The sequence below is a fragment of the Helicoverpa zea genome, chromosome 8 (genome assembly GCF_022581195.2).
Source record: "Helicoverpa zea isolate HzStark_Cry1AcR chromosome 8, ilHelZeax1.1, whole genome shotgun sequence".
NCBI lineage: Eukaryota > Metazoa > Arthropoda > Insecta > Lepidoptera > Noctuidae > Helicoverpa > Helicoverpa zea.
The window spans coordinates 7,952,593-8,069,684 of record NC_061459.1 but is presented as its reverse complement, the minus strand read 5'-3'; the positions used below and the strand labels follow the sequence as shown (position 1 = coordinate 8,069,684).

General features: G+C 37.1%; 5 protein-coding genes and 2 long non-coding RNA genes across 11 annotated transcripts in view; 2 read left to right on the top strand and 5 right to left on the bottom strand.

Annotated features, from left to right (window-relative positions):
- Positions 1–6,916: 6,916 nt before the first annotated feature.
- LOC124632370 (eye-specific diacylglycerol kinase) lies at positions 6,917–106,489 on the top strand. Of its 5 annotated transcripts, XM_047167188.1 has the most exons (20): positions 6,917–7,021; positions 7,452–7,595; positions 9,025–9,746; positions 66,601–66,739; positions 70,473–70,676; positions 77,689–77,778; positions 78,086–78,215; positions 78,306–78,612; positions 80,929–81,097; positions 85,156–85,372; positions 86,671–86,863; positions 87,222–87,324; positions 88,247–88,437; positions 89,222–89,319; positions 95,257–95,382; positions 97,922–98,207; positions 98,698–98,961; positions 100,026–100,089; positions 100,452–100,773; positions 101,102–106,489. In XM_047167188.1, exons 1-20 carry the CDS (start codon positions 6,932–6,934, stop codon positions 101,149–101,151), a joined length of 3,909 nt encoding a protein of 1,302 aa, XP_047023144.1. In that variant the 5' UTR covers positions 6,917–6,931; the 3' UTR covers positions 101,152–106,489. The 5 variants fall into 5 exon arrangements, with proteins under 5 accessions (XP_047023144.1, XP_047023145.1, XP_047023146.1 ...); XM_047167189.1 differs by lacking the exon at positions 77,689–77,778; XM_047167190.1 differs by lacking the exons at positions 100,452–100,773; positions 101,102–106,489 and having other exon boundaries at positions 98,698–98,965; positions 100,026–100,079.
- LOC124632375 lies at positions 9,248–42,528 on the bottom strand. Its single transcript, XR_006984617.1, has 3 exons — positions 42,290–42,528; positions 24,676–24,732; positions 9,248–9,330 (listed from the first exon to the last, which is right to left on the bottom strand). It is a non-coding gene; the product is annotated as an uncharacterized LOC124632375 (long non-coding RNA).
- On the top strand, positions 25,031–27,626 carry LOC124632372 (putative nuclease HARBI1). Its single transcript, XM_047167194.1, has 2 exons — positions 25,031–25,639; positions 26,495–27,626. Exons 1-2 carry the CDS (start codon positions 25,184–25,186, stop codon positions 27,269–27,271), a joined length of 1,233 nt encoding a protein of 410 aa, XP_047023150.1. The 5' UTR covers positions 25,031–25,183; the 3' UTR covers positions 27,272–27,626.
- LOC124632373 lies at positions 25,664–28,070 on the bottom strand. Its single transcript, XM_047167195.1, has 3 exons — positions 27,628–28,070; positions 27,340–27,496; positions 25,664–26,371 (listed from the first exon to the last, which is right to left on the bottom strand). The coding sequence occupies exons 1-3, from the start codon at positions 27,822–27,824 to the stop codon at positions 25,748–25,750; spliced, it is 978 nt and encodes a 325-aa protein (XP_047023151.1). The 5' UTR covers positions 27,825–28,070; the 3' UTR covers positions 25,664–25,747.
- Positions 61,156–61,881, bottom strand: LOC124632374. Its single transcript, XR_006984616.1, has 2 exons — positions 61,696–61,881; positions 61,156–61,447 (listed from the first exon to the last, which is right to left on the bottom strand). It is a non-coding gene; the product is annotated as an uncharacterized LOC124632374 (long non-coding RNA).
- A 3,128-nt stretch (positions 106,490–109,617) lies between the features above and the next one.
- LOC124632359 lies at positions 109,618–112,527 on the bottom strand. Its single transcript, XM_047167174.1, has 7 exons — positions 112,281–112,527; positions 111,899–112,089; positions 111,503–111,651; positions 110,766–110,911; positions 110,297–110,550; positions 110,065–110,220; positions 109,618–109,972 (listed from the first exon to the last, which is right to left on the bottom strand). Exons 1-7 carry the CDS (start codon positions 112,510–112,512, stop codon positions 109,724–109,726), a joined length of 1,377 nt encoding a protein of 458 aa, XP_047023130.1. The 5' UTR covers positions 112,513–112,527; the 3' UTR covers positions 109,618–109,723.
- A 2,511-nt stretch (positions 112,528–115,038) lies between these two features.
- Positions 115,039–117,092, bottom strand: part of LOC124632360 — a 2,266-nt gene continuing 212 nt past the window's right edge. The window contains exons 1-7 of the mRNA XM_047167175.1: positions 117,069–117,092; positions 116,795–116,985; positions 116,410–116,558; positions 116,158–116,303; positions 115,682–115,935; positions 115,449–115,604; positions 115,039–115,366 (exon numbers count right to left, since the gene is read on the bottom strand). The exon at positions 117,069–117,092 is cut by the window's right edge and continues 212 nt beyond it. Coding sequence (XP_047023131.1) covers positions 115,118–115,366; positions 115,449–115,604; positions 115,682–115,935; positions 116,158–116,303; positions 116,410–116,558; positions 116,795–116,985; positions 117,069–117,092 — 1,169 coding nt within the window. The 3' untranslated portion in view covers positions 115,039–115,117. The remainder of the gene's footprint in view (positions 115,367–115,448; positions 115,605–115,681; positions 115,936–116,157; positions 116,304–116,409; positions 116,559–116,794; positions 116,986–117,068) is intronic.

Sequence of the window (117,092 nt, the reverse complement as noted above, 5' to 3'; positions counted from 1 at the left end):
AGGAAATAAGAATCATTCGCCCATTAAAATTCTCGAATTTTATGTCGCATGTCGCTCACTTAGGAAAAGACTCGGTAGGTTGTTACATTAATGTTCTTTTTATTATAAGCCTAATTTGTCCTTAAAGATGCTGTTTAACCAAATGCCAAAAATAAGTTTTTATTTTGTATGTATATTTTTTTTCTTCAAACGATTTATTCGAAATATTTAATTCAATTTTCTGGCAATGTTTATCTGTGAGGTAAACATTATCTATTATGTTTGTATCTAGAATTGCTTATAAGCCCGAGGTTATTGTTGCCTTTTTTCTTGTCTTCTAGCTCAAATATGAATAACAAATTGTCTGTTATCGATTACTATATTTTTATCAAAAGGTGTATTGCTAACAACTTACAACTAGGAATACTTACTTACAATATGATTATTTTGTAGTTTGATTTGAACTACCAATGTTAACACACTAACGGGCCACTAGGTACTTCATCATCTTGCTGGCTATCTACAACGCCACACAATGAGCTATTCTTACTCTTGTAAAGTTCTTCTTCGTTTCTAGCCATCCTGAATACCTATGTTGGAGTACTTCATAATAATACATACACAGGTATATAAGCAGGTATCCAAAATGTAATAAAGTACCGCCATGTACAATGTGGTAAGGACTTCACCGTACTTAATTATTACGTGTCATGCATAAAAAAGTAGGTGTTGAATTAATTGTATGATAGCACGCGAATAACCAACTTGTTTGCTTTATAAAACTGTTAATTATTCTCTATGATTATAATTATTTGAAAAACACGCCACGAAAATATTTTACGGTTTTCAGCGACGATACACTGTGTTTAATATTAAAGTTTGAAAAAAAAGCTAGCTTGATCGGACGGTGACGATAAATTTATTAGCAAAACAATTAGTTATAAAAACTTTACGTATAAAAAATATAGTTTACTTAGATGTTATTTTTTTATTTATTATCAAAAAAATACTAAGGCACTCAAAAATATTTGTTGGACAACGAAGTTGATATACAACACATTATTGCTCGCTCAATTGGAAAGTTAGAAGGGTGGACAGGACACGTTTTTTTAACGAGTTTCAGAGCTCACCCAACTCATCAAAATTCTCCTGTATCAAACAACACATGAGTATAAATTATCGTTGGCAAACCAAATACCTACTATCAACACAGTCACTGAAAATTAACATCAGACCATAAAGTTACCACACACTCTTAATGATGACGTATAGAAGACAGATCCTGTAAACACCCTGCATCATCAATTTTGGGAAGAGGCTGACAGTATTAAGAGGGTCCTACTTACGAACTAACTACAGAGTGAAGGGAATCATGAAATTAAAAGGGATTCATTGTCCATCCTTTTGTACCCTAAAAATTGAAGCTTTTTATGAAATTGCTTTCAGTGGTGATCGGTGACAGCATGCATTACTTCAGCGTGTCTATTATGTTCGAAAAATATAAGTAACTCAGACAAATTGCACTCTATTGCAGTCCGTACTTTCGATTTATCGATTTCTTTAAGTTATTGGAATCATATCATAATATTAGTTCTCCATACTGCAGTAGATATGAAACCACAAAATATCTACACAATACTTAGTAGAGTTTCGAATATTTAGTACACATTAAACCACGTCGTCGTTATACCGCTGTAGAGCCCAGCATTTCTTCGAAAACTATATCATTACAGTAGATCAAATATAACTTCACAATTTCTAATGTCTAATTTTCTGTGAAATACAACTCTTGGTATTAGATTTCTCTATAATTTTGTAGCTAATTCTAAGTACCTGTCCTATTAAATTTACGGTAGGCATGCTATAAAAATAATACCTGTGAAAATAGGGATCCTAATTGTTATTAGAAATAAGTGTAATTTTCCCATCATAAAGAAAACTGTTAGTAATTTCTAAAACGAATGCGAGATAATCGTAAGCAATTTTTAACTTTTTATGCTTGCTCTAACCTAAGCCATCAGTATGTCACTTGGGATTTACTCCGACCCTATCAGAATTATCCCCCGCGGTCGTATATTACTCTCATTATTTACGCACAACGTAAAAAAAGGATAATACGTAAGCATGCGTAATATTTGCTACTTTTCGTAAGAAGTCGGTAATAAAACTTGCAACATCGGTAACTTTCTTCTTAACTTGGAAGAATACATTATCTCGCGGTATTCATCATCAGTCATTAACGGAATACGCTTATTCTCAAAACTTTGTCCCACATTTGCATTTAAGTCAATAATGAGGGTAAATGCAGTTATATCGTGTATCGTATTTTATATTTTTTTGGGAATCTTCAAGAAGGTTAAAGGTTATGGCACATTATAGCGGCACCGCAACAGCACGGCTCCACACCAGCATTTAAGTTGTCATTCAATTTAGAGCATTAAATCGTGTATATTATAATATATTTCGTAATGTCAATATGAAAAAGCCAACGGCGAGCAGTCAGCGTGCTTGCCGCTTCCACACAAGTCGACTCGCCGCCCGCGAGCGGTCCTCATGGGTACAGCGCGCCGACGGCGTGCTAATTGCGCGCTGACTCCGAGCCGGCAGCGAAACAACGTCAATCGTCAATCAACGTCGTGTTCGATCATAACATCAATCACAATCATAATCGTCTTAAAATAATATTGAGTTTGCGGTGACAGCAAGCTTACACCTCGCGGCCGGCGTGCGGCCGGCGCGCCGACGGCGAGCGGACAGCGCGTGGTTGGCGCGCTGGCAGCTAGCCGTAGTCTTAATTCGAGGCGACGCCGTGCTGCAGCCGTGCTGTTGCGGTGCTGCTATAATGTGCCACAAGCTTTAGTTTATTCCTTAGGTTTTGGAATCTAGGTTCTCCTAAATCTTTGAAGGCGATCTGTCGTGTTACATAGTACAATAATATTCTTGTCATCTGGATAAAGAAAACGAAAGAAAAACCCCGAAATGTGTGCGAAAGTACAATAAAAATTAGCATAATAAAAACCTAAGCGTATTAGGTAGGTACTGGCTGTGAACGTAGTAATCAAATATTATTTCATAATACGCTATTATTCATTCATAATTTAAAAATGTATTAGTCGAATTTAATATTGGAAACAGTTATTCTATAATGAGACTGTGAGCCTGTTTTAAAATGCTATTCAGCTTGGAATTATTAGAAAAAAACATTTTACATTTTAACAATAAATAAAAGATATCGTGTAATGGATTTGATGATTTACATAAATAGGTACCTACCCGTGTAAAAAGGCATAGCAGTAAGATGAAGTTGTAATTTCCTGTAGGTAAATAAGGTTCATGTAATAGCCACAACATAAATAATAGTGGTGCCGAGAGGTATTTCGGAGCTCGTGAGGCATTAAGTTACCGACACGGTTACGTATGCACACCCATGCATAATTACACACATAAATAACATCACAGTGTGATCCCTGAGGAGGTAAGCTAAGTAGTTTCCAACCTCCTCGGGGATCCTTGCGCTAGCAACTATACTTAGTACCTACATGGTAACATGGCTCAGGCAGGAAATACTCACCCTTAACAATTAAAATATGCTTGGTATAGGTTCTGTTAAACAGTTGTCAGCAATGATAAAACGACAAGGTAAAATGAAAAGAAAGATCTAAGATTAAAGAAAAAACAACGATAAAAAAAAATTGGCTCCTTGAAAATGGTTTGGAAGTTTTTGCTGCCCAATTACTTATTGTAAGTTTCTCTGTCGTCTCAAAACCAAGCCGGCTCTGTTTTACAGCTATCTTGATCGAAAATAAACAACAGGTGGTGTAGTGAAACAAGAGGTCGAGGGTTCGGTAAGTGGAAACCTTTTGAAGGATCAATAAATTTACCGATTTACTGGCTCAAACTGGTGATCCTCTTTCCGCTGAGGGAACACAAACTAGGGGTTTGACTAAAAGTCACGTGGGTTAAAACATAAATATATCTTTGTTATATTATAAAGGTAGCTATATACCTCATATTGTAAAGTAAGAGTAGGGACGTAAGAACGTTTGACCTAAACTACTCAACGGACTAATGTCGTTTAAATGCAATGGTTATTACTAGACGTGACTGGAATCGAACAGTTTAACGAGAGATTTTTCCACACCATAGACGACTAATTATAGAATTGAAATCACACAAATAACTGTTCCGCCTGTTACTCGAAGCTGAGGTTTCATGAATTCGGTAGATATCGGTATTAGTGCGGCTTTGTGATAAAAGGCCCCTCGGCTACAAGTATCGCCGGGAGAGGATATCCTTTGGATAATAAATATAGATTCGTAACAGTTGTTTGTAGTACAGATCTTTGTGAATGAGCTCTGGTTTACAACATTTGCCTCTTATAACGTAAACGTTCATAGGCGGTGACCAGATTTTTGTTTCTGCTTCAGGACTCAAAAGCTCAAAAATGTGGCCACCATAAAGATCCATTCATTTTCTTCTGTGGCTTTAGGTAGGTACATTGGTTACCCGGGGACACTGAGATGTAGATACAATCGCTTTCAAAAGCGATTGGTTCGTGTTCCTTTTGTATTGTTATTTCCTTGTATAAAATGTAGATGTTTCTTCAGATGCAAATAACGAAATGGGCAAAAAGGAATGTAAGGCAGAATAAAGGGATAGCGACGAATTTTAACAACATTTCACCAGAACCGCGGACGGTACCTACGTTTAATATATTTTTCTGTGACGCCCCCGGCTACTATTATCACAAGGGATAAGCACGTAAGTCCTCCATATTTCAACTTGACTAACACATATATCTTAGCGCCTGCAATAAAGTTCGTGGCAATATGCGCGCTCTACGTAACGATGTATGCAGTGCGTGTTAGGCGTAATGCCATCAACTCAAGATGATGTCATGACATTTCACTACATGGTGAAATAAAATAAACAATTATTAGGTTTGTTAAAAATATTGCAGGAAAAAGGCTAAAAACAAGTTAAGCAACACGTAATATATTAGGAAGTGCAAATAAGCCTCTACCTTAAGCATTTGCAGACTTTAGAAGCTTGTATCTTACTGTCGCGGTGTTCGCCAGTGGTGCAATACAGTTAAGCCTTGCTTTTACCGTAATCCCATCAAAGCTATGCATGTACCGAGTTAACGCGTTTAACAAAGTTCCTGATTTAATCATTATTAATCCAACTAGTAAGTACATTATGATTGGTTATTTCGAATTCTAATCTTAATGGAGTTGTGATGAACTCAAATGCTATTAGGAGCTTTTAGGTCACCATTTTCATTATTGTATGAGAGTTTTCATTCAAAGAGGTTTTTGATGAGCGAAAAAATAAATAATAAATTGAAACATACATAGATACGCATACTACAGACATAAATACTCGATAATGATACTTAATGATATCGCACCACGCAATTAGTCGTGTTAAATGAACAGACGGGAACACTCCTTTGTGGTTTAATCCATTAACATTCTGTTTTATTTAATGGGAGATAATTTATTTAATATATCTACTTAGATGTATAGATGATATCTTTGCTTTAAACTTGCCTCTACGGTGTTATATTTCCAATCTAAATTAATTTTCGTATATAAACAGGGGCGTGTATAATTATTTACAGATTAATGAAGACGTTCAATGTTTTGCTTGAAACCAATTCGACGTAGTCACGAGAAATAGTAGAGAAATGAAAGAGCATCGATATTTACCCGCAATGAGAATATTATAGAATATATTGGATAAGTTCGCCGCCTCGTTTGTGGTTTACATTTCCTTTGTTCCATTGCAAATTTTACGCAAAATATTTCACGTTTTAATTTAATCCCGTCAATGCGAGATTAATTTTGGATTTAAAATCATTCGATTCAAATCCGTATTCAATTTAGACAGTACACGTGACGACGAGTTTCCAATGCGATTCAAATTGAAAGACGTGGCGCACTCCCTATTGAGAACAATTCAGATTGAATGCCATTCGATAGGCATCACTCTGGCTACTGAATTGATCCGCTGCGAAAATTGATATAGACGTATATATGTAGTAAGTACGTACAACGAAGATTCTAGAACCCTTTTTTTTTCATTTGTCTAAGCCTGTACGTGTGCAAAACAAACAAGTTTCTTGGAATCGAGACGAGGTTCTGGTGGAATCTTCGGGAAAAACAGAAAAACACTTCGCTTCATAATCCTGTCTATTATTACTATGGAGAATTATGTTCTCGTAATTAAATTCTCTTCACAATTAAGAGGATGCTTGGTATTTGTTTACTTTACACTGATGAATTAGTTCGGATATGAAATGTTTTTTTTCTAAAATGACATCTAGTTTATAAAAGTGCTACACGTTTTGAAAAAAACACGGGGTTATTTCAGTTTGTAAGCTTTCGCTTCGCCCTGTCCTATTGAAGGTAATCCTACTTACGTAGGAAATCCGATTCTTTTGACTCTCTCTACGGTGTCATCTGATATACGTTACCTACGAGTACTGTATTGATTTTGCTGGATGTTGTGATGTAGGTACTTACAATAGGTTTTCCCTCACTTAATAAAAGCAAGAAAGTAAGGAACATTATCGCGTGAATGGCATAGTGATTAGAAAGGTCTGCAGCAGTCTTATGATTACCTTTTTTTGATGGGAAATCATCAAATGACTCCTCCCGCTGTGGTTTAGCAGCGTCGGGGAGTGTCAGACTCTTACTGAGTAAAGCCCATCATGTTCGTTCGTAGGCCCTTTATGTACCAGGGCCGCGATAACATCTTATGTCTACCTTTGTTTACTTTTAACAGTCACAGTGGCAGCATTGTCTACATATTCATTTGTTTTGTAAGCATTTTGTCTAACAAGTTTGACGTACAGAGGTGGTGAGAGCGCGTTGCGGCGGGGTGCGGGCGAGGGCGGCGGGGCGGGCCCGCGACATGAGGAGCGCGCGCGCAGCCCGCCCCGGCCGCCATGCAGCGCCTGCGCACCACCTTCAAACGATCTCGTACGCCCACGCCCGCCGACATGAAGACGCAAAGTAGCCTCGAAGTGCCCAAGCAGGTAACACACTCAATACTTATTTCAGTTTTTAATACTGTTAAGTATATCTTTTCTCTCCTTCTTTGTGTGAGTGGAGGCCTGTGCCCAGTAGTGGGACGATAAAAAGGCTGTAACGAAGTATATCTTTAGTTACCAGTTTAATTTGGATGATTCTACAAGTTTAAGATAGCACTATGGAAAATTTCACAGCCATAAATTATTAAAAAAAAAAACATAATGTATATCTAATATCATTTAAGCGGAGACAGACAGTGTGTTAGAAGATACTCTCGATATCCAGAATATAAAGTCGTCCAAACGCTGCTCCAGAGGAGACCACTATGTCGTTACGATGTTATTTATTTTCTGATATAAAGGGATACTTCTTTTTAAATATTTTAAACCTATTTCTAAAATAACTCATATTGCTAAATTAGCTATGTATTGGCAGGTCCGGTCCGCGTCATTTGATGAGATCCAATTGGAAGCAGTAAGAGGCTCGGGCGCGAGTGTTTTGCTGTCAGTACCTCAGCCTGGCGCCCGCAGCCGATCCTTCGACTCGGCCGGATCTGATGACTCGGGCACTTATCTTGAGGTAAGGTCACCATGTATTATTTAGATATTAAGTACTGCGGTATAATAACTGAAGGTTATATAGGCAGAGAACAGGGAATTTCAAAACGTAAGAATCTTCTTCTCGTTCTCGTTGGCAAATCTTCATCGATGGCAGTTTAATTCAAGATATATTCTATAGTTTCTTTAAAAAATCACAAATTACCCCAAAAAGATTATTTTGTGTATAGCCGAAACGATCAGAATTTTCTCTAATTTAATCGCGTTTTGCTTAATATTTTTTAGGACATTCCCTTTTCATTGCCTGTATTCTTCAACTTAAAAATACATGATGCTCAGATGCATAGTGAAGACAGGAAAGCCAATCTTTTTTTGTGGAACTCTCCTGCTTTATAAAGAACCCTTAACCAAGCAATCTTTTGAGTTAAATAGGAATAAACAAGGTTTCTCTCCTCCGTAATTGTCAAGGCAAAGGCTAGGACTTAATTTAGTTTACGGTACGTTATCTTGCTAATTTACTTGTCGCAGTTTATGCCTTCAGCAAAAGTTACGGGTTCACTGAATGAATTTGGTGCAAGATTTTGTTTAAGGATGAAAAGGTTTAATTAAAAAACTTTATTTAGGTACTCATTTACTGAGTGAATGCCACTTGGTGTACAGTTATAATTGCATTTTTTTCTCTCCAACGTTCCGTACTTGTTGTGATGATATAGGCTTTAGAGATGGTGTAAAGAATGAAACTGTTAATTGGCGACCTCATTGCGGTACTGCTACAAACCTTTTTTTTGAAAAGGTTGAAAAGCAGGTACTTTAGTAAAAATAATGCTGTGGGAACAAAGAAATAATCTAGTTCTGTAAAAGACAGCACGTCCAGTTTTTAATGAACCCTTAGTTGTTGGGGTTGGCAGAAAGAACGTGTCTTATTAATGGTGTTAATTATTCAAAGAAATAAATTAGTTCGCTTAAAAAAATAAAAACCGTGAGATGATTCTCTAGCTCTAGTTACCTCAGACCTTTTATATTTTTGAAGAAAGAAGGAAAATAAAAAATATTTTACAACATAATTTATTACATGTTGTTGTATTACATCCTACGTTATTTAATGTCACCAAGTGAAACTTACAGCATTGGTACTGATTGTAAACTTTTTTGAGGGTTGGGTCCGTCCCTGAACGGACCTATATATACTAATTGAAAAGCATTCAAGCTACAAATTAAACTTTTCTCTGTGGTAGGTAAACCATTTATCTGCTTTGTAATTGAAAGTGTGTATATTCACGTTTGCAGTAAATAAATTAAATTGTTTAATTTACAAATAAAACGAACGTTTACCAACTACAGAGGGAATATTAAATCAGTGGAGCAGATAAAATCAAACACAATAATGGTTGAAGCATTGTTTTCTTTGTGTTAATAAAATAGTATGTAATGTGTTGAATGTTTTGCGGCAGGTACCGCGTCTATGGTCTCGCCGTCGGTCCGGGAAGGGCACGCCGCCACCATGCGTGCATTGCCGACACATGGAGACGTGGCTCGCGCGCCGCAGCGAGGAGCGCGTCACGCCCGAGCGCGCTCTCGCTTCTTCCTCTGCAGAGGACGACGACGAAGAAGACGAGAGCGAAGTGGACGTGCCCCAAGTGCTGCTCGCTCCGCCGCCGCCACCACGAACATTCCCGCCGCCACCGGTGCACTCGCCGCCGCCGACCCCGGGGGCGCCGTCCTTCGAGCTACAGCCGCCTGTAGACGAACCGCCCATACTACCACAACGAAGGCGTTCCATATCAAGACAAGAAGCGTTTTTTGTTGAACCTACGGGCAGTTCGCTTGAAAATGTTCGTGCTTCTGAAGAAGAAGCAGCTTTCGCTGCGAAAGACTCGCTCGTGCACGACATTTATCTGGCAGTTCCTGAACTAAAACGTGACCGCGCCGCATCGGTTGATTCGTGTTTTTCAAAAGTTTCTGGTGGTCGAGCTGAGGAGTTAAATGGTACCGGGAACTCTCTTACGGTTCCCGGCAGTGGACTCAGATCGAGATCGGTTGATATAGTGTTGCCTACGGCCGAGCAATCGCGGTATAAAGCTTTGGCCTTAACTTCGGCTCAAGTGACGACGACTTCGAATCAGCAGAAGCAAGAAGAACCTGTGCCTCAATCAGTGCCTCAAGCAGAGTGCAGGTAAGTTATTTTAGTAAATTACCTACTGACGAATTTTCGATAACTACATATATTAAAATAAAACACTTTTTCTGTTATTTTTATTTTCGTTTTGTCAATACCTACCTTCTACAGGTACAAGCTACGTAAACAAACAAAAATATTCAATCAGCGAAAAACTTTTAAAACATGAATGGCCTTACTACAAAAACTTTAAACCCTGTTTTACACTTGTCTAATAAAAAGGACAATGCCAGGGTCTGGGCTCAAAGTTTGCCCAGCAGTGGGAGTAGTTCCAGCTGGTTCCATAGTGCACTCTGAACACGAAATCCAAATATTTTTGAAATCGGTCCCAGAGGTCCCGAGAAAAACCGGTTCTAATGTTAAACTTGAACAGTCACTTTATAAAGCCCAAGCCATTTGCCCAGTAGTGGGAATGGTTAGAATAGGTTCCTTACTTCACTCTTCACGCGGAATCCAAATGTTTTTGAAATCGGTCCCAGAGGTCCCGAGAAAAACCGGTTCAAATGTTCTCCATAGATAGTCTCTTAACAAAGCCTAAGCCTTTTGCCCAGTAGTGAAAGTGGTCGAAATAGGTTCTTTACTGCACTGTTAACACGAAATCCAAATATTTTGGAAATCGGTCCCAGAGGTCCCGAGAAAAACCGGTTCTAATGTTAAACTTGATCAGTCAATTTATAAAGCCCAAGCCGTTTGCCCAGTAGTGGGAATGGTTAGAATAGGTTCTTTACTTCACTCTTCACGCGGAATCCAAATGTTTTTGAAATCGGTCCCAGAGGTCCCGAGAAAAACCGGTTCAAATGTTCTCCATAGATAGTCTCTTAACAAAGCCTAAGCCTTTTGCCCAGTAGTGAAAGTGGTCGAAATAGGTTCTTTACTGCACTGTTAACACGAAATCCAAATATTTTGGAAATCGGTCCCAGAGGTCCCGAGAAAAACCGGTTCTAATGTTAAACTTGATCAGTCAATTTATAAAGCCCAAGCCGTTTGCCCAGTAGTGGGAATGGTTAGAATAGGTTCTTTACTTCACTGTTAATACGAAATCAAAATATTTTAGAAATCGGTCCCAGAGGTCCCGAGAAAAACCGGTTCTAATGTTAAACTTGAACAGTCACTTTATAAAGCCCAAGCCATTTGCCCAGTAGTGGGAATGGTTAGAATAGGTTCTTTACTTCACTGTTAATACGAAATCCAAATATTTTAGAAATCGATCCCAGAGGTCCCGAGAAAAAACCGGTTCTAATGTTAGCCAGCCATTGTTAGCAAGCCGTTTTAAGCAGCAACAAACCTAACAACCTCTTTTCTTGAAATAACATTCAGGTAGTTAGTGGTTTCACTGTTAACAGGATAAAAAAACAGAAATAGACGTTTAAAGGTAATTGTTGTTTCTCTTGCTTTTCATTCTCTATCTACCACAATCAGTCCTAAATTCGTGTAGCGTCATGCAATTAATATTCGTAATGGCAATGGAAAAATCTTATCAAGACGAATAAAATAAGCTCGAACACGAGGTAGTAAATAGATACCGTTGAGGAGTTCCCTCGTCTCACTGTCGTCTCCATCGTCAGGTCCTCCACAGTTTTGTGGTGTTGGAAATATATACCCGAATGACAAGTTTTTATTCAATGTGTGCTTACAATTTCCGACAGTTCCCTATTGTTTTAAGGTTTCTATCACCAGACCCCGGACCCAATAACAAAGGAACCATTTGGAAAGGAAATCCTTTCAAACAATAAAATGATTGTTTAAATCGGTTGGTAAACGACGGAGTTATGCACGTACAAACGTAAAAAGAATACAAACGAGATGAAAAACTCCTCCATTTTTTGAAGTCGGTAAAAAAAAAAAATCTCGTTCAACACCTCGTATTTGTCGATTAATATTATAATGCATTTCAATTAAGGTAATAAAAGTGGAATAGTTAAGAGTTTGTAAGCATATTTTTCGTAATATTGAATAAGAGTCAAACCAGTTTTTCTCAGGACTCCTGGGATAGATTTCGAAATATTTCGGTCTGGGACCTATTATAAGCCTATGGAACATAATACACTATGCAGCTGCTGTGGGCAACTCTTGAGCCCAACTTCCATACAAAGAATAGCATTGTCCTTTGGCTGCAAAATGAACCATATGTCAACGTCATAATTTGACATTTTTTTAGACAAGGCATAAACTGACGTTTAAAAGTTTTTGTGGTAAGGCGGTAAGTATCTGCTTTCATCAAAATGTTTTGGCAACTTAATTGAGCTATAAATTGTTATACTTAATCTCGTAAAAAAGATGTAAAAGGGTGTTGATATAAAGGTTGGTTCGACTATAGATTACGCGGACGTTACGGTCAATTTATGGCTGTGCTTTAACTTCAGCGTATTGGTGGGAGCTTCTTCCCACCTCAGAGAGTAACACACAATAGAATCCACAATAATATTTATTTAGGAGAAAATTATAAATACATTTTCATGAAAGCACAATGACATGACACATCACAGACAACCACTTTTATATATGCTTCTTTTTAAGTACTCCAAATTCAAATTGGTTAATAGGCCAGTAGGCCGACAAGTAGTAATAATTGAAACTTTAACACGCCCCCTCAATTTTACTATACTAGCCCCAAGCCTGAAGTACACTTATAGTGTTTAATCGCGGGTAAAGCTTTAGTTAATACATCGGCTAACATCAAATCTGTCGGCAGATGCTTCAACTCTACAACATCACCCTTCAATACATCCCTAATAAAATGATACCTTATATCTATATGTTTGCTACGGGCATGGTAGCCGGTATCGTTTGCAATATATATCGCCCCCTGGTTGTCAGCATACATCGTAGTTTTTGATAAGTTTAACAGACCTATTTCTTTCAACAAACTACTGAGGTAAAGAGCCTCTTTCATAGCTTCACTAAGACTTATATACTCAGCCTCGGTTGAGGATGTAGCCACTGATCTTTGCTTTTGCGATCGCCATGAAATTGTAGCTCCTCCTAATATAAAAGCGTAACCAGAGTATGATTTCCGATCAATTAATGAGTTACCCCAATCAGCGTCTGAGTAACCCGTTAACGACTTTCCTGTTTTTCTAAATGTTAATCGGTAGTCAATAGTCTTCTTTAGATATCGAAGAACTCGTTTAGCGGAAATCCAATGAGTATGATTTGGACAAGTTGCAAATTGAGCTAACTTTGAAACTGTATTCGCAATGTCAGGCCTTGTGGCAACACTCAAATACATCAATGTTCCTAAAAGTTCGCGATATGGCCACGGTTCCTTTTCCTTGTATTCTTCGTGACGCTTTGGAGCTGCAAAATTTAGTCCCACCTCAAAAGGTGTCGATACGGTTTTGCAGTCCGTCATTCCAAACTTCTTTAATGTGTCTTGGATATATTTACGCTGTGATAGACTTATTACACCGTCTTCCTTCACTATCTCTATACCCAAACAATATTTGGCTGGTCCAAAATCCTTTAACTCAAAATCATCAGCTAATTTCTTCTTAAATTCTTGTATCAAAGTAAGATCATCACAAGCAACTAAAATGTCATCAACATATATAACAACTATCAAAACTGTTCCATCCTTCCTCCGCTGATAATATAGACACGGTTCATTTTTGCTTGGTTTCAGATTCATTCGACGAAGTGTTTCATCTAATCTAATATACCACTGTCGTCCCGCTTGCTTTAAACCATACAATGAACGCTTTAAGAGACAGGCATCTCCTCCAGTTTGAAGATCCACTAATATCTTATTAGCACGCTTTCCAATTTCTGAGCCCTCTCCCTCTCTCTGAATCAGCGTATGAAGGTTTTCTTCTAACATCTTCGGTATCTGCATATATACCTTTTCGTCGATTTTGCCGTTTAAATAAGCAGTATTGATATCTAGTTGATGGACTTCTAAATTCAATTCTACCGCTAATGCCATTAAAAGTCTGATAGTTTCAAGTCTCGCTACTGGGGCATAAGTTTGGTGATAATCTACACCATAACGTTGACTATAACCCCTTGCTACTAGACGAGCTTTCTTCTTTGTTGTCATATCGACATTCAGTTTAGTTGTCAAGATATAGCGACAGCCCACAATCTCTCGATCTTTTGGTTTCTTAACAATATCCCAGGTTTCGTTCTTCACTAAACTTTTGATCTCAGATAAAATTGCTTCTTGCCATTTTTCACTCTCATTGCTTGATAAAGCCTTGTTGCGACGGCGTTATGACTTGAACTTTTTTGGAAATCACTGCGATATTAAGCGTACTTACACATTTATAATATTTTAATTGAGACGTGCCGAGGAGAGAGCAAATTGGCCGCGGCCATCTTGACATTTCTGCCGAAAGTTTTTCTTGTCCAATCGAATCACGGCGTGTGCGTTGTCTATGCATAACTTCTGGTCTCACCATTGGCTCGCCCGACGGCGGCGTTCCGTCGCACGAACAATGATAATGAAGTTGACGACTGTCAGTGTGGTAACATACTCCCGGCCTTGAAAGCGTCAGGTTTCAAAGTTGAATGACGCCTCTCTCCTTGGCTTGATTTGTAGTATTAATTGTCGGTTAGAGGAAGCGGGCAGATCTTGGAAAATGCCCGCCTTACTACGCCGTCTTGTTTGCGTATATCGGCAACACGAGATATACCGTCCTTCCCAGGGTAGGTTTTCAGTATTCTTCCTAAGCTCCACTTCAACGGTGGCAGATTATCATCCTTAAGAAGGACAAGCGTGTTCTCTTTTAGGTCATTTTTATGTTCCTGCCACTTGCTCCTGGTCTGCAGCTCTGACACATATTCTTTGGACCAACGCCTCCAAAAGTGCTGCCGTATTTGCTCAACCCTCTGATATCGGGTGAGTCGGTGTTCAGGAACATCGTGGACGTCGGCAGGCACAGGCGCAGTCAGTGGACGGCCAACCAAAAAATGAGCAGGAGTAAGGGGGAAAAGGTCAAGAGGATCGGTGGACATGGGAGTTAAAGGACGTGAGTTTAAAATAGCTTCAATTTGCGTTAAAACCGTAGTGTACTCTTCAAACGTGAGATGTGCATTGCCAACTACACGACGGAGGTGATGCTTACAACTCTTAACGCCAGCTTCCCATAAGCCTCCAAAGTGGCTAGCATAAAATGGAATCATTTTAAATTTAATAGTCTGCGAAGTTGCGTATTCTTTAATATCATCAGAACAATCATTTAAGAATTTTGAAAATTCGTTCATTAAACCTACAAAGTTCTTGCCATTGTCAGAAAAGATCTCAATCGGTTTACCACGCCGCGAGATAAACCGCTTGAGAGCCAACATGTAAGCATCGGATGAGAGATCGCTTACAAGTTCCAGATGGACAGCACGCGTAACGAAGCATATAAATAAACAAATGTAGGATTTTTGAACCCTTGCTCCTCTACCCTTACGGTTCAACGTGAACACCGGTCCCGCATAATCCACGCCGCACCGTATAAATGGATAACCAGGGTCGAGACGTTCTTGAGGCAAATTACCCATGATCGGAGTAACCGTGGTCGCGCGTAAACGAGCACACTTCACGCATTTGTGCACTACACATTTTGCGAGATTGCGACCGGCGACCGGCCACCAAGATTCCCTTATTGTAAATAACAATAGCTGAGGCGCAGCATGCATGGTACGGAGATGTTCATGCCGAAAGAGGAGCACGGTAAACCAATGTTTCGCAGATAATAAAATTGGATGTTTTTTGTTAAAATTAAAATTTTCGGAATTTTGTATTCGTCCACCTACTCTTATCAAATTGTTTTTGTCAAGAAATAAATTTAACTTAAGCAATTGCGCATTTTTCTTTATAACCCTTTTGTTACTAAGCGACTCGCAAACATCGGGAAAAGATTCTTGTTGACTCAATTTAGCCAAAGCAAGTTCCGCATATTCGAGCTCCGTGACGGTTAATAAGCCCGTTCGCCTATTATTTCTATTGCGCGTATTATAAATAAATCGAAATAAATAAGCAGCAGAACGCTTCAATCTTGAATATTGAGAAAACTTGGAAAATGGAAATAAACTGTCATCAATTGACTGATTAACTATGTGACAAAGAACATTAGACTTTAACTCGGGCAACTCTGAGTTGCAATTTACGTTATTATTACTTGATATATTTTTTATTTCAAAGTCTATATTGTGTAAAAATTGTGGGCCATCCCACCATAATGATGAAGAACTAAGTGTATCTAAGTATACTCCTCGCGACACTAAGTCCGCAGGATTATCTTTGCCAGAGACATGTCTCCATGGGTGCTCCTTGGTTAGGTCATGGATCTCTGCCGTTCTATTCTGGACGTATGTTTTTAGTAAATTAGGAGGCATACCTAACCATCCTAGAACAACGGTGGAATCAGTCCAGAAAACGACATTATTGACTGTAGAACGTAGAGAGCCAATGACTTTGGAATATAATCGCGCTCCTAATAAAGCGCCACACAACTCCAACCTAGGTATAGTTGTGGGTTTTGTAGGTGCGACCTTACCCTTAGCGCATAACAAGCGCACCGTAACGACAGATTCACTATTAATAGTGCGGACGTAAACACAGGCACCATACGCTACCTGCGAGGCGTCAGTAAATATATGTAGTTCAGTATGTATTGGGTCACAACACATAACATATCGCGGTATACGTAGATTGCCAAGCGAAGATAAGTTGCTAGTAAACCGGTTCCAGATATAAGCTACGTCACTAGGAACAGGTTCGTCCCAATCTAGTTTTAATAACCAACATTTTTGTAACAATGTCTTGGCTATTGTTATAAACGGGCTTATTAACCCTAACGGATCAAAAATCTGGGCTGCGTGCGATAAAATAATGCGTTTACTAATAATAATTGAGTCTGATTTTATTTGCGAATAGTAGTTCAATTCGTCCGACGCATTATTCCAACCAATACCTAAAGTTTTGTTCTGAGTGTTATCGCCAGTTGCGAGTCGCTTAGTAACATTCTGCACATCATTAGGGTTCGCGCGGTCAAAGTTAAAAACCCATTTACGTAAAATAAAACATGCAGACTGTAACACGTGACTAGTGCCCTCGCAAATTGCGTTTAAATCATGGATATTGTTCGATCCGCAAATTAAGTCATCTACGTAAAAGTTATTTTTAATCGTCTCTGCAACATACGGAAGCTCGCAGTCTTCGGCTAATTGTTTTAAACATCGACAACTAAGAAATGGTGCCGACGCGGTACCATAAGTTACGGTATTTAATTTATATATTTTCAACGGTTCTGACGGATCGTCGCGCCACACGATAAGCTGCAAATCACGTTGATTATTGTCTATTAAGACCTGGCGGTACATTTTTTCGACGTCCGCACAGGCCACGTATTTATTTTCGCGAAATTTAAGTAAAATTGAAATTAAATCACCTTGAATGGCGGAACCAACCATCTGTATTTGATTTAAAGAAATACCTGAACTCGACACCATTCCGGCATCAAAAACGACACGCAATTTAGTAGTAGTAGCGTTTTCACGAAACACTCCGTGGTGAGGTAAAAAATAATGCGGTGTACTATACGTTTGAACAAGACTCATGTGACCTAAGTCAATGTATTCGTGTATGAAATCACTATACATTTGTTTATACTTGGCATTACGTAGTAATTTCTTTTCTAACGAATAAAACCGGTTTTCGGCCTGAGTACGAGTGTCGCCCAAGCAATCAGGCGAACGCTTGAACGGCACTCGCACACAGAAGCGCCCGTCAGTAAGTCGCTTTGTTGTTTTGGTAAAATGCTCTTCGCATGCGAGTTCCTCGTCGGTGCCGATATTATTATTATTCACGGTCACCTCCTCTATTTCCCAAAATTTGCGTAAAGATTGATCTAATGAACAATCATCATCAGATATTGATGACTGTGTAAAATTACATGAAACATTTTTAACAGGTGGATTATTTAAACATTGAATTGAACCAGACACGACCCAACCTAACTTTGTATTCTGAAGGTAAGGACCGTTTATAAGTCGCATTTTACCTTCACAAATAACCTCCCAAAACAAATCCGCACCTATCAACATATCTATCTGTTGACTATCGTAAAACTTTGGATCAGCTAAAGTGATATTGTCCGGTATACTGAAATGATTTATATTCAAAGTTGTTGTAGGTAACTTTGATGATATTTGCGGGAGAATTAAACACTGAACACGCGAAGTGAAACTTCCATTTCGTGACCGAAACTCAATAGTACAGGATTGCGAACACTGTGTTATTAAGTTTCCGACACCATGTATATTTTGAGTGGACTGTATAATTTTAGGTTTTAATTTCTTTATGAAAAATTGCGAAACAAATGAACGTTCACTTCCGCTATCCAGTATAACGCGCGCTTTATGGTATTCACCCGATTGGCCACGTACATCGACAATGGCAGTTGATAGTAAGACAACTTTAGTCACATTGTTACAGCCCGCCTGAATATTGTGTACTTGTAAGGAGTTACTATGTGTTATATTACTAGTGTCAAGCTCTGAATTGCTAACAGCTGATTGCTCACTAGATGTCATTGACCTTTTATCCTTACAGTTAGCAACCTCACAAATTAATGAATTGTGTTTTTTGTCGCACTTTCTACATGGACCAAAGACACAAGTACCTACAGAATGGCCAGAACGCATACAGTTTATACACAAATTCTTGTCTTTAATTATTTTTAATCTATCTTCCGCACTTAAATCAAGAAAACTTTGACAAGAATACAAAGGGTGTTTTTCATTACACATTAAACAATTTTTATAGAACTTTGTAGACTTAGATTGTGATTTATTGTTAGATTTATTAGTAACTACATTACAATGAACTTTAGATGTGGAAATATTATTTGTTTGTTTTTTATTTTCAAATCCACTGGTTGCATTTATTTTGCTATGTGATACTATGAGAGTCTCTAATATTTCAGCTTTATTCCTAAGAAACTGTAATAAATCTTCCAATTTAATTATTGACTTTGAATTATTACCAGTGTTTAAATTAATTCTATGTTCCTCCCAGTCACGCTCCGTGATGGGGTCTAATTTGGAAACTACAATATATATAATTAATGTATCCCAGTGCTCAGTTGGTTCACCTAATAGTTTTAATGCACGGAGATTTTTCAAAATATTGTCAATTAGTTTTCTTAATAACACCGGAGATTCTTTTGTTAATGCTTGAATTGTGAACATGGACTTTACATGATTGTGAACCAATTGCCTAGTATTATCAAACCTATTGATTAACAATTCCCATGCAATGTTATAATTGTCAGCGGAGAACTCCAATGATTCTATTACAGCTTTAGCGCTTCCTTTAAGTGCGGATTTCAGGTAGTGAAACTTTTGAATTTGTGTTATACTGCGACAGTTGTGAACTAGTGACAAAAATGTGTCCCTGAACTCTAGCCACTGCTCATAAGCTCCATCAAAGTTAGGAATTGTGATGGTTGGTAACTTTATTTTAGCAGTACTGTTACTCGGCAAATCTTGCAGAGATCCCTCATCAGAGCCTGCCATGCTTCTGACAAGGGCAAGAACCCTGTAGTATTCTTGCTCAAACTCTTCGCGCGATTCGAGCTGCATGTCAATTTCTGACTCAGAACAGATATCTTCTATCTTACCTTGAACTTCATTAAAATCTAACAAGATATTTTGAGCACCTGTGACGCGTAATTTTAGCTCTTCTTGCTGTTGAAATGACAAGTTCACGTTTTGAAACGAAGATACATATTTTTTGAAATTAGTAAGCCGACATCTTGTAGATGCACGCTTCTTTTTTAAATCTTTTAGCATTTTATCCATTTTATCTGATGATTCCATTTTAGCTTGATAAATAAATGTATTCGGTACTCACGGTTTCCAGCGGTTACTTAGCTAACAGGCGTTCCAGCGGGCGAGCTGAAGCGTATGCACATCACCCCACACCGTGCAAGCTTGACATGCGAAAATTTTATAAACACAATGGAAGAAGAACCGAAAATCAGATTGGAAAAGGGATAGGAATTAAATGCAAAAGGAATAGGATAAGTTGGCACGTCTCACTTCGCAGCACAAGTTACGCCAAGCCACCACACCACGTGCGTCCATACAACACTTCGTAATTATTGTTCTTTCGCGTACGATCCGACGAAGAAGGTCCACTTTTTATGTTGCGACGGCGTTATGACTTGAACTTTTTTGGAAATCACTGCGATATTAAGCGTACTTACACATTTATAATATTTTAATTGAGACGTGCCGAGGAGAGAGCAAATTGGGCGCGGCCATTTTGACATTTCTGCCGAAAGTTTTTCTTGTCCAATCGAATCACGGCGTGTGCGTTGTCTATGCATAACTTCTGGTCTCACCATTGGCTCGCCCGACGGCGGCGTTCCGTCGCACGAACAATGATAATGAAGTTGACGACTGTCAGTGTGGTAACAAGCCTGTTCAAGTGATATTTCAGCCATCGCTGAGAAAAACTCTTCATCATCTACATTTTGATTAATATCACCCTGTATACCTTCTACAGGTTCCATTGAGTCTGGGTGCATTTCTTCATGCTGTTCAGTTACTTGTTCTTGAACTTCTACCATATTATATACTTTTCTTGGGCGACCACGTTCTCCCTTTACAAGTTTCGGTCTTCCAGCGGCTCTTTTCAGGATAACTTGTTGTGTATTATTTCCCTCATTAGCTGGCTCGACCTCTGAATGTACATCACCAGGACAACCATCTCCATTGCCGTGACAATCAATCTCAGGGGCACAACGTACAACATCCGTATGAATTCTTTCATTGGATTGATCACCAGCGCCTGTCAATGTCTCATGCGTGGCAGGTAAATAAGTATAGAATTCAGTAGTAACTGGACTTTTCGCATTTGAATGTGTATCTTCAACTTCCAGTTCAACCTTCTGATGAAACTGTTTTGGTTCCTCTTTGGGAACAAATTTAACATCACGAGCTTCAACGACTTTATGTTCACCTGGTATCCAAATTCGGTATCCTTTCGTACATCTCGGATACCCGACAAAAACTCCCTCCTTAGCACGAGCATCGAATTTGTCTTTCGTTAGTGTCTTGTTTAAAATATAGGCTTTTGCTCCAAAACTTCTTATGTTGGATAAGTCGACTTTAGTTCCAGTCCATTTTTCAAATGGAATACCACCATTTAGACTACTCATTGGACAACGATTGCGTATGTAGCACGCAGTCAAAACAGCATCCGCCCAAAATCCTACGGACAAACCAGAAGATAATAACATGCATCTAGCCATTTCAAGTAAAGTTCTGTTCATTCGTTCACTGACTCCGTTCATTTGAGGTGATCGCGAAATACTCAGCCTTCTTTGAATGCCTTCTTGATTTAAAAATTCATCAAATTCACGACTGCAGTATTCACCGCCGTTGTCAGATTGAAGGAATTTAATTTTCTTTCCTGTGAGTCTTTCAGCATGACTTTTGTATAGCTTAAATGCGCTAAACACTGCACTTTTCTTTCCAAGTAAATATACTTCACACCAACGGGTACTGTCGTCAATAAAAGTTACAAAATATTTCGCTCCGCCAATTGACTGTGTTTTTAAAGGACCTACTATATCGGAATGAACAATACGTAATAATTCATTACATGGACCACTCGATCTCGAAAAAGGTAACGAACTCATTTTTCCCTTAGCACAAACATCACAATTCGATATTTTACGTAAATCTGCCTCCTTAGTATTATATCCGCAATGGTTCAACAACTTTAAGAGATCTTTACCATTTAAGTGACCTATGCGACTATGCCACTCTACTATGTCGATTGGATCAGCAATAAAATGTGCTTGTTCATCCAATCTCTTAAAAACGTAAAGATTTCCTACACGTTCGGCTGTCATTACAGTATTTCCGTTTGACGAATTAATACAGGCCCTATCTTTATGAAATTGAACTTCATACCCATTGTCTGCAATCCTCGCTACAGATAATAAATTACTACGAAGATCTGGTACATACAGGGTATTCTTCAAAGTAAGCCTCCTGCCTGATGCTGACAACCTTACGTCACCTTTGCCCTTTACATCCGTCGACAGATTTGATGCTAAGTTCAGCTTATCCTGTAAAATACAAAAATTATCTGTAAATTTATATAAATCGTTACATAAATGCGATGTACAGCCACTATCAAGGATCCAGTCATTCTTTTTAATTTGTAAATTATTAGAAAAGTTCGTACAATTAAAAAGAATATCAAAAATACTGTCCTCCTTGTTGTATTCTGTTGCACATCTCGCGTTATCATTCTTTTGATTCATTTTACATTCTGAATATTTATGTCCAACTTCATGACACTTATAACATTTATATATAAATTTACTCTTTGTATTTTGTTCTTTACAGTTCGAGTTCTTTTTAAATCCTTTATTCTTCGCATACATTGCTCCTTCAATACTTTTCATTTCAGTACAAGTCGAGGTATTGGTGGGAGCTTCTTCCCACCTCAGAGAGTAACACACAATAGAATCCACAATAATATTTATTTAGGAGAAAATTATAAATACATTTTCATGAAAGCACAATGACATGACACATCACAGACAACCACTTTTATATATGCTTCTTTTTAAGTACTCCAAATTCAAATTGGTTAATAGGCCAGTAGGCCGACAAGTAGTAATAATTGAAACTTTAACACAGCGTACACACGACGAGTTGTATTTTGTGTGAGTCTCAAAAGCCTGTAATGGAAGAAAATAACGTGGGAACGTAAACTGTTGATAAAAGGCGAACAATAATTTAATAGATATCTTTAGCAAAAGTTGTTTATATTTCCATAATAAAACGATAATAAACGATCACATAAAACTAAATCTGTCCGAGGAAACAATTTAATAAAATTATAAATAAACATTGTATAGTGGGGCATTCGGCGGCTGTTCAGATAATCTGGCTGGCGATTTTGTTTATCTGCCGACAAATTGATTATACACGATCCACTGAACTGAGAGTTCTAATAAGTTATTGGCGATTCTGTTTTTATATCGCTACATTTATTTTTGGTCCATTTTTATTATTTATGGCGGCCTAAAAGTGTTTTCTTTACAAATTAAAGAGAAATGAGTATTCTTAGAAATACCGGTATTCAGGAGGTGTTGATAACAATTATATTTTCTATCTCAATTGCAACTGATCTCAAACTAGGCTTTATTGAGTCAGTGTCATATTTTATTTTATTTATTGTGATATCTGTTTCAAAACCACCTTACCATAAAATAAAAGCAAAATAATTTCCTATCCTGTTTTAATAACCAAAAATGATCCCCTCTTTAAAGTTTTGGCCAAGAAATTATAAATGTCAAACGCAGGTCCACTTATTTTCCTCGTTTTTTAAACCTACCTTATTTTTCCTCCTGTGGTTTATATTATATTATCATTTATTCTAAATATAAAACATTTTGATTGATTTCTCATGGTTATACACCCTGCCTCAGCGGACGATCATTGACATGTTTTTCACAAGTTTTATTACATTTCATGTAATTTTTTTTTGGCTACTTAATAATCCAGAGTAACAATCTTACAATACGTTAAATGTAGATAATCAGATCATCTGTGGTGCTATAAGCTAACGTATTACGTACTCCGCCAACCGCAGCGCAAATAGTTCACAACATAGCCCAAATTCCACGGTTGAATAATGCGGGGCCGTAAACCTCTACTTATGATTATTGTATGTACCGCATATCTACACAGCAGGGGGATACCCGGGCGCCTATGCGAACAATATTTCTTCAAGTCGTTCTCACATTTATTTTTCCAGGTAGGCGGATTTTAGTACTTGACAGCGCCCTGAGGCAACGGTACAAGGATAGTAGATTATATACATTTCCAACAATAACTTACTACTTAATAGTTACATGTAAACATGAATTTGTTTATCATCGGGAAAACTTGTTTGAATATTTCCGTTAGTGGCAATGGGCCAATCGAAAATAGTTGATAGAACCAAATGTGATAATTGAATTCGAAGCGCTTTTGTTTGCCGTTCAATTAATATGTTATTATCATTTTAAAATATTATGACGATAGGCATGTTGATGTTATTGTCAGTGTTCTATTACACACAAAGTTTTCGTTTGTAAACCCCAGACCGAATTTTATGTTAATCATAAGGTAAAATTTTGGGTCAACGGGAGAACGAGCGACTCCTCTTTGCATATGTGAGATTTTATTTCCATATTAATCTCATTAAGTTAACACATTTTCAGATTCAAACAATGCGCTGTATGCTTTTTAACAAGCATTTTATTATGTTAAAACGTTTAATACCATTCCGTTTTCAAGAGGCAGGAAGGTAAATTGAAATATTAAAAATTCATTTGGTATATTTTTTGCTTGTAAAAAAAAACATGGCTAGCTAAAATTTCCTTGCTGCCGTACAGTTCGCGTCAGAGTAAATTAATATTAAAAGGATTTCTGGCATGACATGCCGGTAGCCGGGGCCTGACTTGAGTAGTGTAGCTGCTGCCCAGAGTAATGAAAGGTCAGCAAAAACGTTACTCAGTAGCGCAAGCTACGTGGCAAGCCTTTGTGAATTTTAAAGATATGTTTTGGAAGTTGTTTTGACAGCTCTCGTATTTGATAATTTCATAAAGAAATGATTAAGACGAAAGAATAGCACAATACCTGTAAGTCAAAGAAAACTTCGCTAAGAAAATTATTAGAGTTCCATGCCTTTGTATTTATGGTTGTAACACAAAGATCAGTACATTGTAAAACGTAAAACAATAACCTTATAATTCCGTTTTATAGTTATTTGAAGGCAAAATTTACACGCCTACAGCACGTGAGCAAACGAGCGGCCAGTGAAAATAAACCTCGTCGCAGAAATAATATACTGTTTGACTATCAGCGAACCCTTTCACAATATTTGATCATATTTTGTTCCACTATTATTCTCATCACTTACCTTTATTTTCAGTCTCGTTTTATGTCACTGTTTGAATTCGGTAACATCAGCCCAATCCTGTAAGTAATATTTTAAATGTGAGTTTTAGTATTCATTTGTTTTTGATGAAAAATAAGTATAGTATCGGATTTGAAACGGCTAAGTTGATAAGTTGTGGTTCGGAGTCAGGACTCAATATGCAAATAAACATAATTATGGTGAACTAAGTACCTATATGACTGCTGCTATTTCCATTACTGCGCGATGCTTGTAATTAATCTAGTTGTTTAGTTACTTGTTACGTATGTAATGTCTAGATGAGGTCCATCTGTAGACATTGACTGACGGCAATAGATGCATTAGCATGCGCGCCATTAATAGATTAGTTACTAGTCATTAAGGCTAGTTCGCATTAGGCTAGTAGTTTAGTCGAGTGCCGAGTAATTTAGTAGCTAAACTACTCGCTACTGCACAGAAATCGTTCGCATTATGGTCCAGTACAGTACACAAGTGTGTGGTGTTTTGCAAGATGAACGCGCTGCAACGTAATGAAGTTAATAAAGTAATTAAGCTAATCGCAATGGCTATTGTAGAAGAGGTGGAAGAGGAAATTTTAGAGACAAAGAAAAAAAAAATATGGGTGCGAAAATGGATTGATAGAAGAGACAAACTAGGTGCTACTAATTGTCTTCTGAAGGAATTAGCATTGGAAGATCCCAAAGAATACTTCAATACTTTGAGAATGTCCGAAAGTTGTGTAAATTTTCTGTTAACGAAAATACACTCTCAAATTCAGCGTAAAGATACTCTTTTGAGGAGTGCAATTCCTGCAATTACAAAATTACAAGCAGTTCTTTACTTTCTTGCTACTGGATGTAGTCTAAGGACACTCACACATATATTCAGACTCGGAAAATCAACTATTTCTGAATTCATTATCGAAGTTTGTGAAGCAATCTATGAATCATTAAAGGAATTTATCAAGGTAAGACTAAATAACCGTAACAGATTTATTATGAAACATTTATTTATTAGAGAATAATTTTTAACATCTTAAGTATAACTTTTAATGAAACTATTTTGTTTGCTCCCATCACTCTTCATTATCAACATTTGCGTTCCGAATTGCTGTGAAAACTAAGTCATTTGATACAATTGTAACATCACTCTGCGTTTCATTGTTGTTTAAATGGTTAGATGGAAGCATATTTGAGGAAAGCTGATAATCGGCAACGTGTCCAGTATGATTAAGTAAAATAGACGAAGAATTATTTTGAGTTGCTTGCTCCCCCAGATTATAGTTACTGATGTCACTATAATATATCGAAGAATCGCTATTACCTCTATATTGTGATCCAGTAGCATACGAAGATTGTGGCGTTTGAGGGATTCTGTTTTGATCAGACGCGTTTAAAATATGCCGACGTCGAATTCTATTTAAGTGAAGTTGAATGTGCTCCTGTGCTTCTAATGCCGATAGTAAGGGCAAAGATTTCAGTTGAAGGCCTACGTGTTTACCGAAGACCTCAAACTCATTTTCTTCGACTGTAGAATTAGTAGTATCAGCTATTTCTTTTAATTGGCCGACCATGCTCGAGAGCTGGGCAATTCTTCTCTTTTTTGTCGGAGGTGGAGGAGGTGTAGGTAAACGAAAAGTATCCACTAAAGTACTATTTTGCTCAGAATCTGTATCATCAGTGTGTGAACTATTGGAAGTCTGAAACAACCAAAATTTTATTAGTATCAAAGAGCATTATTTATTCATTTATTTATAATTCATTGTACACAAAAAATACATAAAAATTAAAATATATTTATGACCATTAATTTTTCTTTTTAGATTCCTACTACAACAGAATGGAAAATAATTGAAAATGGTTTTCGAGAACAGTGGAATTTTCCAGGGTGCTGTGGAGCTATCGACGGCAAACATTTCGTCATTAAGGCACCCCCTGAATCAGGAAGTTTATATTATAATTACAAAGAGACAAACAGCATTGTCTTAATGGCTGTTGTAGATCATAAATATTGCTTTTCTTATATAGATGTTGGGTGTAATGGAAGGGTTTCTGATGGAGGCGTATTTCGTAACTGTAGTTTGTACCAAGAATTAGAAAACGGTGGTCTACCAGAGGGTCATGTCCTAGTCGGTGACAACGCATTTCCCTTGAAAGAATATTTATTAAAACCTTTTCCAGGAAATCGATTAACGCTACAGCAAAAAATTTTTAATTATCGTTTATCTCGGGCTAGAAGAATAGTAGAAAATGCCTTCGGTATATTAGCTGCCAGATTCAGAGTGTTTGAAAAACCGATGCCCTATAGTCCTGAGAAAGTTGTTAAGATAGTAAAGACTTGTTGCGCTCTACACAATTGGCTTCGACAAACAAAATTACAGAACAAACAGTATGAATACACAGTAGACTCAGAACACTTTGAAACAGGAACTATCGTTCCTGGTAATTGGAGAAGTGAGCCACAATCTCAGGGAATTCAACCGCTACCTATTTCTTTAAGTAACCGGTCATCCCAAAGATCTACAGATGTTCGGGAGAGATATGCAAATTATTTTGTCGGAAGTGGATCTGTCCCTTGGCAGACAAGAATGATACATTAAATAGCAACACTACAGTATAATCACATAATTATTGTATTGTAATAATGTGTAGATAGGTAGGTACTTACCAAATTACTTTCACTTTCTGTGAGTATTGAGGTTATGTTTCTTAGATATGAATCTAATAAATTGAACCATTTCACTGAAGGGATATAAATCGTGTCGGTCCCAGAGCCTGAACTTTTGGAGTCCTTTATTTTTTTTAATTCCTGCGAGTAGGTAGATCTAAAAAGAAATGGATGTCATTAGGTTAGATGACTTCTAAAAACATAGGTATTAATAACAATAAGAGCTTATTGTATATAGTAATAAATATGCTTCTGAAATACTTAAAATAAACAAAAAAAAGCACTAACCTGATGTTTTTAATTTTCAACTTAATTTCCTTCTCACCGAATCCGGGTATGTTCATTGTTTTTTCTAAATCTAAGTATGCAGATTGTTTCATTTGTTTGTTTTTATAATTCGGGGATTTGATATTCCACAAACATTCGTGTTCAACATATTCGGAAACAAATTTAAAAGTGGTTTCTTCGCTCCAGCGAAATGTCATTTTCGCGCCCACTCACTAATGAACTCGACTAAACCAACAGGTTCAGATTTGTTTAGCCGATAAGCCAGTGAGCACGGAGGAGTAGTGGGGGACGCTACTCGCCCGATAGAAATAGAACAAAATGGATTGGCTCGACTAAATGACTTACCATCCTACTTGACTAAATTTTTGGTGTTCAGACACATTTAGCTACTAAATTATTCGGCACTCGACTAAACTACTAGCCTAATGCGAACTAGCCTTTAGGTATGAGAGTTAAAAGCAGGAAAATTATAACGCTCGAAATAACTGTGACACTCACAACGTCGCGTCGGGGGGAACTGCTGTACCGTAATATAAATAATTGCATCGTTTACATCGTTGGATACCTCAGTGAGATGTCCCCACTGTTCACAGGCACGTTTTTTTAAAGGTGAACGAGGCTTGAGGGTACACTATGGCAAAGTACATAAAGCCCGCGGTGTACCCTCAGCCTCTCAAACTGTACCTACCACATCGACAGCTACAACACTTACCCCACTTTGGCAACAACTTTCCAAATTAAAACATTCAGTGCCCATTCTGAAGAGAGTTCCTCGTGGCGCAAGACCGTCGGTTGCAAAAAGTTTAGCACGATGCATATCCCTTGCTGCCCGAGAGAACTCTGAACGTGCCTGGGAACAGTTATTAACCTTCCCTTATAGGGTTCTACATGTTCAAAAAAGTTTGGCATCTAAAAAAACTTTAACAGCCCAAATTAAAGAAAACTGTATGAGTACTATTTCTTCTTTTGACCCTAAATTACCGGCACGTCTACCCCACAAAGGGCTTCTACATCATGTGGAATCCAAATTAGGGGAAGGTGACATAAGTGGGGCTGCTAGGGTACTTTTTAGCAGCGATGTGGTCGCGCCATACTCTCCAGAGACTTTTACAGCCCTGGAGAGTAAACACCCGGCCGCAGCAAATGACCTCTCCTTCCCCGACCCCAATGATACAGATCCATTGTACATTACAGCTATCCAATTGCGCTCGGCTGTCAACTCCTTCAGGAGCGGCTCCGCCGGGGGCCTCGATGGCTTGACGCCGCAACATTTAAAAGACTTAACGAGTGCAAGCGCCGGGGAGGCTGGTGAGTCGCTTTTGAGGGAGCTGACAGCTCTTATAAATTTAATGCTCGCCGGCAATGTGCACGATGCCGTCATCGATGTCTTGTATGGGGCTAACTTATGCGCCCTACGCAAGAAGGATGGCGGCATTCGTCCCATTGCCGTAGGTAGCACCTACCGACGTATCGTAGCCAAAATAAGCTGTGCCTATTACAGCGAATCTTTGGCCAGCAAGTTCCAGCCCCTACAGTTAGGTTTCGGTTCTAAAGGGGGCTGTGAGGCTGCGGTACACGCATTAACGACTTTCCTCCATAGTAATGAAGGGGAGGTCATTTTAAAGGTTGACGTCATGAATGCCTTCAACTCCGTAAACAGGGACATTCTGTTGACAGAAGCAAAAAAAGAAATTCCTAAAGTTTTTAAATTCCTTTGGCAATGTTATAGATACCCTTCCAAATTATTATATAAAGACCATCTTCTCGAATCTGCTGCTGGATGTCAACAGGGTGACCCTCTTGGGCCAGTCATTTTTAGTTTAGCTATAAATCCAATTATTCGTCAGCTAAATTCAAAATTTAACGTCTGGTATTTAGATGATGGCACCCTAGGAGGCGATGTAGAGACTGTTCTCAATGATCTTACACTATTAAAAGAAAAATTCAAATCAATCGGTCTCACACTCAACTTTTCGAAATGCGAAATTTTCATTCCTGACACCAACATTCATAGGCAAACGATTATTTCAAAATTTCATACCATAGCTCCGCAATTAAAAATCATTGAGAAAGCCTCTCTTCGCCTACTAGGGTCTCCGATCTATGACGACTCTTTTTCCTCTTTTATAGAGGAAAAAATTCAAAACTTCAATGACATTTCGGACAGGTTACTTAAAATTAATGTACATTCGGCATATACCCTTATTCGATATTGTTGTTTCGGACCAAAATTTACTTATATCCTTCGCTCTTCTCATTTGTGGAAACATCCGAACCTATTAGATAAAGTTGACAAAATTATCAGGAACACCCTTTCTCTAATATTAAATGTGGCCCTGGACGACCGAGCCTGGCAACAGGCCTCACTGCCTATTCGCTTGGGAGGCCTCGGCGTCCGCAAAATTTCCAGTCTTAGTTTACCGGCATTCCTCTCCTCGGTCCACAGCACCGCAAGTCTCACTAGGAAAATTCTATCTTCCTCACTGGTGGACTTTGGGGTGCCGTGTTTGGCCGATGCGTTGAATGCTTGGAAAATGACTTGCCCAAATACGGTTATGCCCAGTGACCCCTCCTCTCAGAGGCAGTGGGATGGGCCGCTCTGCAGCATCACACGGAATGATCTTCTTAATACGTGTAATGGTGCTGCCGAGCGTGCTCGCCTGCTGGCTGTGGGAGTATGGGAATCTGGACTATGGTTGCAGGTTATTCCGTCAACCAGCATAGGCACTATGCTGGATGATAACACCTTCCGGATAGCTACATGCCTTCGATTAGGCGCTCCCTGTGTTGCTCCGCATCGCTGCCATTGCGGTGATGCTGTCGACAGCCTCGGGCACCATGGTCTGTCGTGCTGCAGAAGTGCTGGTCGTATTGCACGGCATGCCAGCATTAACGACATTATCCGTCGTGCTCTTTCCACCGCCGGCGTACCAGCTGTTTTAGAGCCTAATGGACTGGTACGTGACGATGGAAAGAGGCCAGATGGTATGACGTTGTTGCCATGGAAGATGGGTAGGCCCTTGGTGTGGGACGCAACATGCGTCGACACCCTGGCGCCATCACATCTTCCTAGCACGGCAGTCTGTGCTGGGGCGGCTGCAGCTTCTGCAGAGACCACCAAGCGGCGCAAATATAATAACCTTATTGGAAATTATAGTTTTGAGCCGTTTGGGGTCGAAACGCTCGGACCGTGGGGCCCGAGTTCGCGGTTACTTTACAAGGACATCGCGAAAAAGCTTGTCGACGCTTCGCGTGACCAGAGGGCTGGCTTATTCTTTGGACAAAGAATTAGCATTGCCATTCAACGTGGCAATGCAGCCAGTCTTCTGGGCACGTTTCCGGAGGACAGTGATGCGGAGGAATACTTCGACGCCTGATCGATGCTCTTTTATATTATGTTTTATGTTTATATACATTTTGTATATAGTTTTGTATAAAGATAAGTAGCTTAAGTTTGTATATATGTATAGTGTGTACATTAATAATTCAATAAAAGCATATAATAAAAAATAATTGCAGCCATATTTATTGTTTGAAGGTTTCAATTCGCAACGTTGTGTAAAATCATTCATGTTTTATTAATTAAATCAAACCACTACACGCATTTCGAGTGCCTTTGTTTGTGTAATGCAATAAATCTCTATAGCAGACTTTTCTATAATTACACTATTATTTTATTTAATTATTGTTACCTACATAATAATAAACAATATAAATGCAAAAAATATGTTTTCCCTGTTGACGTTAGTGCAGAAGTACTAGTTTTCCTGTAATGCGCGAGTTCCGATCAGGATCTAGGTACATACATATACATACTTAGGTACATTACATAATGAAATAGAACATTTTTATGTTACGGACGTCTGGTTCGCCGCCGGCTACGTCACAGTCACAAGCGCTCGTTCCCCTAGCTAAAGAAAATACCCATTCAAATTGTGACTCTAAAAAGTGGACTAAGTTATTATTATATTTATTATACTTAAGTGAAGCAAAAAATCGCGAAACTCGCGAATAGGGTGGTGTTTTTATTGTTTCACGATTTTTTTGAGATTCAGTAGGTATTCAGGGAATGGCTTTACTTATTCATTGATTGTGTAAAAACTAAATCTGCTGAGCAGTTTCATTATTCATATTTAAGTTACCTTGTACCATGACAAAATTAAATTGGAACAAACCACATGTTAGATTGAAAATCTCTTTAATTTACTACGTCGCTGCAGTACACGTGAAGTGCAATCTAAGTTTGTTACATCCTTGCCACAAATCGCTATTCCGGGAATAGTGAAACAACAAATTGTTTTCTTGGCAGCTGCAGGAACCACCTAGTTCGGGGAATAGATATATAATTTTATTATTTATTATCTTCTATGTAAACTTAAGTAAAAGATTGTTCAAATGTTTTGACTTATTCCTTACATAGGTACCTAATCATAGCTTGTAGCTGATCATAAGAAGATTTTTTTTTTGTGAATTTGTACTACTTGATGATGTTCACACATAAGCAGATGTTTCAATAAATTACCTAAACCTTCTACTTCAACTTTCATTATAACGAGTAGTTTCAAACTTTGTTGGATTTTTTTGATATGCATAAGCAGATGTTTCAATAAATAGGTATCTAAACCTCCTACTTCAACCTTCATTATAACTTGTAGTTTCAAACTTTGTTGGATTTTTTTGATATGCATATTGTATCATGATAACGACATGACTTGTTTCAAGTAAGAAACTGAGGTTAGTCTAAACTTGGGGCTTAATTAACGTGTCTGGAAACTCAAGGACTAGTTCTTTACATCTTACGTGGTCATATTTTACGTTCTAGCTTAAAGCACTATAATTTACAACGAGCTGAGCATATAAGCTTCCGTTTCTTGTTAAAATCCACTGCGGTTAAAGAAAATGGGATTTATTTCCTCTCGTAAGAAACGTGAAAGATCACATATAAAATGACCCTCTTCTATATAATGTCGTAGAATAGACTACGTAGGTTAAGTATATCTATTATTCAGGTTTTCTTTGAATTGAATCAATCATGGAATCTATTGAGATAATTTAATGTACTCGTATTAAAATAGGCTAATTGGATACCTAAAATTAATGTAGAAACACGATAGCTTTCATTAAATGATTTTATCAAAATACACAACTGTTTATGCTACCCAGTTTAATTTATAATTTCATTAGGTAGTTTAAAAGGAACCAACGCCGCTGGACGCTGTATTATTTAAGCCCCATTTTAGTTCGATTTTACCGCATCAGTGACTAATAAAATCAAAGGATTGAAATATCAATAATGGCAATCGTTGGAAATCAAGTTATTTGACATGAATTCCACTCCGCAATGTAATTTAACTTTACAAATTCGTCGAACTAACTTGTTGATTTTGACCAATGTGCGCAGTTTGTAGCCATTCTTACTTAAAGGTGGATAGGATTGTAATCGAGTAATAAAATATGTATACTTTGTAGTATAAAGAGAATGCTAACGAAACAGTAACAGGGAATCAATAATTCATCGGACCCTGGCGGTGGCTGATTACCGGCTGCCGGTCCGACTCCTGAGTCCCGGCGGACCGCACCAGTTAATACTATTAACTTCGGAAATCTGAAGAAGTGCGCAAATATGAATTCAACTGCTTATACGGAGTTACTACTTCTTTGAAACCGATTTCGACAAAATCTTAACTATAGCCTATATGTATCCAAGAAATACAGAAAAGGGGAGATAATATTATATTATTTTTGCAATGCCTCTAATACATCATGTTAATTTTACAATTATCTTAAATATGCTCACCTTGTCGTAAGCTTTTAATTTCCTAAATCTTACATTTGCTTTTATTCACCGTACCATGACAGTACTACTAACAATTTCCAAAGTTTAATTTGTTGACATATTTATTTGGTCCAATGTAGGCGTTGCTTTATTATAGTCATGTATGAATATGTGTTATTATACAGGATAGTAGGAACTCGTGCGTTAAAGGTTCTTAAATATTTGCATGTCTTAATTAACGTGTAACAGAATACAAAGATTTATTCCCGTCTCAATCAAATTAATTTACATTGTTGAGAGTTTAATTACGCATATATGAAAACTCCCGCTATAGGTATACCTACTTTGGAAATGTGAGCGAGAAGTCGCTACACATTCAGTTTTTAATGAGGTACCTATGTACATGGTTTTATTTTGTTAGTTTCAAGAATTCCTCACTACAGATCACTAATGAATGGAAACACTTGGAGTTCGCGGCTTGTTGTTTTAATTTGTACGCTGTGGAAAATCTGGAGAAGGTCGAAGGCAAGCACCAGATTTGGTCGTCAATTTCAGAAATGCCAACGATTTCAAACTACTTATAAATAGATATACCGTACCTTGTAAAATGTATCGAATGATACCCACTTTTCTCCAATTAATCAAACTACGCTTCTAGGTATTAGTAAACCACAGTTGTATGTAGCGACATACTAACAATGTTGTTACCGCAGCAAGCCTATTAGTTGGCTTTAATTTCAACAAATAGGATTTTAGCGTCGAATAACATCGATGATTATAATGATTGAGTAATTTAAAACCAGATCTGTCATCCATCACATGAGGGAAATTAACCTTTTATTTATTGGGCATATTTATACCCAAAATACCTAAATCATTAGGCATGATATGTATACTTATATATAGCATCTCAATATATCATCATCCTCCGAGCCTTTTTCCCAAACTATGTTGAGGTCGGCTTCCAGTCTAACCGGATTCAGCTGAGTACCAGTGCTTTACAAGAAGCGACTGCCTATCTGACCTCCTCAACCCAGTTACCCGGGCAACCCGATACCCCTTGGTTAGACTGGTGTCAGACTTACTGGCTTCTGACTACCCGTAACGACTGCCAAGGATGTTCAATGACAGCCGGGACCTACAGTTTAACGTGCCATCCGAAACACAGTCATTGGTGTCTAAGATATACTTAGAAAGTACATACAAACTTAGAAAAGTTGCATTGGTACTTGCCTGACCTGGGATCGAACCCGCGCCCTCATACTCGAGAGGTTGGTTCTTTGCCCACTAGGCCACCACGACTTCAATATATATATTTTTTTAAAAGAGTAACCATGGAGTTTCTTCTCGTTCTTCTCCATAGGAAGCTACTTTTGGAATGGGCAACTATATTCAAACCTATTTGTAATTATATAATTTTTGACGTTTATAAGTGCTTGTAAAGGCCTAAATGAAATAAATTATTTGATTTGATTTGATTTCTGGTACTAATGTGTTATGTTATGTAGAACTTGTAGACCTGCCTCGAAACTGTTTGTATGTGCAGTGCAACCCACGTGCATGTTACAAATGCTATCAAATATAAACCAATATTGAAATAACTAAGTTCATGACACTGAGCCATATAAAAATGATTTATTTATGATTTTTCTAGGCTCAAATATACGGGACGAAATCGAAAATTCATCGCCAAATTGATATTGATAAAGGACTTTTCGATGTTTGACGTTATATTGGACCCACGTCATACACGCAGACATGACAAACAAAACGCATAGAGACCTCTCCATATTCCGTTATAATAATACCTACAGCTTAGCTACCTTTCAACTTTTCATTTATTTTCCATATGGAAAATGGAAAATGTAAAGCTCGACGGCTGCTAAATGGTTCCTCGCTTCTAAATGTATAAAGTAAATCAATATTCAGTGAAACCATTGAATTAGTTTTTTGTAAGTTCGCTTATGTTTGATCGGAAATTGTATTCCACGCCCGCCGGGGCTTTCATTAAAAGAACAAATCACTGAAAGCAACAACTACGAAACTCAATTAGTTAATGAAAAATAATTAATTAACTGCAAATAGTTGAACACTTCTGTAAAGGTGTTGGAAGTTAGTAATTACGAACATTTCAATTATAACTGTTGAATAAATGTTATTGTGCTCGATCAGCTTATTGTTTATTAAATTTAACTTTGGATTCGCCGTGAGAAAACGCTTCTTCCCTGTGGTACTCGTATTAATGAGCGACTGATTAAAACTAAGACAGAATAGACAATGGTGTATTGTTGGGGTTTCCGAGGAGATGGAAAGAAAATAACTTTTCAAAATATTCCCGGCAATTTTCGATTGCTGACATGCAGAATTCCGTTTTAATTTTCATTTTAGGATTGCTCTGAGCTATCATACATAGATGTAGATATGAGTCCGTAGATTTGGGTCATTTTTAATGATCCCTACGGTTTCATTCAAGCGAGTTCGTAAAGTGTCTTACGATCAATAGTCAAATAAACATATCCACAAAATCAAACGTTCCACATCTGAACTTCAAGTACGTATTAACATTTTAAATTATAAAAAAGCAATTCATGTCCTTATAAAGGGAGGGAATATAAATATGTTTTTAAAGGTACACCTATTACGTACATAATCTGCATTCAAGAAGAAGATAATATATTATACTTTCAATTTAATCATAGATTTGAAGGCTAAGAATTTTTGCACCTGGTCAGGACCCATATTAATGGATAAAACTGTACTTTCCCTAGTGAAGAATATGTGCGCTAAACAAAATGCATATATTTTTATTGATTTAAGAAAAATAAGCACCCAGTTTCTATAACGCGTAATTTAACCATTAAATTGCTAAGGCTACAGTTGCCGGCGGCGGCGGGTACTAATTAAAACTTGTCTGTTGCTGTTTGTAGTAAGACGTCGGACGTCTCTTGTTAAATTTATGGCATTTATAAATTAGCCAGGTCGTGTGAACTGCTGCATAGTCGCTTACATTACAGCTTGCGTTCCGCACAGCGCGGCGGCGACGCCAGCCACCGCGCCACTCTCCATTGTATATTCATCCTTTGTTCTCCAAATTGCAAAACATTTTAAGCCCTACTTTCAGATAAATGAAGCGACTTTTATCTCAGATACAATTATGAAAAGATTCGACCAGAAATATCTGTTGAATAGATGTGCAATTGAACAAAGGTCAAACTAGTTTTCTAAAGGTGTCATCACAATACCGAGGTTACTCTTATTGAATTCATCATATTGAACTAACGGCCATTGAGTTGAATGCGATAACATTTCCAGAGATGTTAAAGTGAGAATTTAATCCCAGCCGGTGATTTAAATTATAAGAAACTTTGAACTTTTACTATTGGTTTATTCTATGTACTAATCTACCTGCTTATTAGTGAAATAACTAATATTTCCTATCCGCGTACAAGGTATATCGCCGTAAAAATAATAGATGTCGGAAAAGTTCGTTATTGTGGAACTATAATCTTCACGTACGAAATTAATGTTATCGTACGCATGTGTCATGTATGTCATATAGGTACATAGATATAGTAGGTATGTGTTGGATCACACGGGCACTCATAGCACAAATAAAGTATTGGACATTGACACTATGACGACAAGCACGTGGAACTAATATACTCTACACTATATTTTGTTCTTACGTAGTAAACACGCCCAGACAGATGGAGAAATTATACATTAATTTAACGACATGTCTATTAAATCATTTTGTCATTGGCCAGTCTACGCTTAATTACCTATTGTAAATAGATGGCTAAGTACGTACGTGTGAAAAATTTAAGACCATGCGAATGATATTGCAAACAAACTGTGACGTATCGCCACGTCATGGCCATCATCATAACCAAACCAAACCTCTTTTTGGCGCAGCAAAATATGTCAAGAATGTGGCAATTTCTTCCGTGTTTATGTCGCGAACATTTTTTTTGTGCTCACTTAAAATAGAAATGTCACCCGAAGTGGTCGGTCACGCGCATATTTGTGAGCTATTTATAGCTCTATCAGTTGGCAAATGTCCTGGCGATCCCCGCGGCGCCTGCGCACTCCACGCTAAATGTCGCGTGCTCCCGCACCGCCCGCCGCTCGCTCCGTTATTTATTTTTGTCCACCGACATAGCGATTGACGCGTAAATCTAACCGCTATCGATTGCTGATACTAAATCTGTTAACAGATTCGAACCTCCATCTGCAATAGTAATAAATAATGAGAGAATTGCCTACGTAGAATTTACGTCAGTAGTACGTCAGTTTGCCTTTCATAAACGGAACTACATAGACGCATGCAATCACATGCCCGGCCTTCAATCGGCTTTGTAACCCTTTTATACTTAACAAAGGCTTAGTGTAGCCAAAGACGCATGTAGACTCACCTTAGAAACTTGTTCTATTCATTGCTTAGTCATGACTTCAGCCGATAAATTAAAGCTAATTTATTAAAATGTATCCGAGTACATATACGCATACTAAAACGATTTTTTGATTTTACAGTAAAATAATTACAGCACACTGTTTATGAATAATTTATGAGTAAGTTGTAAAATGCCATGCGGTGTAAAGTGAAATATATTCTAAAGTATTACATAAACATTTTAACGGGAAACTTTGTTATCACAATTTATTAAATCAACTAATGCAAACTTTTTCACGAGTATGTTTTTAACAATAACCGGCTGTAGGTGGACGCTACAATTTATGTAAAACATTATAGTTCTATTTTATTTTTCATAATATATTCATATGTTTATGATAACTGAGTTTATTTTTTAGGGTTCCGAAGTTGGATAATAGACTGTTATGGATTCTGTAGTACGATATTTTACTTTCTCGTTTTAATAAATTCAATCGCGGAAAATTAGTTCCAAATTCGGCATGCAGGTTGTAATTAGTGTCTATAATAGGAAACGGGAATAAAGGACTTTAAATGGTTTGGTATGTATAGAAAATTATGCCTGCATGAAATATATTTTTCATGCAGGTAGTTTAATTCAGGTGTATCCACTAAACTGTAACGAATATTAAATTCAATACAGTCACAGAAGCCAATATCGAAACTGGTTTGATAGTTGACTCGTGTAACTGGCAATGTTTATAAATGTATTTGTATAAAACTAACTTCTATGCGGAACGTTTTAATTGTTCAGCGCTGCTCGTCGCTGGAAATGAAAGTTCGCTTAGAACACCTTTCCATGCATTTTACAATCTAGGTTATGCAATGCGAAAAGCTACTGGCAAATGAAAATGTAACTGGAGCAATATAGCGTAATAATACATTTATTATATTGTCTTTGAACCGGCAACAAACGTAATTAGGAAAATAATAGTCCCTACTTGGGAATAAAGAGAGTAGTTTGCGGTGTAAAACCGAGCAGAGCTTATTAACATTGAAAAATTCTCGGCTGCACTAATATAGTGTTTTTGTTGGTTACTTTGTCGGTGAAAAATATTCATAACAGCTCCCGCGATAGTACACGTAGCGAACAATTTATCCTTGTTATTTGGAGTAATTAAACACAAACCGAGTTTATTTTTAGGCGTCATTTCAATTTGTACTACGTAAATTTATTTATTAAGCAGTAAGCGACTTTAGATGGTAGATAATGATGTGAGAAGGAAGGCAGGAAAGCAATTAATGTTGTTGTTACAAAATCTAACATCTATCTGTACGAGGTATGTTAAAGGTACTTAATACTTATAGTATTCAAAATTTCATTTGTCCATTTTGAAATTAGTTTCATTCAGTTCATTTGAAATCAGTTTTACGTTGGCATATACAATATCACTTGTTATATTATTTTCTTAATACAAAAATATATAAAAGGAACTAATAATTAGATTCAGGCTGGTTTCATGAAACCTAAAACAATATACGTACCTACAATTTATTACTTAAATGTGAACGTGATCTTAATACACCTATATTTTGGCTCTGGTTTCGTTGGTGAACATTTTCGATTAATTATTCTGAAAGCCGCAGAATGCGCTCTTGCTTCGTTAACGCTAAGAAAACTTCCCGTCCGGAATTTTTGCTGACCCCTTTCCGAAAATTATTCAATGTAGGTTGAAATCAACCCTTTTTGATTTTAAAGTACATTTTTAATCGTGATCGGCGATGCAACGAAGCGAACGTTTATTGTATTAAAAATTCAACTGTTTAAAGAGTTTTTCCTTTCCATCGATGTAATTTTAGATATTCGGCACACGATGTAGGGTCACCTGTATTTCTAATAGCAGTTTCTTTGTTTTCCTCTATTTTGTAATTTACAGTTACGAGTCACAGTGTTACAAACACACATTTCCCTTTTACGTCCACTTCACATGAGACACAATGTGATGAAATAAAAAGCTCTGAAGTGCTGTTACGTGTTAATGACGGTCCATTCTATCACGAAAACGACGGTTAAGAAATAGGCTAACAGTTAGTGCAGCAATGTAGTTAGGTTAACGCGATATCGTTCCGTTTGTGCTCTGTGGCTGCAGGCCATCTAATTAACCTGGCGACTGCCGCCCTTATTTAATATTCTCTCTTGAGAGTCCTGTGCCTACTAATCCGTTACTTAAGCAATTTATTTTTTTAAGCCAACTTTTTCATTTTTGTCGTTTCTTTTTATTCGTTGACTTGCTTAATATGTTTTACTGATTCAGATTAACGTACGAACTTTTAATAAGGTAATACCTGTATAATCTGGCTTATAATGTTAATCTTTGCCTTCCGAACACGCAAGACTGAGCCAAATATATGAAGTAAATACAAGTAAGAATACAAACAGTTTTACAATATTTTTGACATTATTGTCTTATACATATTTTGAGTACTTTATGAAAAGATTAATCGGCATTACCGTAATGAAGACATTGTGTCTGCAAAGAAGTAAGTAGTTTAATTAAAGACATGCTGTAGAGCATTAAATAATGTTCTTTAATGCTTTGAACTCCAGATTAAGACCAGTGTGATGTTGGGCTTGCACACGTGAAAGCAGGTGATAACGTCATATCCAGAGCAAGCGTGTTCCCATTATGACTTTCAAGCATTTCTAAAACCCCTTTCACAAAATGGTCGAGTAGATCGTCACTAACTGCTGATAAAACATCGTTTAAAACTACATTAGTTTCCATTTGGAACGAGACGTCGTTGTAACATGGGATTCCTTTCTGGAATGGATCTTTAACGTCTCGATATCCGCGATCGATCACACTAACTAGTTTGGACGATTAATCTCAGTTCTATGGCCGGATGATGGTGGAAGTGACGTCTTAACGCACGCCACATCACCTTTATTTACACCACCTTTCTTTATTTACATTAAGTTTGTCTATTATTCCGAGACTGAGTGTAGATAACTAAGAATAGTATTGTTGGTTACGGTTTTATTTTTGTTTATTTTATGGACCACCAAAATCAAGTTAGCCTCTTGGAAAAAGGCTTTCGCATTTTTTTATATTTTCTTATCAATTTCGATGACACCCAATTTATATAATAACTTCATAATGACTACCCATCCAGGTGCTAAAGCACAGAAAGGTTAGATTCTGAAGAAAATCCATGTTCCTTGTCCAAGGGTTGCGGTTACTTTTTCGAACGTTTTCATAGTCCCGAGATCAAGCACCTGAAATGTTCTTTCAGTAAAAAGCATTCACCTTTAAATACTAGGACGAAACGACAGAATTGTATATTGACGTGAGAACGTCTTGCCTATTGCCCTAATGAGGTTGCCTACTGAGAAAATACTCGCTCAGGTCTCATTTACTTTAACATTTTCATTTTCTCCACTTATAAAAATAACCGTTGTATATTTTGCTCTTAGTACTGAAATACTCTAAATTCAAAAGATTGCATTAAATTAATTCACACTTAAGTGAGAGTTATGTGTCCAAGTTTAAATCACAGAATTAGGTGAAAAAGTAGGCTCAAAGTTTTTTAATAACCACACTTTTCTCTCCCTCGTTTATGTTGGGCAGTGTTCGTTAGAATTTTTTTTGTGGGGATATTTTGCATAATGATTTTTATTTTTTTCGTACTTATTCTAAGGGAGTTTGAAGTTGTAGTGGTGCTCTTTGTCAGGTCTTTTCTTAAAACATCAGGGCTTATAAAACTTTGAAATGTTTGAGTTGGAAAAGGCACTTGAAGCACGCACACCGAATCAGTCTAGAATTTGCTATTCCAATAATATTGTCTGAAGATTTTTTAACCATATATCAAAGATAACAAAACAAAGGCAATAACTAACCAAACTGGTTATACATTGAATATTAATAAGAAGTGTAAATTAAAAAGATACTGCCAAAATGCAATTTGTGAATGTGTTTTCTGACAATTTGGGAGACGCAGACTGGTCAATATCTGTGAAGGTGACGGAGCAGCGAGAGGTGGTCTGGTCGTCTGGTGCAGGCGCGGCTCTGAAAGCATTTCTATTTCGGCGCAAACGCAAATGTCGCGAGAGTCGCCGCGCTCGAGACGCGGTGGCACGCGGCCGGCCGGCGCCCGCGCACACACACTCCTTAGTTTACGCGTATGTTTCCCGTATGAAACACGTTTAACCTCATCAACAGCACGCCCAATATTTTGCCTTCCTATTAGCGATCATAATAAAAGTGCTTTGTAAAATTGGAACGAACATAAGTTGCAATATGTGAAGTGACGAAGACACAGTGCAGTGATAAACTATTCGAATTTATTTTTGTGTTTAACATTCACTTTATGCAGTACTATCAAACTTTAAGGAAAAGTCACAATAAGAGTTCAATGCCTTGATAAAACATTCTGAACTTCCAATAACCAAAACATTATTAGTAATTTATATCGAAATTCATCAAATAACCTAAGTTACTATTGCTATTACTTACTATTGTTATTACTTTGTTTTAATATTCCTATTGTGAAGGTCGTCAATCTCGTCGTCGTATTATTATGAGTCATGGCTATTGGCTAGTACTTGTGTCTCCTATGTTATAATTTGGGACATACTCTGTCTAGCTTTACGGTTTTTTGTAGTTAAGAACTGTTTAATTGCTGTGTTCAATTTAAATGATTGTGTCCCGTTGACGTGACTCTATCGTTAGCTGCAGAGTTATAAACTGGCTCATCCGCGACAATCATGAGAGATTTAGATAACTGTCAGTGAATAAAAGGCATTCATTCATTCCTTGTTTGTTTAGAGATAAAGCAAAATATATACACACCCGCATTTATGTGTGATCGTCGTTAATGTATGCGCTACAGATACCGGTGTTTGTTCAGTGATAATGAAGCCGCGAGGAGCCCTCGCGCGCACCACGCTCACTCTACGCATTCTTTGCATAGTCTGATCCACGTGCTCACCTACCTGTTTGAGGTAACAGAGTTCATAAAAACTAGTGACGTCATCGTCTCTCTACTGTAGCATGTAGAGCGTGGTATCTGTGAATTTGATGGTGAATAGTGTTTGTGATAAGTGTGTGGGGTGCGGAGCGCGTGTGTGTCGGTGCGCCGATATGTTGTTGTATGGTAGCGGGCCAGTGAGAGGGGCTGTACAACGGAGACTCTCAGGTCCCTGCGGAGTTCCATGCTGTCCTGGGGCAGGGGCGGCAGCTCCGCAGGCAGCTCGAAGCAGATGCCGCTCGCGTGCCGGCCGCCGCCGCCCGCGCCGCCCTATTCCAGCGGCGAGGAAGCCGCCAGCGACAGCGAAGCTCAAGGCGCGCTGCTCGCGGGCTCCTCCGCCCTGGCTAGAAGACGACACGCCATAAGATTCAAAAGAAAATCTAAAATTGTCTACAGAATTATCAGGTCTGTTAGTCTTGAGGAATGTTGAATACTTTGGTAGTAACTTTAATCAGTTTACGAGGTTTTTTTTACATATTCATCGAACTTATTAAAATACATACCTACCATAAATAAATCATCGTAACTGGAATTTATTCTGCTCACACTATCATACAAAAGGGTCTTTTTAAATAACCGGCGGTGTATTTGTAACATACCACATATTTTTTAAACTCTGGTGTATCCAGACGAGATGAGACCAGTTTTTGTCTAATACTCCATACAGTAGCTACACTCATGTAACCTTGAATAGTTCAAAGACCAGGGGCCCGATTCTCCTAAGTTAATAATGTCAAAATTGAATAGAAACCGAATCGCAATATGATCGCAATAGCAGTTTTAACCATATCGGGCATTCTGCTACTAATATAAGACCAATCGTATTCTAACGACATTCGATTGGTTTGCGATTGGTCTGCTATTTTGGTGATTTTGGTCAATACGGTAGTTTGCTCTACAATCATATTGCAATCGTAAATCATCTGCAGACAAAATGATCCATTATTAAATAACATAAAAGGATAAAAACGTTTATTTCAAAGAAAAAATAGCGGATTGCCACATACGCTTCAATCGTAATCGAGTCGGGATTGGATCGCAGTCGAATGTGAATCGTATGTTGCTTAAGTAAAATTAGGAGAATCGGGCCCCAGCAAGAGTCACGCGTGTAAACGTTGGAAATCCACAGAAAACGGTACTAAACAGACGTAAAAAATGCTTATTGACAGCAATCAAGTGGTTACAATTAATCTGTTTATAGCGTTACGCTGACCAGAATCTCGTCTCGTCGGTCGTGCGGCCTGTATTGTTAGGAGATTGGGGTCAATCAATTAATGTAGTCCACTTAACCCCTAACGTCTACTACCTGCCTGTTCAAATTAGAGGCTATTTACTCTTTTCTACAACATCATCAGCATTATCGGAAAAAAGTTGTGTACGTAGTGAACGTTCTCCAAAAATTAGATCATCTTAACTAGAGCGTTAACCCGGGTCTTTACACATCGTTATCACAGGGCTATGTAACAGTTGACGCATCGTCAGAGTTATTATGATTAATCGTGCAACTTTTGCATGGCGATGTAGATGTGTGGGGCGAACAAAGAGCGACATCCGGCAAAAAGCCAATTAGCATTCTAGACACGTGTGCTGTCGGAGTGCCGGAGCCGGCCGCGACCCGCCGCGTCCCGGCAACAGGTACGAAACGAGCGCCGCTCTACGCTCGCTACTCCACACTATATTTACATTTTAAATGGATTACTGTATTGTAAAGCACGTTTGTTGGAATATTTAAATAATATACTTACTACATAGCCGACTTCTGCCAGCACTGAGCAACGAATATCGGACAGCATACAAATATATGATACCGTAGATCACAGAAATGATATTATGTAAAAGAGGTACCCTTAATACTGTTTAGTATGTTCAAAGGGAAATAAATAAAAGCCATTTTTTACCCTCCAACAACCTCTCAAACTTGAAAGGTCGGTTCAATAGGCGGCCAATGCGAGAACTTTAGTAGAATGAATTATTTAATACATACAATATTGATATGGACTAGCCTGACTTAAGTTTGAACTTATCAAATCAATTAGTTTACGTCCGTCAGGAATTCAAGTTCAATTGATCACCTGTTATCAATTGACAGTTAACTGATTTCATAATGAGTAGAGAAATTATCAAAGGCTCCTTCAGTCAAAATTTACCTAAGTTGTTAACAAAGCCATTACTGCCACTGATTGATCGTTAAGTACACGGTTTGATCATGGTTTAATGAAAATCCCACGCGGCTTTTCATTACATGCGCACGTCACCTATCGATAACATAACACGTCAAGAAAATTGTTTTAGTGCGGCGTTATCATATGAAATATTTGGTGAGTGGAGTGAGAGTAAAGTGAACTTCAATCAAAGCGAACTGCGTCGGCTCCGGAACGTCCTCTGTCGTGATGGTAAATTAAATTGTACGACCAATCGAGAGCTCTCGCTGTGCGCTGCGGAGCCACTCCAATGCCGAAATATCAAGTGATTCCCACTCGATGTCGTCTGTGCATAATTATTAATACCTGTCCGCTTCAATACCACGCCTGGTTTACTTCACTTAAACTATTATTCAGGTTTATAACTACACGCCTGTTCATATCGACGCATGACAAAACCACTGTTTTAACGTTCAAATCTTAACTGCTGGATAATACCATTTTATTGGTTGCAGTCTTAGGTACCACTTGAACAAACCGAAGAGGTCGTTTAGCTAGATTTCAGGTGTGAAGCAAAGCGATAAGTATTTCCTAGGTATAGCTTCAGATAAGGAAAAATAGGTTATTTCCGTGCATTGTGGAGAAAAACTCTAGAAATTCGTGTTAATGTGAAGAACAATGTTATATTTAATTAGGTAGGTATTTAATAACCTAGATTTCCTATGTTCAGTTTCTCATATTCCTATTTTATAGTCTTTATTAAATAGAAGCTTAAGAAATAATAGCAGATGCGATAATTAGGATAGAAAATCATGTGTTCGTAAACAAGTTTTTTACTAGCGAAGTGGGAATCTTAGAACGATCAATCCTTGCGGTTACTACTAACCCTTGGCTACAATCTTCACTGAAAATAAAACACCATTAGAAAAAATAAAAAAGCTTTTATTCAAGAGCAATAAAGTCTGAAATTAATATCGTGAGCAACAGATGGTGGTTTCAGCGAGTGCAGGGCGCGGCGCTCGCGGTTTCCGACGGAGGCGATGTCCGCCCGCGCCGCTACCACTAACGACGCATTGTGTGCACATAATGTATAAAATACAGCGATGTATGCTCACTTAAGAGCAAGCATACTACAAACTTTTAGTCGGCCGATAGTTGATTTGGACTCATAAATCAGTATGGAAAAAAATGGAAGTAAACACGTAGTTATATTGTATTTATGTTGTTCGGAATAAGACCGACTAAAAACTTTGATTGGATTCAGGATTTTCTAAAAATAAAAATCTTTTCCTACGAATGGACTAACAGACGGCCGACTAAATAAACTGCAGTGTGCGCGCAAGCTAAATCGTACGTGCTTCATTCAGTCGTCACCAGCTTTTACGCATTTTAAAACCATGAAGTAAATCGATAAGCCGTTACATATCAACATTCGGAATTTTAATAGAATTGGGAGGATTTAATTGATTAGAACTTCGGCTTAGAATAGAAATAACATAAAGAGAAAAGCAAGCTCTTATTGTTTTAGTTACAAAAACACTATGAACTTACGCCTGCTAGTACAAAATAAAGTTGATAGCAGTCTTCTGAAGTAATCGGGCAAAATCTTTGCTCTCTGATAAAATAATGCATAACTTTTCCTTTGTACAAAAAATGGAGTACAAAACTTAATAAAAACTGCAGCACAAAATATAAGCTAACATTTTCCAAGGAGAAACCAGCAATTTGTAGTTTTTGGCCCAATTTTCTTTTTCAGTGTAACACGTTACAAGTACACGGCTAAAAGTACGACATATACAGCAATTAAGATGCTGAAAATGTAGCAACTTTGCGCAGGAAACTACTTGTTTTTGTTTACAACGAGTGAAGTTTCTACCATATAATTAATCGCTTTTTTATGTAACCTAGAAGTTACTATGTATTTGATCTTTATGAAATGGGTAACAGGCCGTTTATTAAAAACTTAATTAAAATACGTAACGTAATTTACAAAGCACAATATGGCGCCTCGTCAAAAGTTACGTACATTGATAGGACTTGCGTTAGACCTAGGGCTTACCAAATGAAGAGTTTATCACGTTTATGATTAGATTAGAATATGAATAACAAACTACACGTGTATTCACTACGATATAGTTTTATTTTCGTAATTTTGCCAACGTGAGTTAACTTCAAATAATACATTGTTCGAAGTTCACAGCTATAACTGAAAATAACATGATTTTGTCTGGAGTCTGAAATAATAAGATTTCATTTTTATTTATTTTCATATCTTCAGTTAAGTATAGTTCTTTTTGTAACACAAGAACTGATTTAACACGACCTTAGTCGCAAGAAATTATTTATGAGAAAAATATGTGAATTAAGTTTATTTTGATAATTGTACATTAAAGTACCAATTTTAAAATAGGTACACGTAATGTAAATAATTAAACCGTGCACAATACAATCAGCTGACACATATTTTGTGTGTGTATAAATTGAGAATATCAGAAAGGTTAGATATGTAGGTGCTTATGTATACACATATGGAAAAAAAACGCCCGTTAAAAAGTGATTCGTATTCTCCAATCCATCCATATTGACACTAGAAGTAGTTTAAACGCATTTCATTCACAAGTATTGCCTATATCTCGGTTATTAATCAAAGTTACGATGCCGTCATTTCAGCAGTGCTGCGTCGACGAGCCATTCGAACGGACCAGCTGCGCCCGCCCCAATAAACACCTCCCTTCTACCTCGTAAAATACACTTAAATCGTCTAATTAATTCGAGTAAATTAATTAATTAAGACTCGGAGTAATACCTTTACATTTTTAATCCCGGAAAAGAATTTCTTTGTCATCTAAAATAAATGAGGAACTTTCAAGAGTTTTTAAGTGTTCTAGAAATATTACTGACGTAGGTAGGTACTGAACTCTTAAAGCAGAGTTGAGACTAAATTAGGTTTAGTAAACAATAGGCAACACTGCAACGGCTACGTTTTACACGTCTATTTTTGTAGCTCAATGTTGTTCGTTTAGATCTTTTCCATAAATAAGATAGATTTTTTTACTGTTACCTTAATTTAGGTCTGTTACGAAAGATGTTTTTGTTGGTTCATTTTTTCTTTTGTATAGATTAATTCCTTAATTCCCGGCTAATCAGAAAATATTTATAGTGAAAGAAGCAATTGAACAATACTTGTGAAAATTGAACAGGTTTCCTTTTTTCATTTTAAGATTTTTCAATAATATATATTTGATGATTAACATGCTTGGTAAACTAATGACTGAGTTCGTTATTGCTCCGATAAACAACGGTTATTTCTATTAAGAGCAAATTAATGGAACAAAGGAAAAAACATTTACTATACTGATTCTCTCTACTTATCAGATCAGTGTGTTATAGGAAACGTGAATAACACATTTATGATGTAGGCACAATAGACGTATGATGTCACATAAATCTTTGTCCTTGGCCATTTTTGTGAAGAAAATCTTTGTTTATCACAGTACACGTTCACGTTATCCGTTAGTTTCTGGGTGATTACCCTAGAACTAACACGGGAAGATGTTTGATCGCAATATAAACGGTTCCGTCGGCGTGCGGAACATACCTGAATAATTGTTCTATAGAGTTTAGATTGGGGTAGCACCGCAAGAATGCCTAGCGTACCTGAATAGTTCTCGTCTGATTAACTCGACCAGATTCATCGAAGTTCACGTAATTGAGTTCGATAAACACAAATAACGGAAAATTAAGGAATATTAACGCTTCAGTAATATTTCTTTTACTTCAATAATATTTAATTTCCCTGCTTCGGTAGCTAATACTGTTGCATGTGGTCCGGTTTTTAGTAAAGGTCAATATTATTAGGTTACAGCGATGTAGATATAGAAAAGGCTGATCGTCTCTTAAAAGATGAAACTAGCAAGCAATCTCAGATTTGTATTCATGTTCAGTTTATTAATTATGTACATAATAAGTTAATTGTTATCTGTTTTAAATTAATTAAATTGGACTAGTTTATTAATTCGTGTTTTTTTATTTATTTTACAGGTAAGACTAAGATCCTACTGAGATGGAGGGTTTGGGTATGAAAACTTATAAACATTTAATTAAAATTATTAAGTTCAGGACTTACAAAATATAATAACCATTTGCATTTCAATTGTTTTTAAGATATCAAAAAGTTTTAATAAAATAACCTCTTTAAACATTTATTCTCGTTACGAAAAAAGTTTCTAGGGCTAAACGTTACATTTATATTTCTGCAAACAAACCGTTGTAAACTCGGCGTTCTTTGAGTTCTAGTACTTTAAACTTAGCTTATTCATATTTAACGCGTCTTTTACTGAAAAGTTTAAGTTGGCAATTATTTTATTCACTGAACTTGGTATCTTATAATTTTACTTGTGTTCGTGTTCAGTATTGCCTTGTCTACTTATTTTATATTTAATTACGAAGTATAGAGTTTCTCATCAACCATGGCTATAACGAATCGATGTCATCAAGTTACAAATGACCTATATAATAATATTTTGTGACGGATTCAATATTGCGAGACAGCCTTCAAATAATGGCTAAAATGAAAGTCGAGTCAGCGTAATGCTTCATGCTGCTGGCACATATTTTCATAAACAAGCTTCAAAACCAGGTTCTCAAATATTATTCAGAATTTAATAAACGTTGTAAATGCAACATGGATGGCATTTACGAAGCTTCTCGTGAAAAGCTTTACGATACATTCTTGTAAAGTATTTCCATGTAATCTCGGAAATCAAAATAGCTTACGTCGGTGAATATACAGAATATAAGCATTCATGAGATTTTTGGCACTGTTAATATGACAAAATCTAAAATAAATGCAATCGATCTAATTGTTTACGAGGCTATTAAACGTTTACGCAATTGAATAACTTCTTATCTTTTGAATTAAATGCGTAAATGACACATATTTTATGAGTTTTTATTTGTAAACTAACATTAGATTCTTGACAGAAAAGTATCAGTCAACTTGAGTAAGCCTTTAAATCCACAACTGCCGGTTGTCATATAAAATTACTAGGAACATAACTTCCAAGGTTGACTTGTTGGTCTTAATACTTTGTTTGTTAGTGATTAACTTGAAGTTACTTGGTATGATTCAGATCAACTTGGATAAATATCTACTTGTAATACAGCTAGTTTACTCTTGCAACTGAATCTATATAACATCGTAATTCCACAAATGTACCTAAGTTAGTTTTATGAGCTCATTAAAACCTCAATGTTGCTTACCTTCTTCTCTTATTGATTGTTTTTAGAATTAAGTTACTTGATTCTCATCACGTTTTGAAAAAATACTTTTCCTTGTAGGTAAGTTTTGAGGTAAATACGTATGGGTTGTTTTAGTAAGTAGTCATTGCGTCATACATTCGCTCATATTTGGATTTTCCCGCAGACCCGACGTAGGTATCTACATATTTTAGTGAACCCTGAACATGGAATCTGTCTAACTTTTGCCCAAAGCCGTTCAGTAGTTTTCAGTGAATGAATAATTAACATTTATTCTCATTGTTTATTTACATTTGACAGTAAAATTAAGCGAATAACCGTTAAATCTTAATCTTAATACTGAAATATTTTGAACAGATGATTTTCAAATACCTAAGTAGTGGAACATTTGAAAATATGGACATCTAAGGGTCGTTTTCCGAGATCAGCTCAGAGTTAAGGCAGCACCTTTCAGGAGTGATGAAAGAGCGCGAGGGGCGCGAAATGAAATTGCAATCTCCAGTCGACATGTCAGTGAACAGACTGATCTGCAAGTCAATGTGATGCGACACTCCGATTTAATATCTGGCTCCTAACAGATACACTGATGATCAAACGATATAAATTGAATCCACGTGGCGAATTGCTTTCAGTTATGGATCACTTAAATTCGTAGTTAAATATGTTGTATAATTCTTTAATAAATAATAATTTATATAGTGATTTTTCTATTAAAAGATCATTATTTAGTTTCCCTGGGGTTGTAGATGTGTCTCGATTGAATTATTCAAAGAAAGGCATTTGATTCACAATTCGCTGAAACTTTTAGTGTCATCAAAACGTAGCTTGTCTTCAAAAATATTTTATTTTTTATGTTAAGAAATCGTCAAGATTGAACTGAATAATTAGTAAGTTGAGCTGAGTCTCTGTCGCGTCGTGAATAATATTCAGCAGACAGATTTTGACTATAAATCCTGGCCTTGCCAGACTGACTAAGAAGATGTGTTTATTTATTTATGTAACAGACTCAATAAATTATAATTCGTCACAGCTGCTTATAAAGTAGGTGCAAGAACAACACGATGAGTAACATAAGAAAACACTAGGTATCTCGGTGTATAACAATTGTAATATTTTCTCAAGTTCAAATAATACGCTAACAGATAATCTAAGGTGCAATTCACATCGCTAAACATTATCAGTACTTCAATGACAGCACATGCAATCCAGATATTATTATCATACCTGAATTACTCACCTACATTTTCTGATGGTCATGTTATTTATTAAATCACTTTTTAATTTTATTTCTAATTATAATGCAAGTCATTCTATATATACCTATGCTAGAACAATTAATAGGCAATTGATCGACAGTATGGAACTGGAATTGACACTAGAAGGTCTTAATATAACGTTTAAATAAAACGGGCGTTTATATGAGAACTGTTGTGTGACACGGCAGCGCCATAGTCGTAGGTGCGCGCGCGCAGAGCTGACACAGATGTCTCGCCGGCGAGATCACCGGCTCGTAAATATGACGCGATGACTACTTAAACAATCGCGAGTAGGATCTCCGCGGTACGTCACGAAAAATGCAGTAGTAGCTTAGTGGTTTAGTGAGCGCGGCACGTTTAGTGAAGTGCATCGTGCAAGGGACGTGGAGAGCGTCAGCTGTGGCAGCCCGGGGGCCCGGTGGCAGGCCTACAGTCTCCGTGGTCGCGCTAATCGCTTAGTCACGCCGCATGCCGCCACGCTCGCGCACCACACATCTGTGATAAAATCGTACTTCAATTCCACTCTTGTGATAAATATGTGATGTTATGTGAACAACCATGGGTTTTTTAGATGGTGTCTCGTTTTCTGTGTTTAAAAAGTGCCCGAACCTCAAACTCAAAAGGAAATGCAAAGGAAGAAGGTAAACAAACATAAGTCATCCAGCATTACAGTCAATATGCATTCTGTTCTTAGACGAGATGATGTTCCAGCTCCTGCATTGTGAAAATATTGTCATTTGTGATTCGAAGCAATTATATAATTTAGTCCTGTTAGTCCTGTTCCAAACAACTTTAACAAGGTAATTGTTTGCGGAAACCATACTTACATGCCTACGTACTCGTATATTTATATACAAATAAACAACTCAACATGACGCACTATTTAATAACTAAGTTAGCACGTAATCTATTTACATAATTTAATTCAATAAATTGTAAAAAAATAAGGTTTTGCAGAAAGCAAGCTAGTTACAATAAAATACATAGCAAATTATTGTAGAAAAAAAATCTTGCAAGGTTGTTATTATTCTAGTCGTGAACGATTCTCAATCTTTATTCATTAATATTGAAAACTGTGACTTTGATTCATCTAAATATGGAAGGAACGATACTATAAATAAGGTGTGGAGATGAAACCGGCAGTTCGTTATCTGCGATAAGGTGCGCGGAGGTAGGTAATCGCAACAGATCGGAACGCATAACGTCAGTCTTAGCAAAGATAACTGTTCTCTGCAAATCTAGTACAATGTCTTCTCGTGCCTGTGTTATTATAAAACGTAGTTCGAGTTCATGTTGAGTGTTCATTGCGTTTTGTCTTACCGCCTTCAGCGAGTATGTCCTTGAGCACGGCAGCCGGCAGTGGGTGTACACAAGAACAATTATTAAGTTCTACAATATCCACCATCTGCTATCGAACACAATTATATTTTTATTACCAATCTGTAGAGTCATGATAAAACTAAACCATTTTGGCCATTAAATATGAATTTTATTCGTAATGTACTTTTAATGATGCTGCTATCGGTTTGTGAGTTTTTATAAATATTCCTATTTGTTACTTTGTGCCCGGAAATTGTTTGAATTGCTAATGTAGTATGACAACAGATAGTCATCTATAGTCAGGTGATTCTGTTGATGGTATTGCTAGTACACAAGAACTGAGCGGTGTAACAGCTTTCTGCTTCATCAAGCGTGTCACCCTTGAACGACATCTTACAGTAACGTGAGACAATCAATTATCGTTTGTCGCGTTTACAACATTTCAGTTACGAAATCCGCCAGTCTGACATTGTAACTCTCAGTAATGTAATTACACACACAGAGTTCCTATTGTTAAGTGAATGTCACATTAACTTTTACCAATTGACCAATCAACTTTAATTTGTCTCATTAATCCTAGCAGTGATTATATGCATTTAGTTTAACGGTCCTTAATGTTTATTTTGCTATAGTTAGTTAAAGCATACAGTAGATACAGATTGATTTTGTATGTTTTAATTAAAACGATATTTTTCCTTATCACTGTCATCATATACCTGATATGAGAAACACGCGCTAATAAAATTAATTAATTTATCTACCTCCCCTCAGAGAAAGCAAGTTGCCGTGGCACATACTAAGTTATAATTTGATCCCATAGCTATGTTGTATGCAGTTACCTATACATATAGCACAGACAATTGTACTGCGGAACCATGGCAGCGTTCCGTGACGTTGAAACGGGTCGGTAACTCTGGATGTGACACTGCACTGTCAACTTTAATCACCAGCATATAGGGTTCAGAGTGATTCACTTATACGTACAAGTGCTAAGGGCTAAGCTAAATTGTTTGCAGGGGTTTGGAGGTAGGGTGGGAATTCTTATTTAAACAACAGTTTTACGACTGGTTTTCTTCAGTTCTAATATGTCGGAACAAAGTAACTTATTGGAAATAATAAAATTCATAGCTGGCAAGGTCAATAACAGAGTGTAATCGATTTAACCTTTCGGTTCAATTTGGAGGCAAAAATAAATTACTGTCGATTAAATTGAACAGCAAAAAAGGCGGTACTGATTTAAAAAGAAAATGTTCCTTTTGAATTCCTTCCTCGTCAATTTCCTCCACGGGCACGTGTTGTCTAACATGTTTTTCCCTTATAAGTAACCGTTCACAACCCAAAGAAATAGTTTTGAGAACTGTTTGTAACTGTATACATATTTCTATTATTGATATACCTACTATGTAAATACTAGGAAAACAAAGTCAAAAGTTTTAGGTAAGTATCCACATGTTAAAGAGGAGATACTTATATATTTTTTATAAAATGTCAGTGCCATGGAACCATAATATACCCATGTGTCAAAGCAAATGGCGTTAAATCTCTGACCATGAAAATAATATGGTGTCTTACTATTAATCTTAGTGGTAATCCTAGCACTGCCCACAGTGACTCCATTATTATAAAATTAAGCTCCCTCTAATCTATGTGCGTCACACAGATGATATCACAGTGTAGACAAGTCTGAAATGGAAATATCTACGTGATCACAATCACAAAGCTGAGCACGTAAACGAACCAACATCATTATTTAAATAAAAAAAAAAAAACAAATTCAGAAAACAAGAGACAACTTAAACCTCCCTGTTTTTCGAGAACTTCTAGAACATTTCGTTGACATAAAATAAAACTGCAATTGCTCAAAATGTAATTGGGGTTACAGATTACCCTTTTTTAAAAGTGAAAGGAGCTTATTAAATTGTCACAGGTCAATGCCGAATCTGTAATGAACGGTAGGACGTGTCATGCTCCATTTAAGTTTATAATACATGTTTGGATGGAAAGTTGACATTTTGAAACCACTGACGTGTTCCACGAAACATCGAATGGTTCAAGACAAACACGGTAAATGCATGACTCATGCGAAGCTCGGAACATAGCTTGTCTCTATTTAAATAATATTAGGTCAAAAAAGATATAGAAATTATAATTTAACCACGTTTAAATTCAATAGCCTGTTTTTGAATGTCTGACCTAATTTCAATTTGTACGGTTTATCTAAATTATGAATTTATGACTATTGGGGCGACCGCGACCCTTCTCCATTCCTCGATTTTTCGAAAGATCATGTAACCCGTCAAATTCAATATCTTGTCCTTTGTCTGGATATTCCAAGTCCGCTGGTGAAAGGATCTAAACATTTTGTATTGTGCCAAAAGTAATATAAGGTAATATTTTTGAGATAATTTTAGAAACCTTCAAACCCTCATTTGAGATATTTTTTGGAAAATATTTTATAAGTATTTACAAAAGTATTGCTCCTTCATAAATGAAAGTAATATGCATCTAAGTGGCTAGATATACAATTGAGGTATACATTTTAGTAGTAGTTTAGATTATACCGGAGTGGTACTGGATTTTTTACGACAAAATGTTTAAGATCGCCTGCGGTTACGCGGGTAAAACCGCGAGACGAAATCTATTATGAATTAACTGCTATAAAAATATATTGCTTTAAGCTTCGAATTTTCCTTTCGTACGAGGAAAAGGCAAATAAAATTGTATATTGTATTTTTTATAAAATAAAATACATGGGTAGTGCATAGTAGGCGGGTTACTTCACATAAGGAATCGGCTGACATCATATTTTATAATATTGAAGTTAGTAAGAAACAAACACATTTGTTAGTTGTTTACCAACACCTTTGTGAAACTGCAACTCATCATATTCCTGGTGTATGAGTGACTCACACTCATTGTAGTTTTAATCGATGAAGGCCACAACAAGATATCAAAGCGGCTTACTTATTGGTGAAAACATTTACAATGTGTTGTTATCAAGCTTTAAGTTTACCTAAGTGATACTACGTTGGAATCAAATTAGTTTAAGCCAGGAAATGTAAAATCGTACATACTTATTTACGTATTATTGGCTCGTGACGCTAGATAACGGTCTATGAAATATCCTAGTTGTCTCAGTTTACGTTACACGGGTTAACAAACTACTGATATGCTGTGTTTAAATGCCCCTTATTGTTGACACAGCGTGACGCCCCACATTGCACGGGAGCGCGAGCTTAGTGCTGCAGATTTGTGTGTTCGTGTATTTTACTTATACATGTGTTCTATGTCTGGTTATTTGTGAATGTGGGCAGATGTTGGAACTTTACTTAGTGGGACTTAAGTGCCAGTAATGTCTTGTAACAACGTTAGTTCGTTTCGTACAAATAAATAACTTGTAAAAGCATTTCTGTTTTTTTTTTGTGTCAATTAAGTAATTTTGCACTTATAAAATAAGTGAGAAACCAACTTAAGAGCAAACTTAAGAAGGAAGGATACTAGACGGCTTAAGCTATTTAATTACTTAAACAAATACTCAGAATTTTCGGATTTTTTAAATTCTGAATATCAATAAAATTAAAACCATGTTTTTAATATCTCCCAAAAAGAGTAGGTTGTACATTCAGACGTGGCTATTTTTACAGCATAACTGTGTTGAAACGGATTTCATCGATATTTTTAACTCGCAACCAAGGCAAAGAAAGTCCATTTAAGGATGTAATTAAGTTGAATCGTAATGCACTTAAGGCACAGCCTTGTAACAGTAGATGCAAGCCAGTCGACGCGAGATGCGTCTGCGCACAACCGGTTCACCGGCACGTCGCAGTTATTAGCACATAGTCCTCTGCAATGCCATTGACGGCCAACAGTTATACAACACTCAACGTGCTGCTAATTTGTTATGTGAGTTGAACTTCCACGTAAGTTTGTATAACATGTTAGCAAGTACGCTGTTGTATTGTTTGTTGGGCTAAAATAATACACACGTACAGAAATAACACTCGTGTACCTACGTCATATTATATGTGTTCGTGCCTATATCTATCTAGATAAACGTAGCTACTGTTTTACCCGCATATTGCCAGTGGCGATGTTATAGTGCATGTATAATTTATAGGGGACAGGCCTATTCAAATCAAGCTTCCATTCAATCAATGAAATATAGTTCAATAGAAGACCTTTTCGAGATTAATAAGAAATCATGATTAAAATTGAGTTTTGCATCAAGCAATCAAATCCGCTATGTGGTTTTCTGTGCAACGCCTTTCGGCAATATCTGTTTCATATTAAAGTTAGTTTCAAATAGATTAAGTTATGACGCTGTTGATGAGCAAGTTTACATAATAAATAAAAGGTGTTGCTTTATCGTATTCACAATAAGCTGCGGTCTTAGGCAAATGAGGGATAATCTTAGAATTAATGAGGGTTGACTGAAAGGCAAACGACGCAGACGACGACGCTTTCGCAATGACAAGCTGTGCCGTTTGAGAATATTTTACATTTTGAACCAAGCTTTATGTACAAAAACTTTTACAACTTTCTATTAATAGTTTGATCTATAAAAGTGATTTCAAACAATTTTGTAGCTATACCGATCAATTTTCTATCAAGACATCTTTTTAGAGTGTTACATTTATTGTAACAAAGGAGCTATTGTTTCCAATATTATTGTTTACGATCGAGGTCGCCGATATAATTGCATGCAGCGTGGACAAAATAAATAGCCGTAGATATACAGCCGTACATGATTAGCTGCATGCCTGGCCCGCTTTAATTGCAGTTTGGTTTATTCATACGCGTCTCGTTAGTGTGATGACTTGAAAGCACAAACTGTAGACTCCTACGTCTACGAAACGTTTTTATGTTTGGAATTTTATTGTGACCATGGAAAACCTGTTAGTGGAAATTTATGCACGAAGGTGAGCTTATTATATCAGCTTTAGAGTTATATCTGTTAGAAAGATTAAAATACTGAATATATTTAAATATTCTACAGTATTATTATATCCTTATAAGATCGAACCAACATCTTAAAGCTAGAGTAGTAACCTTGAGGTGGATAGCTCGAGCCGGATATACCTTTCAACAAAAACAGTCATGATTTCATCGACTGCCTATATTATTATGATTTCTTATAATACTTACCACATGAGTGTAAAACAATAAAGCAGGAAATCAATAGTGCGGCGATCAGGCATGATTTCACAACATTTTTTAAATGTTTATAAGGCTTTTCCCTAATCGTCAAACTACGCTGCCAAAACCTACAAAAAATGTTTAGATTCAGTCATCAGAATTTTTTTGTTCTTTTATTCAGCTTGTCGGCTGGAGCTTCAATGTTAATCGCGTAATCTTGAAATTGCATAGGTACTGTTTTAACACGCCTGGATAAAAAATACCGTGCCTTATAGTATGGGTCGTTCCGTATGTTTTAATTTATCTTCATATCTAAAAATGATAAACATAATAATATGCTGAGATGTTATAATGAACGTTTTTGCATAACCTCTATATAAAATTAGTTGAAAGCTTACTGTATGTGACGTTTTTTTCTGGATTTTGCTAGAATTTATTAGGTACATAAAATAAACCGGCCAAGTGCGAGTCGGACTCGCGCACCGAGGGTTCCGTACAAATCCTGGTTAGATAAAAAGTGAGTCTCGCGCCAACCGTTCAGTTTAGAACAATCATAGTTATGGTAATTTCGTGAGAGTCAAAATAGCTAATATTTTTTATTTTATAATATAACTAAAATAGTAGGCCAGTACCTTGTAAAAGTTATTTTATTAAAGTTATTTATATACAACATTTTATAGTCATCATTCAGAAATCTGATTGAAAATAACTAATTATGTCTTAAAGGTCATTGGGCATATCTGACCCGCTTTGTAAAAAGTGGCGGACATGAATCAAAGTAGTTTTAAATCGTGGAGAATGGTATGACGTTTCTTTGAATGTCCAGGATCGTTTGAAAAATATAATAGACAAGCAGTTTCAGAGGATTTTACAGGTTGCAATGCTAGTTTTTATTGTTAAAGACTTTTCATAAAGAAAGGATCTGGAAACCCTGAGTAATCGAGGGCAACTCTTGAATATTGTAGTCACGCATCGAGTCAAAACCAGACATGTGAGTGTATTTTTGAGGGTACTTGTAAACAGTGAAGGTTTGGAGCTGATTTGATTATGGAGACTACAGAGAGTCGAGGGAACTCCTGAACGGTATGTTGCAACTACCACGTGTTTGGGCTTATTTTATTCGTATTGGCGAAGACTTTCCACATAGATAGGTTTAACTGCCATTGTGGGATCGATAGCAAAGATCAGATATAGTTATGGGAACTCCTTTACAATTTATAACGTAACCTTGTGTTGGAGCTTATTTTATTTTAGGTGATGAGAATTCACTACTAATGGGATCTATTATTTTTTTAAACATGCATAGAGTTCTCTCGACTTTCTCACGTCTCCATCATCAGGTAAGCTCTAAACTTTCACTGTTTGATAGTATCACCAGACATACATCTGAGAATCAAGTTTTAATCCTATGCATGCCTACAATTTTTTATAGTTGCCCTCGATTTCTCAGGATTTCCATCATCAGATCCTGACCTGATGACAATGGAAATAAACGGCGAGTATACTCTTTCACTACAAAGAAATGATTTCTCAAATCCGTCAAATTTGGTCGTTTAAATTCCCCATTGAAATGAGGAAAATATTTGATGTTTACACCTGATTTTCTCTAGATTCTCACGGTTCACATAGATGCGACTAATGCCATAGTAAATCAGAGCCTTTATCATTATACTGTGCTATATTTCGTTCGTATCCGCCGTGGGTATGGTTTTCATACTAAGGTGCCCAATGACCTTTGAATGATTTAAAATTTTTCATAGTTTAGTGGCAATTATATTTAAGAAGTGTTTGATATGAATTTCAACTTTAATATCTCTACGCGTTCATGTAAAAAAGGGTAGTTAGTAAGTTTATAATTATTAAAAAAATATTTTATGTCGTGTAAGCAAAAATAATATTTTAATATTTTATGTAACTTCAAATTTATCATTTTCGCAATTTTTCCTTTATCTGTACTATATAACGCTGCTTCGTGGCGAATTTCAAGATTCTGAGTTCACGGGAAGTACCTTGTAGGTTTTGATTCCCTAGCGTGTGACAGAAATTCGTCTAAGGTGTCGGTATAACTGCTGTATCTTTTGATCGCGTTAACTTAGAAGTTTGTTTTTTTCACTGCCTAAAGGGACAATAGACTTAGGTATTTGGTATAAATTTCAATTTGATACCTTTATTCGTTCGTGAGAAATAAGGTAGTAAGTTTCATTTTATTAAAATATATTTTTTTATATTATATAACTAAAAAAATGAGATTTTCGTAATTTTTCCTATATTTGCATTATATGACAATACTTCATGCCAAATTTCAAGACTCTGAGTTTACGGGAAGTACCCTGTAGGTTTTGATTCCTTTGCGAGTGTCGAGAATTTGTTGAAAATATCGACATAATCGGTTGTATCTTTTGATTGGCTTGACTTAGAAGCTTGATATTTTCACAGCTTAAAGGGACAACAGACCTGAGCATTTCATGTGAATTTCATCTTGATACGTCCACGCGTTCTTGAGATAAAGGGTCTTGACAGACAGACAGACAGACAGACAGACAGACAGACGGACAACAAAGTGATCCTATAAGGGTTCCGTTTTTTCCTTTTGAGGTACGGAACCCTAAAAACAAAACTTAACTAATCAGAAGAACGTAAAATATCGGCTGAATTTCAATAAGGACTTCCTCAATTCCACCTTCTATTGTCCTCAGATATAAGTAAATAACGCTAAACAATAGTTCTTACACATCTCGTCTTATATCAGCTCATTGCCGTCCACTTCTGAACGTAGGCCTCCTCCTATGTAAGTAAATATTTTTTTTCAATACCGCTATATGTTGATATCTACGCTTTTCATTCATATACTATATAGTTTTATCCTTGGCCTTGCCTATCTATAATGGGTTACTATATAAATGTATGAACCAATTTGCCATAATCAGGTTAATCGATCGACATTTGACATGGTCTACAAGCTAACTCGATCTGCGTCGATCCAGCGTGCCTCATTACATCCCACTAATGCCCATGATGATTAGCCAGAAAGTCTGACAATGTACCGGGGTGCCCTGGTTGAGGAAGGCTGTCATATGCCCCAATCTGTTCCTTATAGACTGCCTATAAGAGCAGATGTAAAACGTGTACGAAACTCCTGCCCAGTCGATCGAACCGTCTGAATCTGGGAATCACAGATGTCACATTTGACAGAACTTTCCGGTTTCATTTGATAATAGAAAATTAAGCAAAACAGCATTGTAAATCAAAATACATTTATTTCCAAATATGCCATGATGGAGGGTTCACAATCAATTTACCAGTTACGACAAAGAAACATTCTAGACGCGGACAGCTGTGTCCATGGTGGCGGGCGCCGCGGCGGAGTTGAGCGACTCGCAGCGGCAGCACCGCCAGCTGTTTGTGCTGGGCACCAGGTGCTCATTGCTCACGCACTCCAGGTGGAACTGTGACGCACACAGGCTGCACTTTATAGACGCACAGCCCTCCATTGTACGGTTGCAGAAAGCACAGTCCATCTTGATTAATTTTACTGCGAACAAGAAGTTTCGTAATTAATATCCTAAAACTAAACGTTTGTATCGGTTCATGTGGACGTAGACCTCTCCCGATACATATCGTCCGATCTTCTGCGAAAAATTGGCTGCTTGTACTTTCCAATATCTCGCAGTTCGTCACTTAGCTTACTTTATACATCTTGCCGGAGGCCTACTTCTAATGAGATATATTTCTAGTCTGCTCTAAAAATAGAAACACTTACGTTATTGTTATTCACTATACCTTTTAATATAACTGTAGATGTGTCGGTTTTTATTAGTTGTTGGGAACTATTTTAAAATTTTTATGCGATTTTCAGTTATGAGTGTATATGGTGTGACTGTAGAATTCAACTGAAAAAGAGGAGCGGTGACAGAATTATATTTTAATTTTAAAATAATATTTATTCCTTATTCAAAATAAACTAGCAGAAAAGGTTTTTCTCGTGGATTTAGTCAAAGAGGTGGGTATATCGATTTGATAATGTAATGAGTATGATGAGTTATGGATTTGTTTACCCCTACTGCGCCACGCTAAAACTGCTAATAATAAAAGTTACCAACTACTTTTTTCATTTTAAACAAGACCTTTCGTTATTGAGGAGGTATGAATTTGTTGTGCCTTTGCCTAATTTTCGTGCCCAGGTTTGTCTTCATTAACACAAACCACCTGTTAATTGCTCCATCTGGACAACTCATATTGTAATATTTGTCGTAAGCGAAATTTAGATTCCCCGTCTTCATGAAATACTCGATTTTTAGTGTAATGGTCTTATTTCAGCAGGCTACTGAATTTATGTGGTGATCAAAAGAAAGCACATAATCTTCTTTCTAACACTTTTAAAAGTTAGTACAGTCAAATACCAAACACCGGGGACTAGTATATTTACTAATATTTTAGAACATATCATATATGTGTGGGTCTAAAGCTTGGCGACAATAATCTCTGAATCTAGATCACTACTAGATCTCAGCACGTAATTGCTTATCCATCAACGAAGTGGCTACGTTTGCTACATGAGCGGCCTTGGCCAATATTACCTGCAGTGTTCATTTGCTAGATTAATCTTGTGAGACGAGCCACTCTGGCGCCCACTATATGATTACGTCTATAGAAGCAAAGCCATCGTCCGTGTCTGTGGGCTGAAAGATTAAACTGAGACGTTTAATACATCTCAGCCACAGTAAGTAGGTAGGTACCTAATCGCAAAAATTATTTGCTCTGACACTTATTGCGCACTAGGCACGAATCTTTTAGTTAGAACCTAAGGTTAGAACCCTAAATTCATCCAAAATAATTTTAGTGACCATTATTGTCACCAAACATATTTCCCATAAAGTTATTTTTACGATCGGACGATGCGTATTATGCTTCTTGAATAATGCCTTGGGAATAGGTTTACTGATGTTTAATGACTACAATAATATTTATAGCATAATTTCTCAAGTTATGGTGTTTGTAGCACAGGTTGAGTTATGTGGCCACTAGGAACAAGTTAAGGAAAATACTTCTAGCATTACTTAAAAATGCTTAAAACATTATTTAACATTAACGCTAAATATTATGCTGTTATTTTCAACACATACTATGTACAGTGATTGCACATCCACTTTACAACCACGGCTTACAGCCCTTAAGTAAATTATTTCTAGAACAAGTGTTGAGTTTTGCATCACAATAGGCAGCAGACAAGGGTCGGGAGTTCGGGACCCAGAGGCTTGTCAATGAGTTCGAAGGCATATTCTCGTGAATTTGTTCTCACACCGACACCTCGAATTTGTTTATAAACAGGGATTATTATGCGATACCTATTACAAATGAAAACCTTTCATGAATGTATTAAAATCCCCTGAGCCAGAGCATTTCTGTCGTGTAACGTTGTTAACGGTTTGGCTCTCTGCCAAAATGTACTAGGTACTGAATTTTATTTTGCGCAAAAAGAATTATTTAGTTATGCAAATATGATTTTCTCTCAAAATATAGCACTTACTGTTACGTATGCTTATCATAACTTCCAAGAGCTACGTGGAAGAACAATAATAAAACAACATTTGCCTACGATCTTCGTCTTGACTTTTCAATTACTTATGGAGACATGATTTCAAGGCGTACATTTTTTATAAGTAATTACGATCACTGTTTATATTTTTGTTGGTATTTATTTATTTTCAAGCATATAATTTACATTTTTAAATATTAAATATAAAAATAAAAAACATTTAAAAATATAAAAAATAGGTTGCCACCGATATCGGGCACAGGGTCCAAGGTACCGGTGGTTAGGGTCCCAGAGACAGAAACCTCCTCACAATACGTGCCGTATCAAGGAGTACTGCCTTCTGAATCAGTCCCTTGATCCAGCCGCCCAACGAGAGCCTCCTGAGGTGTTCGTCGAGGCTCTTGGCTATTAAACCATTGGCCGTAACGACAATCGGCACAACAACAGCCGTGTCGACACTCCACATGGCGACAACCTCGTGCGCTAAGTCGAGATACTTTATTTGTTTCTCTTTCTCAGCTTTCACAAGGTTCTCGTCATGCGGAACGGCGACATCGACTAACATCGCGCGGCGCGCTGATCGATCTATCACCACAATATCAGGCTTATTGGCTACAATAGTCCTGTCAGTGATGATAGATCGATCCCAGTACAACGTGATATGGTCCTTTTCGAGAACTGGGTCGGGCGCATACTTGTAGTACGGTACCTCAAGGTCTACAAGGTTGTATTGCAGAGCAAGCTGCTGGTGGATAATCTTGGCCACTTGGTTATGTCTGTGCAAATATTCACCATTAGCCAAACGAGAACAACCAGATATAATATGTCTGATAGACTCACCCGGATGGTGACATGCCCGACATATGTCAACCGTCCCGTCTTTCACGATATATCTCCGGTAGTTATTCGTAAGGATAACTTCGTCCATAATTGCACATACAAACCCTTCGGTTTCTCCAAACAAGTCACCGAAGCGTAGCCAAGATACGGACGCATTGAAGTCTACATCGGGGCCATGAAGAGCCCCGAAGAAGCGTCCGTGTAGCTGTTTGCTCTGCCATACCTCCTTGCGATCATGGGTAGTTAGTACCACAGGTCTGCGCCAGTTCTCATTTGCCAACGATAGCGGGGTGAGTCCTTTGTCCACTGCTACCATATCACGATGCATACCCACGTCGCTTTTGAGAAGATATTCTCTGAGACTGCACACCTCACGGTTGTGGAGCGTCTTTGCATTTAAAAAGCCTCGGCCTCCACATTTCCGTGGGATGTACAGTCTCATCACCGACGATCGTGGGTGATGCATTCGTTCTGCGGTCAGCAGTGTGCGGACTCTCCTATCCAAGGCATCCAATTCAGTTTGAGTCCATTTGAGTATGCCGAAGGAGTACATCAGGACTGGCATGACCCAACCATTATAGGCGCGAACCTTGTTGCCGCCTGATAAGGAACTTTTTAGGACCTTATTCAGGCGGCCAAAGAAACGCTCCCGTAATGACTGTTTCATGACAGCCACATTGATGCCTAACCCCTCCGCCATACCCAAGTATTTATATGTATCGTTTGCGGAGAGTGATCTCAGGTTTATGGAATCTGAGAGTTGTACTCCCTCAGATTCCACAATTCCCCCTCGCTTTACATGCATGACTGCACATTTGTCCACACCGAACTCCATCCTGATGCAACTACTGAAATTTTCAGTGATCTTCAGTAGCTTCATCAGCTGCAGTTCTGTAGTGGCAAACAGTTTCAGATCATCCATATAAAGCAAATGGGATATAACCTGACCCCCTCTCCGCAAAGGATAGCCCAGCCCCGAACCCTCTAGCAATGATAATTACGATTATTATTTGGATCAAAATAATCTCTTATGTTTAGATATGCATATTACGTCAACTCCACGCGTTACGCTGATTCGTAGAGAATGAATACTCCTTAGCTCAGTGGTTCTTAACCGGTGGTCCGCGGACCACTGGTGGTCCCTGGAGGCATTCCAAGTGGTCCGCGAAGCTTAGCTTCGCGACGTTGCTATACGTTATCTAACTAAATTTTTATCGACTTATAATTGCGAGCGGGGGTTTTTGCATGGACATATATCGGGTATGTCGTACCTAGTCCCCCCATTCATAAAAATGTATGTTTGGGCTACATTTTACGTAATTTTGGTTTTGAGTCTTATAAAATAATTAAAATTTCGCGCTCGCTTCGCTCGAGTATTCAGAAACAGTACGTCCTTGTTTTTGCATTTGTCAACAAACAAAAAGTTAAGTACGCTTGGGCTAAATTTTACGTAATGTTTGGTTGAAGTCCGATAAAAATTTCGCGCTCGCTTCGCTCGCGTATTTAGAAACTATATGCCGTTATTTTGCCATTTGTCAACAAACAAAAAGTTAAGTACGTTTGGGCTAAATTTTACGTAATATTTGGCTTAAGTCCAATAAAATTTCGCGCTCGCTTCGCTCGCGTATTCAGAAACTATATTTTGGCCCTTATTTTTGCATTTGTCAACAAACAAAACGTTAAGTACGTTTGGCCTACATTTTACGTAATATTTGGTTTAACTCCGATAAAAATTTCTACACTACTACACAGGCAACTCTTTCTTTATTTGCATTTGCTTACCTACACAACTGCTGACATGCGTTTAGCTTTGTGTAGAGCTGACCCAAAAATTCAGTTTTTTTTTATTAATAATAAAGAAATGAGTGCTAATTTAGATAAACCGAAGAGGTGGTCCCCGGCAAGGCAAACTTTAGTTAAAGTGGTCCCTCATGTCAAAAAGGTTAAGAACCACTGCCTTAGCTGAATACTCCTTGTCTATTCTTACATACTTTTTTATCTGTGGCGCTAAATTATATCTTTTGTAGTTAGAAAAAAATAATGGTGTTAAGAAAATTAAAATTTCTTTGTGTACCTAGATAATATAATATTTTTATAATATTTCCTCGAACTTTGGAGGTAAAATTAGATGAAATAACACAATTTTCTTTGAATTGTGAAAAATAACTTAGTAATATCTAAGTGTTACTATAGAAATGTAAGGAATTATATTTTGTTTCGGAAGTGATGTTATCATTATAATATTTTTTTATTTATTTATTTCATTTATTCATAATTTTCAGTAAAATAATGTGTCGTGTTCTTTGCAGACGGACGGGCGATGTCGGCGGCGCGAGAGTTCTGCGGTCCACGCCGGATTGGAGCGACACTGCCATCAGCGGGGAACACCTGTGGTCGCCCACCTCCGTGTCTGGCGACTGCTGTTACGTTGGCGATGCTGAGTGCCAGGTACACTGACGCCGTTCCCAATATTCTATCTATCTGTTCTTTTGCATATCTACTAGTGATAGGGATTTCACATGATTTGTATGGGGCTATTCTAGTCTCTAGTAAACACATCAAGCCATCAAAATACTTTAATTGTTTTGTTGGTTAAGTGCTCGCAAACGGATTACGGATTACTTTTGATGTTCTTTAAATAAGTACGGAGTATATTTGTATCTACTGGATATTCCCGGCTACGACTTACATAGTAAAAAGCTGTACCTAGACTTCATTGTTTTAATATTTTTGTCATGAAAGTTCTGTCATGCCGTGAGTCAGAGGAATTCCTAAAAGTAATTTTGAATATGCTAAGCTTAGATAGTTTTTTGCGATGCAATTTCCTTATCTGCAATTTATTATAAATTGTACCTACTTGTTTCACAGCTTCTATGTTTATGGAGCATGCAGTGCTAGCCTATAAGAAATTGTTGCACTTAACTTATGTTGTGGTTGAAAGTCATTTATGTTATTTTTAGTGTAAATAATTGTTGGTTGGCCAATAAAGAAAAATAAATAAATAAAATAAAAATATAAGTAATTGAAGTTGCGAAAATAAACTAATGTATCTTAACCTTATGTGCTTGTAAGTAATCATATCGGATTACCTGAAGTGGTGTTTATTTATTTAACGCCATCACAATCGTAAATGGTGGTTGTCATTAGGAGTGCCGCGCACAGTCACAACTGAATTATAACCAGTAATTGATTCATATAGTCAATTTCAGTGAATTACAAAAATGATCAACTAGATGGGAAATTATATATTGACGTCAAAGTATATTTTTAATGTAAGCTTATTTGAATATAATATTTGTTCATTTTCGGTTTGAGTAGTAATACAATTATAATGTTTGTTATTTATTACATACGCAGGTTATTGGAAATCCTATTTGATTGCTTTTATGTAGGCTGATGCAACCACATTCGTGTAGGTTTATATCAGCTTGAAATAATATAATAATGAACTGTAGTGACATAATCCCGAGAAATGGTCTATCAGAACTATTCTATGAAAAAGGATTCTACCCACTCACATTCGTTCTCTAAAGAAAGGAATACTAGATACCTTTGTCGACTTCAGCATACTTCTCCAATTGTTAAGTAGTCTTGGCTGAAGTGACGACGCGTAATAAAGGACCATAGGACTTTAAATAAAAAGACAGCTATTGCTTCTTCTATGATAACAAATTATAGCATAAAGTCGCACGCCTGAATTACCTTTATTGTAAAGTATACGGTTCCGGTTATTCATTACAGTCTACAGTGTAATTTATAATACGTAAGCAAATTATAGCGCCAAGATATAATGAAGGGGCATTAATATCAGTAAAGTAGATGTTGTATGAACTTCCTTCTTTGGTACATTTTACAAGTCTTTAAAAAATAAGTTCTTGTTTGCTTTTCAAGATATAGTCTCGCTGTGCTTCCGTTATTAATGTTTTTTTTTTAATGTAGGTTTAAGAAGAATTAATTGATGATTTTTAAGGTGTCATTATGAATTAAATACAAACTCAAAATTTCTTTGATTTTATTGAGTCTATATCTATAACAAAAGGATAACGAAACTCGTATCAAGATATTGATTACAATAAAAATGCTTCCTAAATATTCTGCTCTCATAAAATTATGAATTGTACCTACCTACCCTAAATCCTATTTGTTTTGAACTGAGTCAAACCTTCCATTTACTCGTACCTATCATTTTTCATTTTTCATGAACGAGAAGTAGTAGTAGTAACTTTATTTTTCTCATGGACAAAGTAAAGAATCGAATTTGAAACGTAAATAAATTAAACATTGCGATCTTGCAAAATTAAGTCAACGATTTAAAATTTTCCAATCTGCAATTCTCACAGGACCGTAAAGTTAATCCAGCGACCGTTGCTAGTCCTAAGAATTAAATGAGGCAAATGTTACTGAGACAGTTATATGTATACTCGACAGTTTATGCTCCTCGCTGGTTTTTATTTGTATTTCAGCACTGAAACATGAAAATTTTACGGCCACGTCAATCCACGTAAAATTAACAAGTTAAATAATTCAAGACCTAATTTGACAAGACCATTCAAAAAATAATGCCTTACATATTCACTTACCTGTTCACAACCGTACTACGGTAAAACGTTTTATATTATATGTATATGAAATTGGGACTAAAAGCTTTATCAATACGAATAGCTACAATGTAAAGTAAAAAGCATTTTCTTTGAATGACATGGTCATATTGAATAACAAGGACACAATGAACTTGGTAAATTGCCTCACGAGCTGAGGGAAGTAAATTACCTGTCGGTTTAATGAACTTTTACGTAGAGAATAGTCTAACAAAACAGATTTTTATTAACATTATATTCTAAAACTTGGACTGGCAAGAAGATACTTTCATTCTTCCATTATTAATATTTTTTTATTATTTCTGTGGTAGCAAAGAATTTCATTGTGTAACCATGAATAAAGGCATTAATATGAAAAATCTATAGAAGTTTACATCGAGATACAAAGTATCTCGCTCCGCGTCTTGGTTAAACAGCAGTGGAAGAAATGTAATTTCCCCAACAACCATTAGCAAGTTTCCTGCCTATTATGTCGCAGGTTGGTCGTAGTCGTGTATAAGATTAATGACCCGATGCCTCCATTTTGTTGTGGCGATGACCTGTCACAGTGGGTGCAACAAAAGGGTGTCTCATAAAAGCAATCAATCCCTAATTGCCGCACTACCACGTCACTTATTTACTTTGGGACAACATAAATATCTCGATATACTTTCCCAGCTTACTTGTTGACTTCAGTAAAAGTTGCCGTTTTTGTCGCCAGCATTTTGTTTTATGAACATAGTTACGGCACCTTAATCAAAGTTTATTCTTTGTCTCCACTTGTATCTATTTATATCAATCTCCGTGCTCCGAATTTAGAACATTCCGCTGGGTATTATTGATTGAATATTTTTATCCGCTGTTGTTTCAGTCTGGGTTAGAAACAAACAACATTGACATTGCATACATTTATTTATTATCGTTACGTGAGTTTGATACTATTTGGCCAATTTCAGTTAACAAACATACGTTAGAATAATTTATTTAGTAATATCAAAGCCTATTTTGTTTTTCTAGATACAGATTTAAGTATTTAATTTGTATTCACGCTAAGTACCTAATACACAATTGTTTATTATTCTACTAGTTTATGTAGGCACCGTTCAAAAATGCCTTGTACATAGATTGGAATATTAATGTATAAAATCAAGTTGGTTATTCTCTAGACATTTCTGACGAGAACATTTATTTTTAAAGAAGTATTTACGAATTCACCAGCCCCAAAGGACTTAAGGTCGCCGAGGCATTTATGCGATAAACGTGGTCCAGATACTTAAATAGCTTGTAGAATATTTTGGTGGTTTAATACAATAAGGACATTAATAAATAAAGACTAAACTTTTCCACCATACAATACGAACTTAATTACATGAGCTCGCTTAATACGATTACGTAGCTACCAATCTAAAGCTAATTTATCAATTAATTAATAATTATATTTCGTGCTAATTGGATCTGCTTAGCGAGATGTCGTGCAAAAGGGCCCAAGGGACATCAATTAACGGATATTAAAAGCATCAGACAGTCACAGATCTCATAATCGTTTTAAGGTAAAAGTTAGCGAAGTTAGCGAAGCAAGTACTGATTATGAATTGTCTCCTCAGAAACACGGGTCCCGCATGAAATGTTCGGCGTGCAAGATCGTGGCGCACACAGCATGCATCGACATTCTGATGGACCGCGTGCAGTTCACGTGCAAGCCGACTTTTAGGGACGTGGGCGTGCGCCAGTACCGCGAGCAGACCATCACCCACCACCACTGGGTCCATCGCCGCTCAGAGAAGGGCAAGTGCAAGGCCTGCGGTAAGGTGAGGGCCGCAATCTATGTGTCGCTTACGTCACCGGTCAATGTTGCTCTGACATAACGAAACGGCTGTTTGTGTAGTTATTTTTTGATTTTGTCACCTTTTAGGCATGCGGCTCATAATAGCATGTATTTCCTTGACTGTAGTAGTTTATTATTCTATATTCAAATACCACAGTTAGTGTAAAGTTTTTAATAGCGTGCAATTAGTACAGCAGAATTTGCGCGTAATCGATTCTTTTCATGCATGGTTATTATTCAAAACGGTGTGCATTTAAATATTACGGGCGGAAGGTGGGTCGTACTCGTTACCTAAAATAGCCCATATAATATTTGAGTGCTGCTAAAGTTTCCTGTTAGTTGTAGTATAAGAAGTTTGTAAGAAATGACTAATGTTTTAAATACAAAGTAGCTCCCAAGGATGTTAAGACCATAAATTAACTATGTAAAACTTTTATGGGATCATTTTATATACAAGAACATAGGTACTTATACATTTTTATTGCACACATTTTATTTGTTTGACAGTAAAGTCTCATTACATAAATGTTTAAAAGTAATAGGTAGGTACTGTAAATATTTAAAACTAAATAGAATGTTTGTATTTTAAAATGATATTGATGGTCAAGAATTAACATAATGACATACGTAAGACGAGTTTATATTAGTCTCTTATATGTTTGTATTTGTCATATTTTCTCTCTAACACCAACAAATGCCTACAAGCAAATCGAGCCTAACTTTAGACGTTATCACGGTCCCTTGATAATTTATAGTGAAACAAGGAGCAAAATCAATACACAAATTATACAAATATAATAATATCAGCCGTTTCATTATGACAGTGGCACATTTATGGGTCAATGTGGTATTTGTAATTAACCCTTGTGAGTTTTATCTGATTGTTTGGTTAATTTTGTTTACCACTTTATTTAGAGCCATTTAAATTCATGACAGATTTCATTTTTGTAGCGCTTTTATTCACCTTTTATATTAAATATTTACCTCCAGTACTTACCAACTTTTTGTAGAAATCAGCAAATATTTTAGTGCAATATAAGTAGTGTTCCACTCTGTAAAATTATTATTTCCTTAACTTTGATGTCACCGATATGCCAATAACTACCTAATACCGAAATACAAAAGGCCAGTCTAGAATGTTAACATTTTATTTTTCTTTAAATTAGATGTTTTTACATAAAATAGTAGACAACTACCTACTTATGACGCAAAATCACCAATCCGACAACAAGATACCGTGTTTAGAACATAGTAGCTATATTTATAAATATATGCAGCCCTTGCTGTTTATAAATATATGCAGGAAGCCATTAATATAGTAAACAAAAAACAATATGCGGTCGGAATACTCCTGGACATGACTAAAGCATACGATAAAGTCCAATTCAGCATTCTACTGGATAAATTATATAAAATAGGGATTCGTGGAAAAGCACACAAATGGTTCACATCATATTTAAAAAATAGGGAACAATATGTTGAAATAGAAAGTTGCAATCCTGACCTTAAACAAATAATAAATATTAGATCTGATAAAAAAATCATAAACGCATCAATACCTCAAGGCAGTGTCATTGGATGCCTACTTTTTTTAATCTATATCAACGACCTCCCGAAGATTACAAAAGAACCATGTGTACTATTCGCGGATGATATATCACTGCTAACTGCATGCGACAACACGGTCGGTTTAAATGAGCGGCTTCAAAACATCTTCGATAAAATTGCAGAATGGATGAAAGATCATTATCTCGAAATCAACTATGAGAAAACTAAATTAATCACGTTCTATCCATATCAAAAATCTCCCTTAGAAATAAACTTCACAACTAATGGTACAAAAATAGAAAATGTCAAAGAATTCACATTATTAGGAGTAACTATAGATACAAACTTAAACTGGAAGACGCACGTAAAAAACATTCGATCAAAATTATCTAGATTCGCCTACGCTCTCCGGGAAATCAAAAAGACCACTGACTTTCATACAGCTTTAACCACTTATTATGCCTACGCATACGCATGGCTTAGCTACGGAATAATATTGTGGGGTAATAGCACAGACACACCTTCCCTTTTCACTCTTCAAAAGAAACTAATCCGTATCCTAACTAACATAGACCAAATGGACAGTTGCCAACCCTATTTCAAAAAACACCAAATACTTACCTTACCATGTATATACATTTTAGAAATATGTAAATTTGTGAGAAACAACCTTACTTTCTTTACCAAACGTGGAGACAAGCATACAAACAGATCTCTAAGACATAGAAACAGATTAATGTTACCTACTTCAAACATGACCCTACATTCGAATAGTCCATATGTCATGTCAATAAAAATATATAATAAGATTCCAGAAACCCTAAAAAAAGTAACTAGTAATATATTATTTATTAAAAAGTTAAAACAAATACTCATAAATAAAGCATACTATAATATTAACGAGTACATGAATGATAAAAACTTAAAATAAATAAATAAACAATATATTTGGATATATATGTATATATAAAATAATAATAATTTCAAAACCCCTAATATAAAACTATACAAGTACTATAATATAATAAACACATCTATTCTCTTTAGGTATAATAAAAACAATAAATAATATATAAAATAAGCATCACTCTAACTAAATTACTTAAATAAGTACAACCAGAATGAAATAAGCAATAAAAATTTTAACTCATACATTCCGTCTAATATAAAAATAAAATAGTACAATAATAACATTTATAAAACTAGCTTCCTCCTCTCTTCTACGTTGCCGTGCCCGACGGGGTCCATAATGTAACAAAACAACATAATTATGTAACACCATCACGAAACTTATGGAGTGCAATAAAGTATTGAAGTATTGAAGTATTGAAGTATTTAGTTAATGTCACAATTTAAATTCACGAAACTATAGTTCTTGAGATGATTATATTTCTGGAACTTAATTATTCTCTGAACGTATTTCAGAGAGTTTCAGCCATGTTTCGCGGTTATTTACAAGCTATAAAATTATGAATAAAATGTTGTACATTTACAAAACATAGCAGTCATAATTTCCTTATTGTTTCGGCCGTTGGAGGACATTACGTGCTTTGAATATTTAAACTCAATCAGATAAAGACAAATTCCGCATGACTCCTGCTCAAACGGAGGAAAAACGTTTCACTCAGGATTACATTGTACATTGTTTGTTTCGATTTTCTCATTTTTTGTTTTATTTTAAGATCTCTATGATAGGTACACACGAACTCTAATATTAGATGAACTCGTAATTCATCTCCTGATAATTGGTAGTGTAATACATCTCAAATGATAGTAACACTGGTTGAATGCCTGCATATAGCTCAGCTCATCTGGGATTAATAAACGGACTGATTAGTAGCTAATGACGCTTGCTACAATTAAACGTGCTAGATTGACCATCTACTCCGCCGGCATTCATTAATATGTATGGGGCAGGCTGCTGGTGACCGAGATGTTGTCGTGTAAACACAATCCTGAAAGTTCGCCGCCAGACAAAGCCATTACATTAAGAGTCCTTTCCTCAAGCCACTTAATGAACTCTTTAATTATTTAAGAATAATCGACAAATACCACTGTGTCCACCAGGCAGTTATTTAATGGGAAAACTTCAACGTATCTTATTCTAGAGCCATTAACTTTCTAATGACACAGTAAACATAGGTACTTACAAACAAACGTTCAAAGTCGTAAGCCCGTATTTACGCTTGATAATACTGATGAATCCTCGCTAAGTGCCCGCCTACATACAAAATCATAAAGCCCTAAATATTATGTTCATGAAGATTAAGACGGTTAGTTTTAATTTAGTTTTTAATTAAAACTTTATGAATCTCATAAATCATCCTAGATGCAGGTTTATGTAAACGTTAACCCTGTGGCATTATTTATACTAGCTTTAAATACTTGAGAAAATAAAAGAAAAAACAGACTGTGAAAACAAATTTTAATATTCTTATACATAACTCATTCGAGTTTAATTGAAGAGTAATTAGTAGCTACAGTCTTAGACGAGAGTGGCAAAGGCGACAACAACTTGCATCCTGTGGTAAATATGTTACATGTGTGTCAGTTGCGATGAACATACTTGAAGTATAGTAAGCCCATCAACTATGTCCTACTCGATAGAATCTTTCATACTAACGGATTTTTCGCATGGTTCGTACGATGTCGCGCCTATACGAATGACTACTACACCGGTACAAACGATGACGTGTGTTGAAGAACCGGGAGAGCATATATACATGCGACAAACACGCCAGTGTAAAAGCGCTCTTAGTCCTATATACGGACATACGTATTGGTTCTATGAAAAAATCGGCAACGGCGCTACAAAAATAAAAAGGTCACTCTGACGGCTGAACTTTTTTTACCCTGCCTGCAAGAGTTGCGAAACGTCCGGCTTTAGCGGACATGTTTTGAGCTTTACATCTGCCAAAAATATGAAGCCCCTGTGTAAAGGAGTTTCTTGTTTCAAAAAAATATACTCATGTTCTCATCTCTTAAGTTTGGTAAGGAGGGTCCATATCTCTGATAATGCCTATACGCAAGTATTTAATAAACACGCAACCCTCGAAACTCATGGATATTATATTAATTTGCCTCTCAAAGTTTCACCAAAACACTCGAACTGGCAGGTTGAGGTTTTAACGTATGCATATCTCAGTAAACTCCTTGAGCTCGTAATATTCGTTCGCCCGAAACTAAACGCATCTTGGTAAAATTGCCTTTTAAATTCCACTCGGGGAAAATAAAATCTGAAATAACTTTCAACTGTAATTTGCAAAACGAATCACGACCTCCGTTAGTTCCTTCGGGTTCTATTATACTTGCGTATTGTCGACAAATTATTGGCAATTTCAATCTATCGTACCTTGGGGAATAGGCATGATGACAGTAATCAAAAATCATTAAAATAATATATTTATTAAATTAAACTTGAAGCTTGGAATATAAAACGCGCATTGTTTTCTTTATTAATAATGTGATTAATGTGTATTTTTAAAAAATAAAATTACGAAATAAGGCAATCCGCCATGATATCTTGAACACCAATCAGAGCTCGTGACGTCATCTCTCAAAACAACTCGCGCGAAAGCGCGCGAACGTCACATTTCGTTATTGTGAACTTCCACTGCGATCTTTGTTTTTAATTAATTAATTGTTTATAACACGAGTTATGGAGCTCGGATTTATCAAGGCAAACAGCGCTAATTTGCCTAGAATTGAAATCATAATGCTGGGAGAGTTTTTGGCATCAAATAAAGATTTTTGTTCAGCTGAATTTAGAAATGTTAAAACTTCCATGTAAGTATACTAGTTTAATTAAAAAAACTTCCATGTAAGTGTATTAGTTTAATTAAAAAAAACTTCTATGTTAGAATATTAGTTTAATTAAAAACAATTTTAGTTATAAATAATTCCTTAAAATTACTTTTGACAATGTATTTGTTATCAGGTGTAAATGTTAATGAAATCTATTATCATGGTTTTACCCTTTATTTACAAATTGATTTTTCTTTTAGGTCCTCCAGGCCATCCTATGGTGATGACGCTGTGAGTTACGTACAGCTGAAACGCAAAAAATAAAACAAAAAAATAAAGTTGTACCCTGGGCAATATTGCTTTTGAATCTCGCCTTGCAAGTTTAAGCCACTTGTTTCGTATTTTTTTATTGTGAGGAACGTACACAAATAACTTATCAGGAGTTGTTTTGGATGTGTTCTTACACTGGGGGACCCCACAACACCTATGCACTTTCGAATTCATATTTAATAACACTAAAAACTTAATTATTGCACGAGCGTTGTTTACTTGCGTCTTGTAATTTCAGTCGTGACGTCACAAGTGACGACATGACACTGACAAGCGTTTTCGCGCCGGATTCAAAGTGGACAGAGAAAAATGCAATTATTTGATAAAAAAACTTCGCATTTTCTTAAAATTAATAATTTTTCATATAAAATAGACGTATACCTACATCATACAAAGGAATTTAAAAATTTGTCATCATGCCTATTTTGGTATACGATTACAAAATAGTAAATGCGCAACTCAAGTTTTTTATTGATGTTCAGTGTCATAAATTAAAACATATAATTAAATTTTGAATAATAGATTAGATAGAAGACAATTTTAAAACAATTCTGAATCCGCTATTGTGCCTACCAACGTCTCCCACTCCGCTGGGAAGTCCCTTCTATTAAGTCGTTTTAATTGGTGTTTCAACTAAATATTTGATGGTACAACGTAGTAGGTTTTCAGGGCGTGTAGCCACGTGTTTAATGAAGTGTATGTGACCGCGGTGCTTACAGGCTGGCAGGTTGGCCTCGGCCGGCTCGCCACGCGGTTGTGTCAACTCAAATGATTTGCATCTACATACGTACCATGAATATGGGCGACATAGCATGCGACACGTCACGAACTCGCGACACATGAACGCCGCGCGTCAGCCCACCCGCGCTCCCGCTCAACACGGAGTTAAAACTTCATTTTTAATGACGTGTTACCATATCGCTCGCATAGCCTGCACTCTGCACAACTTTTAACAAAAAAAATGTGACTCTAGTTTACATTCTGTACTTTTATTCTAATGAAAATATTATGTGAGTGCTAGGCATACGCGTGGTAGCGCTTTGCGTATTCGTATTATTACAGCCAAGCTTTTAGTCCATAATGCTGTTGTAAAATGAATACATTTGTTATTTACAAACGTTGATGACAGGAACAGTCCAATGCGACAATGTTAATTTATGCAGTTTACGTTTGTTAGACTACAATGGCACGGTATTGGATTGGTTTCATTAATAGTGCACATAATTTCATCGCTAGTAAATGTTATGTTGGTTTTAGTGGCAAAATTAATAACTTTTTTTGATACGATATTTGTGTTTTGATGTGGCTTTTTTATTATTTGTAAATCACTTTATTCATTGCATGTGTGTTGCATGGTTGTTTTGTTGTCACAGTCATTCCGGCGCAGCTGCTGTCGGTGGTGCATACCGAGGCACGACACTGTAGACAAGGCTATAGGAGTAGACAGTGGTGAAGTTGTGAATGTGCGTATCCTTATGTGTTGCCTGCAGGGGGTGGCCAGGTGCTCAATACAGGACGGAACTATATGTTATTATTACACCAATATTCCAGAATGACATAAATCCTCACCATCTTTCCAAAAAAATGCATCTTAAAAACTTAAAAAAAAACTGGGGATATTTTATTTAATTCGAGAATGTTGGTAATGAAAATCCAACCAATGTCCTTGTCAATTGTTGCTTGCTTACCACTTAGAAATTATTGAAGCTTATCAGTATGTGAATAACTTAAGTTTTTTACATCCGCAATAATGATTATTTTTCTCAACAGTCGCTGCAGGCTAAACTATCATTTAGCTCGAAGGAAATCGTTGCCTTGACTTGTTCGTGGTGTAAAGACGCATACCACAACAAGGAAAGTTGTTTCAATCTTCAGCGGATAGGAGAAGAATGCTCATTAGGTACGGTACTCACGACCCATAAATTTTGACATTATATTACTTTGTACTCGAATAATTCAATGACATCTAATCATTTCTTATCTTCCATAGGATTGCAATATAATATAATAGTACCACCGTCGTGGATCGTCAAATTGCCAAGAAGAGGTAGTTTTAAGTCATCGTTAAGAAAATCGCCTAAGAAAAAAAGTGCTTCCAAGAAAAAGGGGAAAGATTCGAAGAATGAACAAAAAACATTCGTAATTAAGCCTATTCCTACGGCAAGCGTGAAGCCAGTATTAGTTTTTATAAATCCGAAAAGTGGAGGCAATCAGGGCGCCAAATTACTGCAGAAATTCCAGTGGCTGCTCAATCCTCGACAAGTTTTTGATCTCACACAAGGAGGACCTGGACCAGGGTAAATATTTTTGTTCTTTCCTTTATTAACTTCCCAATAAAAGTACATTTATGATACACAATATCAACTTGGTCACGATAAGAAATTCAGGATAATTAAAACCGGATTAATTATTGCTAGGGATTATAATAAATATAAGATGTCATGACAACGATGCTGTTTTCTTTAGCAAGTCCCAAGCGACCCTGGTATTGCCAATGCCATACAGTTTTTATTGAATAATTAATACAATTACTTACTTATAATAAATCAAACTATGATCATAGTTTTCTACTTTATCTTTTTCCTAGATATCGCGACATTGATGTTGCTATGTTTAGATATACATTAATTATTGCTAGTATTTACATTAAAACGACAGGATCGATAAGCATAAGATTCCGATCGAGCTCAGACTACCTCCGCTTGTTGACCTGAAAAAGCCAATAACCGGTCCAATCTATTAAAATGTTAAGGCCAAGCGGCCTCATTACATCATACCTTATTTAACTATTTTAATCTCATTAAAAAGATCTGTATTTATTATACTAAAAATGTACCCTCAAACTAGAAAATTTGAACTCCGATTTTTATCGCTTACAAAAAATTACACCACGTTACGCTAGTATTTTTAATGAACAAGTCGAAAGTTCTAACACATTTTATAAAGTTATGTCATACAACTTTTTGACTATCTCGCCAACTTCTAGACCATTAAAACCTAGATAATTATAATAAATGGCCCAACTTTACGAACCTGCGAAATAGGTCTACTATAATATTATATTAATATGTTATTATGTCAATAGGATGATTATATGATTATGTTTTAGAGACTATTAGTCATCATTGACTGTGGTATATGTTCCCTTATACACTATTAAATTGTTATGTATGTCATCGGGCGCAGATAGGTAGGTATGCCAACAATTCAATTGAATCTTTCTTATGCATAACTCAAAAGATTACAATAGCGAATTGAGCGCAGTGATGATGACGCCTGCCAAGGGCAGCCGGTTGGTGACCCAGATATGTCATTATTATGTTTTTGTGGGGGCAGAACCCTCGCTTTTATTATAAATGCAAAAGTAACTGCCCATGTCCATCTGCTACGTTTTATCAGCGAAGCGTCCTCAACAGATTTGGACAGCATTTGGAACGAAGAGAAATTAAAATGTCGTGGAACCCTAGGCATGATGAAGATTGCATTTCAAGTAAGAGTGTGTTCAGACACTTGCTAAATTTGAGTTGCAGATTTCAGACTTGATAGTCCAGGTTTCTTCTTCAGTTTTACCTTCACCTTTATAGTTCGGCCATTCAGAGAATGCGTTCCTGACACGTCGCGATTGAACTGACGACGTAACTTTGCAATGGCGTTGCAGTTACGATAAAAATATTTTTGCTGGTTGTTTACCGTTTTAACAATTGAGGAGCATTAAAACAACATTATTATATCAATAATCAATGAATGTTATAATTTTGTGCCAAACTGAGTGTCAAATAACTTGGTAAACAATATTTTTCTAAATCTATACTGCGCTATTACAAGGTTATGTCAGCGGTTTATATTTTGTAGTGCTGTGCTAAAAATAACAGGCAAGTATCGTAATCTGTTCTTATACAGTTATAATATAAAATAATACGTTTTGATTTTCTTTTTAAGAATTGGAAAATAATGGACTATAAGACTTAATTATAACTTTTATGAAATATAAAAATAAAACTATGACCAAACCGCATTTTTATACTTAGATTAAAAATGGTAACCCCAAATGGCGTTATGGGCCGCCATTTTGTGACGCTAAAACAGTCGTCCGTTGTCGTTTCGTGCGCATAGACCACGTTTTTCAAGTGTTTTCGATCTGTTTTTATTTGATTACCCGGCTTTTGTTAGACCGAGATATCAGGATTGATTCTGTTATTGATAATAATATAATTATACATGTAGGCGAAGATGATGATGAAGACACCACCTCCTCAAGCAAATCGGAGTCTGATTAATATTCTGTTCGCACATTCAATTCAATGTACTTGTAACAAAGAATAAATAAAACAATTTTATTATATGAATATTACCTTTTTTTGGTTTCCACTTAAATAACTAAAATATAAAACAAATGATTCCGCCAATTTAAAACGAAAATAATCTTAAAATAATGCGGCGGTTCATTTTGAAGGAACGGTAACGAACTCAGTGTTATGTTGTGCCCATCACTAGTCGTGACTAACTGATAGGTGTCAGGAACGCATTCTCTGAACGGCCGAAGTATAATCAGTCATGGTATCTAAGAAAAACTTAGAAAGTGCCTGTCTATTCATAAAAGGGTTTCATTTCAGTCTGGAGCTGTTCCGCAAGGTGCCCAACCTGCGCGTGCTGGCGTGCGGAGGCGACGGCACGGTGGGCTGGGTGCTCAGCGTGCTGGACCGCATCGGCACGAGGCCGGCGGTCGGCGTGCTGCCGCTCGGTACTGGGAACGACCTCGCGAGGGCACTCGGATGGGGCGGGGTGAGTACCTCATGTTCTTTCGTTCTCATTGAACGATTATAAGAACTTTTTTATAAGTAGGAAATAAATTCATACACGTATATAGTAAATGATAAAAGCTTCGTTTTGTAAGGCATGTCTTCGATAAACTAATATCGCAGGTTCTTTAATAAAATACTAAATATTCCCCTGCTAATTTCCATAACAATTAAACTGAAACAATCACGACAAACTTCAGACATACGTTGATTTAAAAAATTGGGGTGAAAATGAAGCAGGAACCACGTAAAGTGTGTAGAGACATGTCGGAGGGTATTATTATGACGTTATCGATGTCCGTGCCGTGGGGACGGGGAGCGTCGTGCGTGAACAAGTAAAATAAATTCACTGTCGCCCCGTGGGAACCGTCCAAATGCTTAACTGGGTATTACGTACGGTATTTAGTAAATATCCTAAATGGCCTGGCACAGCTCACCTGTAATTATTCGCTCGTTCTGAAGGTAGGTATTAAAATAATGCGTTTCATGTGTAATTCTAAGTATTGTGGGTTTTGACCTGATAAACAAGGTAAGATTTCAAGAAAGTTTTAAAGCAAAGCGGCTACAGTATTACAAGTTTCTTGCAACTGAGCTTAATAAAGGAGCCGCAGCCTTCCAAAACTATAATTACCACAATTTAGCCTTATAATTTCAAGTAAGCTTTGTTCGCGGTTATTTTACTATAAAATCATATTTCAGTTTGATAAAACAGGGTTCTGTTACGCACGTACACTTCCTTCAGCCTTTCTGAAGAAGACGCAATCTTTTACAGCCGTTAGAAATTCTTACATTAAAACGTACAGTGAGAAGCTTTTACAGGTGGCACTTGAGTTAAATCTGGAAAATAAAAGTAGGTACTTAAACTTGAATGCAAGTGACGTAGTCATATACTAACACACACTAAAATGTGTTATAACGCGCCGCCTCATGAATGAAAATGGTAAAATGCTCTTATTTTCCGAGGACCGCTATTATTACACTGGGCGCAGACTTATTATTCGAAATTAATTAACAAATTATAAATTCATTTTTATGCGGAGGGAAAATCAAAAGGAAACAGTAGGTATACTTATGAATATGCAAATACTATTTTTACTCGTTGTCGCTTGACGTACGACAATATGTTTTAACGAGCCTATAAACAAAGTTTATTACTTTGTTCATGAAAATTTTACTAGTCTCCAAAACGACAAACAAACTCCTGACTGGCTCCGGATTTGTGTAATATTCTTTCATTGTTACGATTCACAAATGTTCCGACAGTTTCACCCTCGTTGTGTTTATTCGCCGATAATTATCAAAGAGCCGAGTTATTTCTCCTCTGACTACTCTTTACCATAGTAGAATGTAGCGAAGTGAACACTTTTGTTACCAATACTTTATCAGAACTTCACTTCGAAAAATAAGAACTATGAATTATTTTACGATGCCGTAAAGTTTTATCGCAGTTATACCTACCTACAGAATCATAGCTGGTTGAAGTCCTTGTTTTGATAAACTTCAGCAAGTTAGGTTATTTTCAGAAGAAGTGGATTGTAGACTTATATTCAGGCTCAACTGAATTACCTCTATAAGTGAACTAATTAGGAGCATAATGGGTTGCGTTTGGAGCAAACAAGATTGTGCTTAAGTAAATCTCCTTATAGAGAGCGTGGAGGTAAGGAGCCTTACGCTTAGCGCGCTGAGGCAACAAGGCTAACGCACCAGCTTTGTTCCGCAAACAAATAACAATATGGTGGAGCTGCGTTATAAAGAGCTTCAACTACATGCTACATTGTTGTAAAATTACTCTTCATAATATTGATAACATTGTTAAACAGCTTAACGTTACACCTAGCTAACGTTTATCGGCTGGACTACATTCCAGATTTGCGTAATATTCTCATTATCATTTAGGCTGTAGGATATTAAGGTCACGTTAATGCGATCAAAATGTCTAGTTGTTGAACACAAAGGACATTATGTTACGGTATCAAGCCAGGTTTGCTATAAACAAATACTATCTACTTAATAGACTAAATTAAGCAAATTGTTTGGGTGTTTGTAAAAACAAAGATTTCCTCTGAATTATTTGTAATGAGTTACTTCAAAGAAGCCTGTCAGTATCTTGTCGTAACGGTAAATTAATTACGAACCTACTTTAGCTACAATGAACAAATATTAAGTTTATAATGTTTTATTGAAAGCAATTAAGGAATGCTTTTAACAGCTAATGTGATGGATAGCAATAGCGCAACATTTTAGATAGCTAAGTACTCACTTTTACAAACTTTACTTACAGAACATTTTGCAATACTATAAAAAATTAAAGTAGTTTCCATTAATTCTGCTTGCCTGCTTTTTCTGATTGATCTATAACAATTTTGGTCTGACATGTTATTAGGAAAGTCGGAAATTAAAATCTATACAATTTCCTTTCTTGATAATATAGAAATTTTCCATCACAAATCAAAATGGAGCATATAAATTACCTACAACGTGATGTGCTGTCTAGAATTATTGAAATTCATGAATAGGGCATTTTTATTAAGTATTTATATTGCGTGACAGAAATAAACGTTAACAAACTAACCAACTCGAAGTCTTCAGCAATTTATGAAACACAACAAGCTCACAGCATAGAAGTGTCAAGGATATTCGAATGTTATGCATAAAAAAATATGAATGGGTATTTGGTCAGTAGGGTCTGAAAGTGCAATTTCTCAGACCTTTAGGTTCGATACCTGATTAAGGGAATATTATTATAGCTGACATTATGTGCGTTCATCATAATGTTATGATATGTAAATTCTAAGACAAATATTACCTGTAGAATACACATTGTAAGTGTACATTAGTACTGTGTTCATATTGACATAACTATACATTAATGGGGACAAAAGACAGGGTGGTTAATAATTACAGAGAATATTCCATTCGAGTCAAGGTCTAATTTAACTTCAAATACGTATTCAATTGACTACGTCTGTACATCCATTTAATAAGTGTTATTAGACAGGTAACTAGGTGCCATCTGTATGTACATATGGAACCTCTATTAATTTGTGTCGTATGTTAATTAATACAACGTCAGCAAAAAGTATTTGCTAGGCAAAAACCTCTCTAAATACCTTTTTAACATGCTAGAAAACAGACGTTCATTGTCCTGAAAACAAGTCAAACGACCCGTCATGAGTGAAAAGCATAAATTTTCTATACAATTAGGGACATCACGCCAAAAGAAATTATTACCGAGCTACCCCTAATAAGCTATTTGAAAATGTAATAAAGTCAGTAAATGTATGTGTATCACTCGTCCGTTACTGAAGTAGTCGCCCCAAAGCCCACGTGCGTGGCGTTTATTATGTCCCGTCTGTGTAAAATATTTATTTAATGATTCATTGGGACTTTGACCTAATACACGAGTCGCTGTTTTTGTTGAATATTATTTAACGCAAAAATGTTTTTATTTTTTGAAACAACTGTAAACGCATGTTTATTCTATTGACATCACAAGGATATTATGTTTTACAAAATGGTATAGCAAAAACTTTAAACCTACAGTGTCAAACGTTGTATTTTTTTCTCTTTTTAATGAAGTAAAAACACCGAATACACGACCGTATGTGTACATTCCCACGCAACTTGCGCGAGTCAGTAGAGCGAAATAGGTTACAGAGTTGAAGCTAAGCAATGCTTTTTACCCTCAACCTTTATTTGAATGGAATTAAGTTTTTCTTTTGTATTCTGATGGAGGGGAAAAGTCAAGAGGGGTATTTAAGCTAATATGATATGGTAATCCGCTAGAGGGACTCGTAAGTCGTAAGTAACAACTGCACGGGTCGATCGATCAAGCAACAGCTCGATTCTCTCGATCCCTGCGGAGCTGATAAGGGATGAGTCTTCAGTTCGATAAGCATATTTTTCAAGTACATAACATAATAAAGTATAGTAGGAAAGCACTTTATCATCTTACCCACTACTGTAATTCCAGAATATTTGATATTAACGTGACGATGGACGTTTATTGAAACTTGTTCAAAAATTTTCTTTTTCTACCAGGGTTATGAAGATGAGCCAATATCGAAGATCTTAGCGAACATTGGGGAAAGTGACACCGTGTTGCTAGACCGCTGGGAGCTGAACGTGGAACCGAACACTGCGGCGGCCGGTGAAGACACCAGTAATGCCAAGCCTGAGCTACCTCTCAACGTCGTCAACAATTACTTCTCGTTTGGTGTCGATGCTCACATAGCCTTAGAATTCCACGAAGCCAGGGGTAAGTTTGCTTAATGACTCTCATTTTATGTCCATATTTTATTTTAGTCTATGTATGTAAAAGATATGTTTCAACTTTTTCAAATGTGTATAAAATATATTTTTTATAAGTTTTGGACCAGATAAAACCGAGCTCTAAGAAAATAAAGATCCCACCATTCTTTGCGGATTTGCACAGTATTTTTGCCTTGCTTCATATATCAACATCATCCGTCACCTCAATTTTATCTTCCTTCAAGATTTTCATTTAAAACATATTTCTCTCCATTTATCTTGTATTATTATGAATGAAATATATTATCCACTTTCAAAGGTTGGCAAACATCGACCTGACGTGACGGCTTCAGAGACGTAGGGTCATCGTATTTTCTTGGTCACACTCCTTTCCTTAGGACCTCAACTAGATTTTACCTTTAAAAGTGCGCCAATTTCTAATGTAATTTATGGATCTGAATGAAATTGAATTGTCTATAAGAAAACTCTTCTCATTCCCTTTTCCAGAACGCGAACAATGCTATTTTTAAAATTACATCAGATAAGCCGGAAATTTTACAATTTCCTTTTTATTATAATAATGCACATATTTTCTACTCCAGAGGTTTATGCAAAAATAAACCAATTGACCCGTTTATATTACCGCAACTTAGTCATGCACGGCTCCCACATAACGTGCCATGAACACGGTATGTTATTATAATACACTGGGTTTTTCATCTAATAGACGTTATTAAAAACAACACTCAGTGCTCATTAAAATTAATTTATTGTAATATCTTTCGTAATATGGTCCTTTATGAAGCAGGTAATAAGGATGTGATTGCTACCCTTGAGTATTACCTGCCTACATTAAGAATTCCTCTCATAAGGGACAATAATGTGGGAGGCATGCATTTCAAATAAGACATCTTTCTGCAAACGTTTTGTTAAACTGTTACGAGTTTTCCTGCTACATGTCATTAAAAGTTTGCGAAAACTCACATTTTCCATTTAAATATTTCAGTTGTTTGAAAATTACCATCCGACCGCCACCGCCCGCCAACATTCTATCAGGCTCTGTTGCAGGCACATAATTGTGGCATTAACATTCTTCTATTATTGCATTCTTATGAAAACCGCAATGCTGCGAAGTGACATCATTCATGTAAAATCAACATGACGTACACCATTGTTATTTTTTTCTCCAACGTTATTGCTATCTTGAGAAATCTTGTATTTTGTTGACAACACTTTCCCTATAGCTATATAAATAAGAATTCAATTTACTACGTACTTGTAAGTATCATGTTCTTTTTAAAACAGAGGCGCATCCAGAAAAGTTCAACTCTCGAATAAGAAACAAGCTGTTCTACGGCACCGCCGGGGGGAAGGATCTCATGCAGCGCAAGTGGAAGGGGCTCGCCGAGTTCGTCACCATGGAGTGCGACGGCAAAGACCTCACGCCCGTGCTCCGCGAGCACAAAGTTCACGCCATTGTCTTCTTAAACATTCCAAGGTCAGACGATGCCTCGTTTATTCAACTGTGAACGTACTTTCTCTAAATTGACAAACGCCTGCCCACGAAGCAATACTCTCAAAAAGCCTTTGTCATGTTTAGATAATGAAACCGTGTAGTGACTAAACTCTAATGAAACCATCTGTTCAACAGATATATTTTGCAACAGTGGATGCTAAGTTATGCCGTATTTTTTTATGAAATGTTTGGTTTACATTGTACAAGCGCAAAATTAATTAAATTCCCTTTGTCTAAATTATTCCTTTATATTATTTATGTGTTTTGCAAAATATTCGTCGTTTTTAGTGTAGTCGAAATATACAAATTAAAGATATTTAGACGTCTGTATTGTTTACAGTTATGGGGGTGGGACACACCCTTGGAATAAGTCGGGGGGAGCCTTTGAGCCCTCGACTGAAGACGGCTTAATAGAAGTAGTCGGATTAACCACTTATCAATTGGTAAGTCAGACTCAGATCGATCATTCAAGCACTTGAATTGGCGCAGGTGGCTGCTGCTTTATTTTCTGTCTTATCCCAGCTTAGCGTTGAGATTAATGATGGTAAAGTTACAGTTAAACCCGCTCAATATTTTATAAAATGTACGATGTATTGAGAATTCACCTTATTATTTTATTGGCCAATAAGACCTTCGTTCCGACCAGTTATTATAATCCTATTTGTCAGATATTGCGAAGCCCTCGCGAGGTAATAGAAATTTACCCAGAAGCCAATAAACAATGCTTGCAACTTTTCAAAATGATGTGTCTTTTCTTTATTTTTTATCCCTCATGTACACTTCTACTTACGTGTCCGGATGGAAGTACCTACCTTCTAAAAATGTGTTGGACACGTTCATGAGTATTATTCTATTGGTTCCACGTTCTCTCTATCAGTATTTTTAAAAGATTCATACCATCAATTTGTGAAAATAGCAGATAATATCAAATGAAATATGAAGACTTGAAAATACACGAGCTTTCGCATATAAACAAAGGAATTAAATAATGACGTAATAATAGCCAGTAAAATGTTCATTTTAGAAATGGGTTCATAGATTTGTTATTCTTGGATGATAGTTCCGAGTTATCCTGAACGATTCAATTGAAAACCGAAACGACTCAAGCTGACAGCACCTTTTTCTTTTTCATTGTTGCATTAGCATATTTAAAGAGGATTATTCGATTTAAGTATTATATGGCAACTTAAGTGCTCCCTTTTCTGCTTAAAATACAGATTCATGTAACGTGAAGAACTCTCTTAGTTGGGAACCTTAAAGGCAGTTACATATGTTTCAAATATTAAGTGGGGGTAGAACGTAGGAGCTTTCAAAGTTCACCCACACATTTTCACATTCTGTTTATTTCTTTATGTGCTACGCTAGCCGTTGCTGCAAGCGGGTGGGCATGGGACCTGCATCTGTCAGTGCAAGACCGCTAAGATCGTGACCACGAAAGTGATCCCCATGCAAGTGGACGGAGAGGCTTGTCGCCTGGCGCCGTCCGTCATCACGCTGTCCCGGCTCAACCAAGCCATCATGCTTGCCAAGAAGAAACCCGGCAGGACTATTGCACCGTAAGTATTTCTACTTTGAGGAGCATAGTTTTTTGAGTATTTCATTTCAGTGACAAGCGTGTTTCATGCAGTAACAAATTAGACACGCTTCGATAGTCACAGAATTTTCAAACGAAGTTTGCCTCTTTATTCTATTGGGCTATTTCTCAACACGTCATACCATCCTTTTGGAAAATACCCATTGATTCACAAAGCAACCAGATGCAGCCAGTACGTTCGTATTTTACAAAGCGACTCTCGTCTGATCTTTGAAAACACAGACTCACGGAATGCCACGAACTTTATATCGAATGCTTGAACTTTTTAAATTCCGACAGTTCCCAGTCATCCATTGTATGAATTTAACCTAAGACTGAAATAAATAATATGTATTCATTTCTTTAAATGTAGGTAAATAAGCTTATAAGATTCAGTACGTCTATTGAGAAGCTTTCACATAAATATAATTCCCTCATATAATATTCATGTACTTTGTTAATAAGCTCGCGCTTATTTGTTCAGTGTGTATTTATGATAGGTACCTGTACTATCACCTCATGAAAGGATGCGGTCTACTTACAAGTAACCCTGTATATCATTTTGTCGTTCCTACTACAAAAAAACACATCTTTTTCTGTAATTATTTATATGCATACAATCAAAATTAAGTGTTCCATTATAGTATAATTATTACTTTAGATTTTACAAAATTCATTAGATATTGTGTGCCTCTTCACCCATACGTACCTACTTTCTTTTACCGACGTAATAATGACTATGGTCTAATGTAATGTTATTGTTACAGTCAAACAACATTAGACAAGCTCACCCTCACAGTGAATCTCATAACGATGGCTGATTACGAACGCCATCATTACGACAAGGAACTGCTCGCAAAGACAGGTAACAAATTACTGAACCAACAACCGACTTCGCCTTACTAAACAAACTGGAAATTAAATTGTTCTATTCAATCAAACATCCATCTAACAGATATACTGAACAGTTTTAAACTGTTTACATTTTTAACTTAGTCAGAAAAGTTCGCCGGCACTAAGTTAAGATTAATCGATATTCAGGTTTGATTTCGCTAGCACTGGAAAAGCTCAACTGAGCTTTAAGTTTGGATGTTTATTACTCGCCAGTAGTTGGCGCGGACCTAAATTCAATATCTGGTATTACCTCGACGGTTAGCAAACTTTTTGGCTGCAACCTACCAGCTAAATTCTATTTGAATTTTAAAAGAGTTCTATTTTGGAAACAATTTTAAAAATATTTCAAAAATAGAGAACGGATGCTCTTGTTCTTTTTTCGCCCGGCCGCAGACATCCAGTTTCCGGATACGGTTTCCTGATCAGGAATCCTGATTCGGAAACCGAAATGCTCTTTTTTCATACAAAAAGTTCACAAGAGCGCACACGTTCTTACTTTTTCCGGACGGAAAAAACCCTGACATTCGGTTTAAAATTTTCTCCGTGCGTTCGGGTACTCAGAACGGTGTGGTGACCTACCTCTTTCGCCACTTATTGGTACTGGCCGGCTGGTTTGGCAGCTACGTTCGTAAAAATGAAGACTTGTCAAACCAGTCGGCAGTCGGTTTTTTCTCTTTGGTAGGAAGAAAATGTATATTTTTATTGTCTCAATTTATCTTGTAAATATTATGTAAATATATCGATGTAAATACCAAACCCATTTATATTTCTTCCTACATTTGGTGACCCCGTCTGAGCACGACAACAATGTCGATCAGCAAAGCCGACGTTGACGGTGCTGAGACTAGCAAAGTCGGCATCGACGCTGCGGAGGCATGCCGCGTGGGCGTGCGAGTTCCACCGTTTTACCCTGAGAAGCCGGCGCTTTGGTTCGCGCAGATGGACGCGCAATTCGCGCTGGCGAACATCAAAACCGACGAGACGAAATACTTCTACGTCACGGGTCACCTCGACCCGAAATACGCCGACGTCGTCGAAGACATAATCGCCAACCCGCCCGCCAGCGATAAGTATGAAAAGCTCAAGGCCGAGCTCATCAAGAGGCAGTCAGCTTCACGCGAGGAGAAGGTGAAGCAGCTTCTCATGCACGAGGAGCTCGGCGACCGGAAGCCGTCGCAGTTTTACCGGCACCTCCTCAACCTCGCCGGTCCAGGTGTTCCCGAGGAGTTTCTGCGGACGATGTGGACGAGCCGTCTGCCAGCAGGTACGCAGACCATAGTGGCGTCGCAATCCAAGCTGGACTTGGCCGAGCTGGCCGAGTTAGCGGACCGTATCCACGTCATCACCGGTCCCGCGCAGGTGGCATCAACAGCTGCCGTCGCCACTGCACCGTCGTCGTCCACCAGCGGTCTGCACGCCGAGATCGCCGCGCTAAACCGGCAGATGCAGAAGATGGCGCTCAAGCTCGAGAGGTTATCCCGCAACAGAAGCCGTTCCCGTAGTCGCTCACGTCACCGGTCCAGCTCCAGAAGATCGCAGTGCTGGTACCACCAGCGGTTCGGTGATAACGCTAAGAAGTGTATTAAACCGTGCGACTACACAACGTCGGGAAATGCGCGGGGCAATCTGTGATGGCGGCCGATGATTGTCCGAGCGCTGGTCGCCTCTTCGTCACCGACCAAAGGTTGAAGATACAGTTTTTGGTTGACACCGGCAGCGACCTCAGTGTATACCCCCGGTCGGCGATTCCGCGACGATTAGGAAAAACAGAGTATGAACTGCGTGCAGCAAACGGCACTGTGATAAACACTTACGGTTTTGTGAGCTTAACATTAAACCTAGGGTTGCGCCGCGACTTCGCCTGGCGATTTATTGTTGCAGACGTTACAAGGGCGATAATAGGTGTGGATTTTTTGTCTTATTATAATTTGGTTGTCGATTGCAGGAACCAACGCCTCATCGACAACCATACTACGCTCTCCACCCCGCAACCAAACCTCTCACATTCGCCTTCACCTCTCGTAAAGAAAACTGTTCCCCACGACAGTTCCGTCACCTGGACCTGATTGCTCAGTTCACTACTGACATCAGGCACATCTCCGGGAAGGATAATGTCGTGGCGGATACCCTTTCGCGGGTTGAGGAGATTACTCAACCTGTGCCCGTCGAGAGGATCGCTGCAGCACAAGAAGATGACCAGGAGCTGCAGCAGCTGCTCGCCGGGGACAACTCACTGCGTCTGCAGTTGGTTAGCGTCCCAGGTTCACAACAGCAGCTGTACTGCGACCTCAGCAGCGGCACGCCTAGACCTTTTGTACCCAAGGAGCTGCGCAGGTCAATTTTTCTCAGCCTGCACTCCTTGAGTCACCCTGGTACTAAGGCGTCTGCCAGGCTGATTGCAGCCCGCTATGTGTGGCCTGGGGTTAGGAAGGACTGTCGTAACTGGGCTCAGAGTTGTCTGGCTTGCCAGCGCTCTAAAACCACACGGCACGTCTCTGCACCACTGCAGACCTTTAAGTTGCCCCAGGCGAGATTTGCCTTCATCCACATTGACCTCATAGGACCTTTGCCGCTGTGTCAAGGTTTCCGGTATTGTCTCACCGCCGTCGATCGCTTTACGCGATGGCCTGAGGCAATACCCCTGGCAGACATCACTGCAGAAACCGTGGCAAAGGCCTTACTGGGTGGATGGATTGCCCGATTCGGCTGCCCATCGGATATCGTTACCGATAGAGGTAGGCAGTTCGAATCGGCCCTCTTTAAGTGCCTATCCGGCATTGCTGGCTTTCAGCATCGTAGGACCACTGCCTACCATCCAGCCTGCAACGGACTGGTGGAGCGGTTCCACCGTCAACTGAAGGCCGCAATCACCTGCCACGCAGGCAGCAGTTGGGTGGAATCTCTTCCACTTGTGCTGTTAGGAGTGCGCAGTGCCTTCAAGGAAGACGTACAGGCTTCCGCTGCCGAGTTAGTGTTCGGCCAGCCACTGCGCCTTCCAGGCGAGTTCTTCGACCCGCGGGTCGAGGAAACGGTCGACATGACCGATTACCTTTCTAGGCTTCGGAGTATTGTCCGGAGTTTGCAGCCAGCACCAGCAGTCAGACACAACAGCCGCTTCAAGACATTTGTCTTCAAGGAGCTGGCTACAGCCACGCACGTGTTCCTTAGGGACTGCACTGCTGGTGGTGGTCTGAAACCGGCATACTCTGGACCTCACAAGGTGCTCGAACGAGGTGACAAGGTGTTCAAACTACTGGTGAACGGTAAACAGGTCACAGTATCGATAGACCGCATCAAGCCGGCCTTCATACTGCGTGACCCTGACACCACAGCACACTCACCACACAACACTATCGCACATAACTCACCACAGTCACCACTCGACAATAACACTCATCACTACTCACCTGACGCGGATAACCGAGGCTTACCTTCGGCTGACGATGGCGTCATCAGAACGACGCGGTCAGGACGTCGCGTCCACTTCCCAGCTTATTATCGCCCTTGAAGGTCTCTGGGGGGGGGTGATGTGGTGACCTACCTCTTTCGCCACTTATTGGTACTGGCCGGCTGGTTTGGCAGCTACGTTCGTAAAAATGAAGACTTGTCAAACCAGTCGGCAGTCGGTTTTTTCTCTTTGGTAGGAAGAAAATGTATATTTTTATTGTCTCAATTTATCTTGTAAATATTATGTAAATATATCGATGTAAATACCAAACCCATTTATATTTCTTCCTACAACGGAATAAAACCGGATGACGTCATTCCGAACGCAGCGCTCGCGAACAATTTGGTTCGACCGCCGCACACATACGGAAATTTTCATTCTGAATCAAGGTAGCCCTGTTCCGAATGGACGTGTATCAGAGCATTCAGAGCCCGCCTGTGACTGGCTTTTTATATATGTTTTTATTTTTGTATTAAATATTATTAAAAAAAATCCTGTTTATTGAACAATTAACAAAAGTACACATATTTACATAAATAAACACCCAAAAATAATGAGTTTTTTTTTATTTCTCTCATATCTATGCCTTTATAATAATAATAATCAATTTTTATTCAGATAATACAATCCATTATTGTTAGTAAAGACATTTATGAAGTTCATCAAAGGATTTAATGGACTTTTTATAATACTTAATAAATAATTCTTCTGGGTATGCTCATAATTTAGCTGTTTTAACATAGAATTGACTTTCGGATAATCTTTGAGCATTCGACGGGTGTACCCAGTAACGTCGTTTCCTCTTTTTCTTGTTTAGCGCCAGTAAAAGTGCAACAGCAATCAATTCGTCATAGTCCATGATGTCGTGCCTTCAATATGGTTCCTCTTTACGTACTATATAGCCATGTAAATTCCGAATGAAAAAAACCGAATGTGTGCGCTAGTGACACGGAATCCCGAATCTGAATTCCTGATCAGGAAACCGTATCCGGAAACCGGATGTCTGCGGCCGGGCTAAAGCGAGTTAACGTAAAGGTAATGATTCCATTACAAATAATGGGATCATAAACGAACCCTTAAAATGTGTAATAACTTTACGCCTCCTTTCTGCATATTATTACGAGTAATATAATTAATGACTTAATGGGGTCGAACCATTACTTTTTAACTAGATAGGCATTTGATTGTAAAACCTTTTTATAATAATTGGCCTTAGTCAGTTCAATGAGAAAGAATTCGATATGAGTACAAAGTTGATGGATATTTCGACCGATTTTGGTTTACGAACTTTGACCAAAGGCTGGATTTTTCCACTCTCGTGATGACCGACTGTGCATACTCTATGAACGTTGTCGGTTCATACTTTTTACGAAATCTGATTGGAATTTTATTGCAATATCTTTGTTGCACAGCGTCACAAGCCGATGGCGACCTGCCTCATAAATCTTGATTAACGTTCGTAATTATGTCAGTTATGGCAGTACATAAAATATTGTCATACGTTCAACTTGAACTTTTAACGAGTTGGTAGAGGGCAACATTACTTTTATAATTAGATTTAGTGATGTTGTTATTAAATATTCTTCATATTAAATTATATTGCTACTATTCATAATAAACATTGAAAACATAACGATATTATGTTGGCAAAGTAGAAATAAATTGAAACAAAGAAAGGTAAGTAAAACTAGAGCTTGCAAAAATTCGGGCTTGTGCGCAATCTAAATTCAAAGTTATAAACCAAGAGAGGTATTTCTTGGTACATTAAATTGGTATCTTGTACTTTTATAGATGATGTCTTTTCAGCTGCGTGGATCCTACTTTTGTATTGACAAACAATTGAAAGTCGTACCAACGCTAATCGTAAACAGGAAAATACTCTTTACTAGCTAAAGCTCTTTGATCTCGAGAACTCGCCGTAAAAACACAATAAATAAACAACCACTGTAAGCAGTAGCTAATGTATAATGAAGTTCGTTTGATAGTCAAAGTTTTAATGTAAAACCTCTCTGTGACCTATTTAAACAATGAGTTGTTTAAACTATGTTGTAAATAATGATATCGATGAACAAGTCTAGACACACTACTTACTTTAAATTCACCTGCGTACCCTCATATTTACAAAGTCTGATGAACTCAACAGATATCGCTACATAGAAAACAAAAGCATTAACATAGAAAGTCAAATGAGACGTTATAATTGTATTACTTTAACATTTCATCAAAAATAATTTTTGCTCGCGTTCGAAATGCCAATAAATCTGATAGCCGATAAATTAATTTGTCCGGGGAACTGATGAATGGACGAGGGGAATATGGATTTCAGAGAGAATTATTGTGGAAGATATTTTGTTCAATTAAATATTTAACAAAGGCGCTCAACGTTAGGCTCGTTTAAAATTGTATGCTTGACTTGAATTGTGTTGACGTTGCCAGTAATTCTAATTTGTTTTGTTACAGCGGAACAAGTCGGTACTCTAGACGTGAACCCTGCTGCGGACTTGGAGCAAATGCGCGGCCTCATTCAGAACATGATCAAAGAATCTCAAGCATACTCGAACCTCACCGACTGGTGGTTTGTCGACTGTGAGTTTTTCTATTGCTTCTGTGTACAAGCACTTTCACATTTCTGTGCCGGGCATGTACAAGAAAACAACTTTTGTATTTATACCACCTTGACTTTCCTTATAGGCTTGTAAGTATAGTCTAGTATCTTATACCTACATACCTATGGACCTATGTGTCTTTTGATATTAGCCGATACAAAAATGCGAGGCTATTAAACGACTCTTCTAACAGGTAGTTAACCTGAATGCTTAGATTCCATACGTGCAACTTCAAAAGCGTTCCGTGGGGAAGTAATGCAAACATGACTTCTCGTGTCCACATTATTTCTAAAGTATGTCAAGTGTGGGTCATTTTCGTTAACTTCAGCGTCACAGTAGTATGTAAATAATACTGAATTTTACCTACCCTCCATACAAGCGTGAAGGGTATTTAATAAGTAGGAGCGTGATTGAATGTTGAGTATTCGGGCTTTTTATCCAAATACTCGTAAAAATCCACTTTTATGCGAACATATTCAACTCTTTAGCAACACATTCAATAAGTTTTACGTACCTCTCTTTTACGTGCTCTCAGCTTTTCAGCGGTCTGTTGACCAAATATTTGAAAAAGTAAATTCATTTTAATTTGATATATTTCGGAATTACTTGGCAGTCCTTTATTAGAGCAAGCCTTCTGCTTTACTAAGTATGACTTGGTAACAATTGTACTCTATACTTGTTTCTGTCATAGAAGGATTCTTCAAAAAATTATTTCGGAAATCACAATATATACAACGTTATTTTTTGTTTATGCGAAACCTGATACACCTATCTAGTATTTTTATGTAAAGAATCTATGTACGAAATTTCAAAACCGTATCATGAAAAATCACAAAGTTATAAGCTTGTTAAGTTACGGGACTGTCCGTAAAAATACATAATCACCACAAAACGCACATGCCGCGCAACGCGATAGCACTGTGCGCTCGCGCCCGCTATGAACTCGCCGTGACCGCCGTTGTGCGAGAATAAATACTTCAATACTTCAATACTTCAATACTTCAATACTTTATTGCACTCCATAAGTTTCGTGATGGTGTTACATAATTATGTTGTTTTGTTACATTATGGACCCCGTCGGGCACGGCAACGTAGAAGAGAGGAGGAAGCTAGTTTTATAAATGTTATTATTGTACTATTTTATTTTTATATTAGACGGAATGTATGAGTTAAAATTTTTATTGCTTATTTCATTCTGGTTGTACTTATTTAAGTAATTTAGTTAGAGTGATGCTTATTTTATATATTATTTATTGTTTTTATTATACCTAAAGAGAATAGATGTGTTTATTATATTATAGTACTTGTATAGTTTTATATTAGGGGTTTTGAAATTATTATTATTTTATATATACATATATATCCAAATATACTGTTTATTTATTTATTTTAAGTTTTTATCATTCATGTACTCGTTAATATTATAGTATGCTTTATTTATGAGTATTTGTTTTAACTTTTTAATAAATAATATATTACTAGTTACTTTTTTTAGGGTTTCTGGAATCTTATTATATATTTTTATTGACATGACATATGGACTATTCGAATGTAGGGTCATGTTTGAAGTAGGTAACATTAATCTGTTTCTATGTCTTAGAGATCTGTTTGTATGCTTGTCTCCACGTTTGGTAAAGAAAGTAAGGTTGTTTCTCACAAATTTACATATTTCTAAAATGTATATACATGGTAAGGTAAGTATTTGGTGTTTTTTGAAATAGGGTTGGCAACTGTCCATTTGGTCTATGTTAGTTAGGATACGGATTAGTTTCTTTTGAAGAGTGAAAAGGGAAGGTGTGTCTGTGCTATTACCCCACAATATTATTCCGTAGCTAAGCCATGCGTATGCGTAGGCATAATAAGTGGTTAAAGCTGTATGAAAGTCAGTGGTCTTTTTGATTTCCCGGAGAGCGTAGGCGAATCTAGATAATTTTGATCGAATGTTTTTTACGTGCGTCTTCCAGTTTAAGTTTGTATCTATAGTTACTCCTAATAATGTGAATTCTTTGACATTTTCTATTTTTGTACCATTAGTTGTGAAGTTTATTTCTAAGGGAGATTTTTGATATGGATAGAACGTGATTAATTTAGTTTTCTCATAGTTGATTTCGAGATAATGATCTTTCATCCATTCTGCAATTTTATCGAAGATGTTTTGAAGCCGCTCATTTAAACCGACCGTGTTGTCGCATGCAGTTAGCAGTGATATATCATCCGCGAATAGTACACATGGTTCTTTTGTAATCTTCGGGAGGTCGTTGATATAGATTAAAAAAAGTAGGCATCCAATGACACTGCCTTGAGGTATTGATGCGTTTATGATACCTATTTGTGGTGTCCAACATTCAAAGTTTTTTAGATAATTTTGGGAAAAAATATAACATGGTGTAAAAACTATTGGAATCGATTCAGTTACTGATTCTGAACAAACTATATTCAGGTTTCGCACAAACAAAAAATAACGTTGTATAGCTAATAATCAATACCTATTTTTGATTTTATATTTCCTTCACTACCAGCTGTAACAGCAGAGCGGTTCTTCCGCATCGACAAGGCTCAGGAAAACCTTCACTACCCCGCCGACATCGGTCACGACAACATCTACATACTGGACGCGGCGCCTCACACTCCCGACACGGAGTCCACGGCACACCCCGACACGACGGCGACCGGCTCGCTGGAGCGAACCGCGGCCTCTGTGTCTCTTGACACTACCACTGGCCTGTCGGTGTCGCTGGACATCTCGCAGAGTGTCGACACTCCTAGTGCTGCGGTCTCGCTTGATGTGCCTGAGTCACATCCCTGGTGAGTTAACATATATAAAAACCATATAGAAATGCCATTGGTATTTACTAGATTTCACCCAGGTATTGACCGTTAAACGAAGCTTCAGTTTCCCGCTCGGGCATTCAAAACCTACGTAAAATTTCACTAATAAAGTTGGGATAACACAGTACTTTAATAAAGTTCTGACAAATTAATTGGATTAAGCATCTTGTTTCATAGCTTCCTATTCAATATCTTATCTCAGCAAAGGCTAAAATTTCACAAAGTAAGACTTATTCAGCAAAATGTGAAATTCGTAAATTTGAAGAATGGAGCAAGAAGCTACTTATTTGATTTCGAACAAATCTGGATTATTTTACGCGTGAATTATGATCTCTGCCTTTACTGGTTCACTACCTTTTGGAAAGTAAGAAATCATTTTCGTTTCTCCATTTCCGATTTACGAGGATTTTAATACTGTTGAAAATCTTTGTTACGGTTTTGCTGATAATATTAAATTGGGCAACAGTGAATCGGGTCTTGGCAGTCCAGCGCGGTCATCAGAAGAGATGTTGTCACCGCAAACGCCACCTCCTAGCGCTGTGCCAACAACACCCACGACACCGGTTTCCATCAAGCCGCCATCACCAGCACCGGTGTTAGCACCTGTACCGATTCCGGCACCTCTTAGCCCGGGTTCGGCACCTGGCGAGCCATTATCACCACCACTATGTACCAGTCCGCTAACCAAGGACCACGAGCCCACCACAGACTCCATAGCGCGGTTCAAAACGTGAGTACGTTCTCTTTCATCAACTAACCATGTCGTTGTGTGTGCGATAGATTTAGATGCAATGAAGCGCTTTGATGCAGCAGAGCAGAATATTAGCAGTGATTATAGAAGCTACGCATGATTGGACGGCGCTGCTGATGGTATCTACCAAGGGATATTAGGGTTAATAATATTTGAGAAGGACGCTTTCCATAACCATAGTGCAATAATGGATCCAGATGAGACTGTAGCACCGTAATTATAACGAAGTATTTTGTAAGCAAAACAGCAAGTGTGCGTTTGAAAAATAGAAGCTGCACAATAATTTAACCAGTTTAGTCTTTAAAATGTCCGCTATAGATATAGATACTTACATGAACACTACCGTTAGGAGTTTCGCACAAGTACAAGCATTGTTGCACGATGCACACTGGTTTGTAACTGAAATCTGCACTCTATCTCTTCTTTCTTCTATTGCATGCAGCATACATGAGAAATTATTTGGACTTGAGCAAAAAGTGTTTGGCTATAGGTGAGGACTTTCTATGAATAGTACTAGCTATATTGTAGTTCTAGATCTTAGACTCTACTGATTTAGTCCTAATTTAATGCTAATTTCTGTTACTATAATTTTAATATTTCGATGATCCTTAATTCGAAAATTCCAATAAGAATGATATTGTTTTAATTCCTAAATTCCGTGTGTTGTGGTTTATGTGTCGTCAATCTCCTAAAAGCAAAATTCCACAAGAAACGTCCTTAACCCAAAAACTTTATATTTTAACAATGTATTAAAGCCTAAAAGTAACAAAACTGTAGTCTGCAAAGTTTACTACACTAACAATAATTTATGCAGATGCTAGCTAACAACTATACCTACTTGTAGACAAGCATTTAGTAAGTTTATTAACATAATAATACGAGGATCAACAAGAGCGTGAAAAGTTCGCGAGACGTAGGTATCTTGTTCCCTCAGCTTTATACGACTCAGTTAAGCCACAAAACCAACAAGACGTTTCATTTTATTTATCTTCTGAAGTTATTCAGTTTTTGCAGGAAAAAGTAAAACTTTAACATTGTTTCAGAAATTTATTGGAAAAAACATCTGACGCTCTGCTGAAAGCGGCTAAAGTTGGAGATCTGAGAATGGTGAGACATATAATTTTCGCAGTAATTTTAATTTCATGCGTTCTCCGCGATCACATTCCTAATTCAATTCTTGGCATTCGATTTGATCCTCCGCCTTCAATATGCCTGGGGGCTTACTTTTGGAATTAAGCAAATCGTTGGCTTTAATTTTGCTCATCATTTCGGCATATTAGGAAAGAAATAACTTTGTCAATAAATTAAAAAAAAAAACTTTATTCAAGTCTTTAGTCGTGATGCATTCCAGTAAGTAATTACTGCTTCGGGCCATAACCCTTACGGCGTACATAAAAACTGGCATAAACAAAAGCAAATCGAGCGTCCAGTTTTAGTATCGGCGGCAATAAAGTGTGTTATCGTTGAAGATGAAAGACTTGCACGCGGCGGGGTACTCGCTGCTGTCGATCGACGCGAGCGGCCAGACGGCGTTGCACGTGGCCGCGCGGTACGGGAACAAGGAGATCGTGAAGTACCTGGTGGCCTGTGCTCCGACTGCGATATTGAACATGAGGGACAACGAGCGCGGGCAGACGGCGCTGCACAAGGCGGCGGCGCACAAGCGGCGCGCGGTGTGCTGCATGCTGGTGGCGGGCGGCGCCTCGCTCACGCGCCGCGACCACGCCGGCCTCACGCCGCGCCATCTCGCGCTCAGGGCCGAGGACCACGACCTCGCCGCATATCTTGAAAGTCAGTATTAAATACATACCTTACACATCTGCTTAGACCATATTAAATTTGTTGCCGTATTTGATTGATGGTTAAAAAATCAATAAAACTTCAAGCTTTTTATCCAAAGTCACAATTAAAGTATACCCATAGAAGTCAACTTCATAAAACTCTCAGATATTGTTTTTGTTTCTCTTTAAAATTCATCCCACTTGTAAAATAAAACAAAGAATTGTTTCTGTAGATCCATCTCCGTTTCATTCATTTCATTTTCAGGGCAACAAGTACCTAGTTTACATCATTGTAACTTTTTTATATCCCAGTGAAAAACAAAAATCTCCCTTTTCAGGTCAGGAACATTTCCAATTAGTGTCGGAAGATTTAGAAACTGCCGTTTAAAACTGAAACAAGTTTACCGCGTCCTCAGCGGCAGGAATGTATCGTGGGAGCTACCAAACTCTAGTGATATAGTGATAATATGACTTGCGAATATTGTTTGAAACACCCAAGTGATATTCAGATCTGGTGTAGGATAAAAAAAAAACATTTCATTATTATAATAATTATATCGAAACAGTTAACATTAATAATACTTATATTTTCGTCATAAATAATAATATATTCAATTAATTTATTGAATTTAGTCGCTGTAAATGTTACAGATAAATATTTCAATTTATAGCCTACAAAACATTCTAATTATAATAAATTTACAATATTATGATATAGAGCTTTTAAAATTTAATTCATTAAGGTAATTCAAATTTGTTCAATATTATCTTTACTGTAACATTTATAGTTGTAGTCAAATATGAATTTAGAATAAACACTTATAAGGTGAATCTTTTCGCATTTTGTTTAAAAATCTCTTTTCTATTATAAGAAGTGAGTGTTTTCATGAACTATGAAACTGCTCTGAAGTAAAAGTGTGTGCCTTTCCCGTGTGTTGTATCAACAACAAGACAATGGAATGTATCCCGCACTCCTATATGAATACAAAATGAAAAACTCAAACCTGAAATGGTATACTGAACATGATAGCTTTCACAAATTGTGAATGCGGGGATTTGCTTGAGACTGAGTGTGATTAACATTTGCCGTCATGGAGACACTGATGCCGTACTCTCTATGCAGACTGTTTACTGCCAGCAAAACATATTCTGCCACTCAGAGCGAGCCGACATAAATAAATCCTTAAATTTTTATGTGAAGATATTAAAAAAAAAGCAAACCTCTCGCGTGAAATAAGCCTGACATATCTGAACACGTAAGCGTTGGCAAGCAGAAGATAATGCCAAAGGATACATTCACGATGTCGACCTTTTGTGTTCTGTCAAAAGAACCTTTCTAAGTACTTGTATATTTTAGAATAAATTTTACATCGCTTTACAGACGATTCGCCTTTCCAGATTTTCTTCTAAATTACTTCAATTATGAATCCATGGGACCTTAACTTACTCTTACTCTTCGGAATGGTAAGTCTTTGTGATAATGAGAAAACTTCCTATGCGATTTATTCATCTTATGAATGCCTCTGCGGACCCCAATGAGTACAGTTGTGATAGTACAATGTTCGTGTAATCTGTTGTGTTGCCAGTTATTTGTTTTACGTATTTTACATCAATGTGACTTAGTTGTTTTGATAAAGCTATACTGTTTACTCGATTAGGCCTAAATACTTAAATATTGTTATATATTATATTGTTTTTGATGCAATATTTCTTGTATAAGTGTTCTATATTCTTACTATAGTCTTCGGCAATAATAATTTAACGTCTAAGGCTAAATTTTATACTACTGAGTTGTACAGCGCTGATATGATCGGTGTTGTATTTATTATGATCTCAGTATTTGTATGTATCCGTATTACGGTGTAATGTTTATTTCTGTTCGTCATAGTAATGAGCGGTCATGTGTTTATTGTAATATAGTTTTACTGGATTGTTATCTCATACTACGTTAGAGTAAAGCTAAGTGCACTCACTTGTGGAATGTTGAGGCGGCGGTGACGCTCGTCGTCCGATTGTTATTTATTATCTCGTCTAACTATGTATCTCCTAAATGATTTGTGCGTTTGTACGAGTTTGAATCGCTAAGTGTTGTTTATGTCTATTACGCCAATACCTCTACTAGTAGATGTACCTAATAGTTTAGTGTTTATCGAATTTACTCGTACCTACTACTCGCTGAAAAGCGAACAATGAAAGACAAAGCTGTGAGAATTTTGGTCGTAATGTAAAAATGTAAGTTCATTTATGTCGTAAGTGACACGATATGCAACATTATACATAACACCGTTTTGTGAGTTTCTTAATTTGTGATTGTAGATAGACGTTTTTGATATTTAACATAATATTATGTAGAAACGAACTCGTCGTGTTGAAGAGATGACTTTCACCTTCGGGCTTGTTACTACCACGTTGCGAGTATCTCTGCTGCATCGTATCGGTAAGTGCTACCCACTACAGCGTCGACGCGTTATAACGAACGTCGAGTCGATGTCGCATTGGGTAGATTATAAATTATTCTGCGCGTGTTACGTCTTAATAATATGAATATTTAAAAGTGAGATATTATAATATTAGAGCCTATATTTGTGGCGCCAGTTTAATCTTTAAATCGTTAGTGATACTTTTCCTATGAGATATTATTATACTTAGTGTTGTACATACTGTAATGGAGGCCTTCATTCAAGTAGTATATCGTGTGACTCTTTACACGATTAGTAATTATATCTCATGACCAAGTTCTGTCTAAGAAAGGAAAATGAATATCACTAGGTTAAACATTTTAAGCTCTTGTTAAGTAAGACCTGCTTTTGGAACGAATATTTACTAGAAATATGCGGCAAACCCACTATATATACTTACCTGTGTTGCATTATTTACTGCCTTAACATGCCTTCTCCGTGGCGTCTGGGAATAAAGATTAACAATATACCGACTGATACGTTTAAAGGAATAGAAACATCCGCATACATATAGGTACTTAGTATTTTTAAAATAATAAAATCTCAATGCTCAGTTATGTAGAGATATGATCAATCAATTTATGATATCAAATTGTTATGACTGCGAAAGTAAACATCAAACGACTTTGGACGAGCATCACAAAAATTGCTGGTTTCAATGGAAACTTGTATCCATTTAAAAATGGTGCAACATAGATATTCGTTTGTTTTTCAGGACTGTTGTTTTGAGTGTTGTTGTCCGTTTGTAGCTTTATTTTTTACCACTATTTTCTTGTCCTGATATTTTTTACATCGTTCCTTTAAATGTCAGCCGGTATAATGTTACACCTGTATTCTACAATGTATAATGCTCGATAATATGCCACTTAGCGGCTTGCCTGCAGGCATCGGCGAATAGGAGTCTACGAACGTTAATCTATTAATTATGCGTAGGAAAACAACTCAAATACCGACGCATACACATACTATGGACACGTGAACAAACTCCTAGAGAGAACTCTCACTTCGGGATTCTTTAACAGGTTGTGTTGATACGAGTATACTAAGTCTGTTATAGATCTTTGTTATTATAGCCAATGTGTAAATTATTGTACGGTTAGTAAAATTCCAGTATTTAATTGATACTGCTGTTTGTTTTTTTCTTTAAGTTTGAACTATTTCCCTAAGCACATGCAGCATTCCATTCGAGGTCTAGATTCCTATGCCTTTTAATATGTTTTATATTTTCTTTCTCTTTCATTATATTGTCTTTTTTATATTGAGACGTTCTTCTACAAAACTCATGAAATGAATTATGATCTAAAAGTGTAGGCACTTATTATAAAATATTATAAATACATAATTTCATGAGAAGCTTCGTTTCGGGGTTCCGCTTCCAAATAAACAATAGATAATAGCTCAGTAATTAAGTTTGCGAGAATGGAAAGCATCAAGTTTTATTATTAACAATAAAAGCCACTGTGAAATATAATATTCTTCCTATTTATACCCATAATAACTCTTATTATCAAGAGCCGTTCTCTTTTTACTTTAACATTCTACGAAAGTTGGCTGCCTCGGTTACCCAACTCACCATTTTTTCTATACCAAGTGGAAAATATTTCTAAATTTTGTACCGTAAGTGGTCCCTGGACCTCACCCATGGTGACCCGCCTGGACATTACTTTGCTCCTTCATGCATCTTTAAGTGCCCGTTACAACGGAAAACCAATATAAGGTACGAAAACTTTGACCGCACGAACCTCCGTAGTATGTATTTAACAAGAGTTGGGTTTTTTGTCGGAAAAATAATTTTCGCTAAGTCGACGAAGCGGAACCCCTAAGCAAGTGATCAAACTCGCATTTTTAACTTTTTGAGCATAATATGTAAATGAGATATACGCTAAAGATATCATACGCAGTGCTGTGTCGATTGTTACGTTTTGTATTTAATGTTTTATTTTCACATTGATGTTTTTGATAGTACGAACCACTTAGCTCACTTTATATCCTGCCTGTACGTAAAACAAAGTAAGCAATAAGGTATACCAAGGTATAACAACAGCGAACCACCGAGCACACGTCACGTGGTCTATCCAAATGTTCCTTTACCGTGTGTACTTATTAAGGTAAAATGTATTTTAATCTAATAAAATTTATGGTAAATAATGTAAAAGACACAATCTTGTATAAATTGGCAGCTGCGACGTACGATGCGAGAGTGTATATGGCAATAGATCAATATGTATGTACTAACTATGAGGTTAATTAAATGATTAATAGCTAATGGTGTTTCCTGCTACTTCAACTCCCAAGTTTGCCGAGGCCCCACAAAATACAACTCTTGCGTACACATTAGATTGCTATGGTTATATAAACTGCTTTGCCGAAGTTACAATTCTAATTGTCCTGACATACAACTTAATGCTATAAATAATACTGTAATATTGAAGCTGATACGTTTTATATGATTAATTATTTGTACGTAATATTGTCCTCTTAGTGTTGTTATTAATAGGTAATATGATGAGACTAAAGCTTTCGGTATTTTTTTTCTTCAACAATATATCCAACTTTTGTGTTATTGTTTTTCACCTGTGAAATAAACCTTGTATGTTACGAGATTAGATATGTGTATAAGCTTTGTCGTACGATGTAAAGTGTCGAACAACAGGGCTCGTGAAGATTGTGGCGATAAGCTGCAGTTTCTGTGCGGCACGCGGCCGCCACGCCGCCGCCGGCTCCCTGCAAACACGTCGAGATTATGCATCGTGCGTCACTATGCTACTAACTTAAGACGTGCAACCACACAGCGCCCCCACATACAGAATATGCATTAGCTGTTAGTAAGAACTTTGCTCAACTACTTTTAATATACAAGCCAGTTTTTGTCTAAATCTTTTTCGTGTTCTCTACCTCATAGTAACTACATACATATAAAAGGTGTGCAATAAATAATAATTTATAAATCCATATACATTGTAAAATAAATTAGCCTTTTTCAAAATAGTTTACCAAGAAAAAGCATAATGATCTATTTAAGTAGGTACTTTTACGAAATGTGTGTAACAGCACTGTCTACTTATTCAATTACTCTGTAGTACCAAACTGGATATTATTATGTAAACTATTGAAAATTAAATGGTAATAAGTAAAACTAGAGTTTTGAGAGCACTAATTTCAATGTAAGTACATGATACTTATTTTTGCACTCAATAAAGTCACTATTTTAAATATAATTATTAAAATCAAGTACACTGAAAGAACAATAAATAAAGTGCGACCTAATTTGAGTTTCATTTTACCCGCTGCCCTTATGAATAAAAAGTAAGAACAGTACATGAACTTTACTATGATTTTATATTCTATTCATACCTTTTGGGAGTCGAGTTGAAAATTCAAGTTGTCTTCAGCCCATTCATTTGAAAAGTTATGTTAAGTTTAGAATAAAGAAAAGGGCCAGAAAGACTACAGAACCTACAATTATCAAGCACTTTAATCTTTATTCCAGAAGGGTACAGCCAACACTTCAAAAGAAGTACCTTGCATAATAAAACAAGGAAAATGTTACAAAAAACTCTGAAAAATATTTTTTTAAGATGTTCTTTTGCCTCAGTATAAGAAAATAAAAGGCAGATAGTATGATTACAAAGTAAAACTTGACGGGCTGCCTATAGAATTGATTTGGTGGTCGCTACGCCAGTGGCTACGTCGTAGCCACATCGCTACATCATAATATGCAAGATATTTTCTCTAAATTTAACATCAGAGCATCATATTTTTTTGCGAAACCTGATAATTTGTCTGGGTCAGGTTGACTGCCCTGCATTACCTGCAGATACAAGTCTACATCAGTAACCGATGAAATTCATTGGATACAATGATGTTCACTGGTACAAACTTGAATTAATCATTAGGAAACCGTAGTCTAATTTTGTTTTTCGATACTGTTATCGTTTATTTCTAAAGTCTAATTAAGTGATTAAATAGTTCGACTGATAACGTATTGTGATGTGGTGATTTCAGCAATAGCACATTGATTTTATAGAATTAGTCACATCTGGCTAACCTGCTATACATATGCTGTGGGAATGTATGCGTTAGCTCTAAACTCAAGTCGAGTCTGGTATTCACATAACAGAACGAAGGACGAGCGTCAAGTGACATTATTTGTATTGTAGTTAGGATAATTCCTTTGCCGAATAACGAGTAAGTACCTACCGTCTTTGAGGACCTTATACCGCATTTCAGATTAGCGTTCTAGAGGAGCATCTCTATCGCAAACTAAACCAGTTTCCCTAATCGAATCTAACCGATCCCGGGAATAGATCCCGCTTTATTCCGTAGAAGACATTCACGCAGTGGTTGAGTAATTACTTCCTCCATAAGGATGACAGATTCGATCTAGCAGAAACATTTAAGTATTCCAATTGCTAATTGTATCATTCATAAGTAAATAAAGAACTGGCCAAAGATTACCCAGTTCCTTGTTTAGGTTTCTACATCGACCTACGCTAAGCTGAAGGTATGATTTTCCTAATAAAATATTATACTTAAACATAATGACTGACAAATTAGAAAGCTCTTGTGATTGCCCTCGAAGTCTTAAATTTTTGTTTAGATTTACTTAATCAGGGCTTTACTTTTTATGGTAACAATATGAAAGGTGAAAAAAGAGGTCAGGATTAAGTCGCTTGCACGTAAGCAATGAAAGAGATTACTTTATCTCTTCGCGCTTAAAATGTACATTCTGCACGTCTCACTGTATTTCAACATGCAAATGCATTCAACAAGCTTAGGTAATCTAAAACCCTTTGGGACAAGGCTGAAAGCCTTTCCCTTGCTTTACTTCTCAGCGACTATTCAGAGTTAAAACCTTCTTATTGTGTAGGTACTCAACGATATATTTATAATACAAGCAAAGAGAACTCCAACTTTGCATGCCAACAAAGTTGTATCAGTTTGGGATTTAAGCAACTTAGCGAGCGCCCATTAGGTCGTTAGACGCTGAATATGTATATAAGTTTGTTATTTCTTAGTTTAGTTATTTTATATACGTAACGCTCTCAGCTTAGTTCAATGGAACCTGACTTATGCGATACACAGCGCCTTTACGACTCGCGTTCCAAGATGTTCTGTAAATCAGCTTATATTTCAACGCAGATATTTGCTTATAAGAAATAAGTTTACGAATTTCTTTGATATCCACAATCGTATCGGAATATACATATATTTCTTTAGAAAGCTTTGTATTTTGACACAATTTTCTAAAATCCTCTTTGCTCTATTGTGACAACAATATCACGCACTATATTCGACTTTATTGCGTTTTTACTTCCACGAGTTTATGGGCTGGTTATTAGATAAGGTTCCGAATATCTTACGTCGAATAAAACGCACGTGGAGTTCTCCACCGTCGTATATTCCTCTATCTACTGTCATTTAATATTACCCTCTCAACTCGTAAAAATGTTGTATGGTGCTTCCTGCTTTTGTCGGTCCAATATACAAAACTTAATTCGCTGACATCACATTGTGCAATGTAAATCATCCTGGTAATCTAAAAAAATCACAAAATATAAAAGAAGACAAGTAATTTCTGGCGAAATATAAATCGCTACGCTCGTACAAAATGACAGGTCAATGACGTCACGCGTGACCCCAACTGTATTTTCGTAACACACATTCGTGGCACCCTGGTAACGTTTTAATTTATGCCCCAAAATTGCTTCTATTCCAAGTAAGGAAAGCGGGAATATTAACTTAGCTTTAGTTGTTAGGTATTTCAAATATTTGCTTGACTATTTCAGCATCCAGAGCGTCAATATTTGGAGATAGCCTAGACAATAAACAAATAAACAATTTAACGTCATAAATTACAATCAAATAACTTCTCAAAAAATCCCACAGTGATCTATTTGTCTGTCGCTGTTAAAAAGCAATCGTCGAGGGACATAAAAATTTCAAAGAGCGATTAGCGCAACGGCGACGTCTAACTAAAAGGCTACCCATTTCAGACCCACAACCTTTCTGAGACAAGAAACCTTTTCCGACTCGCTTAAAAATGTATGACTTTGAACTCTTATACTAAAGCCTAAAAAAGGAGTTTTGGGTGGAAAATCAATGACTATTTAGATTACTGAGTTCGGAATGCAATGGTCGTGTTGTTCACTTTTGTTATATAAGTCTTTGGATTACATTTGACCGAACCTTATGCAGTGATTTTGGTTCTAGGATAATAAATAGCAAGGTTTAAGAACTAGAGAGATTTTACAAAAGGTTTAAGATTGATATAATTTGAAGCCATGTTTTGTGATAGGTACTACCTAAGACACTAGATACTTTAAAAAATGTTTCAATCAAGTATAAAGATAGAAATGCCACAAACTGCGAGTGTGCATAAATAAAAAAAATCCTTTGTAAATAAAAAATACATAAAATGAGTATATTTGGTAAACATAATATTAACAATAAAAGTTTTGATTTATTAACATGATTAAGTATATGAGTATTACGTTAAACTTAAGAGAGGAGCCCGTTGGTTGTGAAGGCGGGTAGATGCGGTACAGTTCTTCTGAAGTCGTCAATGGTACAGCAGAAGCTGTATCCAATGTCGATGCGGTCGGGCTGCCACCTCAGCCAGTTGAAGGCGTTGTTGTTGCGGCAACGGTCAGTGCAGAACTGACGAGCGCGTGCCTCGGCCAGCGTGTAGTAAGGGTTGTTGATGCTCACGAATGCTGTGCCGATGCGGCGAGATGCATCGTACACCACCTGATAGGATAACGAGGAAGATGGATATTAAGTTTTACAAAAAAATTCAAAATTCAATAAACAAAATTTCTTTGTTCGAAGCGCCAACTTACTTTGTAGTAGTAGAGAGGAACTGGGATCTGGTTGCGCTCAGGCACGAGGTAGATATCAACGAAGCGATTGTTCTGATCACGCAACTGAGTTACTCCGAAGGTACCGGTGTAGATGACGGTGTTGTAGCCAGCGGCTCCGATACGGGCACGGAGGTTCTGCAAGTTAATAAACAGTGGTTATATCTATGTTACCTAGCGATAAAAGTTAGTAAGCAGACTCCGAACAGCTTACCTGCTCCAGCCAGTTCCAGTTACCAGCGTTGAATGGTTGCCACTGAGGAGCAGCATTAATGAAGTAGAAAGTAGCGCGCTGGCCAGTAGCGAAGACATAGTCACTCTTGGCAGCAAGGTGACCACGAGCCAAGAACTGGTGGCTAGTCAGATATCTGTCAGCTAATTGAGCACCAACGTAACGGGTCAAGACCGTCCTCTGATTAGCTTGAGTGTACATAGTGTTCACAGCAACACCAGGGAAGAAACTTCCAGCTATAAAAAAGTATGTGTGTTAGTTTTGATTCTGAAGGCTTTTGCACTTACTACCCTGAACTAATATTTACTTTCACTCCCGATCCCAATGTTTGTTCAGAAATGTTTTAACCATGATATCGTTCGCTCGCTCTAGCCGAATTCATTACGACGTAGTGAATGTTCGCTTGTTCAGGATGATAAAATAACAGGAAAAGTGTTTGAACTATAATTACCCAGCCAGCTAGGTCTGTCAACGCCTGTTTGGTGAACAGCGTTTTCACGAGTCTGGTCATACCACACGTAGATGACTTCCATACGGGCCTGGTTGAAGCAAGACCAGTACAGCGGGTAAAATACATTGTTGACGATGAAACCCACGCTGAGAACAAAATCATATCAACGATAAGCAAAAACATACTGAGATCTTTAACCAAGATCTAGGATGCTGAAGTAGAGTCTAAAGAGCTCTGCTAATATAATATGACATTCCCTTATAAAGGCATCACTAAACTGCGCCAACGTGATTTTTGCAGTATCATAATTAAGGTAATTAATAATTAATTAATCACTGCAGAAAATAACACCAATTTTAACTGATAAAAACGTCTCTCTTTGTTCAAGAAACTTTTTGTTTTTAGCAATCGAATCTAGATAAGAAGTTTTTGAAAAACAATTGGATATTAAAGTAATCCATCATGGATTAATTAATCATGCCTGCATTAAGTTACTTTAGAGAAATCTTGAAAATAATCTGAATCCAAGAAAAACTACAAAAGTACTATGATGTACGATCTATTCAAATAATGAAAGTCGTTCAAAGTTCAAATTACCTCATATTGACAAAAAAATAGGGCTATGAGGATGATCGATACAGTTAAAAGACCAATTTTAAAACGATTTGGTGATCCTACGATTTATAAAGAAAACTTTCAATTGTTGTAACTTGAAATTTCAAATTGTAAGTACCTACCGAATAACGAGGTTATTATTCCAGCAACGAGTGTTAGTTCCCTGAGCCTCGTGGTGTGAGTGTGTGGAACAGGTCAGCTGACCGAAGGCGCGGTTGCCGTTCAACCAGCCAGCGCCGGAGACCAGGTTGTTGTTTACACATGTCGCTGTCTAAAAGAGAGGAAGAAAAATAAATTATTTTTAAGTTTAAGGTTTTCTGTAATAATCATAGGTAAGCTTTTGATTCAATTAAGTTGTATCATGACTGCAATCATCATCTTTAGTATTTTTACCGTGGTTATTCAACATTTAAGATGGAGTAGATGTGTAGTGACTCTTCTCCTAAAAAGCAAGATTATTGAGTGACTCGATTACAAGAAAGAGAACATTAATTTTATATCATGAGATGCAAACTTACAGCGACGTTCCTTGAGGCAATAATGTTAGAGTGCTGGATGGTTCGACCGGAGCCGGTGCAGGCGACCACCACATTTTCGCCAGTGTTCAGACGGATCTGACCGGTGTTACCGTTTGCAGCCAAGTATCTGTTACCGCGGAGGTACACAGGCTGGGGCTGTCCCAGATCTCCGTTTATTCTCAACGTGCAGCCTGAATAAGTTATTAAGACGCAGTTATAGAGACTATGCGTCATTGAGTAGATTTGAATGGGCTTAAGATTACAGTTGTATTTTCTATTTAAAGAAAGAGGAAGCGAGTAGACTGCTCGACACTTCACGGTACTACAAGGCTGGCCTATACTTTGACCAAAGAATCCGCATTAACTTAATAAAAAAGATTACCACTCCTGGGTCCAGCTTCTACATTGGAAGCGTTCTTAGATTGCTCAAGCTCCAGCCAGGCATCGAGGTAGTCTTCAAAGTCATCTTCGCCGAGAACCAGAGCCAGTTGTCCGGGCTCCGGTATATCCGACACTGACGGCAGAGCCGCCGCCGCAGCCAGCAGGGCTGTGAGCACTAACACTGAACGCATCCTGAGTAAGGCACGCTCGGCACTACTACTGCATTGACTCATGTCTTCATTTTTATACCAGCCTTTGTCTTGGTGATACAAAATTGAGTTATCTATCTATCCAACTGAAAATTGACAATCTATCATTATACGAATTAACGGATTAATTATTTTATCACTCTTGCCAAAAATGGTGTCTTCGCGTTTTAGTTCCGTAGGTGATTTTCTTAGGTCAAAAAAATCCTACCGATCCTTTATCGGACTATATTGAGGTAAGTTATAAATTTTTCAGGATATTGCAAGACGTGAGTGCCGTCAACAAAGGTCTCGGGTTTGCTTCCAAGTCAAACCGAAATCAAACTTACAAAGTCAGTCAAAGTCAAGTACATAGTCATACCCCTGCGGGTGAAAACTTAACGGGCCGCCGCCGTGCCTAATTTAGAACGTGAATCCGTCGCCCCGACAACTACCTTAGAATCTTAGTCTCTTGTGAGTGTATGTAGCTAAACACACGAATACGTATACAGAAACACGAAGAGATATTTTCATCTTCTTCCTCTCTTTGATAAGACTACTAGATTTTAAATCAATGATTTATCATTTGTGTTTAATATGAATAGGTTTAAGAAGCTATTCTGATAATGATGATAAGAGTGAGGTTAATCATTTGTGAAACTATGTAAATCCTCTAATCCTAACGGTGACAGATTATATGGTACCTATGGAATGTACGTACCATTAATAATAGGTACGATAGTTTGGTTTGTGTACATTTTTATTCGTTTTCAAATGATTGGATCAAAGATAAATATGAATACATAATATTTATCTTTGATCCAATCATATAATATTTAATAGAAGTATCTCTCTGATAAAAATTGGGAATGTTTTAATTTTAATTGACCTACATATATTTGAGTTCAATCTACTTCAGGGCACTTGTACAGACGACAAATAAAAGCTGTCAATTACTGCAGTTGCTGCTATTGCTGGTTATTTAACGCATTCTAGCACTTTAAAACAATAAACATAGATCCCTAAAATAACATTTTTATTAATAACTAGCTGGTGCCCGCGACTTCGTCTGCGTGGGCAATATAGAATTTCCAATTCGTTCATTTAATCGTTCATTGCTCTTCCCCCGTAAGTGATAGCGTGATAATATATAGCCTATGTGTTGAACCGGCCCCTAGGTAATAGTCATGCAAAATTTGATTTAAATCCATGCAGTTCTTTTTGAGTTTATCCGGGACAAACATACAGACAAACAGATAAACAGACATACGGACAAAAATTCTAAAAACTACATATTTGGGTTCAGAATCGATCATGGATCACCCCCCAAGTATTCTTTTAAAAAAATATTCAATGTACAGTTTTGACTTTCCTACCATTTTATTATATGTATAGATTACCAACATGACACTGAATAAAAATAAGTTGATAACAAGGCATACATGTGGGCTCATTTTATTTATGACGTCACAAATACCGGAAGATAATTTTATTTATATAAATTAGAACTTCAATCACTTTATCTTTGTGTGCCATGTTTCCTGTCACTCGGGCAAGTGCCTCTTCAGAAAATAAGTGCCTTTTTGTGCCTTTCCCGCCTGCTGTGCTTATTTATAAGGCACGAAATAAAGGGCAAATGACACATTTTTCTCGTTCCGAGTATCACTTATCTACTTAAAGAAGATGTCACGATTTACTTATTGAAAGATAAGAGCGATTTAAATGATAGAGTGACTGAGTAAACCCTTTCTGACTTGTTTATCACGACAAAATGTTTTGATCTTAGATTCGCTTTTAACGAGCAGAATTGTTTCGAACAAATCAGTCAAGTGAGAATTAAGTTCAGGAACTGGCTATACAACAATTTTAAACAAATTAAATGGCGTTTAACGGTAACTTTACTTAATTTACAGAATTTGATTTGCATCGGTACAAAAGGTAGCAAATAAAACCATGTTGCCTAAGGTTACGAAATTATTTATATTCTTGCCTTGAGAAACAAATTAGACATTTAATTCTGACTGTCATTTGTTAATCTATCGGAGTGTTTACGTGTTTACATTTTAGCTTGAGTTGGTGGTATGGTTAACTCCCTAATTTTCAAATCACAGAAATTTAGGATATACAAAATTTTTGAACAGCCGTTTGCTCAATTTATTCTTTCAAGAGAAGAGTTAAAGAAAACTAATGTCACATGCGATACAAAAAAAAATACAAAGGGTTGTTTTCACATTTTGACATGCGTCCCGGTGGAATGACTGAAAACTCGCTTTCTACATATTTTATTACTCATTGCATATACCGTTTTCATATCAAAGAAAATTATTGTTATCGGTATCCTTTCATGTCTTTGTGTTTCTGCCACATTAAACGCTAATTTGACCGTCAGTCACTTAAGTAATCGGTAAATCAAAAGGCATCTTTCTTTTACAAAAAGTTGATTCGCAAACATTCTATAGTTCTAGCTATTTGTGTCATACATATATGTCCGTGAAAATCTCTGAATTTAGATTTGTGATCGGTTTAAATTTAAAAAGCTTTATTAATTATCAACCATTGGTATTGAAACAAATATTTTCATTAAATATAAAGTTTATTTACAGTTTACAGTCATACATTATTTGTCATGGTAGATACCAAAATGATTACAAGTTTAAGAAAGAAGTCCATTGGTGGTGAAGGCGGGTAGATGGGGCACAGTTCTTCTGAAGTCATCGACTGTGCAGCAGAAGCTGTATCCGATGTCGATGCGGTCAGGCTGCCAATTCAGCCAGTTGAAGGCGTTGTTGTTGCGGCAGCGGTCAGTGCAGAAGGTCAGAGCACGAACCTCGGCCTCCGTGTAGTAGGGGTTGTTGATGCTCACGAACGCTGTACCGATGCGGCGAGATGCGTCATACACGACCTGGAATTAGAACACATTTTAGATATGAAAACCAGCATGTTTAGTGTTGAGATATTGATGATTTTGTGAAGCAAGATCTTACCTTGTAGAAGTAAAGTGGAACTGGGAGCTGGTTACGCTCTGGCACTAAGTAAAGGTCAACTAGGCGGTTGTTCTGATCGCGCAACTGAGAAATTCCGAAGGTACCGGTGTAGATGACGGTGTTGTAGCCAGCAGCTCCGATGCGAGCACGAAGGTTCTGCAAGATAAATAATATTAGTAATTTTACTAAACGGAAAACAAAACAATAGTTGATACATTTTCGTTAAAATTTACCTGTTCCAGCCAGTTCCAGTTACCAGCATTGAATGGCTGCCACTGAGGAGCAGCGTTGATGAAGTAGAAGGTGGCGCGCTGTCCAGTGGCGAAGACGTAGTCACTCTTAGCAGCAAGATGACCACGTGCCATGAACTGGTGTGTTGTGACGTACTTATCAGCTAATGTAGCACCAACTAATTGGGTGACGACCGCTTTCTGATTAACTTGAGTGTACATAGTGTTCACTGCAACGCCGGGGAAGAAACTTCCAGCTGCAAACGAAAATAATTAAAACTGTTACTATGAAATTTAAAAGCTAGCCTTTCAGGTTTCAAAAACACTTCTAATAGAATTTTTAAAATATGCTACGAACATGAAATGTTTGCTCGCTTTACCGATTCTATTTGCAGTGCAAGCGAACTCAGTGTGCTGTGTGGGCACAGTCCAAACCACGAATTGTGACCTCAATAAAAAAGTAAGTTCTTTGATTTTACCTAGCCAACTCGGTCTGTTAACTCCGCTTTGGTGAACAGCGTTTTCGGTGTTCTGGTCATACCAGACGTATAAAACTTCAAGACGGTTCTGATCGAAGCATGACCAGTACAGAGGGTAGAACACATTGTTGACGATGAAACCAACACTGGAAAGAGACATTAATTCGGTTAATAAGAATTACTGACTGTAACAATTTGGTCTATGAAGGAAACTTCTGACGAGTTGTAAGTTAATTTAAGATATGTACTAACCGAATAACCAGATTGTTGTTGAAACAACGAGTGGTGGTCCATTGAGCTTCGTGGAAAGCATGTGCAGAACATGTCAGTTGTCCGAAGGCTCCATTGCCGTTCAACCAGCCAGCGCCAGAGACTAAGTTGTTGCTTACACAGGTTGCTGTCTATAAGCCAAAACAAATTACGTTAGCAAATCAGTCATGAAAATTAGGATAGGTCGGTCACAACTAGTATAAGGGTAAAAATGAATTCATTTAGTAGTCTCACTTAAACTCGAGAATGACTTATTTTGGCTTTGAAATGTTTGTAGAGGTCCAGGAAAAGCTTAAGCGATACGAAGTTCGCGGGATCAGCTAGTTATTATGTATACAATAAAAGTGTACGTTAGACGTAAACTCACAGCAACGTCTCTAGTAGCAGCGATGTTAGGGTGCAGGATGGTACGCCCGGAGCCAGTGCACGCGATTGTCACTTGTTCGCCAGTGTTGAGCCGGATCTGGCCGGTATTGCCAGTGGCGGCCAAGTAGTTGTTACCACGGATGTACACCGGCTGAGGCTGTCCCAAGTCTCCGTTTACGTTGAGCGTGCAACCTGTGGCCAAAATATTTGATCTTATGAACTAGACCGGTGACATTGGCAATTTTGGTAAGAACTTGAATATCAAGGGCAATTACCGCTCCTAGCTTCAGTAGTGTAGG

Coding starts and splice junctions, on each gene's coding strand:
- LOC124632370 (XM_047167188.1), top strand. CDS start 6,932: ATGCAGCGCCTGCGCACCACCTTCAAACGATCTCGTACGCCCACGCCC. Junction 7,022..7,451: donor GCCTCGAAGTGCCCAAGCAG/GTAACACACTCA, acceptor ATGTATTGGCAG/GTCCGGTCCGCGTCATTTGA. Junction 86,864..87,221: donor GTCTTCTTAAACATTCCAAG/GTCAGACGATGC, acceptor TATTGTTTACAG/TTATGGGGGTGGGACACACC.
- LOC124632372 (XM_047167194.1), top strand. CDS start 25,184: ATGAACGCGCTGCAACGTAATGAAGTTAATAAAGTAATTAAGCTAATC. Junction 25,640..26,494: donor CATTAAAGGAATTTATCAAG/GTAAGACTAAAT, acceptor TTTTCTTTTTAG/ATTCCTACTACAACAGAATG.
- LOC124632373 (XM_047167195.1), bottom strand. CDS start 27,824: ATGACATTTCGCTGGAGCGAAGAAACCACTTTTAAATTTGTTTCCGAA. Junction 27,497..27,627: donor TTGAAAATTAAAAACATCAG/GTTAGTGCTTTT, acceptor ATTTCTTTTTAG/ATCTACCTACTCGCAGGAAT. Junction 26,372..27,339: donor CAGAAAGTGAAAGTAATTTG/GTAAGTACCTAC, acceptor TGGTTGTTTCAG/ACTTCCAATAGTTCACACAC.
- LOC124632359 (XM_047167174.1), bottom strand. CDS start 112,512: ATGAGTCAATGCAGTAGTAGTGCCGAGCGTGCCTTACTCAGGATGCGT. Junction 112,090..112,280: donor AGAAGCTGGACCCAGGAGTG/GTAATCTTTTTT, acceptor TAACTTATTCAG/GCTGCACGTTGAGAATAAAC. Junction 111,652..111,898: donor TTGCCTCAAGGAACGTCGCT/GTAAGTTTGCAT, acceptor CCTCTCTTTTAG/ACAGCGACATGTGTAAACAA.